At 46.1% G+C, this 144,179-nt stretch overlaps 1 protein-coding gene across 6 annotated transcripts; it reads right to left on the reverse strand.

The window, feature by feature from the left end:
• Positions 1-16,720: 16,720 nt before the first annotated feature.
• Positions 16,721-103,057, reverse strand: COL6A3 (collagen type VI alpha 3 chain). Of its 6 annotated transcripts, XM_081242740.1 has the most exons (44): positions 102,974-103,057; positions 86,018-86,135; positions 83,654-84,271; positions 77,618-78,220; positions 73,430-74,014; positions 71,152-71,751; positions 69,300-69,872; positions 67,222-67,830; positions 64,198-64,803; positions 62,218-62,832; positions 60,389-60,988; positions 59,409-59,746; positions 58,243-58,321; positions 56,858-57,003; positions 55,431-55,523; positions 54,882-54,935; positions 53,556-53,627; positions 52,389-52,415; positions 52,254-52,298; positions 52,081-52,134; positions 51,559-51,621; positions 50,877-50,942; positions 50,390-50,443; positions 48,152-48,187; positions 47,541-47,603; positions 46,998-47,060; positions 45,613-45,675; positions 44,657-44,719; positions 43,163-43,213; positions 42,937-42,972; positions 42,396-42,458; positions 41,303-41,365; positions 39,995-40,027; positions 39,877-39,913; positions 39,762-39,773; positions 39,171-39,664; positions 37,423-37,519; positions 36,112-36,810; positions 34,816-34,918; positions 31,238-31,773; positions 29,611-29,889; positions 28,465-28,563; positions 18,264-18,428; positions 16,721-17,511 (listed from the first exon to the last, which is right to left on the reverse strand). In XM_081242740.1, the coding sequence occupies exons 2-44, from the start codon at positions 86,103-86,105 to the stop codon at positions 17,471-17,473; spliced, it is 9,684 nt and encodes a 3,227-aa protein (XP_081098866.1). In that variant the 5' UTR covers positions 86,106-86,135; positions 102,974-103,057; the 3' UTR covers positions 16,721-17,470. The 6 variants fall into 6 exon arrangements, with proteins under 6 accessions (XP_081098866.1, XP_081098869.1, XP_081098868.1 ...); XM_081242743.1 differs by lacking the exon at positions 83,654-84,271; XM_081242742.1 differs by lacking the exon at positions 71,152-71,751.
• Between the last annotated feature and the right edge of the window lie 41,122 nt (positions 103,058-144,179).

Consider the following 144,179-nt stretch of genomic DNA (forward strand, 5'->3'; position numbering starts at 1 on the left):
GAGCTTCCCTTCCAGAAGCTTCTTCCTCCAGGCACTTCGTTTATGATAACGTCCTAAGCATTTGGCTCATGTGACAGGTCGGCCTCCTCTTTCCTCACGACCCTGAATGCCCTCCAGGACACTCCCTGCATTGTATCATGTACTCTGTTTATTCTCTGTGAAAACAGCCTTGCTGAACATAATGAATCTTCAGACAATTCTGGCAACTCTCACAGTCAGGCACGCATTTACCATTAGACCTGCAGACCTTCTCATCTGCTCTGTCCTTCTGTTGGGGTCACATCTAATGCTTCTGAGGTCAAGTTGGGGTGTATTTCCAGGCCACAGCTCAATGTTTTGCATAGTCGTATACAGCAGAACAGACACAGCAACAATGAATTTTAACTCAGTGCCTCTAAACAGGAGATTGTAAAGTGGTGGCCCGATTTGACTCAGTATAGCAGCGTATTAAACCTGTAAACCTGAATGCCCGTAAGATGGACATTCCCCCCTCCATACCCCAAGCCCTAGCAGTCCCTCCCCTGGCCTTGCTCACCTATGAAACCTGCCAGGCCTTGAAGGTATGTGTGTCCATGAGGCCACCCACCCCACATACTGAATGAGCTCCAAACAGATATGGGGGCTGGGACTGAGGGTAGGTCTCTGATGCATCACGGTGGCTGCTTTGGCTGCTTTGAAAGGACACCTTTCCTCCGCACTGTCCCATTCTGTCCACTTTGAAGGGTGGGGACCCCAGGGCCCAGAAGCCTAGGAAGGCGTGAGCCTCACTGTCACGGTGATTAGGAGAGGGCATGGCCTGAGAACCCCATGCTGGTTAAGCTCTTCTCTGAAAAGCAAAAATTAATTTGGGTTGGAGTAGCAACTTCTGCCAAACAAGGGAATCACAGAGTCCCAGCGAGACCCAGCAGTGGTTCCTTTATTTTCACAGCAGCTGAGAATGGCTGTAGCAGCGAAGCCTGCTTCACCCCTCCTGCTATTTTTAGCCTCCTCTCTGCCACGCTGGCGAGGCCGTGCTGCCACATGGCAGGGAATGCGATCCATGTGTGCAGACTGGACCACTTCCAGTGGCTGAGTGTTCCCTTAAAAGGCATGAGAATGTCAAATCCGACGGCTACAGGGACAGGAGCGTGGACTCCAAGCGGACGGTGAATTTCCATCTTAGAGAGCTCTTTGGGGACAAGGAAACTAACAAGAGCTTGTGTGTGAGCATCCTTTCAGTGAAAACGGGTTTTCATTTTGAAACTGAAATAAGGATGAGGATTTGAGCTGATATATGTTGCATTCTGGTCGTCCAAGGAAAGACTACCCCTGTGTGATTCATTTGTGGCAGGGACTTGAGAGCCACTCATATAAATTCCCTTCAGACATTTACTTTACAAATCAAAGCTGTTTGGCCATTGGGTTAGAGCTGGATGCTAAACAGACCTAGGCTCAGCTCAAGCCTTTCCCAGGGCAATCCCACAGAAGGAAACAGTTTTCTGAATATATTCTAATATAGAATAAAATGAATAGAATAAAGTAGAAGATAATAGAACAGAATTAGAATATATTCTAATTTAGGACCTTTATTCTGAATATTATAAAGCATGCATACGTTTTTGTTTCTGGAAATGATTAATGCTTATTTTTATTATCCTGAAGTTGTGTCTTATCATGAGTAGCATAAATTCTCTTGATGAGGTGGGAAATCTAACAAACTATTTATTGTATATAAATAAGGGCCAAACCCTCTAACACCGAATCCCTCTTTTGCCCCACTAAAGTAGATAAAAACAAAGATGGAGAAATGTTTGAAGTCTTTTTTCACCTACTGTTTTCCAAGCATTGCCATGGGTCACAAGCATTATGTCTGGTGCAGGGATGAGTTAAGGCCACCAGAAAAATTCAGAAGGTGGGGAATTAGGCGTGGGCTGGAGTGTCAGGCACAGACCATTGACATCCATGTTGAGAGATGCAGCGAAGCAGCTGCCTTGCTGATACAGTTAAGTTGACAGTCATGACTTTTCCTGGACCACAGTGAGGGAACCACAATAGACAGGAAATGTCAGTAAGTGCCATTAGTTCAAGTGCTTTCTTTAATGAAAGCTATATAGCTTTGTTTCTGCTGTTCTATTTTGCTTTGGAAAATATCAGGAGTTAATTTAGAAGAATAAAGCTTACGGCATTGGGTGAAGTACACACGGTTTGTTAAATGGCACATTGCTATGTTGTGGATGCACACTCACAAACCTATGCATGCACAGCAATGAATACAGTCAGCCCCCATCCCCCTGACCAGAGCCCCACTGACCTTCACGTCCTGGGCCTAAGGGAGGTGGGCTTGTTTGCCTGGGAGTAATGTCAGTCATCTTGCAAATGATTGGCTCAAGGAAGGCCACCTCAGCCAATTCTAAACATTGGAATTCGGGGGGTGGGAGCTGCTGGGAAACACGCTGTCACTCCCGAGAGAGCCACAGAAAGAGATGGTCTTCCTTTTCCATTAAATATTGCCATGTCCAAGTGAGGACCATCTCATTACCAACCTGAGGGTGGAGCCCACACTGAAAATAGCACAGAGAGATGAAGAGAACCTGGTCTTTGATGACATCATTCAACCATCTAATAGACCGACGCTACAGCCCATGCTCTGCATTTCCTGTGAGGCGGGGATAAAAAATATCTTTATAGGCAAAGCTAATATGATATGGGGATTCTGTTTCTGGATGCTGAGGCCACCTAATACACATGTCAACATCTGCACGAATCTTCTCAAGATTTCCCCTGCCCTCATTTCAGCAGCACTCAACACAGCTGAACGTGCTTATTTTCTTGAAATAGTTCCTTTACATACTTTCCAAGATACCATTCTCTCCTGGTTCTCTTCTATTTGCTCCAGATGTTCCTTCTCAGACTCTGCCTGGACCCCTCTCCTCTCACTGTCTAACTGTCAGTGTGCTGAGAGGTCTATTCTAACCTCCTTTCCCTTCTCTATCTACACTCGCAAACTGGGTTATCTCCTTTGGACCAGTGGCTTAGAATATCACATGCTCTCCCAAAGTGCCAGCTCTATACCCTTAGTCCCAGTCATTGCCCTGAACTTCAACTGCCTTCTTGACATTTTGACTCAAAAGTTCAACTGGCATCCCAAATTATGATGCATGTAAGGGAATTCTTGATTTTACCACCCGTTTCTAAAAAGAAGCAAATGGCACACCAAAAACACCATTTCTCCCTCATTTGCCCTCATCACAGTAAAAGGCATCTCATCACCCATTTAACTCCCTTTCCTTCCCCGTGTGTCTAATTCGGAAGCAAGTCTTATTGACTCTGCTCCCAAAATAAGTCCAAACCCACCCTCTCTTCTCCATGTCCTCTGTCTTCTCCAACCAGGGCTGCAATTCCGAACCACCCCTCCCCGGTGTGCTCCAGCCCCACGAGCCATCTTGCTCATTCTCCAACGTGCCAGACTCATTGTGTCAGACTCAGAAGACCCAGCTCTACACCCAACCCAGAACCCTCCTCCCTCAGGTCTCCCTGGGCCTGGCTCTCTCTTGCCTTTGGGGTTTTAACTGATAAATCAACTCTTCAGGGAGGCGGAGTCAAGAGGGCATACTAGGAGGATGTGGAATTCACATCTCCTCACAACTAAGGCACCTACCAGGCACCAGTGGGGGACTATGGATGCCTAAGGGGACAGGAAGAACCCCCAGCGACCAGCTTGTGAGATCTTCGTTCCCAGGCTGGAGGTCAGGCCCAAGCTCCTGTGGTGGGAAATCTGAGTCTAAACCACTGGACTAACAGAGAACCTCAGACCCCAGAGAATATCAATCAGATTGAGGCATCTGAGAGGTCCTCATCTCAGCACCAAGACCCAGCTCTATCCAACTGCCTGCGAACTCCATTGATGGACGTCTCAGGCCAAACAACCAGTAAGACAGGAATATAGTATCACCCATCCAAAAAAAAAAAAAAAAGAAACAACAAAAAATATATTACAGACAAAGGAGCAAGGTAAAAACCTACAAGACTAAATAAATGAAGATGAAATAGGCAAACTGCCTGAAAAACAATTCACAGTAATTATAGTAAAGATGATCCAAAATCTCAGAAACAGAATGGAAAAAATACAAGAAACATTTAACAAGGATCTAGAAGAACTAAGGAGCAAGCAAACAGTGATGAACAACACACTTACTGAAATTAAAAATACTCTAGAAGGAAGCAATAACAGAATAACTGAGGCAGAAGAATGCATAAGAGAGCTGGAAGATAAAATGGTGGATATAACTGCCAGGGAGCAGAATAAAGAAAAAAGAATGAAAAGAATTGAGGACAGTCTCAGAGAACTCTGGGTCAACATTAAATGCACCAGCATTCGAATTATAGGGGTCCCAAAAGAAGAAGAGAAAAAGAAAGGGTCTGAGAAAATATTTGAAGAGATTATAGTCAAAAACCTCCCTAACATGGGAAAGGAAATAGTCAAGTCCAGGAAGCACAGAGAGTACCATACAGGATAAATCCAAAGAGAAACATGCTGAGACACATATTAATCAAACTATCAAAAATTAAATACAAAGAAAAAAATATTAAAAGCAGCAAGTGAAAAGCAACAAATAACATATAAGGGAATCCCCATAAGGTTAACAGCTGATTTTTCAGTAGAAACTCTGCAAGCTAGAAGGGAGTGGCAGGACATATTTAAAGTGATACAAGGGAAGAAACTACAACCAAGATTACTCCACCCAGCAAGGGACTCATTCAGATTTGATGGCGATTACAACCATTACAGATAAGCAAAAGTTAAGAGAATTCAGCACCACTAAGCCAGCTTTACAACACATGCTAAAGGAACTTCTCTAGAGAAGGAAAAGACCTACAATAACAAACCCAAACCAATTAAGAAAACGGTAATAGGAAAATACATATTGATAATTACCTTAAATGTAATTGGATTAAATGCTCCAACCAAAAGACATAGACTGGCTGAATGGACACAAAAACAAGACCCGTACATATGCTGTCTACCAGAGACCCACTTCAGACCTAGGGACACATACAGACTGAAAGTGAGGGGATGGAAAAAGATATGCCATGCAAATGGAAATCAAAAGAAAGCTGGAGTAGCAATTCTCATATCAGACAAAATAGACTTTAAAATAAAGACTATTACAAGAGAAAAAGAAGGGCACTACATAATGATCAAGGGAACAATCCAAGAAGAAGATATAACAATTGTAAATATTTATGCACCCAACATAGGAGCACCTCAACACATAAGGCAAATGCTAACAGCCATAAAAGGGGAAATAAAGAGTAACAAAATAATAGGGGACTTTAACACCCCACTTTCACGAATGGACAGATCATCCAAAATGAAAATAAATATGGAAACACAAGCCTTAAATGACACATTAAACAAGATGGACTTATGATATTTATAGGACATTCCATCCAAAAACAACAGAATACACTTTCTTCTCAAGTGCTCATGGAACATTTTCCAGGATAGACCATATCTTGGGTCACAAATCAAACCTTGGTAATTTAAGACAATTGAAATCATATCAAGTAACTTTTCCAACCACAACGCTATGAGACTAGATATCAATTACAGGAAAAAAACTGTAAAAAATACAAACACATGGAGGCTACACAATATGCTACTAAATAACCAAGAGATCACTGAAAAAATCAAAGAGGAAATCAAAAAATACCTAGGAACAAATGACAATGAAATCACGACGACCCAAAACCTATGGGATGCAGCAAAAGCAGTTCTAAGAGAGAAGTTTATAGCAATACAATCCTACCTCAAGAAACAAGAAACATCTCAAATAAACAACCTAACCTTACACCTAGAGCTATTAGAGAAAGAAGAACAAAAGAACCCGAAAGTCAGCAGAAGGAAAGAAATCGTAAACATCAGAGCAGAAATAAATGAAAAGGAAATGAAGGAAACAATAACAAACATCAATAAAACTAAAAGCTTGTTCTTTGAGAAGATAAACAAAATTGATAAACCATTAGCCAGACTCATCAAGAAAAAAAGGGAGAAGACTCAAATCAATAGAATTGAAATTCATTTCTAATAGAAATGAAAAAGAGAAGTAACAACTGATGCAGCGGAAATACAAAGGATCATGAGAGATTACTACAAGCAACTATATGCCAATAAAATGGACAACCTGGAAGAAATGGACAAATTCTTAGAAAAGCACAACGTTCTGAGACTGAACCAGGAAGAAATAGAAAATATAAACAGACCAGTCACAAGCACTGAAATTGAAACTGTGATTTAAAATTTTCCAACAAACAAAAAACCAGGACCAGATGGCTTCACAGGCAAATTCTATCAAACATTTAGAGAAGAGCTAACACCTATCCTTCTCAAACTCTTCCAAAATATAGCAGAGGGAGGAACACACCCAAACTCATTCTATGAGGCCACCATCACCCTGATACCAGACAAAGATGTCTCAAAAAAAGTAAACTACTGACCAATATCACTGATGAACATTGATGAAAAATCCTCAACAAATACTAACAAACAGAATCCAACAGCACATTAAAAGGATCATACACCATGATCAAGTGGGGTTTATCCCAGGAATGCAAGGATTCTTCAATATATGCAAATCAATCAGTGTGATAAACCATATTAAAAAACTGAAGGAGAAAAACCATATGATCATCTCAAGAGATGCAGAAAAAGCTTTCAACAAAATTCAACGCCCATTTATGACAAAAACTCTCCAGAAAGTAGGCATAGAGGGAACTTACCTCAGCATAATAAAGGCCTTATATGACAAAACCACAGCCAACATTGTTCTCAGTGGTGAAAAACTGAAACCATTTCCTCTAAGATCAGGAACAAGACAAGGTTGTCCACTCTCACCACTCTTATTCAACATAGTTTTGGAAGTTTTAGCCACAGCAATCAGAGAAGAAAAAGAAATAAAAGGAATCCAAATTGGAAAAGAAGAAGTAAAACTGTCACTGTTTGCAGATGATATGATACTATACATAGAGAATCCTAAAGATGCAACCAGAAAACTACTAGAGCTAATCAATGAATTTGGTAAAGTAGCAGGATACAAAATTAATGCACAGAAATCTCTTGTGTTCCTATACACTAATGATGAAAAATATGAAAGAGAAATCAAGGAAACACTCACATTTACCACTGCAACAAAAAGAATAAAATACCTAGGGATAAACCTACCTAAGGAGACAAAAGACCTTTATGCAGAAAACTATAAGACACTCATGAAAGGAATTGAAGATGATACAAACAGATGGAGAGACATACCATGTTCTTGTATTGGAAGAATCAGCATTGTGAAAATGACTGTACTACCCAAAGCAATCTACAGATTCAATGCAATCCCTATCAAACTACCAATGGCATTTTTCACAGAACTAGAACAAAAAATTTCACAATTTGTATGGAAACACAAAAGACCCTGAATAGCCAAAGCAATCTTGAGAAAGAAAAACGGAGCTAGAGGAATCAGGCTCCCTGGCTTCAGACTATACTACAAAGCTACAGTAATCAAGACAGTATGGTATGGTATGGTACTGGCACAAAAACAGAAATATAGGTCAATGGAACAGGATAGAAAGCCCAGAGATTATCCCACACACATATGGTCACCTTATCTTTGATAAAAGAGGCAAGAATATACAATAGATAAAAGACAGCCTCTTCAATAAGTGGTGCTGGGAAAACTGGACAGCTACATGTAAAAGAATGAACTTAGAACACTCCCTAACACCATACCCAAACATAAACTCAAAATGGATTAAAGACCTAAATGTAAGGCCAGACACTATAAAACTCTTACAGGAAAACATAGGCAGAACACCCTTTGACATAAATCACAGCAAGATCCTTTTTGACCCACCTCCTAGAGAAATGGAAATAAAAACAAAAATAAACACATGGGACCTAATGAAACTTCAAAGCTTTTGCACAGCAAAGGAAACCATAAACAAGACGAAAAGACAACCCTTAGAATGGGAGAAAATATTTGCAGATAAAGTAACTGACAAAGGGTTAATCTCCAAAATTTACAAGCATCTCATGCAGCTCAGTTCAAAAAAAGAAACAACCAAATCCAAAAATGGGCAGAAGACCTAAATAGACATTTCGCCAGAGAAGATATACAGACTGCCAACAAACACATGAAAGGATGCTCTACATCACTAATCATTAGAGAAATGCAAATCAAAACTACAATGAGGTAACACCTCACACTGGTCAAAATGGCCATCATCAGAAAATCTACAAACAATAAATGCTGGAGAGGGTGTGGAGAAAAGGGAACCCCCTTGCATTGTTGGTGGGAATGTAAATTGATACAGCCACTATGGAGAACAGTATGGAGGTTCCTTCAAAAACTAAAAACAGAACTACAATACTGCCCAGCAATCCCACTACTAGGCATATACCCTGAGAAAACCTTAATTCAAAAAGAGTCATGTACCACAGTGTTCATTGCAGTACTATTTACAATAGCCAGGACATGGAAGCAACCTAAGTGTCCATCAACAGATGAATGGATAAAGATGTGGCACATATATACAATGGAATATTACTCATCCATTAAAAGAAACGAAACTGAGTTATTTGTAGTGAGGTGGATGGACCTAGAGACTGTCATACAGAGTGAAGTAAGTCAGAAAGAGAAAAATAAATACCGTATGCTAACACATATATATGGAACCTAAAAACAAACAACAAAAAAAAGTGGTTCTGAAGAACAGGGGCAGGACAGGAATAAAGACACAGACGTAGAGAATGGGCTTGAGGACACGGGGAGGAGGAAGGGTAAGCTGGGACGAAGTGAGAGAGTGGCATGGACTTATATATACTACCAAAAGTAACATAGATAGCTAGTAGGAACCAGCCACAAAGCACAGGGAGATCATCTGGGTGCTCTGTGACCACCTAGAGGGGTGGGATAGGGAGGGTGGGAAGGAGATGCAAGAGGGAGGAGATATGGGGATTGTATGTGTATAGCTGATTCACTTTGTTATAAAGCAGACACTAACACACCATTGTAAAGCAATTATACTCCAATACAGATGTTTAAAAAAAAACTTGTTTGAACTAATAAATAAATAAATAAATAGACTTTTTTTTCCTCGAATATATAGGGGCTCCACCAGTTTTTTCGTATTGTCTCACTATTTCTTTGTCTAACCTCTCCTGGAAAATTTGTGCGGATACTGGAACTTCGGCATTCCTCTTGAATTCAAACATGCTTGGCTGGTTTTCTCTGCAGCTCCCCGAGTCCCTTCCACTAGATGACTTTTTGTACCAGTAGTCTGAAGGTTTTCATAGACACCTCTGATTTAAGGCAGGAAAATCCTATGTACTTTCCAGGTTGAGTCTTACTTGGAAAGTGTCACCCTTACGCAAAGAGGCCCTTTCTTCTTTGCTTCCCATTACCCTCTACCAGGTATCTTTGGGCTGGAACACTAGATTTTTAAACCCTCCTTCTTCAGTGTTTCACTCTTGGGCAATTTTATGCCCGCCACGTGAGTCGCAGAATCAGGAATAGTGTGGAAAGGGATCTCTGAACTGGTTCATGCTGGGCCTCAGACCTCTGAAGGACTGTCCAATTCTGAAGTCCTGACTCCAAACAAACAGGAAGACCCGCTGGGAATCCGATGGCACTAAGAATAGCACTTCAGCTCCAGGGAGAGACAGGAGGCACACGCAGCATCAAAGGTCAGAACCCTGAACTAAAATCGGAGGAGCAGACCCCTGGGCAACCCCTGGACCGGGGCCTAGCAGCTCAGCACCACCAGCAGACCCCATTTTCTCCGGAAGCCACACCCAGAAGGCTGGACTCCGAGAACCTGACCAACAGCCAGGTCCAGCTGGAAATCTGACAACGAGGGAAATTTGGCAGTAAAATCTGAACCATTCCCTAAATATGAATCACCGTGGGGGAGAAATCTCAAACTGATCTTGAGGGTTCAGGATATTGGCTTCCTACAGAAAGACTGGTGCCCATTCACACTCCTTGTGATTTTTTTAAAATTATGTAGAAAGTTGTAAAGGGGGTGAGGGCAGGGGGGAGGAGTAGAAGGCACTTATATTCACAAATCCAGCAAAGCTGATGAAAGGATCGAAATGTGCTAATAGTACAGTCCAAACAGATGTCTCAATGACCTGGCCTCGGAGAACCAGGCACAAGCCCAGAATGGCTAGCTTTTCTAAGTCCTCCCCTGAGCAGCTCCAGATAATGAAAAAGAGATGGGAAAACTGTCGTTAAAGGAAAAGGAAAGGAGAGAGGGACTTTCTGCCTGCTGAGAGTTTCAGAAGGTCTTAGAAAGGGACTGGGTAGGGCGTACATTGTGCTGGAAGAAGATACGGAGCTTGAAATTAGATCCAACTTCCAGGGAAACAGTCCCTGGGGAACGACAGCGAGGGTCCCGCAGGAACCAGTACACCTTTGGGAGCTCAGGGAGAGCTTCTGGGTCATGGTGACTTTCTCAGATACAGCCTCCATTAGGTCGTAACTGGGTGAACTGGACCACTCTGACCCTCTGTTTCATCATCTAAAGAACTAGTATAGTGACCGCTACCAGACAGCATTGCCTGAGACAATGTGGGTGAAGCAGTTAGTACAGTGCATGACACACAACTGCTACTGGGTAGAGGTAAATTGTGTTAAGATTACACCATCTTCTAGAACAGCCCAAAAACTCAGTGCATTACCCCAGTGGAAGTTTAGTTCTTGCTCACAAAATTCAAAACCGGTGTTCTTTTCTGGCAAGCCACTTCCATGCACACAGCCAGTCTGGAAGCTGTCCAAGGTTGCCTCATAAAGCACCCGAGGGTGGACCCTCGGGTCAGGGGCATGCCACAGTGCAGGCAAGGATGTGGAGACCGTGGCACCGTCTGACAAAGAACAGGTCTCAGAAAGAGGTCCACAGCTGTCTCAGGTCAGGAGTGCAGCTCAGACCACGCTTTGCTGAACACAAAGTCAGGACAGATGATCTAACAACTGTTTGGTTCTAGTTCCTTTGTGGAAATAATGTGTAAAAAACTGTACACAAACATTACCTCAATTCTTGCACATTTTAGACCAAAATGTACCCAGAGTTCATACTTCATTTCCTCTGCTGTTGCTCTGGTCTTGGTCATCATCGCATCTCACCTGAATTTCTTCCATGGCCTCACCACCGATGTCACCACCCCATCACTGGTGTCTCTGCCTCATTGCTCTGAGGTCTTGTCCACACAGAGAAGCTAGTGGATCCTGTAGAGTTCAAGGACGTTCCTGTCGGTCCCTTAATGGAGCTGCTGAATGATGGCTCCACATCACTGAATAAAAGCCGGTAGAGCGACCCGGGCCACCAGTGGCCCCTGGGCCCCTGCCCTCACTTGACAGAACCGAGCCCAGGGCCTTCTCCTCCATCTGAGGAACACGCTGCTGTAGGGGTCCCATCTGCCCCGAGCTCTCTCCTCAGTTACCACCTTGGCTCACCATCTTCAGGTGTTTTTCAAAGTCTCCTTCTCAGCGAGGCCCACAGTGATCATGCTACTGAAACATGGTGGCTGCCCCAGCACAGCACTGCCTGCCCCCTACCCCACCTTCCCTGCCCCAGAGCCTCATCACCTCCTGCAAAAGCACGTCTACCATTTGCTGCTTCTTCATGGTCCTTGCATTCTCTCTGTCTCCCACCAGCAGAATGTAAGCCCCTCGGGGGCAGGAATCCTGTCTGGTTTGTTCAACACTCTATCCTAAAAGCCCAGAGGAACATATACAATGTGCTCAGGTGTCAAATGAATTAGTGTAACCAATTGTCTCCATTGAACAAGGCAGAATTATGTGGAAATGGGATCTTAGTATGAGATGCAAAATCAGCCTGATTTTCCAGGGGTGGAATGAACCCATTAATGACTCTTCCACTCTATTTTATAACTAACATTGGGGTAAAATGCAACTTCAAGATTAGGGTCTAGACACTGGGAAGGGAAAATGCTGTAGCTGGGTAGGGGACATGTCTGGTGGCCAAATGGGGTTTCTAAGACCACAGCCCTCCCTCCAGTGGTGTTTGATTCTGCACATCTGAGCATCCCTGGGTGTGGATGTAAGCTGTGGCCACAGGTGATGTTTGTGCCCTCAAGCTCTCCTAAATTCCACGTTTTCTCTTCCTGGCGACCACCACATGCTAAATTGCACAAGGGCAGGGTAAGAAACCGAGGCAATTGGAAAGGCGGCTGTGGTTATTTTTCTCCTCAGCTCTTCCCACGTCTTCATGCTTTATAGATGCATTTGTGTTGTCTGGTTCCCCCAGTAGGTCAGTTCCAGCAGAACTGCATTCCCAGTGCCTAGACCTGGATCTAGCACGTGACACATGTTCAGTAAACACTTGTGGAACAAAGGAATGAAAGAAGGAAGGAAGGATGAGTGGTTAAGTACATCCACACAACACAGATTATAAAACAATTAAAATTTATGAATAGTGCAATTCGTATACAAAAATATCTTCAAGTTGAAAATAACTGTTTGATAAGGGTAATACACGGGTTTATTTTAGAAACAAATTTAAGTGTAGGAACATTTAAAGAACATTTAAATCACCATGCCAGAAACAACCACTGCTTAAATTTTCTTGTATTTGCTTTTGTTATTTTCCTTCACAAAAGGGAAATATATGTGTGTGCATGTGCACATATATATGAAACTATCATATTAAATATACAGATTTGTATCTTTTTAACATCATATCATATATATCAACTGATTAATGGCATTGACCATTTGCCAGCATCATGATGTATTTTTTAATTAAATTTTATTGGAGTATAATTGCTTTACAACTTTGTGTTAGTTTCTACTGTACAACAAAGTGAATCAGCTATCTGTATACATATATCCCCTCTTTTTTAGTTTTCCTTCCCATTTAGGTCACCACAGAGCACTGAGCAGAGTTCCCTGTGCTATACAGTAGGTTCTCGTTAGTTATCTATTTTATACATAGTAGTGTATATATATATCAATCACATTAATGGCTATGTTTTTCTTTTGTTGGTGAAGCAGGATGTATGTAAGCATCCTTTTCTTGTTGGCCATTCTGATGATCTCGCATTCATTTTTGTCACTGCAAATAAAGTCATATCCTTAAACATAAATTTTTGTGCATCTCTGATTGTTTCCTTAGGATAAATTTACTGGGAGAAAAGTCATGATAACTTTAAATGCTATTCATGTGCACACACTGCTGGATGGGGTTATGGGAATGATGACCATCATGAGCGTGGTGAGGGTTCTGTGCATGTATTCATTTGTCAAAACTCATCAAGCAACACACAGAAGTGGATGCATTTTATTGTACATAACGTTGATTTTTTTTTAATGTGATGGGGTGAACCGTCCCCACGTGAACAGTGCAGGAAGCAAGATGCCCACCATTCCGCCCTCTCTCGGGCTTTGGTTTTCCCAGTCAAAGTGCCCCCACCGAGGGGAAGACCTGAAAACTGCTGCAAGGACTGAGGGAATTTTAAGCAACAGGGGGAAGGAAGAGGAGGGGAAACTTGAGGTCGCTGTTGGGCAGAGGAACTTTGGGGCTGAGACAGCTTGTTAAAGGGTGTGTGTGAAGCCAAACCATGGACATGTGATGAGCCTTCTCCTTCATCCCCTCGAGGAGCCTTCAGTCACTAACATGCGGTGAGGCGGACTCACACACACTAGTGGGCTGCCTCGGGGTGCCGAGGCTCACTGCTAGGAAATCGAGGGGCAGGAGGAAAAGCAGTGTTCAGCCTGCACTAGAGATCTGGGGCCGAGAGCTGTCCACTTATCAAGTTCCTACAAGAGGCTGGCGGTGGGTGCCTGGTGGGTCCTGTTTTCCCAGAGTTGATGGCTAAGGGCCCCAGCTTAGAGCGCAGTAACCAGTCACTAATGAGGTAGAACAGGGCCGAGGGAGAGGTGGCGGGGGCCTTTTGAGAGCAACAAAGCTCTTATGAAGAGGCCATGCTCTTCCCTCACCTCCTGGTGGGGGTGGAAAGGAAGGGACTCACTCCCTGTGGCGTCAGGAAGGGGCGTCCACTGGACCCTGTCCCTGAAGACAAAGAAACACTCAAGAGTTGGAGATGATGGTCTGAATCATTCCTTCCCACCACCACCAAGTCAGGGGCTGGAGACCAGCTCTCAACTGACCATGTTCCTGACCCCGAACCCGCAGGACCCCTGACCCCTGGTTGAGTGGAAAGAGGGTTGTGGCAGTTGATGTGGCAAAGTCATGAGCATTTCCTATGGATTAAATGACCCAAGAAGGTGGCTGGACTTGAGCCAACTGGCTTACACTGCTCTCCAAGAGGATGCTCTCCTGCACAAAGACACCAGCACTGAGGGTCTGTGAGGAGGACGACCCCCAGTAGGGGGCTCTGAGGGGAGGAAGAGGTTCACAGAACTGCCAGGCTAGGGCCCCCCAGGTTCCACCGGAGAACCGACATACACCCCGAGAGAGTCAACATGGGACCCTACCACAGAAAGGAGTCAAGGAGAGAACAGAAGCCAACAGAAAGTCAGCTCCAAGTTCACCTATGGAGCCTGGGAAGGAACTCCAGCCCAGAACTCCACAGGCTTGGGGAGTAAAAAGGAAGGTGCGAGGCAACAAGCCATGGGCTTCTCCACTCTAATCATCCAGTACCTGCACTGGTCTACAGGGAAAAGGCTCTGCACAGCATCTGAGATTTAAGTTTTGAAATGAATAGGACCCAGCCTGAAGGTCCAGTAGTGATGGTTTCAATAACCAATGCCACTGAGGGAGTGACAACATTCAATTGAAATCTCTTAACTATAGCTGCTACCTGGCTGCTAAGAGTGGGTCGACAGATCAGAGTTGGGAACTGGTATTGGAAACCCTAAAGCTGTGTTATGGGTTGAATTGTGTCCCCCCGAAAAAGATATGCTGAAGTCTTAACCCCCAGGACCTCAGGATGTGACCTTATTTGGAAATAGGGTCATTGCAGATATAGTTAGATAAGATGAGGTTATACCAGAGCAGGGTGGGTCCCTAATCCAGTTTGACTGGTGTCCTTATAAGAAGATGACCATGTGAAAACAGAGGCAGAGATTGGACTCACATGCCTACAAGTCAAGGAATCACGAGAAAGTAGGAAGAAGCAAGGAAGGATTGCCGTACGGGTTTCCGAGGCAGCATGGCACTGCCAACACCTTGATTTTGGACTTCTAGCCTCCTGAGCTGTGAGAGAATACATTTCTATTGTTTTAAGCCACCTGGATTGTGGCACTTGGTTATGGCAGCCCCAGGACAAATGCACACAGACTGTCCCATCCACTACACCAGTGAAGCTGCCTTTCCCAAGCCCCTGCAAATGTTTCTCTGCTCCAGTGGGATGGGATGCGCTTGGCTTGACTACCCACAGCCTGAGGGGAGGCACGCAGGCCTCTTTCTGTGGAAGGGGGCTGCTCCTGTGGGGCTGGAAAGAAAAGTCTCTAAGAAAGTCACAGAAGGCACATTTCCCACCCAGGCTGAGTACCTGTTTGAAAGGAATTCATGGCCATCATGCTCTTGGTAGTTCCACTGGCTTGGCCTCATGCTAAAAAGGGGGCCCTTCAAAGGTGGGGAGGCAGTCAGCATGGCCTAGAGGACAGACGTGGTTCAGGGGCCCCCTGACTGTGAGAGCTTCTCAGGAGTCCTCAAAGCCATGCAATCTACCCCGGGCTGCCCTGATACTCAACCAGGCTCTCTCCATCCCGACAAGGTGCCAGTAAACTCAAACCCCCAGCGTCTTGGATTGTGAAGAGCTGAGTCCTCCCCCAGATTCCTGCAGATTCCAGCAGAGGGGTCCTTTGCCCACAGCATCTTCCTTCCATCTCTGCCTTTGGCTACATTCTCTGACACACCGACTCAGGGACAAAGCTCAGTTCTTCCTCCAATTGCTCTGCAGATGTGCTCACTTTGAGTGCACTTGTGAATTTAGAAATTGCACCCAAAGATCTGGGTGGAAATCACAAGGAGTGGTGTCTGTGACTTCCCAGCCTCTCCCCACCCATCTCCATGGCTCTACACGCCCTCTCCCTCCTCCTCCCTCCCTCTGATCAATAGATTAACTGACAGATCCTTCCGCATCTTACATAAAACAGTTCGGTCCACACCCAAGGTCCCTAGAGCTCGGCCAGAAGCACTTGTCAGAGCAGATGTGTTTTACCAAACAAATTCAGTTTCCTTCCCAAGTGGAATTCAGGTACCACCTAAATATGTATTTTTTTGTTTCTTGTGTTATTTCTGAAGACAGGAGCAAAAAGGTCTTTAAAGAAAAAAGAAACTTTATGCTTCACCTTTGAGACTCCAGAAAGGGGACTGGGGATTCCTGGGCCAGTGACATCCCACCTCTCAGCCACTGTAGGCAGGAGCAAAGGGAACCCCCAGGAAACAATTATCTTAAAGGGGCAGGGAAGGAGGCCACATCTCTGGGACACAGCAAGAAGTTAAAGGAGAGCATGAAAGTCAGCCTGGTTCTTAAGACTAGGAAGACTCCAGGGGCCCTAAGCAAGGAACGTGACCCTCCCGGCCATGGAGAGCTGGATCCACCGGGTTTCCCACTGTCGATAGAGCGCCCTTGCCCCTTCACTGGAAATCAAAGGGTGGTACCCAAGACTGTGGGCCTGAACAGGCTCCAATTCCCCTGTCCTGGGGTGATTCTGACAACAGGTGCTAGGGAAACGACACAGCCAAGAACACCAAACCCACACCACTTTCAATATACTTTATTAAAAAGTTTCTTTGTATAAATTTCCTAAAATTTTTAAAATTAAAATTAACCCCCCCCCAAAAAAAACAACACAGACACAACATTAGAGGAATGCCAAAAAATCTTCTCTATTATGACTTTCTTTTCATTCTTTAATTAAGGCATTGGTCCCACAACAGTGCACAGAGATTAGGGGATTTTGCTTCCTTCTAACTAGATTGTTTGTTAGAAGCTCTAGAAAAAGGAAATTAGCTCAAAATCTAATCCAGGAAATTGGGAGGGAAATGGAAAAGTTAGACTTTTGTTTTTTCTCTATACACAGGCTTTCCATCTAAAGTCATGCTTAATTAAGAGGGGAAAAAAATGAACCAAGCAGAAGTATATAGAGTAGCTGTGAAATTGGGGGTTATTTTCTAGATCTTACACTTGCCTGTAACAGGCATAATGTGAAACTCCAGAGGGAATTTGAATTTATAGGAATGTTCACATAAACTCCAGCAGTGGATAACTATTATACAACGTTCAAAGTATACAATGTAATTGCCCGGAGACAAAGAGCGTTGACTCCACAGACACATTTAGCACCATATTGATAGGTCATGCAGCAGACGTTTCCTCCCAAGTTCGAGTGTAAATCAAAGCAGGAAATGGTACAGTGCAAGGGAATCTATACCCAGAGCTTCTACAAAGATGACTGGCAATGGCTGACTCCTTCTTCTTCAAGAGGTATGTGTCACTGGTCGGCCACGCTTAGGTCCCAATCGCAGCAATGACTCCGGGCTTGATGAGCACTGGGCATGGATGGAAGGGCGGCGGGTGAGGGTGGAAAGGAAGAGGAGGGGAAAAGTCACATTACTGACCCAAAAGGACACTGTATTTCTCATGAAAATATCCATGGCCTCTGGCTGTCATCACCAATCTCACTTTTCAGTTCATTTCCTTCAGTGGCTCCCCTGGAGCTTCTTGGCCTGGGGTTTGGGGCTCTCTGTGCCATCTGAGCCCTTTCTCTCTCCTGGCATCACCTGCCTGGCCTTTAAGCAAACCCAGCGCTCCCATTCCGCACTGGCCCCAGAATCTCTGTGTAGCTGTTCTGATTTTATTACCAATCACGTTGCCCAGCATAATGGAGATAGCGCATGGCCTGGCGGTCAACATTGTTATTTAGAGCAAGCAAGATTATTTAAAGATGAATAGACTATATAGCAGTTATTATTAATTGTTCATTATATTATTTTTCTAATCACCATGTCTGTTACAGTATTTTATGAATAACAGAAACTTAGTAACATTTCTGAAGGGTGAGGAGTGGTCCACCATATGTTTCCTCACTGGCAAAAATACAAGTATGTTTTTAGGAAACCATAATAACTCAGAAAATTAACCCCGTGTGTTTTATTTGTACACCTTCCTCATCTGAAAATCCAATTTATCTTCTTTTTCAAGTCTATCATCATCATTATCATTCAAATATCTTTAAAAGGTGAATTATTGGCCTGGATCCCTTACCTGCAAAAACCACCAACACAAAAGAAGAATCACTTACCAGGAGGGCAAACCTTTTCACATTCATCCTGTGAATCAAATCTGTTTTCATTTCCACCACAACCTCCATACCAGAATCTGGCGCAGCTTTCAGTAATGGAATCATAGTACCATTTTAATATAAAGTCCCTGCAAGTTCCTTCTTCTTTTGGCAACTTACATATATCTTGAAGAACAAGATGGGGAAAGAGGATTAATGAGAACATGTAAGTTACTGTGCTCCCAGCGTGAGGGGCTGAAGGTCTAATCACAGTGCTGTCAGAGAGAGAGAACAGAAGAGTTCCCAGGAGGAAAACTTCCTTTACCTCCCCAAGCTTCAGTTTCCTTACTGTCAAATGGACATAATAATCACCTACAGATTTGAGAGCAATAAGTACAATCTTATCGATGAAAGGACTTCATAAACTACACTTGGAGCCCCAAGTGTTGGCAATTATTATTGGATGATTTCAGATTAAATGAACTGTGTTTTCCCCTTTCCAATCACTGGGTCCCTTAGTCTCCAGTTCTTTCAATGCTCAACCCCCGGAGAAGAAACCTAATTTTAAAACCTTGGAGTTTTCTACTCCTTGGCAAAATAACAATTAAGTTCTGTCAGAATGTCATTCAAAAACAAGACTCTCCATTTCACGACAAGCCAGGTAGATTAAAAACAAAAGTCAAAGTGCAAAAAGAAAATCCTTTATGAATATGTGTGTAGGGACTTCCCTGGAGGCACAGTGGTCAAGAATCCACCTGCCAATGCAGGGGACACGGGTTCAAGCCCTGGTCTGGGAAGATCTCACATGCCACGGAGCAACTAAGCCTGTGTGCCACAACTACTGAGCCTGCGCGCTAGAGCCCGCGCACCACAGTGAAAAGTAGCCCCCGCTTGTCGCAACTAGAGAAAGCCCGCACACAGCAACGAAGACCCAATGCAGCCAAAAATAAATAAATAAATAAAAATGTAAAAATGTGTGTATATGCACACATGTGTTGTGTCTGTGTGTGTGTAGCTACTACCTTTGTGACCAGTCAAATTTAACAAGCCAAGAGAAGTGCTAATACTGATGCACAATTCACAGAAGCAAAAATGTCACATAGCAAATCTATTTTGAAGACAGAGAAGCATTCTTTTTCCAGTTAAGGAAGTTTATGTTTTAAATGCATGCTTCTGATGCAGCCCAGCTGCAGAGTAAAAGCTACATTCTCCACCACACATGGAAAGAAAGAAAAGTTTACAGTTCACACACAGTAAAACTTCTGTTTACAGTGTTTTCTGACAAACTCTAGATGGGGCTGGAAAAGAGAAACATTAATATCAACTGTTATCTGAAAGTTTGAAAAACGTAAAACAAACCCCTGGAGTGGACAATGTTACATGTTTACATTCATAACTAACACCCATGAATCACCGGCCCTCCCCACACAGGGCTGACATTTCCGGGGGCCTTTCCCCAAGCTCCATGGATGGCAGGGGTGGTAGGCATCTTCAGGGATGGTTGGTAACAAGAAGTAAAAGGAAAATCTAGGTCTTCAGGTAGAAAACCAAAGCTCAGGTCAACCATAATGGACCAGACTTCCAAGCACAGGATTAAGGCTCAGAATTGGTCTAAGACACTACCTGGTGACTCTGGGGAGGCTGTCACCCCCACCCCCAGGAGGAAGGTGACCCCACACCTACAGCATCTCTGAGTTGCAGACACTTTCAGAGGCCCAGAAGGCCAGCAGTGCTACCAAGAGCTTTTGAAGACCCAAATGAGGCCAGGATAAAATGATGACAACTTACAAAAACAACTTTCTTCCTCTCAGATGGGCCAACGCTAGAGGTGAAGGCCTGATTTGAAGGAATGAGGGGACTGAGCAAAGCAAGATCATTCAAGCACCAACACACATCCCTTGTTTACTGGTGGGTCCCCTGTTAGCATGGGAACTTGGCCAAATGGTCGCCTCATCCCCTCCCCTTTCTTCCCCAGAGCATTCCCCAGTGGCCCAGGTTGGTTACACTTTGGTCCAAGTGCACCCAGTCCTGGCCATCTGTGTTTAGCTCTTTGGGTCCTACTCCCCTGTGCTCTTCTGAAGCAACAGAAGTCTTCCCAGACCCAACGACACCCAGCCTGGAGGCAGCCCAGCAGCAGGACACTGCTCCCTGACCAATTGGCTTTTCCAATTTCCTTTGATTTTCACCTTCAGTCTCCGGTACCAAACTATGACTCTTGCATTCTACATCCTTTACTCCAGCAGGAGTCACTGCCAAGACCTTTAAGGTTTATTAATGGAATATAAGGATGCTACTACTCTGGACACGTAAATTCTTAGAGAACCAAGAGAACTATGTTAATGTGGGCCTCAACTTTGTGCAAAGACAAAAGCCTGGGGTTCTCCATTTTTAAAGCATCAAAATGGGAGGTTTTATGTTCTTAAGAAGAGAAAGTTTTTAACTCCCATCATTTGATTTCTGAGACCCATGTAGGCTGGACTCACCCAAGCTATGTCTACATATGCTAAAACAACGGCTTCAAAGTCTACAAAATTAAAATGTCCTATAGTCCAAAGAAGGATGGTTGGATCTCATTGAGTTTTTCCCTAGAACAAGTCTTTGGACATGCCAGCTATTTATGTTTCCCTCCAGAAAGAGTTTTCCCCTTGGGGCCCAGCCCTGGAGGAGCCTGGGGTCCTTGATCCAAGAGAAGTGTCTGGCTACAAATTCATTGATTTTCTCCTCCTCATACTGAGAACCCAACCAGAGCCTAAGAGACCATGGGGAGAGAAGATTATCACCAACCTTTCCTGGCTCACTTTTGCCTAGAATAACAATGTAAACAAGTTTCATTTTATTTATTTTTTATTTTTTTAAAAAGTTTCAGTTTAGGGCTTCCCTGGTGGCACAGTGGTTAAGAACCTGCCTGCCAACGCAGGGGACACTGGTTCGAGTCCTGCTCCAGGAAGATCCCATATGCCGCGGAGCAACTAAGCCAGTGCGCCACAACTACTGAGCCTGCGCCCTAGAGCCCGCAAGCCACAACTACTGAAGCTCACGTGCCTAGAGCCAGTGCTCCAAAACAACAGAAGCCACTGCAATGAGAAGCCGGCGCACTGCAACAAAGAGTAGCCCCCGCTCGCCGCAACTAAAGAAAGCCTGCGCGCAGCAACCAAGACCCAACGCAGCCAAAAATAAATAAATAAATTTATAAATAATAATAATAATAATGTTTCATTTTAAAAGAGAGACTTGAAAGGCTGCCTGATTCAGATCCCCATCTGGTGAAACTTCCTGGTGAAATAGTCAACGGTTACTGGGCTTCAGTGAGCTTCCAAATATGAGAGGAAACTGATGAAAGCATGATGTCTGGAGAAACCCTGTCCAAGGAATCCCATGTTCACAGAAACCACAGGAGCCAACCTACATTCTGGAACAACAGCCATGGGGTGGAAGGCACCCAAAGAAACACAGCCTACTTTTGTAATAAAGACGTGTGTGTGTGCACATGTACTATTCATGGGAAAAAAACAGGAAAGATATGCACTGGATCATTAATGGTGGCCATAAATGGCCATCAGTGTTTGATTATGGAAATCATATTTTCCTTACATTTTTCTGTATGTTCTGAATTCTTCACAATGAATATCTATTATTTTATTACTAGAAAAAGTGTTTGAAACCAAAAACATGTTGAATTGGAAAATCTTGCCTTTTTTAATCAGTTGAGATTTGTATAGTGTCTAAAAGCAGCATATTTTTTTTTAGTTCTGTGATTCTAAAATTATCATTCATTATTTATTTCTTTAAACTTCTTTTTTTAATTGGGGTATAGTAGTTTTACAATGTTGTGTCAGTTTCTAGTAGAAACTGTATCTCCCAGTTCATCCCACCACCTGCCTTTCCCCCCTTGGTGTCCATACGCTTATCCTCTATGTCTGTGTCTCTCCTTCAAAGCAGCATTTTTAAAGGCATCAATTTGACATTTTCCAAACCAGCAAGTTATCAGTATTTAAGTTCTTTCTTAAGCTAAATCGTGGGAGCTGAGAGGAGGGGAAAAGGTTTAGGCTGCAGTTGTGAATATGTGTAAGTATGTTCCTCGTTAGTTTAATGGTTTCAAAACAAGAAGAATGTTTAATTGCCTTAGGATCAGACATTGTTGACATGATATAAAGTGCTTCCAAACCTCTGAAGCAGATACAATTGGCAGGAATGAATAAAACTTTCCTGTGTTTACATTTTGAGTGTGGATTGGCTCAAAATGTACCAAAGAAACTTTTTTTGTACTTTTAACTTGATTTTAAATGTAGCTGTAATTGCATTTTAAATGTAGTTTCAGGTCTTGACCAATAGTGTTTTATTTCATAAGACTTTTATACTTCACAATAAAAAAATACCAAATGCCCTTGGAGACCCGTCATAACCCAAACATGGTAGCTTACTTAGCTACATTCTCATGCAGCAATAAACACACAGCCTTGAAGATGGCTATGTCTCTTCAATGTAGAGAAAATATTTGTAGCCATTCAATATACCTCAAGTTGTGGGGTTAAGTTAGTTCTTTAAATTATTATCAACATAAAGTCATATATTGTCCCCATCACATCATTTTATGGCAGCCAATGCTGTATATTCATGGTGGAACACAGCCAAGCAAATACTGGATTTCATCAAATCTAAGATATCTTAATTTTATAATTAATTTTATAATGTACTATTGTTTTATAATCCACTAAGTAAGAGAAAATGCTGCCAATAAGCCATGACATGTCATCAACTTCAAGTCACATTTCAATTTCAGAGGTACTACAATGGGGAAAATTGTACATCTTAGAATCAATAAAGTAAGTAAAACATTGGTGAACTTATTTCCTTCAGAGCTGTGTAACTGACCCAGGAATGCCTGATCAGACAAAATATGGTCATTTCTACAGATTGCTAATTTCTTGGGTAAGTAAAAAAGAATGTTACACGTTGTGTTAGTTATTTTTATTCTCTTCTGCATTGAAACATTTCTTCATACATGGGTGGGCCAATAATTTAGGATTCATTCTTTAATATTGTAAAAAGTAAATTTTCTGAGTTAGAATTTTTTTTTTTTGCTGTTTAGAAACTTCAGAGTCTTAGCTTTACTAATCATATGCATGTAAAATATTCATCCAAGTCTTCTTTGGCCAAAAATGAGAAGGAGGAAGAGAGAGACGGTAACAAAAACCTAAAACCAACATTAGCAACAGCACAGCATCCTCAAAACTAGCAGTCACAAAACGTACTGCAAAAATGCCTAGCACAGTCAATGCTTTTTTAAGACTGTGATAAGCACTGAAACATTTGTTTAATTGCTGCTAACTGCCATTTTCAGGCAGCAAATGTATCTCAGAAAAGTGGGTGTGATTCCCTTAGGTGCTGAGGAAAGAAAAAAGTGGGGGGGGATTTTTCTTTTTGCAGGGCTTGTTTTGTTGAGGAAAATACAAGTATTAACCATTTAAAATGGAATCATGTAGTATTGCAAAGTCTGGAATCCTGAATGGTTAGTAATGATGCTATTGGTTTGCTGTTGTAATCAACCTTCATCTTAAGCTGAGGCCTTACTGCCACACCTCACACTCCATGTGACACAGGGCCAGGCCTCAGATGGGGGACAAAGAATCCCCTCACTAGGCTATCCTCCCATTACATGCCTGTGTCAAATTTCTGGTAAAGAAGTACCTATTAAATGTGAATTTCAAAAGGGACAAATATTAACATATGAAAACTCAAATAATAGTACTGCTCAATCTTCTCTCCCCTCATTGGATGCCATGGACCAAAGACCTTTTCATTTCACAGGATTTTTGCCCACAAATTCCTGCATAGATCCAAACACTGGTCACCATGTTTCCTAAACCCCAAGTGGTAAACTATTTCAAAATTCAGTTCCTAAAGATAGAATCAAAACCCAGTAAATCTTTTATTCATAGAGGTAAAAAAGCAAAGAAGAGTGTCTAGGGAATTCCCTGGTGGTCCAGTAGTTAGGACTCGGCGCTTTCACTGCTGTGGGCCCAGGTTCAATCCCTGGTTGGGGAACTAAGATCCCGCAAGCCGCATGCCAAGGTCAAAAAACAAAAATAGTCTCTAGCATTTAAAACTAAGAAAGGAACACATCTCTGTAAGCACAAACCGTGTTTGTGCTTACAGAGATGAACTGTAATGAACTGGTGCTGGAATTAAACTGCATTCACAGCCACATATAAAAGCTAATTTTAAAACTTATTTTTGCCTGAATTGTCTAGAAAATACATCTTTGGAGAAATAATGCATATTGTGGCAATTGATATTTAGATGTGAAATATACATGAAACTACTGAGGAAGGATATAGTTAGTATATTTTTTAAAGTTTCTTATAAACAGTGATTTGTTGTTACTCCTTTTCTATCTGCAAAAATATGAATATATTAAAATGTTTCACCCCCTGGAAAAAATTTCTAAGATGCCTTGATTATATGGCGGAGGGGCTGGTAGGGAGGAGGGAAAACAAGCTTCCATCTCCTAATCCTGTTTACCCATTTTCAATTTATACATTTTAAAGTAAATATCCAATTAATTTCACTGAAGAAGAGCATTCAAAATGGTGTGTGTGTGTACACCTACATATGCTCATTTAGCAAATGTTTATTAAGCGACTTCTCCAGGCAAAGTGCTGTTCTTTTTTTTTTTTTTCAAAGCGCTGTTTTGTTACTTGCAGGCTAGAGATGAATTATGCAGAAACTTGTTCTTAAGAAGAGCAAGTAAGGGACTTCCCTGATAGTCCAGTGGTTAAGAATCCACCTTCCACGGGCTTGATCCCTGGTCGGGGAACTAAGATCCCACATGCCGCCACAATTACTGAGCCCACGCGCCTCAACTAGAGAGAAGCCCGCATGCCACAACTAAGACCCGATGCAGCCAAAAATAAAAATAAATAAATAAATAAAATAAACAAAAATTTTTTAAAAAAAGAAGAGCAAGTAATTTATATTTTCAGGCTGACTTGAATCACTAGGGGGGAAATACACACGTGAAAGGGTGAAAGAACAGTCAAGTCCTGGATTTGAGGGCTCTGTACTGATCAGAAAGAAGGAGAAAGGTTTTGCACTCATCTGTATCTAACTACGACCCATCGCCTTGAAGGACACAAAAGCCCCAGTCTCAAAATCTCTTTTCTGTCTGTCACATGAAGAGAGGAGACCTAAGTGTTGAAGGTCTAGATTGAAAACACCTTCCTACGTCTGAATCTGTGACTCAGTCTTAAAAAGCAAGACAGCCCAGCCAGATTCTTGCTTAAAGATTGTGTTGTTTATATTAACTTAACACTGTTTATATATTCTTATTCCCTCTGGACCATACATAAGAGAACCAAAAACATCCCCAAATCTCACTGTGTAATTTATTCCTAATCATTTTCTCTCAGTGAAGCACTGAATTTGCTAGAAGTTTTACTTTGCCCACACTCTGTGAGGGGTGAAGTTACCAGCAAGTGGCAAATAATATGCACAGATTTCAGGGACTTTGAAGTCAGAATATCATCTGTCCTGACCCATATCTTTGGTGAAATCCTAGTAAGTCCATTGTGGCTTCTCTGAGCTCAAGCATCGTGTTGGGAGACGACTCAGGAAGGTAGCTGGGGTGCACTAGGGCCTGCAGGGAACCCCCAGTGCAGGGGACAAAGGCCTCTGCACATTGTCCCTTGATTATGAGCAGAAATCAAAGGAGTTGAGAAAACTCTAATTAAAAAAGATACATGCACCCATGTTCATAGCAGCACTACTTATAATAGCCGAGACATGGAAGCAACCTAGTTAAAAATCATAGCATTAAAAGTTTTTATAAAATCTTTTTATACAACTCTTAAGTTAAAACTTAATTACTCAATCTACCATGAATTCTTGAATTGTTCCCATAAATTTATGTCAAGAGGAGAGAATTTCTTGTTTTTCTGTCAATCTTTCCATTGGAAAGGCAAAAGGAGTCTGAAAAACACATGGCTGTCTCTAACAAAGACCAATTCCTAAACGTGTTTCTAAAAGTAAACTATTTTAAAACATTTTGCAGCTCTATAAGTAGTTGGTTTTTTGACCCTTATCACAATCTGTGTATGTAATAGTTTCATAATTCCTGCATTGACTCATCATCTTCTTTCTAGTAACTCCTGACACCACATGTCAGTATGGGTTGCGGATGAATTAAGAGATGATAGATAGGTAGATAGATAAATGTAGATGTACAGATATAGATATACCATGGACACATGGACACAGGATAAAATACTATTCCAGCCACTATGGAGAACAGTATGGAGGTTCCTTCAAAAACTAAAAATAGAACTACCAGATGACCCAGCAATCCCACTACTGGGTATATACCCTGAGAAAACCATAATTGAAAAAGAGTCATGTACCACAATGTTCATTGCAACACTATTCACAATAGCCAGGACATGGAAGCAACCTAAGTGTCCGTCAACAGATGAATGGATAAAGAAGATGTGGCACATATATACAATGGAATACTATTCAGCCATAAAAAGAAACGAAATTGAATTATTTGTAGTGAGGTGGATGGACCTAGAGTCTGTCATACAGAGTGAAATAAGTCAGAAAGAGAAAAACAAATATCGTATGCTAACACATATATATGGAATCTAAAAAAAAAAATTGTTCTGATGAACCTAGGGGCAGGACAGGAATAAAGACACAGACATAGAGAATGGACTTGAGGACACAGGGAGGGGGAAGGGTAAGCTGGGACAAAGTGAGAGAGTGGCATGGGCATATATACACTACCAAACGTAAAATAGATAGCTAGTGGGAAGCAGCCACATAGCACAGGGAGATCAACTCGGTGCTCTGTGACCACCTAGAGGGGTGGGATAAGGAGGGTGGGAGGGAGATGCAAGAGGGAGGGGATATGGGGATGTATGTATATGTATAGCTGATTCACTTTGTTATACAGCAGCAACTAACACAACAATGTAAAGCAATTATACTCCAATAAAGATGTTTAAAAAAATACTATTCTGGTAATAGAGAAGATTCCCTCTAGAAACAACTAAAAGAATTGAGAGCCCTGTATTTCCAAGTGGCCCCAAAGAGATGGGTGTGTGGAGTCGGAGACCACCCAATTTCATTTAAACACAGATGAGATACGATGCAAACTCTACAAAAAGGATGAGGTGGAGAAACAAGGGTCACTTTAAAACTTAAACTGGAAAGAGTAAAGTAGGGAATCCTTGCCAACAGCTCAAAAAATAACTTGTTGCTGCTTCTGACAATGCAGGGCATATTGAGAAAGCACAGCTTCTTTTAAATCTCGCACCGTAGGAAAGCAGCTGGGCACTCGATATATGGCTTTCGTCATTATCCGTTACAGAAATTAGCAATGTAAAGAGATATGCCTTCCTTCTCCTGACTGTGGCCAATATATCAAAAACTAATGAACTGTCCCTATAATTAGTGGAAACCCTTTGCTTTGGGGTCTGTAAACAATAAGATATCTAAATACCCTTGACTGTGGAATTAGTACCAATATCTTTTGCGGAATACTCTTAAGCAAAGCATATCGGCTATTTCAATAACCAGCTTCCCACAGATGAACAATCATAGCTCACGTTCCCCTGAAGAAGAGGATACGGGTCCCCCAGAGTTCCACTGCCCAGGACAAAGGCAAGTGACAGCTGTCAGTTCCAGAAACACGAACTCATCATGGATTTCACATAAAATGTGCACATGCTTGGGCTCAGACACATAGAGAATGGCAGGCTACACTAAGCCAGGGTGTGTGCTTAGGAAATTGGGACCAGAACATTGATCCCATGGGTCACTTCCAAACCCGTTTATTTCATGGATTCCAGTCTGAATTGTCTTGTATTCTTCTAAGCAGTTTTTTATTAGATTAAATCACCAAGTGGATGAAATCCTATGCTTTGCTGCATCACACACCACAAATCAACTCGAGTCCCAAGATGAGTCACCAGGGAAATGACTAAGGGACACATGAGTTCCTGGCTACAGCCCCCAAAGCAGCCCTCATTCAACTTTTTCTAAGATCCTGGGGACAGGCAACTTGGAATGTGCAGAATAAGCCCAGGAGGGGCCACACAGAGCCACTTTGAAACTTTCTCCATACAAGTCACTCCTGGTCTGAGAATTAGAACCCCAGCAGATTAAACTGTTCAGAAGAATGCTTTCTGAGTGCTGCAGTGGACCTGGTAGTTTCACAGCTCACCTGTTTTACTCCCAGCCAGCCGTTCTGCACTCACCACTAGATTGATGGTTGAACTAGAAGCTGACCTCACCGTTTGTGGAGATGGAGGCTGAATTTTCTCTATAAAAGAAAAAGATACACCACTAATAGGTAAATCGGAAAATGAAAGGCTTAGGAACCCTATGGGACTGAGGCAGGCTTGCCGTTCTGGGTCATGTCTTATGTAAGAAGGGGCCACTGAAACGTAGAGACCCAAGAAGTCTCCACACACCCTGCTTATGTCTGTTGTCTGCACGTTTGATTCATCTCAACAAGCAAACGGAGGAAATTTCTGAACCTGGAAGAGATCCTCTCATTTTTCCACATAACATCTTCTGCTTCCTTCCAAGGAAGTAGAACCCTGGGGTTGAAGCGTCTTTGGACTCAAATCTTCATGGGTTGTATGGTAACTGATGGGAATTGCCTTTCCTCAATCATAGTTCCTTGATATGAATAACTCTGGCCCAAGAGAAAAGAATGGGAGCCTCCCCTCCACGTCCCAGGAACAGCAGGGGTCGAGAAGAGTCAGGGGTGGGGGTGAGGGTCCAGGAGAACTTGGGGAGGGGGCTGGGAAATCATGCAGGCCAGGCCTCGGGGCAGCAAAGGAGCCACAGGGCCAACACAGCAGAGGGCGGAGCCTGAGCACGGTGAGACCAGGGGAGGGAAACGCTGGTGCCCTTTCGACACCTGTGGACGACGCCTGTGCCTGTGGACATCCTGTGGCCCCTGGGATGAGACTCCCTAAGGAGCCATGACTCAGTGGTGTTTTCTGTTCACTGACCACGGAAACATGCTTCCGACACGGGACATGGTGGGCAGCCAAGACCCAGCCAGCTTCCATGGCCGTATTTCTCCCTCCCTGGGAAGGGGCTGCACTCAGGCCACATGGATCTGGTTTCCCACATCAAGTAGCCCAGGACCCCCAAGGCAAGACAACAGTTCACAAGGAACCCATTTTCCATTTTGTTAAGTTATCAAGTTGGGTGCAACCAAAACACAGGATTTCGTTTTAACCTTGTTGCTGTTTCAGAAAAAGGTCAGTGAATAAGCATTGTTCCCTTTACAGCGCGGTTGGATATCCCACACAGAGAGAGGTACCAACCTTCCTTAAACCGACAGTGCACTTACTTGTACTGAAACTGCCTTGGTAGACGGCTCTGATCTGAGACCTTAGGTAACAGATCACCGTGATGTGGTACGTCTGCCCAGGGAGCAGGCCCCCGATGACGTGGTCCGTGACCGTGAGGTTCTGCTTCAGAACCGGGGACTGATCGTGGGCCGAGGTGATGGTGAGGTTGTATAAATAAGGGCTGGGGGGCTCGGGCCTCTCCCAGTGGAGTTTGACGCTGTTCTCTGTGATTTCAGACGCGTGGACCTCTCGGGGTGCCTTAACTGCAAGATGGAGTGCTGAGAGCATGAGACAAAAAATAAAGCCCTCAATGACTGTCACACACAGGCCAGAGGTGAACTCTAAAAGAGATGTACCGGTAGACGGTCGATCTGAAATTTAGGTGAGGCAGACAACTAGTTTCTCTTTCAAGCTCCTGAGAAATATTGATCTTGTAACCTACCAGCATATGTGAAACGTGAAATTCACAATAATCAAAAATCTCACTGTGCATCGGCCAGGTACACGACTACCTTTTTTTTCTGTTGAAAATCTCTCTTATTAAGGAAATACTTTGAAAATGTGTGGTCCAGGGTGCTTAATCTGAAGCGTTCAAGACAGAATGTGGCCCTAATTTAAAATATATTAAATATACATCATGGAACTTTAGGGTGTGACATGAAATTCTTTCAAGGAATCCCTGCTTCTCCTTCTTCATAAAATGAAGACAATCTCCATTTTTTTCAGGAGCACGTACATCCTGCCTTCACTTTTCTATACAGTTTGTGACTGTATAGGAACTTCTAGCATCTTCTTTGCGGGAAAAATAAAATAACACCGTCTGAGTCCCATTAAGCCCACCAACCCCCCAGCCCCGTATCTAATCCAGCCTGGAATGCCTTCTTCCCAGGGGCAGTACCAGCTCGTAGTTCAGTCTGTGGAGACAGAACAGTCGTCTGGGCTCTAACTTTTGAATTTGCTAAACGCAACGCCCCAATGTTGCCACAGATGAGGCTTGGGCCTCTTCTCTATGGGTACGTGCTTCACAGAGGGGACAAGGCTTGCAATTACAAAGCTCGATCCAGATCTTCGGGAGTCATATTCTAAGGGAGGCAGGTCTGGCTCCAGAACTAAAGCATAGAAACATAAGCTTCACCATTTAAGAGCTGACCACAGGCTTTTTCTCTCTCTCTCTCTCACTCCCTCAATGGGGTCTAAAACCCTACGTCTACTTAGAACTCATCCCTTTAACTGAAGACAACTGCATTTCCAGGAGGGGTGGGTGGTGGCCGCCCACTGACACCCCTGAGAGAATGAGCCGCTCCCATGCCTGTCCCGGTGGGGGTTCGGGGCTGGGGTGGGGAGTGGGAAAACGGGCAGCAGAGGCGGCAGAGGGGTAGGTATTTCACCTGCTCTTTGCTTGGAACTCACCAGCCTCATAGGGGGCGGAAGAGAAAGATTGCTTTCTCATATAGAAAAAAAGGGATGTTTTGGTAATTCCATGCTCAAACCAGCACCTTTCAAAATACATCATCTAGATGTCAGATTGCAGATCAAGGACCGTGTCTGGACTGCTTTGTAAACAGGCTTCAAGGGACAAGCCCTGGACACAGTAAATGAGACATCCCAGGTAGGTGGCTTTCTTACCCATGGGCTTAGCAGTGGCTGGCCTGGTGGCGGCCAGTTTGGCTGCCTGGGGCCTGGGGGTGTCAGGCTTTGCGGCCATGGGCTTGGCAGCAGCAGGGGGTCTGCCAGGGGCCGGCTTTGCTCCTGCGGGCCTCGCGACCACTGTGGGTCTAACTGTCTTCGAAACCTCAGGCTTGGTGGCCTCAAGCTTGGTGGCCACGGGCTTGGCAACTTCGGGCTTGGTGGCCTGTGGCTTGGTGCCCACGAGCTTGGTGGTCACAGGCTTGGCAACCTCGGGCTTGGTGGCCACAGGCTTGGCCAAGGGCTTGATGGCCTCGGGCTTGGCGGCCTCAGGCTTGGTGGCCATGGACTTGACAGCCTCAGGCTTGGTGGCCATGGGTCTCCCAGCCACGGGTCTCTCGGCCACAGGTCTCATGGAAGCTGGCTTTGAGGCCGGCAGGTTTACCACTGTTATTGGTTTGGTGGTGGTGGTCACTGGCTTTGCTGTGGTCACTGGTTTAGATGTAGGACTTGAAGTAACATTATTCGGAACATTTCTGTTAAAACATATTAAATATTATTTCAACTGATACATATTTTCTCCTGCTATCTAAAATAGACAAAGACATAACTCCATGCGCCATGCAAAATTTGCTATCTCACCAAAATGTATGCAGTAGCTTTTATATATTACATATAGATTGCATATACTAAATTCCTTCCTTTTAGGATCTGTGCCACAGAAAAGACATTGAACAGCATATAAAAAATAGAATTATTAAAAATGAAGCCTCTAGTGTACTATAAATACACCTGAAATCTTATTTTCAATTTATAAAAGCTGGAAGAGAGCAAAGAAACAGAAACAAATATTGTCATAATAATAATACTTATTGTTAATAATAAATAGTAAAAATAAAATATTTAAATAATGCTCTAATTATAAAAATTGACCAACTGAAACACATACACCAAAAACTAAGATCAGTTAATAGCTACACTCGTTATATAAGAAAGTAGCCACTCAACAAGATGCTGTGTTAAATGAAGCTATCTACGAAATAGACAGACATAGAGAACAGACTTGTGGTTGCCCCCGGCAGCGGGGGCGGGGTTATGGGAGGGATGGAGTGGGAGGTTGGGAGTTATCAGATGTAAGCTATCATATACAGGATGGATAAATAACAAGGTCCTGCTGTATAGCACAGAGAACCATATTCAATAACCTGTGATAAACCATAATGGAAAAGAATATTAAAAATAGAATGTATATATGTATAACTGAATCACTTTACCATACAGCAGAAATTAACACAACGTTGTAAATTAACTATACTTCCATTAAAAAGTTTAAATAAAAAAATAAGCAAGATGCTGTGTTGAGCTGGAAAATGATCAAGTCAGCATACGCTTTCATTCCTAGGGCATGTTGTGTATTTTTGTTTGTATTAATTTTTGTGTATGTGGTTGTTTTTCTCACAATTTCTTGATTTACTATGAATCCCTAAAGAGAACAGCAACATAACCATCAGACATGGTAGCGCAGACCCCATTTTGTTCCTTACTTGCCCTGAGATTAACGTTCATTATTTTATATAAATGTCATGCTCTATGGCACAGGCAGTACATTTTCAAGTTGCTGTCGTAAAACTTCAGATTCTAGGTTGCTTTGTTCATTCTGTTTTCCTAAAGATAAAGTTGAGCCAACTTGACGGAATGTTCTAGGGAAATTATACAGATAACACAAGGCTAGAAAAACAGAACCTGTGAACCTAGATCAAGCAGAATGAGTATCATAGCACTGGAGAAGGGTCACCACTGCCTTGGGAATGATTTTCAACTTACTAGGCTGAAATGTGAAGCGTTCCCTCTGAGGACAAAGGCAGAAGCTGAGGGACTTGAGGGGTATAGGGAGACATATGGGCAGTTGGAAGAGGTCACCCTGGGGCTCAGCCAAGAGTAAGGCAGGTTGTCACTTTACAAGGATAATTCGAATCTGCATCTCGTCTGGATGCAACAGACAAAACCTCCCCTTCTCCCAAAGCGTGATCCTCTGTGGCCTTCTCTTGAGGGACACAAATTGCTGGTACAGTGCCTGACCTCAGTTCCTGCCACCATGTCCCCCTTGCCCAGCCCTCTGTCACACAGCCACAGTGCCCTTCTCTCTACTCCTGGAGTTGGCACCAACAATGGCACTGGACATAAGGCCACGGAGCATGTGCTGAGCAGCCAGTGTCATCATGGGCACTGCAGCCCCACCCACCTCCCATCCATCTCATCGGTCTTCCTAGGAGACCATGCGTGTCCCCTCCCTTTGCTAACACCATCACCTGTGTCCTTACAGCATTAATCATTTTGAGAGACGGGGAGTCCATTTTGCTTAATGTATCCAATCTTTCTGTATGAAATCATTGCACACCAGTTATAGTAGACTGTTGGGACATATGGCCCCAGTGGCCCACTTTCTCTGTACCCACACTCTTTGCAATGTGATGTGGAAGGTCCCCCCAACAAGCCCAGCTCCCCACTCTTGAATCTAGCGAGGCCAGCTTTGGACATGCTTTGGCCAATAGGATAGGGCATAGGTAACAGTGTGCCAGCTCTAGCCTAGACCTCAGGAGGCCTTGCTCACCTCCACCTTCTCTCACGGAACCCTCCCTGTCTCCTTGTGCACAAACCCAGGCTTGCCACATGGAGCCCAGCTGAGCCACCCACATGAGACCACCCAAGACCACCAGTCCACAGCTGACCAGCAGCTGACCATAAACATGAAAATGAGCTCTGTAGAAGCCAGAAGAATTGCCCAGCTGAGCCACCCACATGAGACTACCCTAGACCACCAGTCCACAGCTGACCAGTAGCTGACCACAAACATGAAAATGAGCTCTGTAGAGGTCAGAAGAATTGCCCAGCTGAGCCACCCACATGAGACTACCCTAGACCACCAGTCCACAGCTGACCAGCAGCTGACCACAAACATGAAAATGAGCTCTGTAGAGGCCAGAAGGATTGCCCAGCTGAGCCACCCACATGAGACCACCCAAGACCACCAGTCCACAGCTGACCAGCAGCTGACCACAAACATGAAAATGAGCTCTGTAGAGGCCAGAAGGATTGCCCAGCTGAGCCACCCACATGAGACCACCCAAGACCACCAGTCCACAGCTGACCAGCAGCTGACCACAAACATGAAAATGAGCTCTGTAGAGGTCAGAAGAATTGCCCAGCTGAGCCACCCACGTGAGACCACCCAAGACTACCAGTCTACAGCTGACCAGCAGCTGACCACAAACATGAAAATGAGCTCTGTAAAGGCCAGAAGAACTGCCCAGCTGAGCCCAAGCAAAACCCACCAGCCCACAGAATCTCAAACTACATAAACAGTTGTTATTGTAAGCCACTAAGTTTCAGGTAATTTGTTACACAGCAAAAGCTAATGGATACAACAGACTCTTCCCCTGAAATGCTCCACGTGACATTTGGGAAGTCACGTTTTCTGGATTTCAACATCCTCACCCCATAAAGTTAGGCGATGGCTGAAGGACCTCTGCATTCCCTGTAGCACTCTAATTTCTAAGACAGTTATTATAATCACTTACAATTGTTTGTAACCAAACTGAACAAGATTCTTTGCCGGTTGGTCCCCTTGGAACCAATCACACTGTTTCCTGATATCTGGGGACAGGTAAAAAGCATTTTTACCTAGAGAAAAAGAGAGAAAGAAATATTTAAGGGCATGTGAACCACATGCAAACTAAAATCAATCTGCTAAGGAGTTAAATGGATCATGTATAGGTAGTCCGTGAATATTTGTTGAATTAATTCATTCTTCCAGACAATCTAAGTCCAGTGATTTGAAACATGAAGCATAATGGCGCTTGATCCATAAAACATCTTAAGCCAGTATCTCCTATTTGGCAATATTTGGGTGATTAGGTTAAAGGTAACATTGACTCAATGTGAGGGAAGACAGGAATAGAAGAAAACTCAAGTGCAGAATTCACCAAGTTCCAAGCTCTTGAACATCACATTATAATAGAATTACTTTGAACATTTTCTCAGCACTGTTTAACAAAACTACTGTTTTAATTTTCTGAAGACGGTAATAGTGGCTCCTGGGTGAACTTGCTGGCCTACCCTTGCTTCACATTTTTCCCCTAAAACTTTAGGGGGACAGGTCATACTTTATAAATCTCCCTCATTTGTTAGATGTTTCCTGTGCCTGACTCCATCAAGGCAGTGATGAATGATACACCTCCTCCAGGATGTGCAGTCTACTGGGACCACATACCCATAAATGAATGACCAATGGGCCATGTAATAGATGCAGTAAGTACAACAACCAGATTAACAATGCCCAAGCCTTGGGAGTGGGGACCATCGCAGAGAGCAGGGTGTCTGGAGATAATGTTTGAAGATGAATGCGGGTTTGTTGCTGAAGCAAGGGTGGAGATCATTTAGCAGAGGGAGAGCCATATGAGGTAAAGGCTCAGAAGTATCCAAGTGTAGGGTTGGGGGCTAAGCCCAGATCAATGCTGCTCCTTCTAGAAGCTTCCCTGATCCCCATCAGGGCACACTCAATGTGACATAACAGCATATTATGTCATGCCTAATAAATGTGCACTTGACCCCTTCACCCACCTAAACTATAAACTCCCAGGGACACAGTCCATGGCTGGGAGGGGTCTAGTCAAGTCTGGTTGAATAAATGAGTGAACAAGGGCAGGATTCCCATCTGTGTCAACTGCCAACCCCAGCTCCTAACAGTGTGTCTGGAATGTGGCAGGTGCCAGTATATACTTGTTGAATGAATGGACGGGTCAACATGGGCACACTAGCTATCATTCCCATGCCTGCAGCCCCATCCCTGGGAGCCAAGTGTGTGCAGGACTTACTGCTGATGAAGGATGGCAACAGCCTCCCGAAGCGCATCAGAGGCTCTTCGTTGAGCTCAGTAGACTTGTCCACGAGCTTGAAGAAGATGTCGTTTGGTTCACTGGCAAAGCCAAACAGCTCCTTGACGTTTACCTTCCTACCAATGCCCAGGATCACGAAGAAGTAACCCTTGCATTTGGCCTGCAGGATGGCTCTCTGGGCCTCCTCCAGCTGCTGGTTCTGCACCTCGCCCGTCAGCATCAGGACCACAAGCTTCAGGTCCCGTGGGTTGGGTGCACTTTCAAAGATGTTCTCAATGGTATAGTCGATGGCACTGCCCAAAGCCCTGGTCCCCTGGAGCTGTGCCATCCTGCTGCCGAGGAAGGCCAGGAGCTTCTCCTTGGAGCCGTAGTCAGTCAGGGAGAATTCCACCTTCACAGGCAGCACGCTGGCGTTGCCCACAGACTCATAGGGTGCATGCTGCACGACCGCCACTCTGGCGAAGTGCTGGGAGGCCTTGGGGTCCGGGCTCATGTCCAGCTGTTGGACCAGGTACAGTATGTACTTCCTCATCTCGTTGAACTGGAACAGAGTGGTGGACTCGGAGCTATCTAAGATGAAAGCCATGTCGATATCCACGTCGCTGCCCGCTGCTCTCCGGTCCCTGAAGGAAGGCCTCCAGTTGCCAAATCCACAGGATGGGTCGATGTTGCAGATGTCTAGAAAGAAGCATGGCAGCCCGTTTATTCTGTGACTCTCCTGGAGAGATACTGCACATCAGTCTGCAGGTAGTTTGGGGTCATTAGAATTGTCACATAATGTAGAAACCTATGTATACCTTGCTGACAATATCATGGCTAGGTTTCAGTTTTCATCACCTAGCACTTACTAGAGGAAACAAATCAAGCTGAAATCCTTGTTAATATACTATGGCATTGGCATAATGAAAGAAAAGGAAAGAAAACTACCTTACTTTTTTGCCACTCCTTGAAGAAATGTGTTCCAGAAACACATTACCAGATAATAAAACAAAACCAGATAATAAAATTCTGGACTCCAAGGTCAAAATATAAGCAGAGCCCACTTCCTCCTTTGTACCTATAGAACTAATCATTCTCTTAACAAAGAGAGGCTCTGTTTGGGGGCAGTTGGCTTTAAGCATGGAAACTACTTATGCAGCATATACACTGGTAAATACAAGGCTATGTGAATCTTCATTTAACTCAAGCTCTTTGTACAGATGATGATTATTCACTCAAATGTCCCTCTGTGGATAGTGTGTTTCGCAATTGCAGCCAGACAGATTTTTTTCTCTTAGAGAAGTACCTTACCCAAGCAAACGTGACAAGTCAGGACTTTCGTCAAGAAGTCCGTGAGGTCTCCGCTAGCTGGTAGGACAAGGGCATGACCCACCGCTGTGTTATTGATCTGGTTTAAACAAAAGGAAATCCTTAGTAGGAGTACACAGGGTAAGTTACCATTTGAAAATGTAGCCGAAGAATACACATCAATTAAATAAACACAATTATTTAATAAACACATCAATTAAATAATTATTAAATAATTAAATTAAATTAAATAATTATTTAATAAAAACATCAATTAAATAAACCCCCCATTAGATCAATATCTTCTCTTTCTTGGGAAGTGGGATTAGGAAGGAAGGCACTGATTATGACAGGAAAACATAGGTTTTCTTCCAATGAGATGAACCAGAGTTCAAATCCCACTCCTGCTGGACCTGAAGCACAATTACTTAACTTCTCTGGAATTCAGTTTCCTTAGCTGCAAAGTGGAGATAATGGTAAATTCCCATGAAGTTATTTGGAAGATTAAATTGGATAATATATGTAAAGTACCTGGTATAGCCTCTACCAAATAGCAGGGACCTAAATGTCATTGTTATCTAGCAATAATAATAGCAACTAACAAATATTCACTCCGTCCCTCTCCCATGGGCCCAGGTCCAGAAAGGGATTTAACAACAAAGCAAGTTATGAAATCACTTCCAGAAGACACAGAATGTCCTGCCCATCACAGCTCCTGGCACATCAACATTAAATTGAATAAATGAATGAATATTTGACTTTTTGAACTTGCTGAAACTATGCTTTTTTGGAAACATGCATGGTTCTGGATCACTCAGCCCTCACAGGGGGAGATGTATACATGATCCCCTAATAGGAACGTAAGGCTGGTAGCCCAAGCCGGAGTCGAAAACCCAATACTGTGTTCTCAAATTGGCCTGGAGTTTGGCAGAATAAACCTTAAGAGGTGGTGCCAGTGACCCAACTGTCTCTTGCTGACGTGGCAGTGATAAAACCGTAGAATATCCAGTTTGGAAAGGAAGACGCTAGGGACCATCTCATCCACCAGCCTCTGTCACAGGTGAGAAATCTGAGACACAGAGAGCGTAAGTGACAGGGCCATGGTACTCTTGGTGGCTTAAAGCTGGTTGGTGGTTGGACTAATACTAGAGCCAAGACCTCCTCACTCCAGGTCCCGCTGTGTCCCTTCCTGCCCACCATCCACCCATCCTGGACTGCAAAACCAGAATCAGCATTGAGTAAATATTAATTGACTAATTAATCTTTATATATATATATATATATATATATATATATATATATATATATACACACACAATTAGTATAACAATTATACAAGTCATTTAAGCAAAGAATAAGGAAACACTTAGCTGCTTCATAGGCTGAAGCTAATGCTTCCTTGTCCTATGCTTAAATAACTTGTTTCATTGTTAGATGCCAGCCTGGCTGAGAAATGTTTGAACAGGGATGCAGCTTGGGTGTTGGGCTCACTGATGTCTGGAGAACCTCCCAAGGAGACTGTAGGCCTCCAGGGTCAGCTTGGGAGAGTCTCATCCAAGAAGCAAAGAGGGACCTGGTGGGAATAAGTCATGGGCATTTGGATGTCCATCTAGTGCCAGAGCTATCAGACTGTTCTGGAAGTCTCACAAGTGAGACCAGCCTCATCTAGAAGCTATGGGGTGCAAACCCATCAGGGAGGGTACAGTTGCACCCAAGCACCTTCTCAGAGTCAAGGTGCCCAGAGCACAGACCTGCAGGGCGTTGACCAGCTGCCGGTCCTCCTGGCTCGTGAGGAACAATGGTGTGATCCCAGCATCCGAGAGCTTGAGCACGGCCTCCCTGAGCTGCGGGGACTCCCTCGTGGGTTTATTGCTGAAGAAAACAGCCACCTTCCTCATCAGGAATCCATTCCGCACCCGCTTAAACGTGTTTCTGGCCACGAAGGACATGGCAGTTTCCAGACTCTGTTGCTTGGATGTCAGAGCCACCTGAAGGTTTTTGATCTTGTCCTGGAGAACAGACTTCTTCTTGGAGTCAGCAAAGCGGATCTCCGTGGTGACCTCATTGTTGTAGGTGACCACGGCCACGCGGGCCCCCCGCGGGCAGTTGCTCTCGGCGATGGTCAGGTCGTCCACGATCTTCAGGACCACATCCCTCATCCGGCTGAACGTGTCCTGGGTGACCCCCTCGGAGGTGTCCAAGGCGAAGGCCAGCTCCGTCGGGAAGACGGGGCATTCCAGGGGCCCTGTGGGAAGGGGGAGGGTATTCACAGACAAACTACTTCCTGGAAAGGGGATCTTCTGCTTTCCTTGGAAGGAAGTCCAATTACTGAAATGACTTACCGTAGCAGCAAGCTAGAAGAGAACAGAGAGGAGAGTGAAAGCCTGGTCCACCGGGTGCGAATTTCACACATAAGGATAAAAATGAGGCACAGACGGCAGAAAATCGTGTACTTACGACATTTATCTTTGATGCTCTGGACAAGGGCACATTGCTGGAAAAGGAAAGAAGATGTAAGAGAACAGATAGAAAAAGCTCACGGGGCAAGGGCTCGCGAGGCACACATGCAACTTACGTCCATCGAGTCACCTCTGCTGCCTTTGTAACCCTGCAAAACAAGGACGGGGGCTGAGATCTTGCAGACATGAGGGCTGTGGAGCTTCCCGCCAAGGAACAGCCCGGGGCCCACAGACACATGACAGAGAGAACAAGGTGGGCCCTGACTGACCTTGATCATTTACAGGCTCTCCCTATAAATTTGATTTAACCGCTCAAAGAGCAAAGGAGAGACTTTGAGGACAGAAGTGTTTCCCCTGTAAGATAAATAGCTCCACGCCCTGGAATCCAGGATACTCATTGCAAATCAACGTAAATCACACATTTGAACTTGAGTCTAAACGCTGCTTCTCCCAAGAGGAGAGCTGCCTTTCCCCTGCTGGATTCCTACATCCTGTCAGAGGAGGGACACCCAGGAGTCACTTAGCCACCCTGAGGCTCCAGGTCTAAGCATCCCGGGATTCCACCCCAGGGATACACTCATGGCTGCCCTCGGCATCTCATCCCAATGTGTGGCCACCGAGGGTCAAGCTGTCACCTCGTGGGCTGGCCAGCGTCCTTCCATCCGGCTGCCCCTGCTCACCCGTCCCCCGCTGCAGCTGGACTAACCACCTCCTGCTAAAGGCTCCTCTCCAGATTAAACACCTGACTCTACCATCTTCTCCTGGGTTCAACCAATCCAACCCTCTAAGCTTTCTTTCTAAGGATGATTTTTCCATTTCCTGAGTTACCTTTTCCATTCTTCTGTGAACCTCATCAATTTCAATGTCAGGAGACAGTACAGGAAGAAATTCAAGCAATTCAAGAAATGCAAAGACATTCATGATGAAGGATATGGAAAGGTTGGAGAAAGGTGCCCTCCTGGCTCTAGGTCACTAGTGGGGTTTCAACCACAAATCAGTAGCTCCCTTGGGGATATTATAGACCAAAGGGAATCTTCCCCAAACCGAGGTCTATACTATACTTCTTCCACAAGATGCAATCAAGAGGTATTCAGATGTGTTCTCTTTAGTTTGTCTTCAACACAAACCTCAAGCAAACCTACACCAGGAAATTGTAAAGGCAAATTACGATACACCCTAGATTATAGAGTTCCATGTGAAACTTGCTTTAAAATTTTCTTGGTACTCTAAAGCTCAAAAGCTCTTTTCTCCACTGTGGTATCAGAAGGGAAGTGGTTAAAAAACAAACAAACAAACAAACAACAACAACAAAAATGCAGCCAGCTCTTTTGTGAGGAAAAGAGATAGTGGAAAGTTTTCAAGGAGGACCACGTGTAAGGCACCCAACCCTCGGGCAGCTTGATTGGAAATGGGTAGGTACTTACAGATGGTCCTGCGTAACCAGGGTCTCCCTTCTGTCCAGCTATCCCTGGAGGTCCCGCATTTCCCTAGAAGTAGAAAAAACATTACTCAATTGTGGCAGAAGATGGAGAACTCTCAGCTGCTGCAGTTGGAAGGGGTGGTGGAGATGATCTTGTTTAATGTCCCCCATCACCACAAGGAATCTTTCACTTTAAGAGACCTTAAGTGTCTCCAAAATTCAGGTATAGGCACAAGTGGCCCTAACAAAACTGATGTGCATCTCCCACAACTCTGTTCTCTGGCAGGTCAAGGTGAGATAGATGTTGCCTGAGAACCTTTAATAAGACCACTATGGATGCATACGAAAGCAGTAACTGACAATTAATTAGCTCACTTTTCGATGTAGATAACCAATCCAATGTTTTAAAACTCTACCATGAGTAATAAATGATCTAGTTGGAATGTCCTCACTGAGAAAATTAACAGGATAATTACAATGAATTTAACTATATTTTTTAAGCTAAAAATAACTGTTAGAAGCCTTTACCTGATTTTAGGCCACAAGTTGCTAATTCAAGACTCAGGGCAATCTTAAAAGGATGAGTAAACATCCACTACAGAGAATAATCCAGAATGAAAAGTAGCTTAAGAAAGAGGAGTCTTTTCATGGTGGGGAGGCAAGAGAATACATGGTCTCAGCCTGGCTCACCCCTGAACTTGGAACCCTAGTAAGCACTTCGTGCAGCTCATGAAATCCTGTCTCCGCACCGTCTGGTGGGCAGGACCAAATATGTCTGCGCAGACTGCTGATGTCAGTCATTGTGAGACTTGAGTCCCCCGGCACCGTGCGAGGAGTGGACCACGGGCTAGTGACCTTTGAGACGTATTAGACGAGGGGGCCCTCCAGACCTCCCTCTACAGGGAGCATGACCAAAGGAAGACAGCACAGACACAGCCGCAGGGTGTCCTGAGTACATCCGTCTAAGGCTCAGGATCCCTCTACTCCCACCCCATACGACCTCTGGCCAGGTTGCAAGCGAAGAAGGTTAACTTTCAAAGAAGCAATGGAGTCTTCAGTGTGCAGACCTGCTACCAGGAAGGTGCAGGCAAACTTACCCTTCGGCCTCTGATGCCTTTGGGTCCCAGTGCTCCGTCTGTCCCCGGCTCACCAGGATTGCCCTGGGAAGAGAGCCAGGAAGCAGCACATTAAACTCTGAGAGGCAGGTCTAGCAGAGGGTCCTGGGGGCCTCTGGACCACACTTCCCAGAGCGGCCAAATGGCTAATTTTGATGGATTTTCCACCAAGTTACCGGCGCAGCTGTGGCATTTGCAGACTCAGTCTAAGCTTAGTGAACTTGGACTTAGAAGTTACATTAATGATAACATCATACAGATTATACTAGCATCTTAAGGTTTACAAAGTATTTTATTGCAGTGCCACTTCATTTAATCCTCACGAGCACCATGACAAGGGCATATTGTCATCTCCATGTGACTGATGAGGGAGTGTCTTGGAAAGTGTGGGCCTTTCCCAAGGTCACTTGATTCGTAAGTGTCTGACTGAAGACTAGACCCAAGATAGGGTGACCTTCAGTCCATGATCACATCAGACTCATCCTAAAACAATGATGCTGTTTACCCCTAGGGGAATATTTACCTTTGGTCCTGGGTATCCGGGGAATCCTCTTTCTCCCTATAAAAAATAAATGACTCAATATTTGGTCCCAACTTAAAGTCATCTAACATAAATTATTCTCAAGCAGAAAAAATATATCCATAGCATCACCAAGAGAAAAAATTCACTACATTACAATTCAATTTTGAGAGATAATCCTTTAAAAATACAGCATGTCAGAAGTTCAAGAATCTCGGCAGACACATACTTTTTTGCCTCTGCGTCCCTCACTGCCAACTCCATCCCGTCCGTCATCTCCCTAAGGGTGGAAAAACAGTGTTACTGCAGGTGCCCCTGTCAGGCACACCACGACCTTCTTTTTCTAAAGCCCTGAGCAGTGGGTCTTTGTGTCCCTGGAGTGTTCCCAGATCAAGGTACAGCTCAAGGAAGAGTTCCTAGCCCTATCCCACCCTCCAGTGCAAACAAGACCGTGTCTGTACTAAAGAACTACTACGAGCTATTGGTAAAGATGCTATTTGGATGTAGAATCAAAGACGCATAGAACCAGGGAATCTTAGAGTTGATAGGACTCTTGAAGGCCACCGTGATCTATGCATATAGGAGTCCTTGATTCCACTTCAAAGCAAGAACGCAGGACTCAGTCTCGCACCCTCCTGAGTCTCCTGTGCTCAGCCCTTACCCCCCTCTCCCCGGTGCCCCTTCCCTTCGTCCAGGTCATGCCTCTAGACCGCCTTCCTTCCCCAAACCCACTTCCCTGTACTCGGAGATGTGCCCCTATCACTCTCTCCTGGGGGGCTTTCCGAACTGGACACTGTTGATTATTTCAAAAGAATCCAAAGAATTTGCATGAAATATACATTAATATCTCTAAAACATGCACAGAACATGCTCCTTAGTTAATTTAAACAGCTAAAGAGCTGTTGCCCCAAATTTATAGAAACAGAATCAGGAAGAGATGTCATTGAATGGTTTGAGTAGATTTTAAAGTCTGATTTTTTTTTCCCCTCTGCTTCTGAGACAGCAATAGCAATGGATTTTAAAATTTCAGTTAGCTGTAGAGAAATTACAAACACAAGAAAAGTATTTTCAAGCTTTGGGATTGTGAATCAGATCAACCTGGTCCACTTGTGTAGTTTTTAGGTGTAATGACTCATTTTACAGAAAAATTCCCAATGTACTCGAGATTTATTTTTCCTGGATAGAAACGTACGTTACAACATTATTGCAAGAGAGCAGTTAGGGTGTTTTTAAATAACTTTTTTAAACGAATTCTCAAAGTTAGAATTTCCATTGCTGGGATGTCTCATTCAACACAAACCGTTTCAACCTGAATTGAGATCTTATCAAAGCCCATTCCATTTTAAACCAAGGACGTTTATTTCTTTGCAGAAAAGCTCCATCTAGTTGAGCTCCAAAAGCATTTGCAAGACCTGAAATGAAGGTGGTTCAAGGGTCAGTAAACCACCACATTCACTTCTCAGAAAGAAATCAAGAAAAAATGTCTCTATTCACTCCCTCTCCAGTGAAATAAAAATTATTTTGAAACTTATAAGCAGCAGGTTTCACTATTTTCAATCACATCCCCAGTAATATAAGAAGCAGCTATCAAGCTGTCTCTTTGTGGAACCAACGCAAGTTGCAATGACAAAGGCCAGCCCAGCACAAGGCCACATCTCCCTGCTTCCTGAGCATCTCAGCGGAGTCAGTGGCAGCCTGGGCCCCGTGCACGTGTTGATCTTACCGTCTCCCCACGAGGGCCTCGGTTCCCGATGCTTCCCTTGGGTCCTGGATCTCCGGGCTCACCCTAGACATAAGAAACAGGGCTGAGACACCTGTGGGTCTGGGACTATTTAAAATGTGATTCCAAGCCCTGCCCTTGTTCTGGGTGACATCATCGGTAGGGTTGCCACAAGCTGCTAACTTCACCTTTTAGATTTTGATGTTAATGATTTTTTAAATTTCAACGTCCACGTGCGGACTCCTGGAAGAGAATCCAGGAAGGCTTGTGTTTGTTCTTTTCATCTTCATGGCACGGGGACGTGCCAACAGGGAGGAGAGAGAGACGGGAAAGAGGAAGGCGTGGAATCAGCAGTGAAAGCCAGTGTGGCCCCACGAGGGGCAGAGAGGCAAAAAGGCTGGAGTCATGTGAACACACTGCTTTCCCCGAGAAAATGCTGCCTCTCAGACTGGCTATGATGAATAGTCGTTGTTCTCAAGGCTCATAGAAAGGCAGCCTGCATATAGCAAGCTGCTGTTATCCAAAGCAGCTGGGCTCTGGGACCCTTGGATTAGCTGCACGTGGCCAGCGGGGCTGCTGTGCACAGTGTCAATATCTGGAGAATATTCAGTGCAATACGGAAGTGGTCCTAGGCTGCTGATGTGCTCCAAGGGCCCTGAGGATGCTGAGCTGTCCTCACAAGCCTGTGCTCGAAAAGATAGGGCAGTTCAGCAGCGGCTGGCAGTTCTGGTTATGAGAATGCAGGCCAACCCACTGCACACAGCTCATGGGTGCCCTTAAGGTGGGGACAGTGATCCCACTGGCCCAGCCACTGTCAACAGGGGAGGCCTGGTGGAAAAGACCAGAGGGGAGGAGACAGGATATGCAAACCAAGCAGCTGGACAGACTGTCAAACGAGGGAGCGGTGACATGGTGTCTGGCCAGGCCCCGGCCTGGGGAAACACGAGCTCCAGACAAACCTTTCTTCCCAGGGGCCCGGTTCTGCCACGTTCTCCAGGAGCACCTGCGGTCCCCCCGTTTCCCTGGAGCATGAGGAGAGGACAGAGTCAGTGAAACATTCACTCTCTAAGCCAAAGCGGTGGAAGCCCGCCTCTCGCAAGCCCCACCCCACCCCCTGCTGCCCCGTGTGGAGGTCAGATCCTGCAGCTCTCTGCCACTCTCAGCCCTGGAGACCCCAGTGCAAACGTGCATGGAGGTGGCTTGTGCAAACCTAAAATATGAGTGTGACCAGTTTTCACAGGTGTGCACACGTCTCAGTAATTAACGTTCACCTCCTAAGTTACCGACTAGGGGACAAACACCCGATTTATGTAGCTTTACCTCCTCTCCCTTTCCACGCCTCCACAACAAGCACCTGACTTTACAGGTGTGGAAACCTATACACACTTTCTCACCGAGTGAGTGAATAAGTTAACAAAGGAACATAGCTCTTAAAATGCAGTGCAGCCTACAGAGCCCAGAAATGACCCTGACAGATGCGGCAAATCCAGATGGTGGCAGCTGTTTGTACTGTTAACTATTTGAAGAGCTTCAACTCACCTCTGCACCATCTTAAATTCTTGACTAATCAGAGCTTAAATAAATATTTAAAACAAAATAGGTATTTATCAGATTTCAAACTTGGGAAGGACTTTCCAAGCAAATAGGGTCTCTCACAAAGTTCCTACTTCCCCTGTAAAACATTTTTGCGTGTTTATGTAGCCTCGGGCCAGTTCATTGCCAGTTTATTAGTCATTACTAATTTCTGTAACACATTATAAGATGGCTCCCTGTTCCTAGTAGACCCAAGGGACACCAGAGTATGGGCACCCAGTCCTAGCTCAGCTACACCATGTTTCTGCTCATCATCAATAACAGCCAAGATAGATGTTGATGTTTGCATTGACAGCAAGTTTAAGGAACATCTTCCATGTCAAACTTGAGGACGGGGAACTCCTTACACAAATACCAAACCACAGGGGCAATTTCCAGGGGCCAAATATGAAATAATACAGAGTCATCTGAGAATTTTGGTCGATTCATCTGATTTCCTGCAGATCCACCCTAAGACTTCTGCAATGAGGCCCCTCCTTCCTTTGCTCACCTCCCAGGTGGCCTATGTTTGGAAGGGGCAGCATTGGGACTTAGCCCCTGGAGCATCAAGAAAAACCCCCTCTAACTTCCTCAGGGTGAATGAGCCAGTTGCTCCGAGGACTGAGGTTGGCCCCAGGTCTGTGCTGCCAAAGAGTCGGGCTGAGGGGTCTGTCTCCTGTTCCACCCTTCATGAAACATGGAACTCTCAGCCTGCTGGGGCAACATGCTATCCATTTAGCTGAAGAGAAGGGTGGGATCAAGACAGACTTACCCGAGGTCCAAGAATGCCTTGTTCACCGATCAGGCCTGGAGGGCCGGTGGGACCAGGAGGACCCTGAAAAAGTAAAATGCCAACGTAAGTGCCATGTGGAGGTGACACACCATGACTGCCATAATGTCCACACAACGGAATATCACTCCACCATGGAAAGGAGCAAAACACTGACACCAGCTACAGCATAGATAAACCTCAAAAACATGGTGCTGAGTGAAAAAGCCAGACACAAAACCTATTCAACGATTCCATTCATATGAAAGGTCCAGAATATGCAAATCCACAAAGACAGAAAGGAAGTTAGTTGGTTGTCAGGAGCTGGGGGAGGGGCATGATTGCCTAATGGGTACAGGGTCTCCTCTGGGGGACGATGAAAATATTTCAAAACTAGATAGAGATGTTAGTCGTGCAACATTGGGGATGTGCTAAACGTCACCTTAAGAGATTAATTTTGTGCTCAATTTTGTGAAAGCCATGGTCACCTCAAGTTTTAAAAAGTGGTAGGGCATCTGGGAACATAACCACACTGGGGGTACTGACCTGTGCACCTCTGGTCCCCTGCTCTCCCACAGAGCCCGGCTGGCCGGGACCGCCCTTGTTGCCCTTTGAAACAAGAGAAGATGTAGGGAAGGGTCAGCCCTCTGTTCTACAGTCTCATCTGCACAGAGGTGCAGGGAGACAGTCACATTCAATACTTGGAGGCACTTTGCCCTCTTAGGATCGATTCGCACTCTTCCCTCACCCTTTCCTCAAGATGACTTCACGACATGAAGCTCTTTTGGACCCAAACCTGTCTTGCACAGGTGGGAGGACAGAGCCACCAAGACATGTGGCTTGCTGATGACCAGGTAAGTGGGCACATCGCGGGCAAGAGGCCCCCAGGACGCTGCCTCCCCAGTCATCTCCCTTCCCTTCTCCCCTCCCCACCGTCACTTTCATTTTGTTAATCACTTCCACTGCCATCATCGTTTTTGTAAGTCTTACAGAAGAGGCTACATTTAAGGAGATGGTAGAAAAGATGGGAGCTACAAGCTTTGATTGCGAAGGAGAGAGTAATTTTTAACTTGCGGGTGGGGTGGGGACCCTCTCCCGAGAGCACACAGTGACTGACGTTGTGATGACAGCAAAGAGATGGTGACTTTGAGGCTTACCTTAGCCCCTGCTGGTCCCCTTCGGCCAAAGCCGCCCTGAGGAAGAAATCACACAAACAGTGAAAGGGAGGCAGGGAGGCTGGGGGAGGCCGGGCTCCCTGGGACTTAACCCGCACCTTCATGACACCCTCTGGGCCCCAGACACTGTGCCTACCCAGCCCAGAAGAAACTCCCATGAAGGGACACCTTTTCTCCCGCCCTCCCCTCGGCAAAGGTTTTCTTCCACGCTGCCCTTGTCAATCATCCACATGGACGGTCTGAGGATGACTTCAGACCTGCCAACCAAAGTAAGGACCCCTCGGGCTGCATGGCCCCAGACAGTTTCAAGTAAGGAATGTGAAACAGGAAGGTCGACCTGTCTATTTTTCTTCCATTTTCCTAACTGGAGGGAGAGGTAAGACGTTAATTATAATGGAAGGGAGTCCCAGACTCTCCACACTGTCCCAGCCAAATATAACACACACTCGGTTAAGTAAAGTATTCAGCGTGGGCGTATGTGAACCTAAAAGCCCGGCTGCACTTGGTTTGGGCTCATGACTTGGCAACATCTTCCCCGATGCTCCAGAAGTGACCCTTAGTTCAAATAAACGTGGGCTCGCTCTTAAGCAATCCATTAATTCCCACCTCAAGATGGCTTCGTCTTCACTGGAAAGGTTTGGGGTGGGAATCCATCCTGGCTATATCTTTGCAAGGTTAGGGGTTGAATTCTGGAGCCTGTGACGCACCAGCCTGTTACAGGCTTGGCCTCTATCTTCTGCATCGACCCAAGAACCACCTTCTCTTCTCCCAGTGAACAAGCCCCATGATCTTCTGGGGCCACCATTCTGCCCTGATTCACTGTAATGGCAGCTTCTTTCATGGAAGCCCTTGGCCTCCTTCCAGGGATGACATATGGACAAGAGGGGGAGGGGCGCGGCCAGGCCACTCTCCACAGAGTAGCAATCTGCCTGCCACTTCCAAAGGGGACCTCACCGAGTATGACCAGGGGCCACCTGTGCTCAGGCCACGTGAGGAGTGAGGTAGCCCAGGGGAAGGATGCCTTTCATCTGAGCGTGAGCCTGGCTTAGTGATGTGTCCTAAGGGAAGACAGCCCTAACTTGACCGCACTGATTTCAAACCCAAACTGACACCCTGTGCATAGAATTAACATGAACTGTATGCTTGACTGTATTTTAAGTCTCTTCATGGAAACAAGCTTTGGCTGTACTCACGAACTAAGCTGTTTAGCACATTATAACAATGGAGTGTTTCTTCATGGTTTTTTTTTCATTGTAGAAATCAACAGCATTATTCAAAGATAATACTCAAAAGCTTTTAAGGTAGCATTTTCAAAATTTAAGTTTTCTTCTGAATTTTCAAAGCAAGGTTATGCCCATAGTATACCATTTGCCTAGGGCCGAGAGTCGTTTCTTTTCCAAGCCCTTGTCAGCACACACCCTCTGATCGTCCACTGCGGACCCCTAACCATGTGACTGCCACGGGGAAAAGGGTTGAGGGGGCCCCGATCTGGCCCCCATCCCCAGCCAGATGCTGAGCAGACACCTTTCTCAGGCACCCACCAGCGCCCTGAACTAGCCGTGAGAATTTACAGACTTCCAGATACATCTTCTCCCAGCTAGGAGGTCTGAGCTCTTTGTAACCCTGGGCCCTGGAAGCACTCAAACAGCTTCCCAAAGATCATTCATCTCCCTTTGGCTTCAGCAATTCTTCAACAAGAGTCAAAGACGAGGCATGCACTGAGCAGTCTACAACAGGCATTTCTGAAACGTCTTGAACAAGCAATTGCGAGATGCAATTCACTAGAAAATTGACTCTGGTTTCACTGCTGGAGTTACAGCAGTACGAGAAAAACAACTATCAAACAAAACAAATATACACCCCATCAGCCTCCCCGCCCTTTATCCCCTCACTCCCTCTGTATTTGTGTTTCTGTTTAGATTTTTTTAAACATTCAGTGGGATAAAGCCCAGCCAAATATTCGAAAGCAGCAAAGATATTACTTTTAAAAGTGTCTGTTCAGTATGTTTTGGAAGGGGAGGGAAGCGGGCTGAGGGCGTCCAGAGTGAATGATCAGAATGAAGGGTCTGCAGAAGTAGCAACACACGGGGGACAGTGGTTTCCGAAATCGCCTTAAATTCCCTAAATAAAAAGTTGCTGAGCAGCTCTGCCCCAAAGAGTGTCTAGCAGAGTTCAGTAAATATCACCACAGAGCCCCCGCAAACCCCAAGAGGCACTCACGCTTTTCCCGGGTTCTCCAGGCCCGCCAGACACCCCATCTGTCCCAGGGAGACCCTGTCATGGAAAAGAAAATTAACGTAAGATTCTCATCTGCAAAGAAGAACTTGTAACTCAAATATCGCACAAGACGCTGGGGAAAAGGAATGGATACACACAGGGCCAGTCGCACACTCTGGGGGTGCCTTAGACCCAGGTTCACTCTGTCCCCCACAAAGCTTAGTTTTGATGAGCACTTTCTGGAAATATCTATGGGGCACAACTCTGCCGAGAGGAAGCCCCTCTTGGGAGGGGCTGTTTCTGTTCCTCTTGGAGACCCCTTTGCGAGTGTGCACACTGGCTTCCTGGGGCTTTCTGCTCCCAACCTCAGCCTTGTACACCCACAGCCTAAAGACCACGTCGTGGCCTCCGGGGCTGGCAGTGAACCAGCTTGAGTTTAGTTTCTCGGGCTCTCGGCACAGGGGCAGTCTAGGTACACAGAGTGCTGTACCATGGGGCCGATGTCTCCGGTTTCTCCTTTGGGTCCTCTCTGCTGGCTGTCCTGTCCTGAGTTACCCTGAAAAGAGAACAGGTCGGGAATAAGCCACGTGTGCAGGGAAAGCCACTGCTGCTGGGTCAGTGACCAGGAGAATATTAGTGGTGGTCTGAATGCCAGCTGCTTTGGCCACATCCCATCCAGATAACGCCCATCTCACCCTGATAGAGCCTGCCGTGGGGTCAGTAATCACTCTGAGCCCCAAACAGGGGGGGGAGATGGCTCTTCCTCCCCCCGGGAGGATGGTGGCCAGGCTCACTCTTGCCTTGTCCTGGTCTGGACCAGAAGAGGCTGGCCCAGCGATGGTCACTTGTTGACAGGTTTTATAGACCCATAAAGCAAGAAAAACTGCAAACTCTTCCCTTTTCCTAAAGTGAACTTAAAGTGTCCTGAGACCACATTTTAGGGAAATTTCTCGGGTCTTCACATAATAGGCTTTGCAAAGACTTATCTTTGCATCAAGAGAGCAAAGACATCTCCAGCCACCCCAAAATGCTAAGAAAAGGGCAAACCACATATTTTGCCAACACGTTTTAAAGCAATTTCAAGAGTAAAATTCTTCCTTTCAACCCACTTCTCCCCACAAACTCCTTCCCCGGACTCAAGTCTCAAATCGGTGACAAGCATTTCCCCTTACCGAGTCACCTCTGATCCCAACATCCCCTCTTTCTCCTTTGTCTCCTTTGGGTCCTTTGTCACCCTAAATAAAAACCACAAGCAGAGACTGAGAATTAGATGAGTTTCACAAATTTATCTCACTCTCAAAATTGCATTCTTCCAATCACAAATCTTAAAAAGAACAGTGTTTCAGCATTTACCATTTACTCATTTGCCATGAAGGTAAAATTATTTCCAGATACTTCAGGTAACCCACAAGTATTTATTGGGGACCCACTCTGTGCCAGGCGCTGGGGATTTATTTCAACAAAACACACTCAGTCCTTGCCCAATGGGACATACTCTCCAAACCAGAAAATATAATGTAAATATGTCACAGCTGACAACGGACATAGGCGATGCCAAGGATGCACACCCCAGGAGGAGGTCAGGGAAGGCTGCCTGGAGGAAGCGGTCTTAACATACACAAGTAAAAGAAATAATCCCTAAGTGAAATGTTCATAGTTTTTCCATGACAGTAACACTGCAGGAATATACTTACCCTTCTTCCTGGATTCCCTTTCTCTCCAGAAATACCAGGCAATCCTTTGTCTCCCTGCCAAAGACAATGATAAAATGTCATTCCTGGCATAATTTCTACCACAGACTGAGGTGTTAGTCACTGTAATCTTCAGGACCAAAAGCAATTTGCACTTAGAGTGTAAAATCACTTACATCTTCACCGTCAAGACCATCCAGTCCAATTTCTCCTAATTCACCCTGTGAGGGGACAAGACACACAGGTGAGTGTGAAATATGGCAAAACACTGGGAAAGTTTTAAATATAAAAAGAAAAGCAAGCTTAAGTACCTTCTCTCCTGGGAATCCACGAGAGCCCTAAAAGGGAAGGGAAGAGGAAACATTAGCTCCTTCCCGGAGGCTGAATAGAATAGGCTAGAATAGGCTAAGGGCTCCCCTCTCCCCATTCCCAACTTAAAAGTCAGTGTCTGGGGCTTCCCTCTGGCTCACTGGTTAAGAATCTTCCTGCCAATGTAGGGGACACGGGTTCGATCCCCGGTCCAGGAAGATCCCACATGCCACGGAGCAACTAAGCCCGTGCACCACAACTACTGAGCCTGTGCTCTGGAGCCTGTGAGCCACAGCTACTGAGCCTGTGTGCCACAACTACTGAAGCATGCGTGCCTAGAGCCCGTGCTCTGCAACAAGAGAAACCACTGCAGTGAGAAGCCCGCGCCCTGCATCGAAGAGTAGCCCCACGATCCACAACAAGAGAAAAGCCCGCGCACAGCAGCAAAAACCCAACACAGCCAAAATTAAAATCAATAAAATAAATTTATACTTAAAAAAAGTCAGTGTCTGAAAATTCAGTGTTAGAGATTCATCTGTTTGGCTAGCTCTCTCTCTATCATGAGGGGATCATAAAACTAACTTGCCTGGACCTGAGCACTTGGGTAGTGTTGGCTCTCTGGGCAGGAGGGCTGGGCCCTGAAGGCCAGGGACAGGGGTTCCGAGGAGGCCCCTTTATAACATTGCAGTGGCCTGTCTCTCAAACTGCAGCAAATTGAGGAGAAAGTTCATCAGCCCTTGACTCCAAGTATTTCACACACAGAACCTTCCAGCACATGAGTCCTTTCCCTCTGTCTCTGCCCCCCTCCACTTCCCTCACTCCTCCCAGTCCAGGGGCTGAAGCTGCCGGGCACCGGCCTTCTCTCTGCCCTGGCCCACGTTCTGTCTGTCCTCATCAGTGTGTCCTGCTTCCCATTGCCATACGAAACTGTTCCTCCAACCTCAGGCTCCCTTCCTGGCATGGAGTGCATTCCTGAAACCGCCAGACCCTGGGCTGCCTCTGTGAGAGGCCACTGGCTGCCAGCGCTGAGCAGAGAAGCCGGGGCAGGCATCTTCCTTCCCCAGGAGGCACTGGAGAAAGTGTCCCCCTTCTGCACGCACCCCCGACCGCCCTCTCCCCGCTGGGGCCTGGTGCCATGGTCCCCTCCCCACACATGGGGGTCACTGTACCTTTATGCCCCTCTGCCCGGGGCAGCCCTGGAAACCTTGAGTGCCGTTCACACCAGGTGGGCCGCGCTCACCCTGTCAGGAGAAACAGAGGCATTTTGCAAGTTGGAGCTTCTTGTCACGTGTCTCCACTGAGTAGGGAGCCCTGCGAAAGGCGTGCATTAGGAAGCTGTCCACTGGCTGGCGGGCTGATGAGCCAGGCAGGGCCTCCAGCATCCCCGCCCGCGGCCCCCGCAGGCCAACCTCTGCACAGGGCCTTGAACCTGCAGTTCCCTCCCCTGGAAGGAGTGGGGTCTGGGAGTGTCTGCAGCACAGAGGGCACCTCCTGGTGGGCGGAGGATAAGCAGGCCTCAGGGTACTGGGTCTGGGTGGGGGCTGGGCCCGTGGAGAACCCTCAGGCTGGCTGCTTCTCCATATGGTCCTGGGCTCCCAGCTCTCCAGTGGGTCCGGACCCAGCCCTGACACCCGGCACTGCTGGACGAGACCCTGGGGGCTTCAACTCCTCCCCCTGGGGTCCTCTCTCCCCATCCCAGGGCTGGCCATGGTCCTGGGTTCCCAGCTCTTCTATGGGGTCCAGGCCCAGCCCTGACACCCGGCACTGCCGGACGGGACCTTGGGGGCTTCAACTCTTCCCCCTGGGGCCCTCTCTCCCCATCCCAGGGCTGGCCATGGTCCTGGGCTCCCAGCTTTCCAGTGGGGCCCAGGCTCAGCCCTGACACCCGGCACTGCTGAACGGGTTATTGGTGGCTTCAACTCCTTCCACTGGGGTCCTCTCTCCCCACCCCAGGGCTGGGCCTTGTTTTAGTGTCTCAGAAGTTCTCAAACCAATTCTGGGCAGGATCCTGCTTCCCGAAGGCCCTGCTTCAGGCTCTACCCACCGGCAAATGGACCCCTTGGTGACTGATAACTCATACCAGCAACCGCCCTCTGGGAGGCTGCCCTCAAAGGGCGTCACCGCTAAAATCCTGACTGGGTTTCCCCTGCACCTCCGGCTCCAGCTGCCTCTCAGCTCTGCCTGGATGTCTGAATCTGGTAGATGCTGGGTTTGCCATCCTCAGGGGTCCTCTGTCTCAGAAGCCATTTAGTCCCTCCCTCTGAGACGGAACACGTAAAAACCTGCACTTCCTACCCACATTTGTCATCCTCAGATTCTCAGACTAGTTTCCGTAGTGTAGAAATCTGAGTCAAGTTGTTAAGAAAGTTAGAAAGTAATTTTTTTCTGGTGGAAAAGACTGGAAACAGAACAGGTGAGGAAGCCCACCATTCAATCCCAACGTGTAAAGAACAAGGAGGAATAAAGATTTAAGGAATAAAACAACCTTTACTTACAGGTCCACCCTCGTCACCAGGATAACCTCGATAGCCATCTTCTCCAGGAATACCCTAGAACAAAGTAAATCGTTTCCTTGGTTAAATGCTGTGGTTTTCTCTGTTTCCTATTTAAGCATCTCTTCACCCCCCTTCATTTGGTAGAGCGGTGCTTTCGGGGTCCCTGGAACATGACTTTTTCCTACTCATTATTATCAGGATCTTTAAGGCTCTTGATCTACCAAGAAATCCTGTGCACTTCCTATAACTTAGAGGCAAATGTGAAGAATCCCTGCTGGCCGTCCTAGTGAGGCTGCCAGTCAATGATGCCACTGGTCTTAACATAATTTTATAAAATGAAGAACCAGTGCATAAAAGAACCCAGTGGAAAGGGAGGAGGGAGCAGACACAGGGACAAGGTCTGCACCTCAGATCTGTCCTACAGCACAGCTAGTTCCTTCTCCTCCCTTTTCCATCTCCCCACCATCATAGCAGAGAAATTCCCCAGCCAAAGTAATGACGGCTCTGAAATCTAGTCTCAGGCGTAAGAAAAGGGTAAAACCACCATACCTTTGGCCCAATGCTGCCAATGGGCCCTCGGTCTCCTCTTTGTCCAGAGCATTTGCAGGGAACCCCACAGCAGGCTTTCTCGGCAATGTTGTCCTACCAAGACAAAAAACGAAGTTCAGATCTCAATAAATGTCTAGAAAAAAGGCATAAATGTGCCGTCTGAGGACCGTGGCATCCACAGCAAGAGATAAAGTCACCTCCTATGGCACTCCCTTGAAGGCTTAGCCATTGGTGGATAATACCGTGTCACAAATGGACTCTGAAGAACCACCAAAGATAATGCATCTTATTCACAATGCCACCTCAGGCTGGGCCTTATTTCTAGAAGTTTCCAACATAGATATTCAAGCTTCAGATGTTAAGCATAGCTTACATATTTTTAAGCTCCAGAAAGCAAAACCTGACAAACCATTGCAGACAGCCAGGATGGAAGGTGGTTTCAGAGCAGAGACCATATGCCCTTCCCCAGAACCCTGGTCAGAGTCACGGAACATGGCGCCAGCCTGGAGGAGGCCTGGGAGCAGCTGCGGGGCGGGATCCCTGCCTCTGAGCCATAAGCACCGCGCCGCCAGTCACCAATGACTCCAGCGCCCATCAGACACCCTGGACATTCCCTCCCATCCCAGCCCCTGGCCTTATGCGGGAAAGCGCACACCCCAAGTACATTTCTACCTGCTAAACTCATGATGGTCAATGCCTTTTCTTGCTGTGAATTTCCTAGAGTTTTCACTTTCTCCCATGTCCTAGGTTTGTCAATTAACTCAACTTCCTTCCACTCAATAAAAAAATCCAAATTGCAGCCCTGGGAAGAAGGTCAGAGGGCAGGATGGAGTCAGCTCGTCCCATAGGGCACCACTGCCTCCTCCAAAGAAGCTCTGAGTTGAACGCTCAGCCCCCTCACGTCCCAAAAGCCCCCAGCCTCACCCCCAAACCCAGACGTTAACCCCACCTGCTGAGAGGCTGAACCCAAGAAGATTAGGAAGCCTCATGGGGCGCCCTCATTTGCTCCAAAGGGAACTAGAAAAGAAGGCAATGGAAGCCCCTTTCCACCCAGAAATGGCCTTTCGTTTCCTGCATATTCTTGTTTTCCCTGTTTCCTGTTGACAGAGGGAAGGGTCCATCTCAATGTTATGGCTTCTCAACAATCTTATAAATGAAAAGAAGTCTCTTTAAAGGGAGCAAACTCTAAGGCGACAGCTGCCTCGACACCCATGCCCGTGTGGCCGTCTTTCCAGTTCTCAGATAGCTCCGTTTCCAGGACTCATGTTATGGCAACAAAGTAGGTCCCAAGTAAATTACATGAATTAAATTGCCCACCCAGCGGTCTCTCCTCCATTTGCCTGGTGATAACGGACTGCGTTATCCTGAGATGCCCAATATTGTGCTATATCTAAACCAGTTTGTGTGTAGATACATAAAACACTCACAAGTTGCTCCGCTACTTCATAGTCTAGGTCCAGCAAGTTCAGTCTCAGGGGCCGGTTGTACGTGAATCCTCGCCCAAACTCCAGCTGCATCAGCTGCTCCAAGTTGGCGACACGTTCAAGGCCCACGAAGATCAGAGCTCGGACGCCTGGGGGGGCAGGTACACTTAAGAAGCCTCACCTAGGCATTCAAGAGCCACAGCACTTTTCCTCCTGACTCTCTTTTATTTTTTTTTTTTTTTTTTTTTTTTTTTTTTTTTGCTGTACGCGGGCCTCTCACTGCTGTGGCCTCCCCCGTTGCGGAGCACAGGCTCCAGACACACAGGCTCCGCGGCCATGGCTCGCGGGCCCAGCCGCTCCGCGGCATGTGGGATCCTCCGGGATAGGGGCACGAACCCGTGTCCCCTGCATCGGCAGGCGGACTCTCAACCACTGCGCCACCAGGGAAGCCCCTCTTTTATTTTTTAAAGAAAACTTCAGTAGAAAATTTGGCCTTTAATTGAACCATGCTTCATCACACTAATTAGCTGCTCCGAAGAGTTGAAATACTGGAACTCTGGACTCCTCTGAGTAATTGTTTCTGATTTGTCAGTAAGTAAATGGATTAATGTAACTCTAGGAAACAACACCATGAAGTTTATTCATACGTAAATTCTCAAGCTCTGGTCTTATGTAACACAGGTATGCTGTGGGAAGAATTGAAATCCCACGTCTCCAAAATCAGATGATAGCAATCTCATCTCCATTGCTCTGGAAAAGCAAGCTAATAAATAGAACATTCTTACGATAAATTATGCTTCAACAAATTCTTCTTAAACCTCTAGTGTTGGCATCCACTTTTTTGATAGCCAGTGCTACCAAATTCCAAAGCAGATAAACAGTCAAATAGTACATCTGATAACAGGTACCATTGCAAACCAGTCACCTTAAATTTGGAAAGTACGCTTTCCAAATTTTAGGTGAAAGTGTATCTTTTCTTAACGTTGGAGTAATTTTGAGCTGTGATAACTGCAAACAGAAAATACAGCAAGATTCTTTGCTATAAAATGAATTCCTAGTTTATATAATACAGCCAAATGAATCAAAACTTCATGTTCTTTTACAAAAGCATCATGCTTTCTAGATGTTCTACCACAGGAATGAGCCTGAGACCCCGTGGGGTCTGTGCCAGGACTTGGTAATAGAGCTGTCTGTGTAAGTACGGGGTCCTTGCTGTCCCATCCTGTGGCCCCAGGCAGGCGACAGAGGACCAAAATGCTGGGATGAGGTGTCCTCCAAGAGAAGCCGCTCTCCCAGAGGGTCCCTTAGTGGAGTCATTTCTCTCCAGCCCAGCAGTGCGCCTTCCTCACCCAGGTTTACTTCTCCCACAGAAAAGCCCCAGAACCCACCTTCTTGTCGGAGTTCCTCCGATGCTCTTTGTAAATCAGCCAGATCTCCATCCACCCCATCAGTAAAATGAATGACCACCTGAAGATAAAAGATACGTCAAGCGCCAGCCAAAAGTAAAAGAAACATCACAGACCCTTGAGAGGAGGATTAGCCAGTTCAAAGCCTCCACTTTACAGTGGAGGAAACTGGGGGCCAAGGTTGAGAAACAATCACCCCATGTTCATAGCTCCTTGATACTGTGCAATAAATGAGGTATAAAATAAATGGGTATAGGGTAGGACTTGATTTATTTAAAAGCACAATCAACAATGGAAGTAAAAAGTTTATCTCATTCTCTTATTCAGGGGGTGTAGTTTCTAGAAATCATGCGTATGCGTGGGCGTGTACATGCGTGCGTGTGTGTTTGTGTGCCTGTTCTGTAGGCTCCAAGATTCATATTTTGAAGTCCTAACCCTCAGTGCCTCAGAGTGTGACCATGTTTGGCAATAGGACTTTTAAAGAGGCAATTAAGTTAACTGAGGTCATTAGAGTGGGTCCTCATCCGACGACTGGTGTCCTTCTAAGATGAGGCAATTAGGACACAGACACAGACACAGGGAAAACCATGTGGAGACAGAAGGAGAAGACGCCATTTCCAAGCCAAGTTGAGAGACCTCCAAGAAAACAACCCTGACGCTGCTCTGATCTCAGAGTTCCAGCCTCCAGGACTGTGAGAGAATAAATTCCTGTTGTTTAAGCCACCCCACCTGTGGAACTTTGTTATGGCAGCCTTAGCAAACTGATTGTGTGTGTGTGTGTGTGTGTGTGTGTATGAACCAATACAGAGAAAGAGAGAGATAAAAGTAAATACAAATAGAGAACATAATGCATTTAATGGTCAGGACTATGATTAAACATGAATTACTCACAAATTCAATGCATTCAAGCTTAATTACTGATTTCCAAGAATTTTTTTACTGCTTTAGTAAAACTAGAAGCAGATATTCCATTTCAGCCCAGTTGATAATAAAGGACTCTTACATACAGGCACCGCCAACCCCATCAAACATGAAGAGCCTCTATAGAAGAACAGTTTGGGGAGGGGGCTTCCAGGCATCAAGGGTTTCTCCTGCCCAGTAAAACCCAGAGATGGCACAGGAAGCGGAAACGAGGCAGCCGTCCTCACCTTCACACTATCTGGCGAGGCCTGCCGGAACTTGTTCTGGTAGAGCTTCAGCGTGTCCGCAGTGAGGATGTAGGGCTGCTGGGTGCGCATGCTCTGGAACTTCTCAAACAGCTCTGGCTGGTACTCAGCAAAGTCAAAGGCCTCCACAGGGCCTGAGGGCGTGTTGGCCACCACGGACACCCGCACTGTGGGCAGCTGGCCGCCGCTGCAGCTGATTCTTTGCATCTGGCTGATTCTATTCAGGATGGTGTCCATCTTGGACTCAAAGCCCCTCTGAGCCACAAATATGTTCTGATCTCTTGAGCCATCAAAGCCCAGAATCACATCCAGGTTACAGACTGTAAAGGGAAAAGCAGGCCATGAGCTCGAAGTCGAGCTGCTGTGATGTGTTCAACCTACAGGCACAGCTCGGGACGTGGACCAGGACACCACGCTCAAGTGCAAAAGGGGACCTTCTGTGTATGAGCTCTGAGAAGCAATTAGATCTGCCTCTCTCTCTGGGAAAACTCATGCTGACTCTTCGGAGCCAAAATTGTTGGCCATTCAGTATGTTTGCTTTGCTGATATTAATCAACTTTGGCATGGTATACAGTCAGTGTCTATCTAAATGCATCCGGAGTTTGTGCTTTAGACTAAACACACTTGAGAACGCAAACCCTCTGATCTCAAATAATTGATCTAATAAACCTACAAACAGAAACAGGCATCAATCAGTCTGAATTATTTAGGGGATTAAAGAGTAGGGGGTGGGGAGTAAATCTGGTAAGAGCAAGAAAAGACAGACATCCACTCCTATCCTGGAGCCACATCCGATCACAGTGGTAGGTGACAACCAGGACCCAACCCCCGTGGACGTAAGTCAATGCCTGACACACCAGATGCTATAGGAGCCCAGAGGCCAGCGCTGGGGATCTGGGTAGACAGGTAACTCACCAACATCGACAGGACATGGTTGAAAACATGCACCTAAAGGGCATTACCTTTGGAAACATCAGGCACACCAGGACATAAGGTTTCATGCATCGCGTCATGCAGAGTTTCCAAAACCTGCTCGCTCAATTCCGACAGCTCCTGGACGCTCCCCACTCGGAACGCCGTGGCACTGTTGGACGCGATCTTCCCCACCTCCTCTGAGTCGATGTTCCTCACGCCCACCGCGAACACTTTGACGCCTCTCTGGGTGAGTGCCAGGCTCGCCTCCTGGGCATCCTCCACCGACCTTCCTCCGGTGACCACAAAGGCAATCTGCGGGACTCTCTGATCCAGGCGGCTGCCTGCCTCTGGCACGAAGTGATTCAGCCGCAGGTGCTCCAGGCCCACCTTGGTGTTTGCGTGCCTCCCCCCTTTGTAGACCACCTTGTTGATAGCATCAATAATCTGCTGCTTGGTGGAGAAGTCCTTCAGGAAGAATTCGTCAGTGGGGTCAGAGTTGTACTGGACCAGCCCCACTTGGATGGAGTCCCCCCCTTCATAAACCGTGTCCACAATTTCAGACACGAAACGGAGCACTTCCTGGAAACTGTCCCTCCGGAAATTGATGGAACCATCCAACAGGAACACAATGTCTGCTTTCTTTTTCTCTAAAGATGATTACAATGAAAAAAAAAAAAAAGGAGAAATTTGGTTTCTATATCCAGAACAAAAAAACAAAATGTAAAATGATTAAAATAAGGCATTCCTGTAATTCATTCACAGTGGACACCTTGGGCTCTATTCCATGCCTTTAGAGTTCCTGAATTCACAGTCCTCCAAACACGTTTAGGTGATAAATGATAAATCACCTAAACAAAAGGAAAGGAGATGTGAAAACTCAGTGGAACTGAGTCCCAGGTATCCCGGGCAAAATGAGATTATGCCATGAATTCAACAGTCCATGATATCAGGGGTTTTAGGAAATGCCACTACACACTTTCCTCCTGGTCAAAAATAAATGACAGTGTCTGGAAGGAGTTGGGGGAGGTGTGCTAGAGGCGGGGAAAGGGAGGGCTGAGAGAAACAGATTGGAAAATGGGAAGCAGACTCTTGGAGGATCACCAGCCAGCATTCCGAGAGCTTGGTTGGAGCCTGTGAAACTGAACGACATTTGGAGATAATTCCCTAATTTCAATCAAGGGATCAAGACTGGAGTAGAGAGAAGGGGAATCCGGAGCAGTGTGAGATGTTCCACCACCAGCACAGAAGGAAGACATGAAAGAGCTAAGTGGAGTGCAGATGCCCCATGGAAAACCAACCCTAATCATTTGCTCCAGATGTCTGAGGGGCTATCCCCTGGAGTAGGAGCTAAGAAAGACGTGGGTTGGTGGAGGGGCTCAGTTTGCTCTTGGCAGCCCCAAAGTTCAGACCCAGGAGCATGAGGTCAAAGCTGTAGGTGGACAGCTCTAAAGTCCCGACGATACCAGTCCAAAGAAAGAGGGTTGACTGGACCATGATCCCACCTAGGAGAGAGGCTGACTTCCAATCATGTTCGGAGGGGTGTGGATTGAACAACTTCAAAGATGCCATTTTATTCTGAGAGCCAATGAGTCTGTGGCTAACCCTCAATGCTCTTTTATAGCAACTTTCAATGGGGCTACGATTAGTCTCGTGGAAGCTCATGGAAGAATCAATGACCATATGCTTTCTGAGATGCATTTCCTTCTATTCCTCCTACAATTTCAACTCAATTATTTTCCCCGTATTTAGTTTCTAATTGTATGGCAGCCACAGCCCTGAGAGAAGAAAATTATTTAAATGAATGCTAATTGCTTTTTTTCAATTAAAAAGAATAATTGGTGTCCCGCTCTGTAGTCACGGGTACCACAGCTCATACCTGGCCGTGAGGGAGAGGGCGTGTCCACTCCCGGAGGGGCAGGGGTGACCCTGGAGGGTCCAAAGGAGTTCATGACCCTTTCTTCTATGTTGGGGAGCTCTCTGAACTCCCGAACCGTGAAGACTAGTCTGGAGTTGTTGGTGATGGTCTGCAGCTCCATTCTGTCGATGTTTCGGTCTCCTATTCCTAAACTCGCAATCCCCGCGGAGCTTATCACCTGGGAATACCTGGAAACATCGTCCTGGGATTTGCCACCCAGAAACAGAACCAGGTGTTGGGGCACCCCGTCTTCTATCCGGCTCCCGGCAGACTTGACAAAGAAATTCCTTGCCACGAATTCCAGAGCTTTGCCAGTGTTCAGCGGAGACCCCCCTTTGAACCTCAGGCGACGTATGGCATCCAGCACACTGGCCTGGGATTTATAGGTCTTCAGGTAAAACTCTGGGAAGACATCATTGCTGAACTGCACGACCCCAATTCTCACTTTATTAGGGCCAAGGTTAAGTCTCCGCACGATCCTGCTAACAAAGTCCCTAATGTGTGCGATGCCATCCGGCCTCACACTGTCTGAGCTGTCGATTAGGAAGACGGTGTCCGCAGCGTCACTCTCCACGGCTGTGGATGAAAAGGAAAAAAGAAAACTCACTACAAGACTGGCACGCATCTGGTTTCGTTTCTGAACTTTGCTCTATGTTGCACCATAATATCAATTAACGTGAAAATTATAAGCCGATGTGCATGTGTTTATCTCCTAGGCTTTTCTTAAATCAATCATTACAAATTGGGCCTCTTGCATCAAAACAATTTCTGCTTCTTGAAATATTTTAAGTTCTCCAAAACTGTCTCTTTCTGAGTTTACTGGATTTTAATTTTGGCTTTGGTGTCTGGGTTACAACTCATTTCAAAAATATAAATAGCACTTAGAAACGAATCCTGGGTTACCATAATCTATGAATCATGAACTGTTACTACCAGAAGGGATTGAGATCACCAGGATCAACATCTTTGTTGTGCAAGAAAAGAGATAGCTGAGGACAAAGGCCCTCACTTCATCCAAGGCCACCACTTAGCTAGTGACAGCCCGGAGAATCCCAACTCGCTCCAGCAGGCCCCACCATCGTTCCTGGTGTTTGATTCATAGTATTTCTTTTTCTCACATATCTCTAGCAGTTATACAAAGTTTTTATTTTCACTATTATGCCCCTATTTTCTTTGCATGAATCCATTTTTAACTATAAATTAATCAAAAGTCCTAGGAAAGATGAACCATGGCTTCCTATTAATTAGAATTCTAGGTACTTCTTGGGTGCCATTTAGTAAATAGCTCATATCTTGCCTCTCAACAAATTCAACATTGGCCTCATAAATCACTGACTACTTATCGTGGAAACATAGCACAGCAAAAGCTGAGCAGGTCATGGAATTGAACCATTTATCTTGAGAAAGAGAAAAACTGGCCAGGCATACACAGCCAGGACTTGGATTCTCCAGTGGCACATAAAAGATTTCACAGAACATCAGTATCAGAGACAGCCACGCCCTGATCATATCTGAACACTGACAAAAAGAAAACAAAAATCACCAGACACTCCCCATCCTGGATCATAGGCATGACTACTGCTTCTGTATCAATTTCAGCTTTAGCCATGACATTTGGTAAGATATCCAATGATAAAATTACTCCTTCTCGACAGCATTCGATCCGGGGCAAAGTCCCATTTCCTCAAGGCTTCCACAAAATCGTCTATGATGAGTTCAAATCCTATCATAAGCCCTTCCTAACACCCTCTCGCTGTGATGCCCTGTGGTTCACCAGCGTGTGTGTCCTTCCTCCCTGCCACAAGCAATAGATCCAGCTGGTTCAATCTCAGGTGTCCTGTTATTTTAATTTTACTTGTGAGCACCATGGCCTTAGAGCCTGTTATTTTTTTATGTTTTTTCGAGAAGACACAACAAAGAACAAGAAACGCCCAGTCTTACCTGGAGGAGGGTAGCGCGTGCTGGCCAGGAGCTGCTGTATCTGCTCGGAGGTTAGGGTTGTGATGGGTGTCAGCAGTTTCTGCTCCAGGCTCGGCAGCTCCCGGAAGGTGCTCACTGAGAACACGTATTCAGGGCTCAGGGAGATCTTCACCAACTGCTCCTGGTCTGCGTTCCTTCCGATTATAAGTGGCGCCACGCCAAACTGCTTGAGCTCTACTGCCGATTCATCTACCTCATCATCAGACTTCCCGGAAGAAATGAGGATCAGGAACTGAGGGACTCCCTCTTCAATCCGGCTCCCCAGAGGCCTCTTGAAGATATTCCTTGACACGTACTCCAGGGCGCCCCCAATGTTGATCTGCCTCCCACCTTTGGGCCGCAGCCGCCTCACCGCGTTCTGCACCTCGTCCTTGCTGGAGTGGGCGTTCAGCAGGAACTCCACCCTGGGGTCCTCGCTGAACTGGATGACCGCCACCCGGGTCATGTCGAAGCCCACATCTAGGTAGTCAACCAGCCTCTCAATGAGGGTACGGATGTACTGAAACTCGGGGCCGGCACTTTGGGACCCATCGATGAGAAAGACCACATCCCTCTTGCCGCCGACACCTGTGAATCAAATGTTATCATAGGGTTTCAGCTTCATTGACACCAAATTCTTAGTGTTCATGAACGGCCTCCCAATTTGTCAGAGAACTGCCACCTGACCGGTAAGGTATCCTAATTCAGACTATTGGAGTTAGAATACCAGTCCCAGGAGAGAGTCCTGGGCATCTCAGGGATTACAAGTCAGAGGGAAGAGGAGGAAGCAGCAAAGGGCAAAAGGAAAAGTAAGTCAGCAGGAGGAAGAACCTAGACACACAGGAGCCAGGTCTAGACCGAGTGGGGATGGGGTTTCGGGAAGGAGGGGATCGAACCTGTGACAGATGACACTCATAGGTCAAGGGGGACAGTGCCCGACAACTGACTACTGGGGTTTGCCAGATGGAGGGACCTTGACCAGAGCACATTCTGTGGAGCAGGGAGAGCAAACAACAGGTTAGGGTGTGTTCAGAGAAGAATTGTAGACAGCAACACTTTATAAAGGAGCCTGGAGCACTCCTGCAGTGGGGAGCAGGGCATCAAGGGAGAGTTTTTACGAGAAAAGAAAAGGCATTGCGTTTGTATCGTGAATGGAATCACCCAGTACATCAGAGAACTGATGATGCAGGAGAGAGAAGGCGAGTTACAGGTGACACCCTTGAGTAGGGAAGCGGTGAGGCTGCCCAGGGAAGCAGGGACAGTTCCTCCAAGTAACGGGAGGGCAGCCGAGACATAGACACTGATGCTGGGACAGACCGAGTACGGCTTCTGGGAGTTCTTTTTCGATTTACTTGTATTTTCTCAGTGAAATGGGAATCAGGGTCACCAGCTCAGAGTAAGCGGAGGGAGGAGACGTGTAGAAGAAGCAGGAGAAGGAGAAGGTAGAAAACAGTCATCTTGAAGAGCGGGAGAGCCGATGGACCAGGAGTCGTACTGTTGTAGAAACATAGGCTTGTGCATAAGTAAGCTGCACACACACGATGACAGCATTTCCCAAGTGCCTTCTTGGGAGTACCAGTACCTCCAATGCCCCGTAAAAAAAGATGGGGGGGGGGATAAATTGGGAGTTTGGGATTGACATAGACACGCTACTATATTTAAAATAGATAACCAACAAGGACCTACTGTAGAGCACAGGGAACTCTACTCAATATTCTGTAATAACCTAAATGGGAAACGAATTTTTAAAATAATAGATATATGTACATGTATAACTGAATCGCTCTGCTGCACACCTGAAACAAACACAACACTGTAAATCAACTAGACTCCAGTATAAAGTAAAAACTAAAAAAAAAAAAAAGAAAGAAAAGAAAAAGGACTCCTACAGCCAAACAAGTTTTGGAAACGTTGTGTTCCCTTATTGTACTGGGGATACACAAAACATATCAATTAGGGCAAAACCAAAACCAAAAAGACCCTCACTTCATTTATCCCACTGCCTTCCCAAATTTATTTGATGGCAAGCCCTCTAGAGCATTCCAGGGAAGGCTTGCAGGGCAGGCTGCACTCTGCGTGGACATCAGCAAGGGGAAGCGATCCTCTCTGCAGCACCGTGCCGGTCACCCTCCCTCCCTCACCCTCCCGAACAGCACTGTGTCCTGCCTCGACTTTTCTCTCACTTGCTTTTACTCTTCCCTCCCCCTTCCCCACAAGCCCTTCCCATTTTCCCCTCCCCAAGCCTTGATGTGGATGGTTCTGTAGAATGTGAACCACACAGGAGCGAGGATGCATGTGCCTGTTCACCACTGTGACCTCCCCACCCGAGTGTCCAGGGAGGGCAGGCCCTCTGTGGGCATTTTTGGAAGGGGGGCTCTCTCTGAGCCCCCTTCCTTCTGAGCAAGTAAGGTTCCCTCCACTTTCCAGTTCATTGTATCAGGCCTAGGAGAGGGGAACAGGAAGGAGGACATAGAATAAGCCAAGGTCATAACAGCCAGATGGACTTCCTGCCAGTTAAGACACTTACTTCTCTGCCCCAAGCAAATTCAAAAGCAATCTTCACACATTGGCTCTGGAAATATTTCAGAGACTGTGATCCAGCTTGATAGGCCACCTGTGGTCGAACTCCCTCCTCGATCACAGGAGGCTGCCAGCTGGACCAACCGACCAGGGAAAGCCTGGACCCGGCACTGAACTGGAACTATCAATTAGATGGCCTCTCTCTTTGGTTAGCTATACAGAGCCTTTATGCAGAATTAGGGGTCTGAGCTGAAAGCCAAGCCTACGCCCATCCTTGAGACTTGAATTTGGCCAAAAACATGAATCTTAGCATCTCCCCAAGCCATTTCTGGCACCGAGCCCACGTGGTTCCTGATTCTTCGCATGACTCTGGTTTTCACTCCCTACAGCTGAGGAAACAAAACTGAGAATCCTTTGTAACCCACAGTCCAAACAAGGAGCCCCAGATATGTCAAGGAATGAAGAGCCAAAGAATCCGCTCCTTACCCGGGCTCGTTACAGGGACCACAGATGCCCGCAACCTGCTCAGCTCCTCGCGGCTGAGCTGGGTCACTCTCTCGGAGATGACCTGTTGGACGGTGCCCAGCTGCCGGAAGGTGGGAATGGCCACTGCGAAGTCCGGGATGAGGGAGATGGTCTGCATCTCGGTGATGTCAGCGTTCCCGATGCCAATGCCGATAGGCACGGCCCCTCCCCTCTTCAGGACCACCGAGGGGCCGCTCACATCATCCCCAGACCTGTCGGCCGCAAGGACAATGAGGAGCTGGGGGACGCCTTCTGCTATGCGGCTTCCGGCGGAGCCAATCAGGATGTTCCTCAGGACAAAGTCCAGGGCGGCCCCGGTGTTGGGGGTTGGCCCGCCCAGCAGCGTCAGCCCGCGGATGGCACTGACGATGCTCTGCTGGTCCATGTAGGAATTCAGGTAGAACTCGGGCCTGGTCCGGTCGCTGTACTGCACCACAGCTACACGCACCCGGTCCACACCCACGTCCAGGCTCTCCACCACTCTCTGGACAAACTCTTTCAACAGCGGGAAGCCGCTCCTGACACCCTCGGAGCCGTCGATCAGAAACACCACATCCTTTTCAACTGAAACTAGAAGGAAGACATCCTCTGTGACTCACACGGGACACAGTAGGGATAATTTCATACCAATTTGTGGTGGACCAAATAACTCCTAAGATATCCAACTCCTAATCCCTGGAATTTATATGGAAGAAAATCTGCAGGTGTGATTAAATTAAGGCTTAGAGGCATGGGGAGATTGTCCCGGATTATCCAGGTAGATCCAGTGTAATCAATCGCGTGTCCTTATAAAAGGGAGATAAGAGGATTAGAGTTAGAGGGAGAAGAGGTAAGGATGGAAACAAGAGGCCAGAGATAGGAGAAGATCTGCTTTGAAGATCTGCTGGCTTTGAAGATGGAGGAGGGGGCCATGGACCAAGGATGCAGGCAGCCCCTAGACACTGGAAAAGATAAGGAAGTGGGTAAATGGCCAGAACCTCCAGAAGGAAAGCAAGCATGTTGACACCTTGATTTTAGCCCAGTAAAACAGGTTTTGGGTTTCTGACCTCTAAAACTTAAGATAGTAAATTCATTTTGCTTTAAGCCACTTAAATTATCATAATTTATTAAAGGAGGATTAGGAAACGGATGCACCAATACATACAGATAGCCCTTTTATTTTAGAACTTTTCCATGTTTGAACAGTATTGTTAAGTTTCAACGTTGTACTCAAGAAGAAATGTTGGGGGCAGGGAGAGAGACATGGTCGGTGGAGTCTGCACAACCGTTAGCACTTTATAGATGAGAGGTTTCGACTGATGTACTGCAAGTGATAGCAGATAAATGGGGGGAAATGTAACCCAGATGTCCAGGTTACAACCCAAAACCCACAGCGAACGTGCTCAACAGTCAATGTAGAGAAGCTCTAGATTCTCTATTTTCAATCAAAGGGATTATATGTGAAATTAATTACTCTTTTTGCTGCAGTTTTATCACCAAATGCAAAGTGGTTAAGCATGAAGTCATGGTAACAAAGATTAGTACTGAGAAACTTTAATGCAGCGTTTATAATGGGAATGTGCCTGCCTCTCTTCATGCTTTATGGTTTTCATGGATGCAGAGAATGAATTATGACACAGTGATACTCACTTAAAATAAGAAATCAGGGAAATATATGAAGATGAAGACTGTTTTAGCTCTAATGTAACCGTGTTATATGGCTTTTATTATATATATAGTAAAAACAGTGTGTTTTTTTAAAAAAAGGATTATTTTTAACCACTGATATAGCTAAATCTTTATAATGTATCTTATTACAAAATATTCTAATGCCCTTAAAAATAATCACCCTGATTCTCCTGTTTTGCCCTAGAGAGCAGTTAGAGAGTCACCTCGGGGAAAGAAAAGCCATATTCCATTGTTCCTGCAGAAATCACCTATCTTTCTTGGAAACCCAAGGAGGGTTTCTACCCGGAGACCAGGAGCCAGCCGCCTACCATCAACTCAAGCATGGGACAACTGAGCTGCAGAAGCAACCAGAAGTTCTATGTATGCCTTACCTGGTGTTGGCGCCCCATTTTGCACCGATTTTAAGAGGTTTACGATCTGTGGTTGAAGGTCTCCAATCTTGGGAAGTGACTCTGCAGCCAAGATAAAGGCGGGGGACGGTACTATCTGCTCCAGCTCGGCAGGGTCTGCGTTCTTGGCCTGGAGGATGAAGGGCACCACCCCACTCTGTTTCAGGTTGAGAGCTGGCCTGTCCACACGATCGGATGACCTTCCCGCCACCAGCAGCACCAGGAACTGAAGCACTCCATCCTCGACCCGGCTTCCAGTAGACTTCACAAAGATGTACCTCTGTGCGTAGTCCAGGGCATAGCCCAGGTTGAGGGCTTTGCCCGTCTTGATCTTCATTCTCTTCACGAGATTCAGGATCTCGGGCTTGTTCTGGTGCTCATCAAAACGGGACTCCACCCTGACATCATCGCTGTACTGAGCCACCGCAATCCGGGTCCTGTCAGGTTTCACATCCAGCTCATCAATGACCTTGTAGAGGAAGTCGCGGACGGCAGGGAACTGGCCCACGAGATTGGCTGAGCCATCAAAGAGGAACAGGATGTCTCGCTTGTTCTCTACAATGAAAGAGAGTTAGGACAGAGTGAGGGACAAGAACACAACAGGCACCAAACTGACCTGAGCCCAGAACCACCAGCTTTTGGTAATGGGAATTCACAAAATTCATCTGATGATCATTGCACCAGCAAGGGAAGAGAAAACCCACACCAGGTGTCTTTCACATGCCCCCTTTCATCTATGCACAGGATTAGGACAACTAGATGGGTCTGCCCAACCTAACATCATGCTTCCTCAACAAAGCAGGCCAAAGAAAAGCCCAGAGGGTCCTGTTCTTATATCAGGTGGCAACCACTCTAGGAGAACAGACAGTGTTTTCAAATTGTTATAAACAGAACTATTGCAAATATGGTCCTGTTGTTCTTCTGCTTAAAAATTGATCTGTCTCTAGTGACAAACGCTGATATGGGTTATCCACCTGACATGTAGACATGCTCTAATTAGATTCTCTTTTCATTAAATTTGAGCTTATGGGTTAGAACCCCAAATAGTGTCCATAATCGGTCTGTGGGTCAGGATCTCTGTCAGTGATTTCCAATCTGCTGTGATCAGACAACAGAAAACACAGACATGGGGGGGGGGGGGTACAGCATGTCATGTGAACATTATTTTAGGCACACACGGTTCTTAGAACTATTTTGATTATGTTTCAGTGGGATCTCTCTTGCTACCCATCTGTGATGTCAGCAACTGGTAGATCTAAGAGTCTGTATCTCATCACCCTAGTAATTTGCAGTCATCATCATCATCCAGACTTCCTTTGGAAACCATTTTGCCATCACATAAAGATACAGCCTTCATTGGGTTTATGACAAATAATGTTCTAGATACAGCAGATTTGTAACATAAAAATATCATATCAGGAAAATCCTTTCCATTTTTCAATGCTCCCAGTGCATACTCATGTATGAAAGGGAATCCATCTCTCTCTCTTTCTCTGTTTTTCTCCCATTTCCATCTGGATTTGCTCACCAGAATCTTCAGAGGTATTGGGGCAAAAAAATAAATAAGTAAAGCTTCTGAATCAAGATTGGGATAACCAGGACAGAACGTAAGCTGGATTTTCTAGACTTTCTTTCATGAACACACATCCTTTAGACAGAGCATCTAAGCTTGCTGGTACAGTGTCTCAAGCCCCCCTTCAAATTCCTTCAACCAAAGAGAGCCCATCATCTTTCTATAGCTTATTGCCACGCTCTGGAGTTCAGATCGGGCCATCTGCCTGCCAAAGTGGTGTCAGGGGGGACGAGGGAGACCGGAGCAGTCGGAGAGCGTTACCTGGCTGGGCGAGTGGCACTTCCTCCACACCTCCACTAACATAAGTGGTTAGGGGCTGAATCAGCTGCTGAGGCAAAGCAGGCAGGGAGCTGAAATCATCCATGAGATACACCAGGCTCGGGTTAAAAGCAATCTGCTCAAGCTCTGCCTTATTGGCCTGGCTAGTGCCCACACAAAAGGTCAGGATGCCTGCGCGTGCTAGGGCATTGGCAGCTTGCAAATAGGAGTCCTCAGACTGCCCGGCTGTGAGCAAGAGCAGGAGTTGCGGCACACGGTCCCGGATCCTGCTGCCGCCAGCTTCGGTGAAGTGGTTGTCATAGACATAGCTTAGGGCTGCGCCCGTGTTCAGGCCCAAACCCCCCTTGAGCTGCAGCTGCCTCAGGTGAGCTAGCAAATCTGACTTGGTCTGGTAGGTGTTCAGAGAGAACTCCGTCACTGGAGTGTCACTAAATTGCACTAAACCGACACGAAAGTGGTCGCTTCCAACATCGAGGCTGTTAACTACATTTATGACAAAGTCCCGCACGTAAGGGAAATTGGTCTTTCCAACGTTGAACGATCCATCCAAAAGAAAGATGATATCCCTTTTGTTTACGTGAACTGCAGTGGAGCACAGAAAACACAGTGAGACATACACAACCGCAGAGGGCTTCCTCATGTGTGCCCACAGCCCAGGCACACATGCCAACATGTAGAACACAGAGAACATCAGTGAGGCCAAGCATGTCCATCTCGTAAAATATGGCAGAAAGCTGCATATTTTCCTCCAGTGGGGGCTGGTGTTTGTGAGGAGTATTGATAGCCGACATTACGAAACCAAGTTGGCTCACAGAGAGATACAGTGCCAAAAGCTAGAATGTTTACAACCAACAAAAGTGATCAGAATCCTTGAAACAGAACATTCCTTGCCTGGAAATGAATTCTGCAAGGGTGTTGCTCCTTTCTGCATCACTCGGCTTATGACCACGGTCAGAGCCAGGTTTACCTGGGCGAGACTGGGTCCCCCTGGGTTTCCCTGTACACATTTACAGAGAAATTTCCACTTACAGATAGATTAGAAGGGTTAGCCCAAGTTCACCTGAGAACATGAGTTCCCTAAGGCTAAAAAAATCAACAAATTAGGCTGTTCTCATCTTGAAATATTCCTAGGGAGGCCCACCTGTCATTCTCTGCTGAGACTCTTCTATGGGAGAGTCACGGCATTGGCAGGCAATAATCCAACCAGTGCCCATGGGGATTCCTCCTGGGTGAGATCACAGGATCATGGAAACACATTAAAATGCAAAGAGACTCTTTGCTATGCTTGGCTGAGGTTGTGCTCATAAAGAATCGAACGTACAATTCTCAAATCAGAGTGTTTTCCCCAACACATGCCATCAAATTCTTTCCCATCTCTTCCCTGGCGTTTCACTAAAATTGAAGCCTAACAACTACTTATATCCTATGTTCTATCAAATTGAACTTTGGCCCTGAAAGTGTGGATTAGAAGTCTTAAGGAAATAAAAGAGAGAGAGAGAGAGAGGATTTTAGAAGACCAGAGAGCTTGAGGAGAAAGCATGCATCCATGCACCGTGGGTCATGCACCGAACATCCTTCCAGTGGTGAAGTTTGTGAGGCAGAAAAGCTTGTTTCTGTGATATCCATCTTCTTTAAGGACGGTGAATTGCACTGATTCAATTCGTAAGCTCATTGACCGTTATCCTGTCTTTAAAAATAACTGTTCAGTGATAACCATAATAAATGAGGGGTTTGGAGAACCACTGGGTTTTTATCTGCACATGCATCCCCTCACTATGCTTCCCCATTGAAGGAAATCCCTTAAAGAGAGAGGACAGAGGATGAATGCTCTATACGGCTCAGCATTTAGAAGTAAACTGTCTACTTGGGAAAGGAAGAGCCAGGCTTCATCTTGGCGGAGGGGGGAGGGGGCTGGACAGGAGCCACCAGTAGAGACAGAACGCTGGGGCCTCAAGAGGGATCAGAACAGAGAGGTGATCTCTCGGCCAGAAGCTTCAAAGGCAAGTGGTCTCTGGTCCTATAGCCTAAGTCACACGACTCTTATTTTAAGACATACAGTTGTATCACATGGTGTTTTAAGTCATATATTTCCCAAGACAGGGTAAAAGGAAACCCGAAATAAATCTTGTTTGTTGCTATGGTTTCCATCATTTAAAAGGTGTCTCTCAGCTGAACACAAATAGAACTTGGGTTTGCTTTTTCCCCAGACACTCCGCCTGGAGACAGCCCTCTCACGTGTCTGACACCCACCCCACCGCACCTTCAGTGGTTCCAGAGAGGGTCCTGAGAGGCGCCAGCAAGCCAGGCAGCACACCCTGCAAAGGGGCGGTTCGGAACTCGGCAGGAATGAACACCAGGGAGGAATCGAAAGCGATCTCTTCCAGCTCAGCCCGGTTGGCCACCTTGTTCCCGACGGCAAAGGCCATGATGCCGCTTCTCTTCAGCTCCTGGGCAGGCTGGCTGACTTCATCTAAGGACTTACCACCTGTAATCAGCACCAAAAGCTTAGGGACCCCCTCGGCGGCCCGATAGCCGGCCGCCCCCGTGAACAGGTTGTTCCGAGCAAAGTCCAGAGCAGAGCCTGTGTACAAGGCCGAGCCATCCATGGGCTTCATTTTCCTCACGGCGGTCATGACCTCCCTCTTGGTGGGGTAGGTATTGAAATAAAACTCCGGCCTCACGGTGTCTGCATACTGAGCCACTGCCACTTGGATATAATCCTGTCCGATCTCCAGCCTCTGGATGACCTTGGCAACGAAGTCGCGGATTGCATTGAAGCTGACCAGTCCCAGGGCAGAAGAGCCATCGACCAGGAAAACTATGTCCCTCTTGTTGATTTCAATGACTGTAGGTAGCAACGTGACAAGGTGAGTAGAATAGCCTTATGCATCACATTCAGTATGACTCTCTACACAGCTAACACCACCCAAGGGGAGTTCCCTTTGCCCTGGCCAATGTCAAGTCCATGGGAGCCCCTGAGGAATTTGTCCTAACACACACATTAGTTATAGCTGCGTTAGTTATAGCTTCCCTACGGCTGGCAAGTGGGGCTCCCCAAACCCCCACCCTCTCTTAGTACTTTTTACAAAACAGTTGCACAAAAATCAATGTAGGTTTATTCACCACTTATTTACCATATTGTCACTAAAAATGTCAGAAAGCTCTTTTCTACCATAAATCCATAGCTTGGGTTTTAGAGGTGAGAACAAAGCCGTAGCTCAAATAATTAAAGAAGCAATCAGTGTCTGCTTGAAGAACCCTGTGCTTCACAATCTTGATTTCATGAACACCTATTGCCAAGTGCAAAACTTTAAAAAGCATAAACACCTCTATTCCTTTTGGTGCTCTTGTCCATGCCTTGATTTTTTCAGGCAAGGGAAAAAGAACACCAATTATTTGGCATCATAAACTTATAAAAAGGAAATCGATGTCAAAACGAGCAAGTGGCCCAGAAGTATTTGCATTTAAGAGAGAGGCATCGTGCAGGTCCCACGTTACATGTTAAGGTTATGATAAGCCAAAGACAAATCACAAAGCAAAAACACCTTAACAAGATCACTGCCTCCAAGTGACTATGACCTTGTGTCCACCTGCTGTATCGACACCCAGGCAACACACCTGAGTCTTGGGAACCAAGGCTCATATCGGACCACAGCACCCCATCCAGAAAACGGAGAAGGCTTCCAAGACTCATAAGATTGTAAATGGTGCAAGCAGAGACAGGAGTGTTTGCAATTTACTAAATGATCCTCTGGATATGAGGAGGCCTCCTTACTCCCTGCAGTCAGATGGATGGCACGCAACACTTTAGTTCACTTGATGTTTGATTATATTGACAGCACTGGTCCAAACTCTCCTCTTTAAGAGAAAACATGTTAATGTACCATAGATACAAAGCATTCAGGGACAGGCGCGTGGGGACCACTGCTTTGGCATTGAGTCGTGGTGTAAACAGTGAATTCCAAGTCCTCCAACTCTCCATCGAGGCCTGCAGACACGTGGATTCTCCCTACACGGGGGCGGGGCTGAGAGACCCTGAGAGCCACACCCCCTGCTTCCTCCCTCTCCCTCTCTCCATATACACCTAAAAGCCATATATACAGCTGTGCAGTTAACCACATGTGTGCTTTCTTGACACATACAAGGACAGCGAGCACACCTGGAAACACCCACTCTCACACATGCGCCTTCCATACCGTGGATGTAGGAGTTGAAACAATAAATGCAGAGCTTCCTGAATTCAGTAAGATGTATGCAACACACGGATAGATGGAGAGGAAGGCAGATCCCTTTCATCCCCTGGTCTCTGGGCTGACTCACCCCCACCTCGTCTCCTCCCTCCCCCTCCAGTACGAGTCCTCCTCTTCCTGCTGTGAGATGCCAACAGAGCCATCTCCCCTCTTTCACACGGTTCTGCTGGGGCTGGGTGTGAAACCCCCTTACCACAGTGACCCTGAACGTCCTGTAACCAGTCGACTGCAGCCCTCACCTCCCTATTGACCCACAGGATGCCAAGTCCCCTGCAGCCCTGGCAAGCGTCCTCGCTCTCCCACGCTCCTGTTCCCAAGCAGAATCTCCTCCAGCAAACGTCCAGTCCCCATCGTCCCTCCTCGGTGCTGTCTTCCTCAGCACCCTCCTCTTAGGGTGACTCAAGGCAACTCTTAGGTGATTCTTCTCAGTGACTTGGGGACCCTGACCTCCAATAAAGTAGGTCCTCCTGTCCCCCCAGTTTCACTGAAAAAACTAGAAGCCACTGGAGGACTTCACCCAAGCTGGTGATGCTCGCGCCCTAAACCAGAGGCTTCTGCAGGCTTCCAGGCATCAGTGAGCTCCAGCCCCGCCTCCTCCTGACAGTTCTGGGTGCAGCCAGGCTCCCTCGTGCTGCACGACTGACCGCCACACCTGGTACCTTGTTCCTTCTGCTTCTGTCCTGCAGCTCCTCGCAGCAGCCTTCCCTGGCCACTTGACCTACAGCTCTCTTTCCATGACAGCCCCCTTTAGCGTCCTCATCTGTCACACTCTGGGAGTAGCTTTCTGGTCGTTGGTTTACGTTTTTGTGATCTATCTCCCCATTATACTGCAACGAGCCAGCGGCCACATCAGTCTGGTCCACCAGCACTGGGTCCCCAGTGCTTGGCCTGGTGTCCAGCACATACCTGATAGCTAAGAATATCTGTTGAATATTTACAGATGAAGCACAAAGATTAAAGATGGCTTTGTAAGTGAGGAGTGAAAGTTAGCTAGGGAAAGCTGAAATAAGGGCCTGGACTGCCATAGATAAAAATGAACTTGAAACTTCTCCTGGAACAGAAATATCCTTTCATCCTTTGTCATCAGTTCAAAAAACTGGAGCCCAGAAAGTCTGTGTGGGCTGCCCAGGATCACACTGCTGGTTAACATAAGGCCTAGAACCAAAGGCCCGCTCTTCGGACAGCAGCCATGGCGCTTCCTCAGTGTTTACAAAACCTATGGAAGTCATTCTTTTGTTTCCAAAAGCATGCAAGCCCAGAGAAACTTTAATATCGATAGATTGTATTCCAATCAGAGGGAAGTCTGGAAATATCAAGAGAATTTTCTGGATGTAATTTTGCGTCAACTCTTAATTTGCCCCACCCAGCAATATGCCTAAAACCATTAATAATAAAATCCCTGACGGATGGGTGAGATCACCAGTGATGTAACCTGGTCCACCTGGATCTGCCAGATTTTTACCTGCCACAGCATCAAGCACCACTGGGTTCTTACTTAAATTTTTAAATACACTTCCCACCTCCCATGTCTGTGAAATGTATTTTCTTACGTGACTTGATTAGCTTTATATGTTAGCCCAGTCGGGCTCTTTTGCCAAAGGCCTCCCATCTGAGTGTATAATCTCTCCATCAACAGAGCTACTCTACAACTCAGTAATCACAGGAATAAAGGTTTTCCTAAACATTCCCCCAAGTGAGTGCTTTGTTATTTCTTACCTCCAGAAATGCCACTCCTGCTACGCACCACAATACTGACTTTGGGAAGACAGTTCTCATGTGTCACCACACTCTAACAGGCTGACTTTTAGAGCTCATTGCCATTATCCTGGAGTAACTGTCTCAGAACCGTAATGATCCCCTGAGATCCACTTTTCAGATGACTGCATTATAAGTAGATCATACAACGATGTTTAATAACCAATGAAACTGGTTTGTTGAATTAGCCTTAAAAGCACACTTTCTTGACAATTCATTCTGTAAAAAGAACTTTCCACTCAATCACAGATCTCTGGTTTCTTTGGAACACTGCAACCGTCACAGACACCACATCCAGGAACTAGCTCATCTTGGAAGGACTCGGCTGTGGGTACTTACAGGTTCTCCCGAGGCCAATCATTCTGCAAGGTGCCCACCTGACTTCTACAAAAACACACACAGACAGCCCACTACCACACAGATGGTGAGAAAATCATACGTACCTTGGGTGACAATGGTTGGCGGTTGCAAGACAATGTGCCTTTGGGCCACGCCAACAATGTACGGCAGTAATTGCTCCTGGACGTCCCCAAAGCTACGGAATTCCGGGACAGTAAACACCAAGTTGTCATTTGTAGCTATGTGCTGAAGCTCTGCCTTGGAGGCGGCCTGGGCTCCGAGGCCAAACGAGAAAATGCTAGCCTGCTTCAGTGCTATGACTGCGTCTCGGATTTCATCACTAGAAGGCCCAGCACTTATGAGGACCAGCACCTGGGGAACCCCTTCCTCCACTCGGCTGCCCCCTGCCCGGGTGAAGTGATTCTCCACCACAAAATCAAGGGCAAGGCCGACATTGGCCAACTCCCCACCGATGAACCCCAGGGCTTTCACTGCGTCCAGAACCTGAGCCTTGGTGGAATAGCTGTTTAAGGAGAACAGGGTTCTGGGCTCATCGCTATACTGGACCACCCCCACTTGGATCTGCTGAGTTCCAACTGAGAGTCTCTCAAGGAGATTTACAAGGAAGTCGCGAATGACTGCGAAATTGACACTTCCGGTGTTGTTTGATCCATCAATTAGGAAAATAATGTCAGCAGAGTCTTGTGCTTTAAAAGAGAGAAATGCAAAAAATGTGAAAGCATTAGAACAAGTGACCACATGCATCGTTCAGTGTTCTGACATGTTTCTTGGGAAACCAATAAGAAACACGAAATACGGACAAACAAAACACATGTTGATTAAGGAATGTGAAATTCTCTTTTAGTTCTGCATTCTGAATGCATAAGAGGCAACTTCTTAACAGAAATGATGGTGTTAAGTAGGGCATTTAATATCAAATTTTCTTCTGTGCCATCTTTGTCGTCAAATTTCAAAACATATTCAATTTCTGGGTATATTCTGAAATTTTCTACTAAATTTGGAGGGAACTGTAGTTGCATGGAATTATGCATTACCATACCTACAGGAGAAAGTGAAGGAGTATATTAACAAAGGTCCAAAGATGATTTCTAATTTGAGGACATTTCTCTTATAATCCTCAAGTCATTATAAGAATTTTCTTTGTCCAAATCCACAGCACAAAACAGAATCCCAGATTTAGGGTCTGGTGATTCATCATCCCAGTATGTTAAACACTTGATTCCTTGAGCAACTGTTGTTCCTTCTTTTTTACTTTAAAAACCTGGCTGTGTATCTACCACTTTGGGAATATGAAAAGAAGAACTCAAACAACATTTACAGTTTTGATTCAAAAATACTCTGATATATTTTGGTTTGATTTTCGTTTCTTAAATGACGTTTAGTTGCGTGAAACTCAAATGCAAGTCTGGGATTCAGCTAAATGTTTTCTTCATTTATTTTTGCCATTGCCTCTATATTCAATCACAAAATGCAGAACAATGTTAAGCAGAGTGATATGAAACCAGTCATGACATAATTATCCAACCTTATTTTTATGACATCCTAGATCGAGTGTCTGGCAGGACCATGGGCATCTAGTAAACCCTGAATCAGAATTAGCTCTGGAGCTACACAAATGGACATAAAAAGGCTGACCAAGATCTCTTTTCTCCCCACAATGGCAAACATGACACTTCCATTCTGTTACTGAGAATGGGGGTTTCACAGAAGCACTGCGCAAGGAATAGCAATCAATAAACTATGAACCTGGGTGGAATATTTCAAAGGCTCATCTGCTAGAATGTTTAAATCTGGCCGATTTAAATGATATGAAAAGTAAAATTATTCTAGCAAATATATTTTAATAACTTAAGTATGTGTTAGGAATAGGAAGAGATTTTATGTGAGCATATATGGTATTTATATTCTGGATTTTAGGAAGCTATGTTTGGAGTATAATTGTAATATTATATGTACAATCATTCATTCTGATATTTTTAATGACAGTGAACATTTTATACATAAAATTAATTTTTCCTGGTACCAACAAAATTGCTTTTACTTCCACAATGGAAACAGGATACAAATCTTGTCTCATGAAATTAAGGAATTTTGCTATAGTGAAATGATGTTCTTACCCAAGCTCTCCCCTTGGGGAATCTGAGCCAAGGATGGCTGCAATTGGGATTACTGAAATCAGAACTGCTCTCTTTCTCCCCTTACATACATGAAACCCCTAACAGCAATTTTGCAGAGGAATTCCTTTCATAGGGAAAGATACTAATGTGAAAATATCTTGTAAGGTTTTATAAGATATTAACTTAGCGTTTGCTAAGAATTGCAAAGCATTTGCTACTCTTTAGCCAAACCGTAAGGTTCCTGAAGGATCTTATGGGATGGTGCGGTGCCAGCAGTGTGAATTATGTTGCAAGCCATAGAAATGGCCCACATGGTGCCAGGAGCTCCAGGTTCAGCAAACCATACCACAAAATTCCTCAACACTTCCCAGGCCTAAATCAATGACCCGAGGGACAAAGGAAGATTTGCCCCTTACTCAGCAAACTGAGACCTTTAAAGGAAGGACTAACTCTGAACCTAAGATCAATAAAAGAAGAACGATCTCTAAATCACAGATGACTCATTCCTTATTAATTTATTACTTACTTTTTGATTGCAGTTCACAATAGAATAAATAAAATAACAAACACTGAGGGAAAACCCTTGATTATTGCTCTTCTAAAAAGCTGAACCACAGCAGGTCATAGAAAAATGTTGGATAATTTGTCATCACTGAAAAAACCACGTTGTCCTCTTATGCACACAATGATGGGACACACAAGGGCATGCTGTTATCCAGGAGAGCCGAAGCCTCAGACAGACACAAGAGAGACTGGTTCTTGTGTACAGCAAGGCATACCAGGGATCAATATTAACTCTAAGAGGAATCAGATATTTCTAAAATTTAAAATGTGAAGTTGTCTGGTTTTCTGCTTTTATGGCTCATGTATCACCCCATCTGTGGCATTTTCTATGGAAAAGTTTCGAAACATCCATGGAAAAATCATAGGTTCCTTCAACATCGTTAGAAACACTACTTTCCTGAGCACATTGGTGTGGGCACAATGCTTTCCTTAGCTCATGGGATGCTTCCTTTTTTCAAGCAAAATTTAAAAGATCACATTTGTATTTCCTATGCAAACACAAAACTGCAGATAGGTTTTGTGAGTTTTCTAAATCTTTATATTTTGCAAAGAAAAGAAAGCTCATCCTCACTGATATATAGGTCACCTTTAGCTTTTGCTTTAGTAAAGCTTTTGTATTTTATATCCATTGATAAAAAGGAATTTTAAAAAACACAACTTTCAGTGATTACTTGAGTACGGTTCATTTAGAACAGTGGCCATCATATATATATATATATATATATATATATATATATATGAATAAGTTACCTACCTAGTGGGCAGGAAATGGAAAGAAATGGCCCTAACTTATTAGCAATCTCCATAATGCCTTCCTGACTACCTTTCCCAAAAACTATAAGCAGAGAATTTTTATTATTATTATTATTATTATTATTTTGCTGTGGAACATGCAGTGGGACATGATACTGGCAGAATTGCAGAGTGAAGTTAATTAGAAAAGACAACATAAATGGATTAATATACCACCCTGGTGCTGCTAGTGGCTTGAACACTAGAACACAGAGATGCTTTCTTGGCATAAAAACAAAGGTTTTGTCATCTGTGTGGAAACAGACTATGTTGACAGGCTCGTTTAGCATTCATATGGTAATCTAATCATTTATCCATTTATTTAATGGTTAAACATAATGGCAAACTCATCCACCCTTTTTCCTGAATTGGCCAAAACACCAATAAAGAGAAGATGTTCCATTTCCCTCCTGATCCCTTTCATTGTTTTTGACATGGATGAGTTATTACCCCTATATTCAGAAAGGCAATGATTAGTGAATTATTGATGCTGAGAACATTGTAGCAAATGGAAAAGGTCATTAGAGCTGCCATCTTGTAACCTCCTTGTAACCTGCAGTGCTTGGTTTGGGGTGCTCTCAGGGTCCACCTTCTTTTCCTGTAATCTGGCAGGATCGACACTAGTGTCATAATGCAGAGGTGAGACACATCATTTGAAGTAGGGAATGCTATTCAGGTTTAATGCAAATAATCCAGACTGTGCCTCACCCCTCTCTTAGAAGTAGACCCACTGGTAGGGTCATGAGCCCTCCCACCCCTATCAAAGCTGAAATCACGGATAACCATTGGGGAAACCATTTTATGAACAATCTCCTGAAACACCTTGGGGTTGGTTAGTTCTGAAACCCTTCTCTTAACCACGATCTGCCTCCCAGCTCCTATCTAATGACGTCTACCCATCTTGCTCCCCACTCCTTCTTTTTGGAATCTCTCTTATGAAAAACTGATGTCTAGTACTATTTGCCTAAAAAACACCATTATTCTGATCATAATCCAGAAAGCCTTTCTCTGGACTCCTCCTCAACTGCCTCTAGGTCTCTTCCCCCTCATCCTGGCCCCTGCTCCTCTGGCTTTCCAGAAGTCTCCCAGCCCCTTCCAGCTCTCATCTGCTTCCCCGCCCAGCCAGGTCCCCAGGGCGGGCTATTTCAGGAACTTACTAGCTACCATCTTAGCAATGGTAAATTTCCTTCCCAAGAAGATTTTCTTGCCTCTCTATCATCCTCTCTTTGCAAGCTCCAACCTGGTAGCTTTTTTCTTCCAAGAGTGCCTGAGATACCTTCAGAACACCAGGGAGCCATGCTCGTGGACAAGACCCCAGGCTGTGGTCTCTGACAACAACTGGACATCACTGCAAGTCAGCAGTTGCTTCTTGATCCTTTTTTGTGATCCTTTCCTCATATCCCTGTTGCAGCTGTTCAAACATAACTTCGATTCCTCCAAGCTCCCAAGCACCACTGCTTCTCTCCCTCTGTCATCTTCTCTTATTGGATGATTGATGCCAACTCAACCTGAACACTCTCAACGTCTCCCCTTTCCACCTCAATATCTTAGAAATATGATACCTTTCTCCTCCTTTCTCTTCATCTTGTGGGACACACATCTCTCCTTCCAGAGCTCATCTCTCCCTTGAGCTCTCCCACCCTAGATTTCTGCCCACTCACCTAGAATTCTCTGCTACCCACTGTCAGTTGGCAACTTGGACTCATTTTGGGACACAGGGAGTTCCCTCTGTCCTGCTCATCACTGATGAGGAAGCCTAGCCCTGGTCAGAATTGCTGTGGTGCAATACATTTGAAATTTACCTGTGGAATTCCTTCCCTATCAGTCTTTAGGCACTTAGCACTGGCAAGAGAGCTAATAGGTGTGACTGGTTAAGTGACTTGCCAGACAATTTGTTCCATGCACATCACCATGCATGAACACATCCATGTAAAGTCGCTGCATCATCAGTACTTCCAGAGTGGCAGTGATGAGGACCATTGGAATCAGAAGCATCTCTATGGGCACAGCCATGGTGACAGTGTGGAGGAGAAGTGAGAAAACCCACTCCAGAGCCAACATGTAAGGGCCTCCAGCTCTAAAACTCAATTTCTTCAAAATAGATTTGGACTGGATCGTCTCTAAGGCGTCTCACAATTCTAATTCCATCAAATCTCTGAAATAAATCCCATAAAGTCAAAGAGAGGAGCTCTGCGTGTTGCTTCACTGGACCCAAAGTGGACCCCCCCTCCCCCTCCACTCAAGCTCTTTCAGACATGGAGCTTTCTTTAAAGGAAACGGGCTCTCTATCCCAGGAACAATGAAGGGATTTTTGTTAGATGCCTGCCCAGCCACGCTGAGTCTGTCTTGTCCAAGGAAGGTAGAAGCAACCTCTTGTGGGGTCATAATATCAGGATGTGCTTTTTTAGAGTTAGAATATTAATTGGCTCAAAAGCAAAGAATTCCTCTTGAAGGTAGATGAATTGCTCTGTTTTGGAAGGAGACTACAGAGAATATTCAAACCTTTGTTTTTAGACCTGTGAACAGGCATCTCTTCCCTAATCCGCCCACCATCTTTTAGCCATAATATTGCCTAATGCCAGCGGTTGCCAAGCTTATCTCCAAAGAAGAGCGAGGCAGGCAGCAGCTTGGTGATGTTGCCATTACCTGTGATGTCTTTAAGGGTCTCTGTGCCTCCAGCCCTTTCTGGAGTCATGGATGAATGCACACAGGCCACTAAGTTTCCTACTATGTCATGAAGTGAGGTAAAATTCTCTAGGTTGAAAATATGCGTATTGAGCAGTTCACTTGCTGTTTCTTTTAACGCTCCTTCATCTGCATCCTCAACTCCAATTGCAAACACGTTAACATCAGCAGATTTAAGTTCCGCTGAAGGCAGAGCAAGGGCATCCTTCGAGTGTCCATCGGTTAACGCTATGATAACCTGAAGGACTCCATCTCTGGCCCGGCTTCCGGCAGCCTCAGTGAGGTGATTTTGCATTACGTATTCTAATCCTCTTCCAGTCTGATTGCTTCCCCCAGTATAAGACATGTTGGAAACATGGGAGAGGACTTCTTGTTTAGAACGATACGTATTTAACAGGAACTCGGTATCTGGGCTGCCGTTGAACCAGACCAGAGCAAAACGGAAATCGTTTTCTCCCACAGCTAAGGATTTTATAACATCATATAGAAACTCTTGAACAAGTTGGAAATGTTCCTTTCCAATGCTCCAAGAGGAATCCACTAGAAATATTATATCGGCAGCAGCGCCATTTTTGACATCTTTAAAAAAGGACATTGGTTTAGATGTTTCTCCTGTTCAAGAAATGACTTCCCATTAGTGCAAAGCCTTCCTCAACTCATTCAGTTTCCACTGTGCTGTTACTAAATAATTTACATCTCATGTGTGAAACAGGCGGGGACGCTGACTTACCTGAGAGACAGAGACCTGGACACATGGACCCAACAGCTGTCAGTGCCCAGTCATTGGCCCAAGTTCCATATGCAATGACTGCCATACATGGACCAGTAGCAGGTTCCACAATGGGGAAAAACATTCCCTGGCATGTCCTTTAACTCTAGATGATTCTTTGTGGTAGTTTGAACCCCAAGACCCACCTGCTCAGATGGGAAGGATATCCTATCACAGGTAACCAAGCATCATCTTAGAAATTCCTTCCTCAGCTTTGGGTCTGAAACTGGGCCCGGACAAGACAGAATACTGAAATCTACTACTGTTTTACCTCCCATGCTTTGGGCAATTTGCCAGAAAAATAAATGTCATAAATACATCTTAAGTGAAGAAGACTTGTATAACTGTAGGGAAGGGCAAAGTCTCATTTTTTTCAGACTTTTTAGCATGAAGAAAGGTACCCTAACTCGTCACTACATTTTCAGAGCCATCTAAGCCCTCTTAGATGCTGAACAGTATTCATCTCTTTCAAAGATGAATCCAGGGCTTCCCTGGTGGCGCAGTGGTTGAGAGTCTGCCTGCCGATGCAGGAGACACAGGTTCGTGCCCCGGTCCGGGAAGATCCCACATGCCGCGGAGCAGCTGGGCCCGTGAGCCATGGCCACTGAGCCTGCGCGTCCGGAGCCTGTGCTCCGCAACAGGAGAGGCCACAACAGTGAGAGGCCCACATACCTCAAAAAAAAACAAAAAAAGATGAATCCAGTTCTCTCTCAAAAGTAAGAGCAGGAGGCTCCAGGTGCCAGGCTGTGGGTGGCTGGGAAGTGCCCTTCTGCACTGGGCCAGGCTGGCTGTGCACAGCAGGCCCCTGGACTCTACTCACCTGGGGCTGACCCAATGCCCCAACCCATCCTCCCCTGGCATTGAGGTGGTCCTCACCAGGCCACCATCTAAGAACTACCAGGTCTGGAGGGAGAATCCCCATCAGAAGCTCAGCTCTCCAAGCAAAGCAGAGGGACCCAAGTCAATTCTGCCCAGCTCATAATACATGAACCATTTCTCATTTTTCTAAAACTCTGCAAGCAAGTTCTTAATAGGATTAGTTGGGATGTATTTTTAAGTGATTTGGGGAAACTGATATTTTACAGATTTGATGATTCTAGATGAAAAATGTCTTTTCCTGCCCAGAGTGGGAAAGAAATGGTGACATTTGTGTTTGTTTTTGTTGTTTTTGTCAGGGGAAATAATTTTTTACTCTCAACCATTGTCTTCTCTGGGTTTTATGTGCCCAGCCATCAACCAATGCCAGAAATGTGGAAAAGCTCTTCAGATGGTAAAATATTTTCGACACAGACTTTCTGCTCACACCCAAGGTAAAAACAAACCACTTGCAAACCACCACCAAGATATCAAGCCCAAGTTTCAGTAAAAAAGAATCTCTCTCTCACTGGATAAAGAGGAGCAAAAAGTCTGTAAAATAGATGAACATCCTGTAGCCAATGGCTTGGCTATCTCTTCAAAGCTTACCTAAGCTCTATATTCAGCACATGATATCTAAGATCTAAAATCAGAGAATACTGTTCCTTTTAATGAAATGAAGAGATGTTTCTGGAGCTTACCTGCTTGTTGTTGTGCATGAGTAAAGGAAAAGCCTGAGAAAAAAAGGCAAAAGATGGCCACTAAAGGCAAATGTCGATGCGTCCTCATTTTGATTTTGTCTAAGCACCAAGTGAGAACCTATGAGAGAAAACAGGACAAAGGAGAATGATCAGGTCTTGACTCCCCGATTACTAGTGAATGAATCAAGGATTTATCCCTTTTATGAAAAATAGTTTTGACTAATCATAGACATGAGAATCTTTGAATCTCGTGATTGTAGGACTTTGGCCATAACTAAAAATTGTGCAGTTCAACTTCTTTTCCTCTCAAATTGAGGCAGGCAAAAATAGTATATCACGAAACAAATGGCAGAATGAAAAAGGATCAGGAGAAAAGGTGCTCAGAGGCACAAAGGGGCAGGTTGGTGATGCCCAGCCTAACAGTCAATCATGTCTAAAGGAATCCCGCAGGGAAGCTTCCGTTCAGGGAGGGAACGGACTTCATCCAAGTCACAACGTGTGCCAACACAACCATGGCAGCTGGGACCATTTTGAATCTTGCCCTCATTCTCTGTTAATATTTAGCACTTTTCCTCCAACAAAAACCTTCTGTGTGTCCAACTCCAATCACAGGATGGAGCACACCCTGGGATACTGAATTAGCAAGACTGAAGCCAGTCATGAGGGCTGACGGCCACGTAGCGTGGTCTCCCATGCAAATTTAACTTCCAGCCAGCCGGGCTCAAGTCTGGATGGGTGCAGTAGGCTGTGTCACCATCACTTTTCCCTTCAAGCAAACACCACCTTCTCCCCATGCCACATCTGAAAGCACCCTGACCCACACCAAACCTTCAGGTCAGCATCTTCACCCTCCAATCTCCAGTGACAGCACCTTGAGGGTCTGGGCTCTTCCTTATGACCGTCCAGAGAGCCGGCCTAGGTCTGCTCCATCTGGGCTTAGGTCCCCTTGCAGGACATCACCTCTTTTCTCTTCCCCTTGATCCAAGGCTCTGGTTTCCCCCAACTCTTTCTTAGGTCTTGGGTATATGACCTGTGCAGACCCACTAGACCCCATGCTTGATTTACTGATTTGTAGTTGCTGTCTTAAAATTCTTAATAACTTTTGGACAAGGACCCTTCATGTTCATTTTGCACGGAGCCCACAGATTCTGGAGTTGGTCCTGGCTACAGTTGTGCATGTGTATCAATGACTCTTCTTACCCTTACCCAGACTTAGCAGGAGTTCCCTGGTGAGAGCCTTGGGTAACAGCATTAGAGAGGAGGGGCGTGCTGGTCAAAATTATTGGTTATTTTTTCTTGTCCTTAGTTTCAAGAAGTACTATTTAATATTGAAACTTATGTAGTATAGACCACAGTCAAGCGAGAAATCCCATTTGGTTTAAGAAACCTAAATATTTTCATCTGGAGAGATTGGGTTACCATCATAATTTACAGCTCATTGTTAGGGTTTGAAGATTAAGAAGGCGGCCTTGGGAATTACAGCGTGAAAAGGTAGTCATCATCAGTATAAATAAAAATCAAAAAGCTCTCTCTCTGAGGCACTTTTTGTTAGAAATAGAAAAACAAATCCTAAAATGCATATGGAATTTCAAAGGACCCAGAAGAGCCAAAGCAAACTTGAGAAAGGAAAAATAGAGCTGGAGACCTCATATTTCCTGATTTCAAATCATATTACAAAGCTACTGTAATCAAAACAATATGGGACTGGAATAAAGACAAACATGTCAACCAATGGAATAAAATAAATATTCAAGAAACAAACCCTCAAGTATATGGTCAAATAAGGTATAACGGTACCAAGGCTACACAATGGGGTCAGGATAGTCTCTTCAACAAATGATGCTGGAAAAACTGTATATTCACACGCAAAAAATGAAGTTGGACCCTTACCTTACACCACTTACAAAGAAGTAACTAAAAATGGATTAAAAATGTAAATGTAAGACCTGAAACTAGTATACATTTAGAAGAAAATATAGGAGAAAATCTTCATTAATATTGGGTTTGGTAATGATTTCTTCCATATGACACCAAAAGCACAGACAACAAAAGCAAGTACAGACAAATGGTATTTTATCAAACTTAAAAAACTTTTACACAGCAAAGGAAACAATCAACAGAGTGAAGAGGCAACCTACAGAATGGGAGAAAATATTCACAAACCATATATCTGATAAAGGGTTCATATCAGTGCACGTAAAGAACTCCCACAACTTTACAACAAGATCTGATTTAAAAATAGGTAAAGGACTTGAATAGACATTTCTCCAAAGAAGACATACGAATGGCCAATAAACATATGAAAAAACACTCAGCATCAGAGAAATGAAAATCAAAACCACAATGAGATAATTCAAAAAGAGTCATGTACCACAATGTTCATTGCAGCTCTATGTACAAAAGCCTGGACATGGAAGCAACTTAAGTGTCCACTGACAGATGAATGGATAAAGAAGATGTGGCACATATATATAATGGAATATTACTCAGCCATAAAAAGAAACAAAATTGAGTTACTTGTAGTGAGGTGGATGGACCTAGAGTCTGTCATACAGAGTGAAGTAAGTCAGAAAGAGAAAAACAAATACCATATGCTAACACATATATATGGAATCTAAAAAAAAATGTTTATGAAGAACCTAGGGGCAGGACAGGAATAAAGACACAGACATAGAGAACGGACTTGAGGACATGGGGAAGGGGAACGGAAAGCTGGGATGAAGTGAGAGAGTGGCATGGACATATATACACTACCAAACGTAAAATAGATAGCTAGTGGGAAGCAGCCGCATAGCACAGGGAGATCAACTCGGTGCTCTGTGACCACCTAGAGGAGTGGGATAGGAGTGTAGGAGGGAGACGCAAGAGTGGCAATATGGGGATATAGGTATATGTATAGCTGATTCACTTTGTTATACAGCAGAAACTAACACACAATTGTAAAGCAATTATACTCCAATAAAGTTGTTAAAAAACAAACAAACAAACAAAAAACCACAATGAGATATTGCCTCACATCCACTGAGATAGCCACTATCAAACAAACAGTAAACAAGAAGGGCTAATGAAGATGTAGAAATATTGGTACTCTTAGGCACTGTTGGAGTGAACGTAAAACACTGCAACCACTTAGAAAACTGTATGGAGGTTCCTCCAAAACTTAAAAATAGAATTACTATAGAAGCCAGAAATCCAGCTTCTGGGTACGTATCCAAAATAATTGAAGACAAGATTTTGAAGATATATATATACACCCAAGTTTAATGCAGCATTATTCATAATAGCCAAGACGTGGAAACAACATAAATGCCCATCAATGGATGAATGAATAAAGAAAATGTGGTATATACATACAATGAAATATTATTCAGTCTGAAATAAAAGAAAGAAATTCTGTCATAGGCTACAACATGAATGAGCCTTGAGGACATCATGATAAGTGAAATGAGTCAGTCGCAAAAAGACACGTACCTCAAGATTCCACTTACGTGGGGCATCTGAAATAGTCAAACTATTAGAAACAGAAAATAGAATGGTGGTTGCTAGAGGGAGGGGGAGGGGGGAAGGAGAGTTAGTGTCCAAAGGGTACAGAGGTTCAGTTCTGCACGATGAAAAAGTTCTAGAGATCAGTTACGCAACAAGGTACATGTAGATAACACTACTGTACTATTCACTTAAAAATGATTAAATGTGCTCACTTGCTCTACTCTGGGAATCTTCCAGGCCTTTCCATCCAGTCATACCTTTCTTCCCCACACTCTGCTAGACCTATTCCTGAGTTTGTCCTTTGGAAAAAAAAAAAACAGCACATGTGGTCTTTGTAAGTTTTCTTAATTGAGGATATCCAGTTTAGAATCATGTAAAGTCTATGTCATGTGTGTTTTACTACAATCTTTAAAAGGATAGGAAAATTTACCTGAGATCTTTTAAAGTATGGGTTACTCCGTACACCTAAATTGTAGCCATCAGTTTAACAAGAATGGTATAAATGTGGCATCTTTTTTTTGAGGCATGTGTCTTTAAGAGCTAAAACAGGAAAACAATACAACTGCACATATCTTCTTAAAGCATATGTATGTGCCCCTATAATTAAATAACACAACATTTGTCCTTGCTCCTAAATAATATTTGGAAAGGAAGAAGAAAATAAGTATTTGGCAGCAAAATATTAAGGTTTGGGGAAGAAGACTTCAATCCCAGGAAAGTGAAAAGCATCTGATATGAACACTGAGATGTGGTACAAAAGTTATTTCTACCCCAACTAGTATCATTAGAGCTACAAAATCAGGTCCGCCTAAGGCCTAGGCTTTTGTACCTGCTTGACCTTCGTACCTTGACCTTCCTCTCGCCATAGGCCTTCCATGGGCCTGGTGATTCTATTTGTGGTTGTCCGTTGTATATATAATTCAGGAATCCCATTTTCCCCTCATTGCTAAGGAAGACAATGTTAAGGGTGGTCTAAGGTTCTCAACCTTGCCATCTAGAGCAACAGAAATAATGACAGCAAAGGAAAATCTGTCTGGCTAATTAGCGACCTGGCCTTGGCAGGGGACTAGTGTCTAGACGGACTTCTTAGCAAGATGCACAGAGGGCCAAGGAGAGCAAAAGGCAGCCCCTTATCGAAGCTGTCACCCAAGGACGTGGATGAAGTGGGCTCAGTCCCATGATCTTTCCTGCCAGAGATCAGGCCCGGAGGGAGGAGCTAGGGTCCAGATCCTGTGGCCCAGCTGTGAGGAACAGCAAGACAACAGAGTGTGGGCCCCAGGCCAGCCCAGTCAGCCAAATTGGTGGGATAGAAAAAGACAAAACCATAAACAAGAGAATGGATTCCAAGACCCACTGTTGCTTTGGATTTTCCAGGGAGGTCAAACCAAAAGTATCACCTGTGATAAAACATATTTACCCTGTGATTCAAATTCTGAGAACTTGAAGATACAACCCCAGCACCTAATACAACACCACCTGTCAATACAACTTTCTCCTGGAAGTGTATCAACAGTGAGAAGGACAGGTTTTTCTGATGATGATCAGAAGGTCAGTCATCCAGAGAACGTATTTCTTTCTACAATAAGGTGACAGCCAGTGGTGATAACGGTGACAGATTCCAAAAATGACAGCCCCATCTTCTTGGCTTGAAATGGTCAACACGTGTTAGGCACGGGTCTCTACGAGATAGGAGGGCAGTCCTCAGCTCGCAGCGCTTTGGTTCCACAGCGTCCCCAAGTCCGGGTTAGTGCTCAGGGGAGTCCCCTCAGGCAGTGTAGAGACCCACGTTTGTCTGGTTGGTCTGTTTTCTTCACTGAGGATTAATGCCCAAGCCACCGCCCCAATGTTGCCCCATTGCTCTCTAGAAATCCTGCAAGACCATGCTCTACTCTGGGAATCTTTTAGGCCTTTCCATCCGGTCATACCTTTCTTCCCCACACTCTGCTAGACCTATTCCTGAGTTTGCCTTTTGAAGAAAAAAAAGAGCACATGCAGTATTGGTGGTCTTTGGAAGTTTTCTTAATTGAGGATATACACTCTAGAGTAATGTAAAAGTACATCATACATATGCTATTCTTGATTCTTTCCATTAAAATTGAACATCAGGTTTCTTTACCAGCAATGAGCATCCTACTAGAAAACTATGTTGTGGGAAAATTGTCCACCCACATTATTTAAATTTTACTGGATTCTTTCCAGAAATATACACTGTCCTTTCCAAGACAGCCTGTAATATTCTAATTGGTTGAGAACTTTTTTTTAAATGTGGGATCCACAGATTTTTTTTTTAATATGGGATCCACAGATTTCAAAGGATCTGTCAACCTCCCCCCAAAGAATACAACATTGTATCTGTGTATGTGGGAGTCTCTGGGGATAGAATCCAAGTTCACATGTGATTCTAACCGCCTCTATTCTAACTCACCACTAAAGTTCAAGCACCACTCCTTCGAGAAAAAGATTTGATGCAACTCTTCTGGGAGGTCCAGTTCATTTGTTTTAAATATTTGATCCATGCACAAGAGGCAGGATTTAAAGTAGTATTTTTGTTTTGGAATGAGGGCAAAAAAATAGTATAATACCTCACTGCAGAGCATTGGACAATGTAATCCATGTGGAAAAAATAGGACATGACCACTGCTGAGTGTGGGATGGGATGAGCTTCAGGCTTCTCTGCAGACATCCTTGACAGAGAACATGGGTGAATTGTGCACTGAGTAGGTTTCACTGGTTTTGGTTTTGGTTTTGTTTTGTTTTTACTATCCCTATACTGTCCCTATACTATCCCTATACTGTCCCTATACTATCCCTATACTGTCCCTATATTGTCCCTATACTGTCCCTATACTATCCCTATATCCCTGTGTGGGATCTCTATTAACAAATTCCAAAGTTTGGTAGTCTTTGGTAGAGCTCAATAAAATCAAAACCATGATAGAACAAAGTCTTAATGTCTTTCGAGGCATTAATGAGTTACTTCAACTATTCTCTAAGGAAAATGAATTTTAAATTAGTTGAAAATTATATGTAAAGATTTTTATTTCCAAGATCTTAATCTTATAAAAGAGTAGACCCCTAAATGAATTCCTTCTCATTGGGACACAAAGTAATGAAAAAACATTCAGTGCACTGGAATTATCTTTTCTAAAACCTATCCAGATGTTGAGGAAAGGGAAAGAGGGGAGGGGGGAAGTGGGGGAGGGGAGGAGAAGGCAGAGGAGGGCACAGGAGGGCAGAGGGGAGAAGCTCTTCCAACTCTGAAAGTGAAGGACAGAAAATGATGTTTGTTGGATGATGAGTTATCCAGGCTCCACTGATGATTAATGAACTCACATGTTCAGTTGAGCTGAATTCCCAGGTGGGGAAAAGGCCTTTAGATCCACACACTTTTCCTGCCACAGGGCTTAGGAGCCAGTCATGCGGCTCAAGCATTCCTAGACCAGCTGGTGAATGTTTGTTAATATTTTTGTTTGCAGTTAAATCTCTCCTAGAGTTTACAATGTCATGGCATCCCACTTTTTTAAAACTGCAGTTCCTGGCAACAAAGCTTGGAGAATTTTTTTCATTTAGATTTAAAAGATGTCAAATAGCATCTCCCCAAATGATCACCCAGTTTGTCCATTTTAATAAGGGGGAACAAGCCACCCTCCCATTACCCTTCCTTAACTCTCCCTCCCACCCCCAAGAAATAGAGACAAAAGAGCACAAGTCATATTTTCTGGGCCCCTGCCTCGTGGGTGGGATTTCATGTCCTTCTCCCAGTAGCCCAATGGCTGCATTTTCCCTCATCTTATAGCTGGGAAACTGAAAGCAGGTGAGGCATAGTGTTTTGCCCACTGCCACATTAAAAAAAAAAAAAATTGAACCAGAATCCTAATGAAAGTTTGTGTTTCCAAAGCCCAAGGGAAGAACCCCAGGAAACCCTAAGAGGATGTGCCGGATTTGGCCCCAATCTCAAGGAAACTCCTGACATCTTTCAGGGGAAAAATACACTAAATTTCTTTGGTGGTGACAAACCACAGATTCTGTATCAACAGACTCCATTTGTCTGCTGCTGTTCTTTCAAATATGAAAAAAGTCAAAATTGGCTGCTTGAGACCCTTGTGTTGGGTGGGGTGTCAAGCTGCTTTGTGTCACAGATTCTGTCCTAAAGGCAATAGATTCAAGCAGAGAACTTCATTAAATTCTTATCTTTCTATTGAGCATTAGTCATTCCGTTTTTTACTCAGCCTCATTCTGAAAAGAATTTGAGGTGCTTTTTTCCTTTTTGTAGCTGTCCACTTGAAACTTCAAAAGATACCTCTTATTATGAAGACTGCTCTACATGGGCCTTCAACTCAAAATTGTATTCAGCGTCCAGTGACATTCCCCAGCCATTGTGCAATTCCATGAAATTAGTTTTCATTAAGTCTCCTCAGAAGCTTTTTCATTTTCCATGTCTGGAAATCTTTTTTAAGACAGAGACACACACATGCACACAAGGCAATCTTTTTCAAACAAAGACTTAAATACATCCAGAGCTCCCATTTTGAAGTCATTTATTTGGTCTTCTCCAAGCACTGCTTTTTAGAATCAGGCTGGTCCTCCTAACAAGTTCGAGGACTTCTGTTAACTCCTAACTGTCCCATTTTAAGTGGGAGCTGCAGCGACAGAACTATGCCCCCCTGCCGTGAAATGAAAAGTCACATTTCAGTAAACCCTAGGGGCCTCTCGCTTGCAGCCACCCGAGTTCTCTCTCTTTTTCTTACCCTCCTTCTCTTTCTCGCCTGAATCCTGGGAAAAGAGCCCCCATTCTTGTCCCCAGAGAGGAAGCGAAGAGAGGACTTAATCTCCTCCAGTTAGCGAAGGAGGAGAGCGGAATTTAACATGTTATTGCTACTTGAAAGAGCTCTGGGGGAATCCTCAAAAGCAAACGATTTGGAACAACTCTAAGAAGATTCCTCCAAAGAAATGCATCGGAAGCTGCTTTTTTTTTTTTTTTTTCTTTTTGCGGTATGTGGGCCTCTCACTGCTGTGGCCTCTCCCGTTGCGGAGCACAGGCTCTAGACGCGCAGGCCCAGCGGCCATGGCTCACGGGCCCAGCCGCTCCGCGGCATGTGGGATCCTCCCAGACCGGGGCACGAACCCGTATCCCCTGCATCGGCAGGCGGACTCTCAACCACTGCGCCACCAGGGAGGCCCGGAAGCTGCTTTTTTACAGTTATTTTACAACTTGAATCTCGCATTTCCATTCTATGAAATTGTGCTAGAGAAGAAAATATCAGCCACGTGTACACATCTGTAAACAATATCTGCGTGACCCAGGCTCTGAAGGTGTGTTCTGTGAGAGCAAAACTTGAGTCTTCTGATCCTGTGTATCGACTTGGTCTCACTGCCACCTACTGGTATCCTCTTCAGACACTGCGTACTGGACCCAAGATCTTTGGCTCAAGTAAAACAGTGTCTGTTCATGTCTTGGCTATTATAGATAGTGTTGCTATGAACACTGGGTTGCGTGTATCTTTTCAAATTCGTTTTCATCTTTTCTGGATATATGCCCAGGTGTGGGATTGCTGGGTCATATGGTAGTTTTATTTTTAGGGTTTCTTTTGTTTTTTTGGGGGGGTGGTTTGAGGTACGCGGGTCTCTCACTGTTGTGGCCTCTCCCGTTGCGGAGCACAGGATCCGGACGCACAGGCTCAGCAGCCATGGCTCACGGGCCCAGCTGCTCCGTGGCATGTGGGATCTTCCCGGACCGGGACACGAACCCGTGTCCCCTGCATTGGCAGGTGGACTCTCAACCACTGCGCCACCAGGGAAGCCCTATTTTTAGTTTTTTAAGGACCTTCCACACTGTTCCCCATAGAGGCTGTACCAATTTATATTTCCACCAACAGTATAGGAGGGGTCCCTTTTCTCCACACCTTCTCCAGCATTTATTATTTGTAGATTTTTGGTATCCATCAACAGATGAATGAATAAAGAAGTTGTGGTATATATATATATATATATATATATATATATATATATATATATATATATATACAATGGAATATTACTCAGTCATAAAAAGAATGAAATAATGCCATTTGTAGCAACACAAATGGACCTAGAGATGATCATACTAAGTGAAGTAAGTCAGACAGAGAAAGACAAATGTCCTATGATATCACTTATATGTAGAATCTTAAAAAGTGATACAAATGAACTTATTTACAAAACAGAAACAGACGCACAGACATAAAAAACAAACTTATGGGGCTTCCCTGGTGGCGCAGTGGTTGAGAGTCCGCCTGCTGATGCAGGGGACACGGGTTCGTGCCCCGGTCTGGGAAGATCCCACATGCCGCGGAGCGGCTGGGCCTGTGAGCCATGGCCGCTGAGCCTGTGCGTCCAGAGCCTGTGCTCCGCAACGGGAGAGGCCACAACAGTGAGAGGCCCGCGTACCGCAAAAAAACAAAAAAACAAACAAAAAAACAAACAAACAAACAAAAAAAACTTATGGTTACCAGGGGAAAGGGGATAAATTAGGAGCTTGGGATTAACAGATACACACCACTATATATAAAATAGATAACCAACAAGGATTTACTGTATAGCACAGGGAACTATATTCAATATCTTGTAATAACTTATAATGGAAAAGAATCTGAAAAAGAATATATAAATATGCATATGTATAACTGAATCACTTTGCTGTACAAGTGAAACTAATACAATATTTTAAATCAACTATACTTCCATTTTTTTAAAGTGTCTATCTTGTTTACAAACAATGTCTGTTCAACAGCTCATGCATTAGAACAGAGCAATCCAGAAAGGGAGGGTTTGGCTGTGCCTTGGCAAGTTAGCCTCCTCCTGGAATGAGGTCACGTGAGGATGTGCCAAGCACAATCCGGGGTTACCTTCCTTCTCCCCATAAAGGCAACTTGAAGAACCTCCAGATTAACTGCCCAGATATTTGGAAATTCATTTAAAGACGTATTCCTAGGGTCCAAGATAATAAACATGAAGCAGAAAGTTCCATATCTGCTATAGTTGGAAAAGCTAGACACCACGATGCACATGTAAAAGACATTTTACCCTCCTAAATATAAGGCAGCCACACAAAGCATTTCCTCCATTTTTCCTGCTAATTATAAACATTAGGCAGAGATTAGTTCAGATTTAATGTTAGGGCAGAGAATGCCTTAGAAGACGCTTCAAAAGGAATTGCACAAACACCCATTCCATTCCTGCCCCGTGACACACACAGTGCCGTTGGCTCCAGGGTAGATCCCAGCGCTCTCCTCCCTTCCTGCCTTGGCCATGGACTTTTGGGGCTACTGGCCTCTCCAAAACCATGGTGATCCACTGTAGAACTGTTCAAACACAGTGGCTAAAATGTCCTCCTGTTGTAAGGAAAAACTAAACATCTTGTTTTCTAGCCTGATTCGTGATCAAGTCTAGAGAAAGTTATTTAAAAGAGACTTCTTTAAAAATTACATTGAAACATCAGATAAAATAGCACCCACACTGTATTTAGTGTAATATCTGGAAAAATTCTACTTAGCTCCTGTCTCTATCAGTAACGGTCAGTTAATCTCTCCCAGACTCACTAATTTTATGTGTAAAATGAGGCTGATTGCCTGGTGCTCTAACCAGCAGTGATTCTGTGACCGCTTTCTTTCATCTATTACCCTAGGCTCTGACCACTGGTGGGTTTCCTGCTGTCCCCACAAGAAACAGAGAGCCCCGCAGTGCACGGCGGGGCAGTCTGTGGGCTTAGCTGAACTGGCTCTGGGTGCTGGCACTGCACTGCTGAATCAACTGATGAGGATTCCAGAAGAGAAAAACCAGTTTCCTGGAATAGCTTCTCTTGAGACCTGAGTCATCTCCAGCTGCTGTTCAATTCTTAATTTTGAAATGCAACCAACCCACGAGCTCTTCCATCCAGTGGCCAATTCTCGACGCTCTGGGTCCATGAAAACTGAAGGTATGGGTCAAACCAGGGAGATTTGACAGAAACATTTGCCATTGTACCTTTCCCTAGCCATTCCTACCTCACAAATGTTTCTCTGTACTGCATGAGTCTTAAATTCAGGAGAACAGCAGGATTATGCTATGCAAAATGCAGCCAGACCCCTATGAAAGACTAACCATCTGCCTCTGGGAGAGGGTTTGGCAGAACTTTTCCTATTTGTCCTATTTTTCTGCTTTGCTTTCTCTTTCCAGATTTTTTGAAACAACAATTACCTCTCTGCTAAACAAACTTAAAATATGCTACTCTATAAAAGACTGGTCAATGGCAAAAAGTGCCTTTCTTCACATGAAACTCCAAAATATACTCTTGAAGACTTGTACCCCCTTGATATTCCTGGCCTTAGACACCTACCTGTGAGAACACATGAGTATGTGTCAGAGCGCCCAGGAAATGCTGATTTTGCTTTCCTTCTAGTACTGGGACCTCAAACCAGCAATTCACCTCCCTGTGTTCCATTTCTTCATCTGAGGTGTCAAGGGTGTGGGGAGACCATCCACCAAGGTAGTAATTTGGGGATATTTCCAGTTGCCAAACGGAAATCATACATTTGCCATCCAGAGGGCAGGGCCTAAGTCTTAGTCATTTTTGTCCCCTCCCTCGAGCCAAAGCTCCACGCCCTGGAGCACAATGGGGTTTATTAAGCTTAAAGGAATATGAGACACATAGACGAAGGGCAGGTAAGGAAAAGTTTGGGAGTTACTGGATTAGCTCATCTTAACAACATCTCTTCCAGTTCTAAACTTCACAACTCCTACAGGGATACAGCATTGCACGAATAGGCAACCTTGCTCTGGTTCTGAAACACCTTTGTGTTCATTTAATTTAAACTTCTTTCTCAGTAGATATATCAGTAAAATGTTTCCTTTAAAAGTTCTTACTTGGGCCTCCCTGGTGGCGCAGTGGTTGAGAGTCCGCCTGCCGATGCAGGGGATACGGGTTCGTGCCCCGGTCTGGGAGGATCCCATATGCCGCGGAGCGGCTGGGCCCGTGAGCCGTGGCCGCTGGGCCTGCGCGTCCGGAGCCTGTGCTCCGCAACGGGAGAGGCCACAACAGTGAGAGGCCCGCATACCACAAAAAGAAAAAAAAAAAAAAAAAAAAAAAGTTCTTACTTGGGGGCTTCCCTGGTGGTGCAGTGGTTGAGAGTCCACCTGCCGATGCAGGGGGCACGGGTTCGTGCCCCAGTCCGGGAAGATCCCACATGCCGCGGAGCGGCTGGGCCCATGAGCCATGGCCACTGAGCCTGCGCGTCCGGAGCCTGTGCTCCACAACAGGAGAGGCCACAACAGTGAGAGGCCTGCGTACCGCAAAAAAAAAAAAAAAAAAAAGTTCTTACTTGTTTCATGCCCTTGTCATGAATGTATTTTAGAAAGTAGAATGCTTCATTGCAAGCAGAAGTTCACCTCAATACATGCATACCTGAGCATAGGGAAAAAATAAAATTCTAAATGTACATTTACTTCAGATATTACAGTCACATTTTTAAAAATTATGTATGGAAACAGTCTCCAGGTGAGTCCCAAAGTGACCCACAAGCTCTGTTGAGATGTGAATCAACAGATTCCCTGCGATCCCGGAAACCCCACCCCAGGGACTCCCTACAATGCACGGAGATTTTTCTGGAGCTCAGAGGGATGCATCATCCTCTAGAGGACGATGCATCTTTTCTCTACACTTTCAGGAAAGACTATACCAGGACAAAGGTGCTAGTTCACAATTTCATCGGCTTCCTAAGATAGTCTGATGAGACCAGAAGGTACTAAAATTACGTCTTCAAAAATTAATATAATGAATTCCTGAAAAGAACCTCTCTTTGTAAATCAGGGTGCTGCAGGTGCTCCCTGAGTGTGAGACGGCCATCACCCATGGTTGAGAGGGGACAAGCAGTGTGTTTTCTTGAAAGGGTAGGATTATCTCCCAGATTTTTGGAAAGAGGGAATCCATACCTAGAAATGTGGATGAAAAGAACCTTTCCTTGTCTCGCTCAAGGCTGTCTGAAGAAGCAGGAAATTTTTAAAGCTTTCCTATTGAAAACCTGAATCATTTTGAGCTTTCCTTTCCTCAGTGAGAGCTACTAATAGGATTTTTTAAAATGCCAGGTCACTCCTCAAATCATCAACTATTTATGTAGCAGTGGTGTGGTTTTTACAGCCTGCTTTCCACAGCTAAGACACCAAGAAAAGTTTGCTCCTGTGGGTTTCCATGGAAAGGCTGCCCGGGACACAAAGTCCCATTCAAATGGGAACCAGCCCACAATTCTTCTCCAAGAGATAACAAATCCTCAGTTTCTTCCAAAAAGAACAGTGACAAGAACTAATTTTCAAATAAAACTTTTGCCTAAAGTGATTAGCATACCCACAAGACAGTCTCATGCAACACAATTCGTGACCTGCCAGTGTATTTTAAATCCTAAATGTGGAATTTCACATAAAAGTGGGTAACGAGGGCTTCCCTGGTGGCGCAGTGGTTAACAATGCACCTGCCAATGCAAGGGACACAGGTTCGAGCCCTGGTCCAGGAAAATCCCACGTGCCGTGGAGCAACTAAGCCTGTGCACCATAATTACTGAGCCTGCGCTCTAGAGCCCATGAGCCACAACTACTGAGCCCGCTTGCCTAGAGCCCATGCTCCACAACAAAGAAAAGCCAATGCAATGAGAAGCCCGTGCACCACAAATAGTGTCCCTCCTGGCCGCAACTAGAGAAAGCCCGCACGCAGCAATGAAGACCCAACGCAGGCAAAAAATTAATTAATTAATTTAAAAAAATTTTTTAAGGTGGGTAATGACAAAGACCCCTGTAACCAGTTGTCTAAATACTCTGAGCAACAGCACAGATGAAGCCTCCAGGGCAAAAGTTTACTAACTTTCTAAAGGGAAGGAGGTCTGATTTCAAGCTGGCTTTAAGCGGCGGCATCTGTAACCTCCTAACCTAAAACTAAGGTCAGATGGGGAGCCTCATTTGAGTCACGAATCCATCATCAATCATCAGTTGAAGAGAGGGGTTTCTTCCTACTTTATCATCAGTGTTGTATCAGGTTCTAAGGCACAAAATCACAGGAAGCACTTATGATGACAGAATGAGATGCAGTGAATCCTCAACACTTTGAAAATAGAGGGAGGTGCAGAAATAAAAACAATTCCTATTCAGAAAGATAGGAATTCTTCTTGCCTTACATCAGAAGTATCCTTAAGACCCCAAGTTTGGACATTCACCATACATCCCATCACCTGAGGACCACCAAGCATGGTGGGGTGGAGCACACACCCTCCCAAGTGCTGGAAGAGCCCGGGCCAAGAGCTAACATTCTAGAGACTTCCCCAGCTGCCTCCCAGGAAGGTGGGAGTAGCTACACCCTCCAACTCCCCCACTGGAAGAGGGCAGGACACCCATGCTCACCACCCTGCTCTGGGATTCTTCCCCAAGTCCTCTTTTCCACCAGGTCTCTTCTTAATGGCTTCCTCACTGCCGTGAGCGGGGAAAGAGAAAAATAAACCTTATGGTAATGGAAAACCCATGCCTCCTCAAAGAAGACATCAAGACCACAAGGCCATTCGTATAGCTTGAATTCCTACAAAAACCCTCACCTCTCCACGCGTCTGCCTTCACCCTCAGCAAAGCCCACACAAGATTGGGACTGACATATATACACTAATATGTATAAAACAGATAACTAAGAAGAACCTGCTATATAAAAAATAATTTAATTTAATTTAATTTAAAAAAAGAATGAAGCAAAACGCTGGTGCTGTCCGTCCAGGCCCCCATTCCCAGAGGTGGCCTGGATGAGGGATGCCTGCTCAGCTGCTCTGGTCACAAAGCCAATGTCAGTCCCTGGGGACCAGCTCTCTTCTCTGGCACTTCTTTCCCCGTTAGTTGGTAGAGGCCCCGGGAAGCATAATCCAATTTCCCCATCGCTTATAATAGAATATGATAGGAGGACACTGGCTTCTGGGAGAACAAATCAAACAGTACGTTCCAAATCTAGATGTAAATTAGCTCAGGATCCTCCAGTGCTGGGCCATCTGCTTTCCTGAAATGGTAAAGACTTTACTGCTGTCTGAGCCACCTACTGGTGCTGTGGCCTCAGCAAGTAATTGAGCATCTCAGAGCCCCTGAGCCTTCATCTTTAAAGCCAGGGAACCACACCTCAGTGCCTCCTGACCAAGAATCTCTTCCTTTATCTTTAGCCCAGCAAAGAACTCAGAAGTTTCAATAATGTCCAACGGCCAACTGGTGGTTTTCAACATCATTTTGCTTAGGAACAAAAAATACCTGATTTTAAAGCCACTTCAGTTTTTTGAAGTATTAAGAATGGGTCCCCTGGGAAGTTGGGGGACCCCAGTGTGAGAATAGTCTATCCGCATGAGCTCTGAGCAGCCCTGCAGCTCTAGGACCCCGCAGTTCTCATGTGGAGGCAGCTGTGTGGAGGCTGGCATGGGCCAGCCCCTCTGAGTCCCCACTTGGGGGGACACTCCCCTCCGCCTACAGCAGTTTGTTCTTGGGGTCCAGACCAGCCTTTCAATTCACTCCTTGGGCTGGCTGTGAAATGCCAGTTTCTGTTTACACCCCCCAGTACCCCTCTGGGGCCTCCTAGGGACCCCACCCCTGCTTCAGTCCTGATTTTCTAACACGGTAGCCCCTGAAACAGGTCCCCAGAGTAGATTGGCAACTGTCAGAGAACACTTTCCATCCTGGGCGAGAGGGCCGGAGCCCCACCCTCCTGGCTGGGGAACAGGCTCCCGGCGTCCGGGTTTGGTACTTGCTCCACTTCTGGGCAACACAGGACAGCTCGTGGCTCTCAGGGCCCTGCCCTATCCACTGGGCGTGCTGCCCAAACACCAAATTCCTTCTCCTCCTCTGACCCCTACAGCTCCTTTAAGCAACCCCAGAGGACTAAGACTCCAGCAGTAACTTTAGATTCCTGAAAAGATGGAGCCCTGATGGTAATAGCTGAGTAACTCTTGACTTGGCCCTGTTCCTGGACACCAAAGTCACCGCAATCCCCCGGAGGTGACAGATATACCCAACCAGCCCACGCCCCAGGGACGTGGGAGAACTCAGAGTCTCCCCAAGGTAGCTCTCGAATCCTAGGAAAGATTCTGCGAACAAAGCAGATTCTCAGATTCCAGCTGAGCTTCAGTTTATTTATGTCAAATAAATAAACCGTGAGCCGAAACGCACCGCAGTCAGGAGAGCAGAGGGTGATGGCGGGGGAGGTGGCGGGGGAGGTAGCGGGGAGCACGGCACGACTCGTGGGCAACCAGGGCCCCGGCCCAGCTAAGGAAACCCAGGTGGCACAAACTGAGAAAGAAAAATCGGCTGGATCTTCCAGAGACCAGCAGCGTGTACAGAAAACAGCCTCTATGGGAGCGAACCTGAGAGCCATCGAGAAATGGTCAGCGGCGTTTAAAGCATTTCCCTCTGGCCACAAACCCAACACAGGGGGAACAGGGGCGAAGTGGCACTTACCCTGAGCAAACCTGGAGAAGTGTGTGTCCCTGGGCTTCGATATTCAATTATGTGCGAATCTGACACATGTTTTCCCCACTGGCTGCGTCTCCTTTTCCTTCTGCAAGAGAGGGGACCCCGAGCAGGCAGAAAACTCCCCCTGTGGTCCTTGCAGGGGGCTGCTGAGCGGGAGAGCTGAGCGGCCTTTGGTGGAGGACTGAGCTCCAAACTGGACCGTGTCCAGGGATACAGTCAAGGCTCCCTCCAGCCCCTCCTCCTCCTCTCCCCTCCTCTCCCCCTCCCCACTCGGGCCTGCCCCACACTGTAAATGAAAACCAGACTCTCACTCTGTTGCTTCTGGCCCAGCCACAGGCTGATGTCACCTCGGAAGGCTGTCTTCACCCTACAAGCCCGTAGCTGGACGCCTGCAAACCCCAACTCTTAAAAAAAAATCCACCCCTTCTACTCATCACCTTTGGGGCTGGATCCCTGGCCGCAAAGAGAATGAATTTTGGAATGTTTCTGTGGGTCTCCATGGTTTTGCTGCAGTGTTTTCCAACACCATCTGAAAGGAAAACAGGAAATGCAGTCTCCTGCCTCCCCCCTCACCACGCCCTCCCATTTCTTCTTGAAGTTTCTGAATTGAGACTTCTCCTAATAACCTCCCCTTTCAAATATAAAAAACCAGCCGTTAAAATCGCCTTGGCGTTCTGCTAACCAAAGTTCTGTTTGCCGGTGAGAAGACAAGGAAAAAAGACTACTTCTTTTTTTTGGTAATTCTGTGTATAATGATTCTGATCATGAAGCTAACGGTCCCAATTCCAGGACACATACGAGGGGAACAAGAATGGTTATCGTGCTCAGATTTACAGGAAAATTCTTGAGAAAGAACTTGTGTTTCGGCAAGGCTTTGTACCTTTCACGGCACTTTGATATTCGTTATCTCTTGCACCAAGAACATCTCCACCTGTTAAAGAGATATGTGTCATATTTCCTTAAGTGAGATTATGGTCTCATTTTACAGATGAGAAGAATCTGGGTTCGTAGCAGAGCTCAGATCAGAACCCTGACCGTGGACACCCCCAAACTGCTCACTGCTCACCCATCACATGGCCCCCCCTTGAAAATTCAGTTCATGTGAGATATCAGGAGACATCTGAAGAAACAAACTTATGGTTACCAGGGGGTAAAGAGGAGGGAGGGATAAATTGGGAGATTGGGACTGACCTACACACATAACTGTATATAAAATAGATGAATAACAAGGAGCTACTGTAGAGCACAGGGAACTCTTCCCGATACTCTACAATGACCTATATGGGAAAAGAATCTAAGAAAGAGTGGATATATGTATATGTATAACTGATTCACTTTGGTGTGCAGCAGAAACTAACACAACCTTGTAAATCAACTAGACTCCAATAAAAAATTTTTAAAAAGAGAGAGAGAGACATCTGAAGGATACTTTTGACGTGGAGATCCTTCCAAGGCCAAGTTTGAGGAGTAAAGGTGTCATTAACTCCTTTGCACAGACGATGATCTTCCGGTTTACGGAGGGAGGGGAGATGGTACAGGAGAGACAGCGCCTGCTCCCCTCCTGCAGCTCCAGGGCCCCCTTACTCACCCACAGGAAGACTCACCGCCTCTCTACACCCTGAGAGTTCAGCTCGAAGAATGTCAGAATGGGGATGGAGACCTGGATTGAGGGTTTTCCTGTCCATCACCTGTAGAGCAAGAAGAAATGAGCAGAGGCTCTGAGTAGGAGCCACATTGGCCGTGTGACGTGTGTGAAGACAATGTTCTCATGCAGGGCAGCCCGTCTCCCACCAGAGTCCCCGCTCCACGTGGCAGGTGTGGACTTGGACCCGAGGAGCTGGGACGCGTGCCACCACTTCATCCGTTGGCATCTGCAAGTTCAGCTCTGGAGAGAACCATTTCTCTGAGGCACATCGCCTGCTGCAAATTAGGCAACGTTTGATTACAACATTCTGTCCCAAGCAGCTCCGCTCAGAGAGGCTAATGGAACAAGCGTGGCCTATGTACTTCCATTCAGTGGTTCCTTTTCCCAATACCAATACAACTATTGCTTTTCAAGATGGCTAGGAATACACATTCCTTGCTGTTAGGAATTTCTACTATTTCAATGGCAAGGGTGATGCATCGTTTAGAACAAGACTTAAAGAAATAAAAACCCCTGCTCAAGCAGGAACGGTTCTCTGTAATATTTAACTGTAACTAATCATTGACAATCTAGACCCTCGCCAACACTGTCTGTGGCCTCAGAAACTTCTGGAAGCTGGCAGCCGTTGGTGGAAAACCTCCCACATCCTCCCTTGAACTCACCAGAGAGAGCATTATGGCTCCTATGGTTTTCTCACTTAATCACCAGGATTTGGGATTCTTGGTGAAATGACCAGTTCCTCCTGCCATCTGAGGAAACCATCTCAAAGGTGAGAACTGACCTCAACATCAAGGGTCCTGGGTCTGGGCCTGGCCACCCAAGGGACCTTACAGAATCTCTCAGTCCAGTTTCTTGTTAAATGCTGTGTTGAACCTGGGTACCTCTTCCCATTTCCCTCTGCACAAGTTAGAAAGTTACAAACCCCGTTTCCCAGGCTCCGCTGTAGTTAGGGCTTCCCTATGCACTGCTGTGATATATAGGAAGGTGGGGAGAGACATGGCGATTTCTCTACTACTTTGGCTGGTCTTTCCCCTCCTGGCAAGTATAGTGCGGAGGTCCTCAGGGAGCCCCTCCCAGACCCCTTCCAAGGCTGGAACACAGCACCCTTTTTGGAGGACTGCTCTTTCCTGCTGGAAGCTGCCTCTTCTGGAGAGGCTGGGATGTGTGTGGTAGGTCTAAGGGAGACGCCAGCTTCCCAGGTGCTGAGGGTGAGTTGAAGGGAATTTGTGAAGGCAGTAGCGGCAGTCAGACCCCTCAGCCCAGCATCCGGGTGGTGGCTGGGGAGTGCCCCTCCCCCGTCTTCCTTCCCTTACCCCTGGATTGCCGCTGTGATCCTAAACTCAGGCTCTCAGTGCCGCCCCCTGCTTCCCTCCCTCCCAGAACGGGCCAGAGCATCAGGCTGGGATGCCCTGGGAATTACTACTGGAGGCCCCGCCTCAAACCCACTCCTCTGGCTCTTCCTGATAATTCCTGGCGAAGAAGCCCTTTCTGCTCACAGTAGCAAAAGCGGTTTCTGTTTCCTGCCTGGAACTCCGACTGGAACAGATGTATTACATCAGCTCTAAAGCTTCTTTCAGTTCCAGCAGCCCGTGCTTATATATTTTATATGACAGAACAAAACGAAAATAGCACTATGCCCAAATGGGACTGTAGATGTAATATTGTATTTAATTAGTCTCTGGCTCAGTCATACATAGATTATTCTGTAACTGGTGGCCTCTCTGCCTTTGAGTCTCTTCCCTAGAAGACAGCCTTTAGGGACTTCCCTGGCGGTCCAGTGGTTAAGACACCATGCTTCCAGGGCTTCCCTGGTGGCGCAGTGGTTGAGAATGTGCCTGCTAATGCAGGGGACACGGGTTCAAGCCCTGGTCTGGGAAGATCCCACGTGCTGCAGAGCAGCTGGGCCCGTGAGCTACAACTACTGAGCCTGCGCGTCTGGAGCCTGTGCTCTGCAACAAGAGAGGCCGCGACAGTGAGAAGCCCGCCCACCGTGATGAAGAGTGGCCCCCGCTTGCCACAACTAGAGAAAGCCCTTGCACAGAAACGAAGACCCAACACAGCCAAAAATAAAAATAAATTAATTAAAAGAAGGCTCAACATTAAAAAAAAAAAAAAAAAAGACACCATGCTTCCATTACACGGGGTGTGGGTTTGATCCCTGGTCAGGGAACTAAGATCCTGCATGCCGCATGGCGTGGCCAAAATAAAAAAAAAAAAAAAAAAAAAGAAGATGGCCTTTATTGTTCTTCTTGTACTTCTCTCTTGGCACTACTGCTGATAAATTCTCTCTGCCATTTGCAGACTTCATCACACTAACAAACACACAGAGTCAGCCCACACGGATAGAACTCTTACAGTGAATTGCCATGTCTCAGCTATACTATCGTACATGTGGAAGCCTACACTTAAACGGAATTTTAGTACATTTTTAGAAGAAATGTGAGATGATCTCTCCTCAAGTGCCATCTCTTTCTTTTAATTCAACATAGTAAGTCCATGCTGATGGATATAACACAACTCGCATGACCCTGAAATTGTAACTGGTATCTCCATTGAGAAGGACCCCCAGGGAACTCATGAGAATCTTAAGAAATTTCCCTGGCAGATGCCTTGGGAGGAAGGGGTTGAATGATTCACACCCAGCTCACGAGAGTGAGCTTCTGTAAGTGCATGTGAGCTGAGCCCTTTTCCACTTTACATCTTTAATAACCCCCCTCAGGTCAGTTCCCTACTGCCATCCCCAACCCCCATTGTCGTAACAACCAGCATCCCGTAATAGACACTGGTAGCCCTAACAGAGTTGATAGAAGCCAGAAGCCTGCCATTGTGACTTTGATCTCCAGTTCAGAGATATATGATCTGGGGGTCTGGCCCTCTGAGCTCATGGTCCCTTGATAAGTCAGGAGGTGCCTCAGTGGCTTCCACACTGGAAAGGCCTGTTCTGGGTCACAGCCAGCATCCCCGACTCCTCAGCCCCCAGGATGCTGCTCGAGACCAAAAAGCTCTTCCCAAAAAGCAACAATAGTTTTGGCAAATAACAAGCAGACACGGAGACTACAGCATTGTGGGAAAAGAAGCATCCCAATTCTGCATAATTATGTCCCGATCTTAAAAGATCGTAAGAATCCTAAACTAAGAGGAAAAGCACATTGTCACCAACCGCACATTAATTTTCACAGAGGCATTGCTATTTCAAGAGAAGAAAGATTGTGAGTCCAACCAATGGGGGGGATTTGAGGTTTCCATTGACCCTGCAGCTGGAGGGCAGCTGGGATTCCTCATTCCATCCCCATGCCGGTTTTCAGCCTCCATAAGCAGCACCGTGGAAAGTGGGCCACCCGGCTAGGAGTGAGGCCCTAGTCCTTCTCTGCCACTAATGACCTGCAGGTCTTGGGCAGGGTGGCTCAGCTTCCTCATCTGTAGACCAAGGGCAGCTGTGCACCAAGGTGTCCAGGACAGTCCAGCATCGGCCCCTGGGGAGTTGGGGCTGCATCAGCACATTTGCCTCAGCCTGATTTCCAGGCTCTACTTCCTCCCTGGCCCCAGGCTGCAAACTCAGACTCTCCACCTCCAGATTCAGCCCCACGCAACCCCAGTCTCAGGGCAAGGATGGAAAACATAGTGGGCTCACGGCCCCTTCGCCCTGCTCCCCCTGTACTTGGTACATGTGCATTGACGCAATCCTCCCACCCCTCTGGTCTACTGTTCAAATAATGCTGTTGCAGCAATTTTTGAGTCTAAAGCTAAATGACATCTCACCTCCAATTACTAAAATATAGCAGGCTACCTAAAGAAGATGTGGTACATATATACTTACTCAGCCATAAAAAAGAACAAAATAATGCCATTTGCAACAACATGGATGGACCTAGAGATTGTCATACTGAGGGAACTAAGTCAGACACAGAAAGACAAATGTCATATGATATTGCTTATATGTGGAAATCTAAAAATGGTACAAGTGAACTTATTTACAAAACAGAAGTAGAGTCAGAGATGTAGAAAACAAACTTACGGTTACCAGGTAATAAGGGGGAGGGGGGTGGGGAAGGATAAAGTGGGAGATTGGGACTGACGTATACACACTACTATATATAAAAGAGATAACTGACAAGGACCTACTGTAGAGCACAGGGAACTCAATACTCTGTAATGGCCTATATGGGAAAAGAATCTAAAAAAAGAGTGGATAAATGTATATGTAGAACTGATTCACTTTGCTGTACCCCTGAAACTAAGACAACATTGTAAATCAACTAGACTCCAATAAAAATTTTTTAAAAATAAATAAAGTGTAGCGGGCTACAAAGGAAACTATCTGTGGGTCGTGGAGGGACACCTGGTATGTCATTTGTCTAGACCAGCACTTCCCTTATTGTGGGAAAGGCCCTTCCTCTGCTTTCATCATGTGCTTCAACCGGGAGCTGCCATCTTCCTGCAGAACCTGCCAGCATCACCTCCACTGGCTGATGCAAGGATGGGGATGTGACACAAGTGGTCCAGACAACCCTTCCCTGGGGTTTCCAGCTCGGTCCTAGAGCCGGCCCATCTCAGGATCCCAGGAGCTGCCACATTTCCTGCCATGGGGAGGAAGGCAGTCAGAGGGAAGGAAGCAGAGAGGAGAGGAGGAGGATGAGTACCATCAGCTTCCTGGTTCCAGATGCCCCAAGACTGAGCCTACCCCCTTGTTTGGTCTCATCCTACCCATCTCAACTCTCCCTTTGATTATGTGAGCCAACACTTATTCATTTTTATCCTAATTCAAGTTCGGGTCTCAAGGCTTGCAACCACCAGAGTCTTGCCTGAGGCTCTAATAAACCTGGTTCAAGGGCAAAACCTTCTAGTGGAAGTCCTAGGCTAGCAGATGCGTCAGACCTTGCAACAATGACCATGACAATTCTGTGATTACGTCTGCTGCAATAAAAATGTACCCCGTCTTTACTTTCCTTGATGTTTCTTTTTTTTTTTAGTTAAAGTATAGCTGAGTTACAATGTTCTCTTGGTTTCAGGTTTACAGCAAAGTGATTCAGATATATATCTGAATATATAACTATTCTGTTTCAGATTCTTTTCCATTAATTCTTTGATTTTTCTTAAAGCCATTTTTCTAATCCAACAGACAGAAAGTGTTGTTACTGAGTGTCACATGGGCTCAAAATCCTGCCACGGAAACTAGAGATTCAGTGGATTCTCCAAAGCCTCAACCCAGCAAGACACGGGGGGAGGGCTTTGCATCCTAAAGAGAGTTTTCAAATTTAAGTGCACAGGAAACACCTCGTAACAATACACGTCCGTGCAAAGAATTGCCTAACAAGAGGAGTTTTGTATTTACCTTGAATAAGTAACTTTGGGGGAACATGTTAACCCACTCCGTTTGGGGGAATAAGAAGATGCACTGAGAAGAGGTAATCTGCCAGCAGTGAGCTGGGTCTAGGAAAATCTGTGTAAAATTGCCCAGTTAAAATTACAGCATTCTTCCTAGAACTTCGTGAGCTATAAACCATGCTCAGCTGATTCATTTTAAGGATGGCAAACCCAAATGTGAGAGTGGCCAAGAAAGTTTTTGCAGTTGATTGGAATTCAAAAATTCTAGCAAGGAGATGTTTGGTCTTATAATTATCAGACTACACCAATTTTGACTCATTTTTCTAGCTTTGAGATATAAATTTCCATTCATAAAGAATGGGTGGGTTGGTTCTTGCTTTAACAATCCTAGCCTTAGTCATAAAGTCAAATCTCTCCTCATTTTAGCTTCAGGTCATCTCCATTCCTTCATTTATTCAGCAGACATGTACTGCATGTACTGAGGGGACTTTGTGTAGAAAAGCGCTTTGCTGGGAGGCGGAGGTGAGCTGGGATGCATCCGACAGGAAGGCTTCCCCTCCAGGATCTTATGGTCCAAGTGAGACCTAAAGGGAGCACAGAGAAAATGCTTGGGGAGGCCAGGAGAGGGCGCCCTCGTCTCCGTCTGGGAAGGTTCAGGGATTCCTAGAAGCTGTGACCTCTGGCTGCGGGACTTGAGAACGGGACATTGGTGTGCAGAGGCAGGTCCTTCAGGAACAGGAGGTTCCAGTTACTTTTCAAGAGTGAGTTGAGGCTACTTGGGAGTCTGAGTGAGGAGGACACAGCCCCAGATCCCTGCCCCATGAGACTCACGCCTTCCTCACCCCAAGAGAAACCGGAAGTTTAATTCCAAGAGCAATGAACTCCAGGTCCAGGGACACTGGGCACAGAATAGGGCAAGGGCGAGACCCTGAACTAGCATGAGGGGACGTGGTAAGTAAAGTTAAAACAATAGAGATTTATTCTCTCTCAGTTCTAGAGGCTGGAAGTGCAAAATCCAGTTGTCAGCAGGGTCACGGTCCCTCCAAAGCCCCTAGGAGAGGTTCCCCCCTTTGTTCCTCCAGCTGCTGGTGCCCAGGCATTTCTCTATCCAATCTCTGTCTCTGCCATCACACGGCTTCTCCCTGTGTGCTTCTGTCTTCTTATAAGGACGCCAGTCATATTGGATGAGTCCCCCTTCTCCACTGTGATCTCATCTTAACTAATGACATCTGCAACAATCCTGTTTCCAAATAAGGTCACATTGTGAAGCAGTGGGGGTTAGGACTTGGACATCCCTTTTTTGGGAAACACAGTTCAACCCATTACACCCTCCCAACAGAAAACCGGAAAGCTCCTCCATAACGAAATTCACTGGACCAAGAAAAAAAAGCTGAGAAGATAGGCAGGTCTTCATACCACTGTGGAACCCATTATTCAACAAGCCCCTTATCTGAACACAGATAAATTAATTAAACTTATAGGAAACAAAGACAATGCAGGGAGCAGAGAAAAGTTTTCTACAGAGTAATGGTGAGCATTCATAGGAATCCAAGAAAAGATATTGCATCCATGAAACAAGAATAGGATGCTACTTTTTAAATGAGAATATTTAATATTTACTGGCTAAGAAAGCGTTTAGTAGTTAAAAATACCATAGCAAATTTCACTTATATGTGGATTCTAAAAAAGTTGACTCACAGAAGCAGAGAGTAGAATGGTGATTTCCAGAGACTGGGTGTTGGGAGAAATGGGCATATGTTGGAGAGATATTGGTACAAATTCAGTTATAAGTTGAATAAGTTCTGAGGATCAGAACAGCATGGTGATAATAGTTAATAAAACCGTATTGAACACTTGAAATTTGTTGAGAGAACAGATCTTAAGTGTTCTCAGTACATACACAAAAAAATGGTAACTATGTGAGGTGATGGATGTGTTAATTAGCTTGATTGTGGTAATATGCAAAATAACATCATAGCAAAACTAAAAATTTCGATAGAAGTTTTTGGACAATTAACAAGAGGGAATCCCTCAGCCAGTATGACAAAAATCAAAGAGAGAGAAAATAAAACAGGAAAGACAAGAAAATTACAGGCCCATCCAAGAGGCCCCAAATCTAAGAAATAGACGTACAGAATGAAAGAACAGAAAACAAGAGGAAGGAAATTATCAAATAAATAACATGAAAAAAAATACCAGAATTGGAGGGTCTGAGTTTCTGGACAATGAATGAAACAATGAATGAAGAAAGATCCTTGCCAAGGCACATCCTTGCCACATTTCACAAAACACTGACAATCAAGAGAAGATCCTGAAAACTTATAGAAAGTCAAAAAGGAAAAAAGATTGGGGGTTTACACAAAGGATTAGGAATCAGAAGACCTATCAGACATTCTCAAAAATAATACCAGAAACAAGGAGACAATGGAGAAATGCCTTCAAAAGTCTGGAAAAGGACTTCCCTGGTGGCGCAGTGGTTAAGACTCCGCCTGCCAATTCAGGGAACACAGGTTCGAGCCCTGGTCTGGGAAGATCCCACATGCCACAGAGCAACTAAGCCAGTGCACCACAACTACTGAGCCTGAGCTCTAGAGCCCATGAGCCAGAACTACTGAGCCCACGTGCCACAACTACTGAAGCCCATCAGTCTAGAGCCCATGCTCCACAACAAGAGAAGCCACTGCAATGAGAAGCCCCTACAATGAGAAGCCCGCACACCACAGCAAAGAGTAGCCCCTGCTTGCTGCAACTAGAGAAAGCCCACACGCAGCAGCAAAGACCCAACTCAGCCATAATTAATTAATTAAAATTTTTTTAAATTTAAAAATTAAAAATAAAAGTCTGGAAAAAAATAAATATTTCCATCCTAAAATGCCACACCCAACTAATCAAAGGTAAGAGCAAAGACACCATTAGGTGAGATTTCAGAAAATTACTTTCCAGTACCTTTTCTCAGGAGTCTACTAAAGGATGTGCTCCACCAAAATAAGAAAGAAAACCAGGAAGAGGAAAACAAGGGCTCTGGGAGACAGGGATCTAACAGAAAAGGCAGGAAAGGGGCATTTCCAGGTAGTTGGTGTAAAACAAGAGCTTGTACAATTAGCTTGGAAGTTAGCAGGCCAGGACCAGAACAAAAGGTGCAGTCCAAAAGGGAGGCCCCCAGGAACTTAGGAAACAGATAGATTCGTGTTGTGTTGGGTGATTATTGAAAGGAGTTTGGGGAAGAAATACGCATAGGTACAGAGACTAGCACAACAAAGAAGAGGTCACTCGTAACTCTCCTAAAAATGTAAACATGGAAGAACTGTTTAAGCAAAACACATGATAAAATTATCAATAGGGAGGGGGAGTGGTGGACATAAGAAAGCTGAGCGCACATTTCCACGGAAGGAAGTCAGAAGGTACCTGTGAATGAAAAAGCTGAAGAAGAACAGGACAAGTATTACACGTAGATGGAGACAAATATCAGAAAAAAGAAAAAAAGAGTTAAAATGGTTTCAGGAAGGGTAGGACAAAGGGTTGCTGGGTTTAGTTTGTTAAAAAAAATTTTTTCTCCCCTTTTTAAAAAAGAGAGAAAAACAAAATCTGGAAGAAAATCAAATAACTTAGCTCTAAGTTTAATACTTGGTTTCCAAAATTTCTGAAGACGATTAAAGTGTAGAAAATTCTGAGCAGGATCCCTAACACCAGCATCAAGTTAATATGTCCCAAAGTACTACTTTTTGATTTGGAGGAATGGATTTTTTGGCTTAAAGATCAAAACTTCGGGGCATAAATTTATATACACATTTCCATCATTTAAAAAAAGAAGTGTTGGGCTTCCCTGGTGGCGCAGTGGTTGAGAGTCCGCCTGCCAATGCAGGGGACACGGGTTCGTGTCCTGGTCCGGGAAGATCCCACACGCCGCGGAGCGGCTGGGCCCGTGAGCCATGGCCGCTGAGCCTGTGCTCTGCAACGGGAGAGGCCACAACAGTGAGAGGCCCGCATACCGCAAAAAAAAAAAAAAAAGTGTTGACACACTTTCTTAAAATCCAGAACTCAACACCCTTCATAAACAGCCTTAGCAGGTAATTATGAGTAATAATCTGAACATAACCAAAGGATGTTTCACTGTTTCTGAGGTCTCAGCTTGAAGGATTTGTCCTACAGGAGGCTGAAGCAAGGAGAACCTTCATCTAAAATGCTTTTCTCTCATCTATTCTTCTACAACTGAGTCTCTGTCATGATTAAAACATTGTGTTTTGTGAAACAGAGTCCAACCTCATCACAAACCAATAGCAAACCTCCTCCCTGGTGATCTGAAGCAAATGTTTATGGCGTAGCATGGGATACTGCATATGGAACATGGCTGCATGCCAAAGAGAGCAGGGCTGTTTACAACTCATGTCTGATATTTACATGGACTGAGACGTTTTAGCTGTGCCATGCCATTTTGTCTTCAAAAAGTGTCTTTAATGTCTTCTAAGACAAAAGGCTTATTCAGGGAAGGGTTCCAAACCCTTCTAAACATTGCTATAAATATCTGATTTTCATTAATTCTAAATGAACTGCCATTTCTGTGTTCCAAGGAATTTTCCTTGCTTAGAAAAGAAGGTCAGGGCCTCCCTGGTGGCGCAGTGGTTGAGAGTCCGCCTGCCGATGCAGGGGATACGGGTTCGTGCCCCGGTCTGGGAGGATCCCATATGCCGCGGAGCAGCTGGGCCCGTGAGCCATGGCCGCTGGGCCTGCGCATCCGGAGCCTGTGCTCCGCAACGGGAGAGGCCACAAGAGTGAGAGGCCCGCATACCGCAAAAAGAAAAAAAAAAAAAAAAAAGAAAAGAAGGTCAAAAGGTAATCTTGAGAGCTGCTCCCCAAATGTACCTTTTTTTTATCGTTGAAATTCACTGCAGCTTCTGTGTTTCAAAATATTTGAAACAACACTCATAAAACAGCTACTAGTGATTTTCTCAGGTACATCTGTATTGTGTCATTATTTAACTCAACAAACGCTTACTAAGCAGTAGGTACTGCATTAAATGTAAGGGTTCCATCCAATGAACAGCCCACTCCACCATTTAAAGTCTATCTGAAATTCCCAGTATTCTCTGTTTTTCCCTTGTTTACAAGAAAGAGGAAAACATGCTGGGTGTGGTAGAGTATATAATTGTCCCCCTAATATTCATCCTCTTCCCCAGTAGAAGAGTATGCGTTCCCTCCAATGGTCATTGATTTACAGCATCTACCTTCCTGCAGATTATAATTCTCATCCCATTGTCAAACTAGACCACATGACTAGCTTGGGCCAGTGGAGTGTGTGAGGACATGATATAGAAGAAATGCTTCACAGATTTCTGCAGCCCTCTTAACTCTTTTTTCATCGGCTACAAAACCAATGTGTCCAAGACAGGAGCTGCTTCTCCAAGCTAGAGGACGCATGGAATAGAGCTGCTACAGCCAACCCATAGCCACTTTTATGCAACATGACAAAAAAAATAAACATTCAATGTTGAAAGCCTAAAGATTTAGGGATTGTTTGTTATCACAGCTGAGCTGACTACTAGACTAGGATAGTAGTATGACTGCAACAGGTATGTACTCCAAAGATGATGGAAAATAGTCTGTGCTTTCTCTTTTCCTTAAATACGTCCAATTTTGTGTCCCTGAGTCATCAGCATATGCTTAGCTCTCTGGGTCGCTGTTGGGGGGCCCAGTCTCTGGTCCAGTCTCTGAACAGTCCCCTGTCTCTGAACAGGGGCTCGAGATCAGGAAGCCTCATCTGCTATAGGGTCTGAGAGATCTGTGGGGATGTCTGCACCCTCAGGTGATAATGACCAGCATTGAACAGACCCAACGCCAAGGGCATCACATGCTTTGCCTCCTCTGACCTTATGACAACCCCATAAGATACCACTGTCATAACTGGCATCTACCGATGAAGAAACTGAGGCTTGGAGCAGTTAAGACATTTGCCCAAGTTCACCCTTCTAATAAATAGTAGGGCACAAATTTGTACCCAAGCAGTTGGCCCCTATACGTTCTTCCAAGGGGGGAGATGAAGAAAGACATCAACTGGATCCAGAGTTTAGTCCTAAAGGTGCTTGGGAATCAGACAGACAGAGTCCCACAGCCCCAGCCCCTCATTGTGCTTTCTTCCTCCATTCATAACTTTTTCTCAAAACTCCTCCCTTCTCCCTCCTCTTAAAATATCCTGATGTCTGCTAAGATTAGTTCTTGAATAGAGCTGGAAGAAAATCAAGCTTCCTCAATTCCTGGTGTGCAAACGAATGCCTTGCCAAACAAAACCACTTCTCCTCACAATTTAATGGGATGCCGTCGTTCAGCAAAGGAGACAAATGCTTACACTCAACTTGCCCTTCAGTCTAGCCCCATGAGTCCGTTCAAACCACTGGTGCAACAGAAAAAGGAAAACCTCACCTCATGTCAAAATGTGTCAATCCATAGCATTAGGGGATTTGAGAATTGAAGGTCTCCTGAAAGAGCAGCTAACACAAATTCTTCACTGTACAGGTGAGGAAACTGAGGCCAGAAAAGACTCATCAAGCCACAGGAAGATCTGGCTGCAGAGCCAGCACTGGAACTCAGGCTCCAGGCTCCCCAGCCCTGCAAGTCACAGGGTTCCTCTTGATGACTTTCTCATTTTTCTGCAGTTCTCCCTGTGGGCTGATACATTCTCTCACCCTTAACCGCAAACTGCTTAAAAAGAACATTGAGTTTTTCTCTATCCTGCCTATTTTCAGCCTCCAAATGTAGACAGCTTTTCACTATCTAAATCTTCATCAGAAGATAAACTGTGATGAGATTTTTCTTTCACAGAACAACTCAACCCTGGTTTTTTCCTCATGTCATCTGCAACACCTAAGTGGCTCTGAGTCAAATCCCTGCAATGCTCCTGGGAAAAGAAATGAGTTTTTTTGCCTTTCCTTGCTAGCTTTCTAGCCCTGGGTTCATATCCAAGAGTAAGACATTTGCAGTTTTGATGCAGCTTTTAAGAAGATCGTTTGGGGTCACAAGTCTCCCAGGTAATGAACATGTAGGTAGCCCAAGTCTGATGTACAAAAATTAAAGTCAGAATAAGTATAGAGTTGGGAGCAAAATTCTTCTCTTCCATTAGCCCCAAAATAAGCGTGAGTTTGTCCCAAACTTGGCAAGAACTTTTAGCAAATTCTGCTGAACAGCCCCATAGGATGCTGGGGGTTGTCAGTACCCTTAATTCACCCACATCCCAGGAGGGAAGCACCCAAAAAAGCAAAATTGATCCCATGGCCCCATTGGAGCCCATAACCTCAGACTGCTGTGCTCCATCACCTCTAGCCCTTGCTCCCCATTCCTCTGTCTCCTTAGTGCCTGGCTTTCTTAATGTTCTTCCAGTTCCAGCCAGAGATCATCCCTTGGGCTTAATAAGGCCCGGATATCAACAATTTGTTTATTCATAAAGGAAAGAAGAGTGTCAGAGAAAGAACAAATGTAAGTAAAACAAAATATTTTATTTTTCTTATTCTTAATGGATATAATAGATAACTGCTCAAAGTAATAATTGAAACAATATATTAGGTGGTTATAGCATATGGATGTGAAATAAATAACAGCAATGTTATAAGGGACAGGTGGGAGGAAATGGAAATACTCTGTTATAGGATACCTGCATGGCCTGTGAAACAGTATAGTGTTATTTGAAAGTGGACTCAGATTATTTGTAAATGTGTACAGTGAACTCTAGAAGAACCAATAAGTCTTTTTAAAAAGATGTGTAATTGATATCCTGAAGCAAGAAAGTAAATTAAATTATATAAAATTCTTAATTAAAACCAGAGAAGGCATAAAAATGGCCGGGGATGGGGGTGGGGAGGAGAAATAGAGAACAAGTGCAATAAATAGGAAACAGTTACAAACATGGTAGATATTAATCCAGCTATATCAATAAATGGAAATAGTCTAAATGTGCCAAGTAAAAATAAAGATTGTCAGAGTGTATTTTTAAAAAAGACCCAACTGTATATTTTCTATAAGAACCCCAACTTAAATATAAAAACAGGTAAATTGACAGTAATAGGTTAGAGAAAGATATGCCGTGCTAAAATTTATCAAAAGAAAGTTGGGTTAGCTATATTAATTTCAGGCAAAGCAGACTTTAGAACAAGAAATATTATTAGGAATAAAGGGGGCGTTACATAATGATAAAGGAGTCATTTCTCCAGAAAGAGATAATAATCCTTAGCATGTATGTACCTAACAACAGTTCATCAAAATACACTAAGCAAAAACTGATAGAACTGCAGGGAGAAATAGACAAATCCCCTACTATAGTTGGAGACTTCCATTCCCCTCTTTCAGTAATTAATTAATCAATCAAATAGGTGAAGATATAGGTAACCTGAATGTCACTATCAATGAACTTGATCTAATTAACATTTATAATATGCTCTATCAAACAACAGCAGAATTATCATTTTTCCCTAACTCACATGGAATATTCACAGAGATAGACTCTGGGCCATAAAACACACCTTAGCAAATTTAAGAGAATAGAAATCATACAAAGTATAAAATTAAATTATAAATCAGTAACAGAAAAATAACTAGAAAATCTCCAGATATTTAGAGATTATACACACTTCTAAATAACACGAGTCAAAGAAGTATCAAGAGGAATTAAAAACATTTTAAACTAAGTAAAAACGAAAGTATAATTTATAAAAAGCTGTGCAAGGCAGTGAAAAGCAGTGCTTAGAGGAAGATTTGTAGCACTAAACGCATATATTAAGAAAGAAGAAAGATCCAAAATTAATAATCTAAATTTCCACCTTGGAAAAATAGAGAAAGAAAAGCAATTTAATTTTCTTCTTAAGTAGAAAGGAAATAATAAAAATTAGAGAAGAAATTGATGAAATTGAAAACAGGAAAAAAATAGAGAAAATCAACACAAAACTTAGTCCTTTGAAAAGATCAATAAAATTGATAAACTTCTAGCCAGCTAGAAGCTGAAAACCAGGAAAAAAGAAAGAATACACAAATTACCACTGTCAGAAATGAAAGAGGTATCATCAGTACTGATCCCATGGACATTAAAAGAATAATGAAAAAATACTTTGAACAACTTCATGTCCATAAATTTGGTAACTTGGATGAAATGGACCAATTCCTTGAAAAACACAAACTACCAAAACTTACACAAGGAGAAACAGATCATCTGAATAGGCCTATATCTGTTAAGGAAATGAACTCAATAGCCAATTACTTAACAAAAAAAGAAAGCACCAGTCCCAAATGGTTTTACTGGTGAATTCTACCAAACATTTAAGGAGAAATGATTCTAATTCTCCACAATCTCTTCCAGAAAATAGAAGCAGAGAGAATACTTCAGAACTAATTCTATTAAGTCAATTCTATGGATCCTAGTACCAAAACTAGATAAAAACATTATAGGGAAAACTAGAGACCAATGTCTCTCATGAACATACATGCAAAAGTCCCCAACAAAATATTAGCAAATTTAATCCAACAGTATATAAAAAGAATTATACACTATAACCAAGTGAGATTTCTTTCAAGAATGCAAGTTTGTTCAACATTTGAAAATCTATAGGCTAAAGAAGAAAAATAATATGATCATACCAATTGATGCAGAAAAAGCATTCAATGAAACCCAACACCTATTCATGAAAAAAAAACAAAAAAACCTCCCAGCAAATTTGGAATAGAGGGAAACTACAGAAAATCTACTGCTATCGTAATCAGTGATGAAAAACTGGACATTTTGCCCCTATGATCAGGAACAATACAAGGATGTCTTCCCTCACCATTCCTAACAACACCACACTGGAAGTCATAGTTAATATAATAAGACAAGAAAAGGAAATAAAAGATACACAGATTGAGCTGGAAGAAATAAAACTGTCTTTGTTCACAGATGACATGATTATCTAAGAAAATAATCGCAAGCAATCAACAATAGCATCAAAAAGAATAAAATACTTAGAAATAAATTTAACAAAAGGAGTACAAAATTTACACTCTGAAAACTACAAAATATTATTGAAAGAAATTAAGGAAGAATTAAATAAATGGAAGGATATCCCACATTCATGGATTGGAAGACTCAATACTACTGAGGTGGCGCTCGTCTCCAAACCAACCTAGTGCAATCCCTATCAGAATCCCGCTGACTTCTTTGTAGAAATTAACAAGCTCATTCCAAAATTCATAGAAGTTTGTAAGGGATGCAGAATAGCCAAAACCATCTTGAAAACATAGTACAAAGCTGGATGACTCACTCTTTCTGATTTTAAAACTTAGTACAAAGCAACAGTAATTAAGATGGTATGGGACAGGCATAAAGACAGACATATAGATTAATGGAATAGAATGGGGTCCAGAAATAAACCCTTACTTTTATGTTCAATTGATTTTTAACAAAGGTGCCAAAACAATTCCAAGGGAAAAGAATAGTCTTTTCAATCGTCAGTATTAGGAAAACTGGGTATCCACATTCAAAAGAATTAAATTTGACCCCTATCTCATATCATACACATCATACACAAAAATTAACTCAAAATTAATCTAAGAGCTAAAACTATAAAAACTCTTAGAGAAAGACTAGGGGTAAGTCTTCACAAACTTAGATTAGGTAGTGGTTCCTTACATAGGACCAAAAGAACAAGCAACAAAAGAAAAAAACAGATAAATAGGACTCATCAAATTTTTTAATTTCTGTGCTTCAAAAGACATCTTCAAGAAAGCGAAAAGACATCCCACAGAATGGGAGAAAATATTTGCAAATCATAAGGAATGATGAGGAATTTGCATCTAGAATATATAATGAACTCTTAAATTCAATAACAAAAAGACAATCTAAATTTTGAAATGGGAAAAGTATCTAAACAGGCATTTCTCCAAGGAAGATATACAAATAGCCAATAAGTATATAAAATGATACCCAGCATCACAGCCTTCAGGGAAATGCAAGTCAAAACCACAATGAGATACCACTTCACATCCACTGGGATAGCTTAGATGATAAGTACTGGTTAGAATATGGAGGAAGTGGAACCCTCATACACTACTGATAAGAACGTAAAAATCACCAATTTACTGAACACTTGGGAAAACAGCCTGGCAGTTCGTCAAAAGGTTAACCATAGAGTTACCATGTGAGCCAGCAATTCCATTCCTCCAAAAGACCACATATTGTATGATCCCATTTATATGCATTGTCCAAATAGGCAAATCTATAGAAACAAGAATATTAGTGGTTGCTTAGGGCTGGGGGGAGGTGTGGCAGGAGAATAGAATAGAATAGGTTAGAATAGAATAGAATAGAATAGAACAGAATAACACAGATCCTGTGCATCAACCAAGCAATCAGTAAGTGCAGGGCAGAGCGCAGGGCAGTGGCACCACCTCTGGCTTGAACAAGGGGGCTTGGAGGGTAGACATAGCTCTTCACTGGGACTTTGAGCCAGTTACCCCATCTGAGCTCCAGTTTCCTCTCTGGTAAAATTAGAGTAATTGTCCCATCTTTCTGGTCTCACAGGGTTATCGTGGGGGGGGGGGTGGAGAGGGGTAAATGAAAGAGTTTCAAAGGCCCCAGGACGTCGTAGCAGATGTAACAGGTAATGAGCTTTGCCATTTCACAGCCCTTCGTACTGCCCTCTCTGCCTTTGATGGTCACTTCCTCTGGGCAGCCATCCTTGCACCCCCGGGGCACCCCGCCCCTAACCAGGGGCTGCCAGTGGGTCTGTGCTCAACTCCCAGCGTTGTCATTTCTGTGCCCTGGACACAGGCTCTCCCTCTCTGCACCTAGCACCCTGCTGACAGACAGCACTGGGAGCGGGGAGTGCCAGGCACCCTTTAGGGAGAGGCTGGAGAGAGATGGGAGACCACGGGGAGGAAGGTGGGCTCCCCGCCCCTGCAGAGGCTGTCTCAGGACCAGGAGACGATCAGCAGGTGGGTGGGGACACCGGAAGGTGACTGGGCAGTGAGTAAGGGTGGAAGCAAGCAAAGGAGGGCCAGATCACCTCCCAGCCGCCCACCGCAGCCACACACCGGGAGGGGCCGAGTGCCGGGTTGGGGTCGATGAAGCATCTGGAGCGGAACAGACAGACAGACAGCCGTTCACCAGAACTGGCACAGGCACACCGTTTCAGTGCCCCCTCAGCCCTCCCTCCGGGGCAGAATGAATGGGCTACTCACTGAGGGAGCCGTTGGCCAGAGCGGCCACTGATTCATGGTTTACAGGCAACGGTGAAACCCTTTTTCCACCGGCTGCTACAGCCTGGATGCTGTCAACAGTAACTGTGACCATGCCCGTGGGTCCCCACCTCACCCTCTCCTCACCTCATGCCTCCAGCCCTGAGCTGAGACGATGAAAAAGCTGCCCCACCACTCCTCACCCACACAGCAGCCCTGCATCCTAAGGAAACACACAGGGAACACTTGAAAAGATACACGGACGTTCGTGGAATCTGCCAGCCGAGTTCTGAGAGAGGGGGTGGGTGGGCTGCAGTCCTGCCCAGAAAGACCGAGAAGGGGCAGAAATCAAGACCTGCCTCCCCAGCAGCAGCATGGCCAGACCTGATGCCAACAAGCCTGGAGGCGTCGTTGCTTCATTCACTCGTTCATTCACTCTTACAAGCAAGCTGTTCCTCAGGGCTTGCCTGTGCCAGGACCTGCCAGGGCTAGAGACACTAGACATAGACAAGGCGGTCCTCAGCACAGAGGAGGGGCTGGAAAAGTCTCAGGACATCCTTTTATCACCTTCTAATTCCCTCCAGGTAGCAGTAAAGAGATGCCTGGTGATCAGACCTATTGTTGGCTGCCACAGTCAAGATGCTGGAGCCCAGGAAAAACCCCAGAAGCGCTCCCCTCTCAAGAATTGTGCTGGCCAGGCTTGGACCTGTTGGGATGGGTGACACTTCTGTGCAGTGCTCAGGGATAAGGGCTCTTACAGCCACACCTTGGGCTCCCTGCCCAGCCCCTGGGGTCCCTGCATCGGGTTGCGGAAGCCCATCTCCCAGCAGCTGCAGGTGTGGCTGAGAAAGGTTCTCTCTCACCTGCACCTCTCTCTGTCCTTGATTAATGGGAGCCACCTTCCCAGAAGTGCCAGGAAGTTGTGGCCCTCCACCCCACTCCTGAGGGCAGCCCCAAAGCCAAAGACCAACAGAGGCAGGGGTGCAGAGTGATACAGGACAGGTTTGATGGTGAAAGCCCACGTGGCTGCATGTCCCTGAAACCACCGAGGCTTCCCTTCCTCCCCCGTCCCCTGCTTCCATCCTCCCGCCCTCACATGTGTCCCCTGGGCCTCCCCTTGATCAGTCATTTGCAGGAGAATCCATCTCAGTCTCTGTTTCCAGGGAGCCAGCCCTGAACCAGCTGTGAGCCAGAATGTCTGCATCAAGTCCCAGCTGCACCAAGCCACCTGGAGCCAGGTCTTGACCCTTGCCAAGTCTGTTTCCTCCTCTGTAAAGTAGGGATGGGGAATACTTGTCCCCATGGGTGTCGTACAGATTATGTGTGTGCATTACACACCCGAAGTTTGGGACAGCCCCTGCCCGAAGAAAGCCCTTGTGGGGCCCATTGTTGTCCACTCTGTGTCATGTAGGCGCCCTGCCCTGAGCCATGTCCATCCATTCACCTCCTAGAGACCATCACAGTCAAACCAGCTAGGTACCGATTTTTCATGTCCAGAATTTTCATTTGGAGGTGTCTTATCCAGTATCTGAGGTTGAAATTTCGTTTCCAGGGAGAAAGTTTGAAGAATGGATTAAGCCTACCCAAAAAATAAGCATATAAATGTGAGTGGTCTTTGCGGGCAACTTTGAGCAGGGCAGCGATTATAAACCTGGCTCCTCCCCAGAATCACCTGAGGACTTACTAAAAAGGCTAGCTCCCCTCGAGTGCCACCCACCACCCCTAATTCAGTCATTTCTGGGACCTGCATCCTTGACAAGTCCCCAGGGTGGTAGGGTCATAAAAGCTTTCCTGGAGAAGATACCCGAACCGGGTCTGGAAGGATGTATAGGAGTTTTCTAAAGGGGGATGCAGTGCGGAGAAGGGCATCCCAGGCAGAGGGGACAGTGAGAGCAGACAGGGGCCCGGGGGCTGCATGGTGGGTGCACAGGTCTATGAGCATTTCCGCGCGGCAGGAACGTGAGAGCGGTAGCAGGTCCTGGGATGAGCTGGACCTGGAATAAGTGACTCATGGCGCCCAGGATGGCCGTGCTTCTGTACCGGCCACACTTGGAGGCTCTCACAGCCCCTGGGGATGCTCCCGTCCTGCCAGCTGTCCCTCATCCTTCTGTCGTCTTCTGTCCCCACATCACCCAGGAGATAATGAATGAAGCCCTGCAGGGGGACCAGGCCTCACGAGTCGTCTCCATCAGGCCACTGGAACCTAACAGTGACTCCAAAGACCTCGGGGTGTCTTCTAGAAGCTTCCCTCCCTTCCCTCCCTCATCCTATTAGGAGCCTGAGGCGCTGTGTCTGCCGGACAAAGGTGGAGGCTGCTTCCCTCAAGAAGGCAGGCCTCACATCCCAAGGCGGGCATGTCCTGCCCTCCCCAGACCCTCAGAAGGAGTGCAAAGAGTTGGCACCTTCTCCAGACACCACAGCTGCTGAGATCATTTGCAGGAGGGATCCTTGAGAGGAGGGGTCCAGGCAGGTGCATCAGAACGATGCGTCGTTAATCCTTAAGTATTTACCAGGCATTTACTATCTGCCAGTGGCGGCTCGGAGCTGATGACATGGCCTCAGCCCCGGCAGAACTTAAAATATAATAAAACACAGGAATAGACCCAAAAAAGTGAGTCTGTAATTTGGATTATTTTTGTCATACATCTCTGTTTTAAGTGAGTAATGTCAAAATGATTGGAATTGATCTGCATAACGGAATGCTATGGGCATGTAATGGTGTTATTTAAATAAAAATACTACAGCACCCGTAGGGGAGGAAGGGAAGGAAAGAGGAAGGAAGAGCAAAGAAGAACAGCCCTTATCCAGGGAGAGCCCTTCTGCGCCCCCAGACCAGGGCTGCCCCTTGCCCTTGGCCAGAGAGGAGCCCAATGTGCCAGCAGAAAAAAGAACTTTCAAACTTCGAATCACTTTCAGCGTCAGCTGTTCTGCTGATTCGATTTCCTCCTCATCACAGTCTCCATGGTACAGAGAGCTTTCCTCCGGAAAAGCTCACAGCTCTTCTTTCATGGAATATCCATCCTCCTGACAACCCTGTTAGGAAATGCATCAGAAAGAGGTATGGAACGAAAACTGAACAAGGTGGATGGTGAAAACTTAACGTATGTTATTCCATTAACTCTTATGGAAAAGTGTGATGAAATGTACAGGTTTTTAAAAATCACTTTCACTATCCCAACCTGATAAAAGGAATTAACAGTGGCACGATAAGCTATCCCCTCTTGTGATTCTTCAAGCCACCTGAGGAGATCAGACGATTTCAGAGGCACCTTCTGAGGGGTGACGGAACTTGTGGCTCTTCAGGCTGGAAGCCCACCTTCACCTCACCCCAAGGGACAGAAAGACACCTTCCTGGACTCCGTCAGCCTGACTCCACCAAGAGCCTTCTTTACCATGCCCTCAGCTGCTTCAGGGCCCAGCTACAAAAAGGCATCACTAAGACTCTTTGCTACAGACTGACACTTCAAGAATTTTGTCTCAGAAGCCATGTGATTAGTTCCTTCTATAATTAATTTTCAAAAAATAATTACCTCTCTTGGTCTTTATCTTGTAACCCTTTATTCCTGCTGGTCTCGCCTTTTCTCTTATTTTAAATGCTTTCTATAAAAGGATATGTGTGTGCACACTAAGGGACCTCAATTGCTTTAGGAAAAACGTCAGGATATAAATGATCAATTATTATATTATTATATATTATACATAATAAGATATAATACAATATAACTTTATACTATATATTATACAATTATAAGTGTTAAATATATATTATTATATTAATTGATTTATTGTTTAATTAAATATAGTAAGTAGTTTCTCAGAAACCAGTTCTGTACAATCTTTACTGGGATGTTTCCTCTCTGGAACTGCTGGTCGAGGTATCCATAGCTTTCTGGAGACCTGAAGGATTTCAGGCCAAGGCCCAGCTGCTGCAGGCTGGCCATATCCTTCCTTCCCCACAGGTTCCATCTAGCACACCAGGGGGGTTAAGGAGATCACCCTCAGCTCTTCTCACCCAGGGGGTCCACACATCTGAGCCCAGGTTCCCAGGCTGGCTCCAGATATACCAGTTATATCTGCAGGATAGATAGATAGATGACAGATAGATAGACAGATAGATAGATAGGCACACACATAGACAAACATAAATACACACATATGCTTGTGCATCCGTATGAATGTCCACGTGCAGTACAAACCTCCCACGGACAAGTTTGGGGTTCCTAGATGCTGGCCTCCCTCTCTCTGGCACCACCCCTCTCCAGAATGCTCTCCCACAGCCCGGTTCTACAGTTCCATGTGGTTAAGGCAAGGTGGGAACCAGGGGACCAAAGGAGACCATCCCACTGCCTTGCAGGGGTGCCAGCCCCATGCGGCCAGAACTTCTAGGTCTTCAGAAGCTGGAGATCTCACTCTGTGTGACATCTGGATTTTTAAAGCTTGGGGCACATTTTCTTTGAAACAAAACACGGGCTTCAGGCCTCCGGTTGTGACCCCTGTCACAGAAGCGGGACGGCTGGGATCCTGAGACCTGAGGCGGGGTCTCAGCTCTGTCAGCAGTCCTCAGCGTGGAGCCCCTTCTCAGCTCCTCACCAGCAATGCGGTGGGGCCGGGGGTGGGGCAGTGGTCTTCCAGTGCCCCTTTAGCTCCACGCTGCTGGGTCTTCCACTCCTTCTACCTCCCCCCAAAAATTCTTTTCTGACAAATTTTATAACTGCCTCTCAGTGTAACTTATTTGAGCATCAACTAAAGTATAAATGTGTCTATTCAAACAGGGCCTGGCCAGTGAAATTTTAACCAACTACCAGATTTCCAACTGTTTTCCATTGACCCATATATTAAAATAGTAGAAGCCTTTGGTCTCATGGGGTTTCTGGACAAGCCTGAATCCAGCAGCAATGACGCCCCAGTTGTGGAATTTCACTAAGCAACAGGCCCCAAACAGAAAATGTCAGCACTTCTGAGGAATAATGCAGTGTTTCTGGTCCACTCTCCCCCACCTCTTTTCTTTATCCTGTTTCTGCTCTTTTATTTCTACCATTCCTTTTAAGTGTTCACGTGTGTTTTTATTATTATAACTTAAGGAGTACTTAATTCCCTAAAAGGACCCTTTTTGACTGACTACATGGCCTAAACTTATAGTGCTGGCCCTTTCTCTGGAGGAAGCCTCTGCTCTGTTGAAATGCCCACCTTGGAAGGGCAATGAACCCATGCTTCCTCACTGGGATCTGGGTGTTCAACGAGTGAACCATGGGGATATCAAGGCATTGCTTGATGGCCAGACAACTGGTCAACCCCAGTGGATAGCCAGCCCAGGAGGGAGAAAAGCCAATGTCAAGGTCCAGCCATGGGTCTGCAAGCCTGGAGAAGGATTCAGGCACCAGCATCACCCAAAGGGAGCCATAGAGGTATATCCAGGAGAAGCTGGTCTGCCACTGTACCCACTCTGTGCCACACAGAATGTAAACACCTGCTGAATGAATAGAAATTGAAAGATGCCCCTCTTTCACACAGTTTATTATGCCTCCTTGTAGTGTCACAGAGCAGAGTGACCCCCTGGAGATCCAAAAAGTGGCTGTGTCCCTTGCCTTCCTCTGTGAGACTCTGCAGAGAACTCACTATCCAGGGATTTCGTCTGTAAAAGGGGGTGTGTTGGAAGTTTAGGGAGTACACTGGGTTGAATGGTGTTTCCCCCAAAAGATATGTCCATGTCCTGACCCCCCGGACCTCAGAATGTGACCTTATTTGGAAAAAGGCCTTTGCAGATGTTACTAAGGATTTTGAGAGGAAAAGGTCCTGGATTCCCTGCGTGGGCCCTAAATGCGATGATCAGTGCCCTTATAAGAGATTGATGAGAGACACAGGGAGAAGGAGGAGGAAAATGGAGGCAGAGACTAGAGTGATGTGGCCACAAACAAAGGAGCACCTGGAGCCACCAGGAGGTGGAAGTGAGGAAGTCTCCTCCCCTAGAGCCTCTGGAAGGAGCACAGCCCTGCTGACGCCTGGATTTCAGTCTTCTGGCCTCTAGAACTGCAAGAAAGTTAATTTCTGTTGTTATAAAACCACCAAGTGTGTGACGATTTGTCACAGCAGCATCAGGAAACCAATAGGGAGAGCTGCTCTTGGAAGGGGTTTCATGGGCCCTCTTGTCCAGTTAGGGTGTGAGCCTGTTTGGGGAGTGGGAAGGTCAGCTGCAGAGACAGATGGGGGGGGGGGGCTGGTCTCTAACCAACACACTGCTGACCTCCAGGTCACCCATACATAGGGACCTTCCACCAGCATCCCGAAGCCCAAAATTTAAATATGTGCCTGCATGAAAGTCAAAAACCAAGGAAGGGCTTCCCTGGTGGCGCAGTGGTTGAGAGTCCGCCTGCCGATGCAGGGGACACGGGTTCGTGCCCTGGTCCGGGAAGATCCCACATGCCGCGGAGCGGCTGGGCCCGCGAGCCATGGCCGCGGAGCCTGTGTGTCCGGAGCCTGTGCTCCGCAACGGGAGAGGCCACAGCAGTGAGAGGCCCGCGTACAGAAAAAAAAAAAAAAAAAAAAAAAAAAAAACCAAGGAAAATCAACAAATGTAGAAAAAAAGGAAACAATAAAGAGAGCAGAATTAATCTTTAGAGAAACCATATTTGAAACCTCTGAGAAATAAGATGAAATAATGTATTCTTAAAATGAGACTTTTTAAAATGAGACAGAGAGACAATGGTACCCTACAGGCAGTTCCCTCCCAGAGGGAGAAAGATGGGCTGCCCGGCCCAGTGACCCTCCCAAATTTACTGGTCAGGAGAGTCACTGCAGCAAAGAGAGGAGGACGCTGGGAAGCAGGAGGCCACAGTGGCCCGTCCTTCAGAGCAGAAGGTGCTGCCCCCGTAGTGGTCTCTGAAACTGCCCGTCAGCTGACGGAGCTACGAGATTGATCCTTTGTGGATCTTCTCCCATAATCTCTGTTTCTTGTCTTTTGCACTATTTTCCAGTGCAATATTTCCTATATTTTTAATCTTGCAGCACTCTCTTGCTGTGACTGTTCTATTCTCATAGCCTTGTGCTCCTGTTTCATGGATGCATTATCTGTTTTGTAAAAAATTCATTGAAAACATTAATGAATCTGAGTTTGGGTTTGAGTTTTTGTTTTATTTCTTTTTACTTGTTTTGTTCTCACTGTTGTGTTTTGTGTTTTTTCTTTGATTGTGTCAACTGCATCATCTGCAAAGCAGAGGAAGATGGAGTTATAAGGTACTGAGACTTGTTGGCAGTAAAGCCTGTGATGACGAACTCAAGGGATGCAGAAGCATTTCCATCTTGCCTCCAGATGCCAAGCCCACCCATCTGTGAAGCTGGGGCTTCTCTCTGCTCCTCCAGCAGGTCACATGGCGGGAGATGCCCACTGGACTAGGCACTGGTTTATGTGGTGGGTGCTCTGGACACCTGCTCACACCACTTACTCATGCCCTCTGGTCCCACTCAGGCTCCATCCCAGCTGTACCATCTCCACGTTAAAAAGGACCACCCTCGATACACCCAGCTTCATGACTCATAAACAGATATGAGTGGGACCACTGACCCTGTGTTCTTCAAATCTTCAAGGGCAGCACTGATCATGCCAACCTACACGCCTTCCACAATGTGATACTAATTTTTCTTGTTTTGTTTTGTCTTTTTTTTAACATCACAAAACAACCATTTTATTTGCTCATAATTCTGTGGTCAGGAATTTAGGCTGGACTCAGATGGGCAATTCTTCTGCTGGTCTCACATGAATGTGACACTGTTCTTGGCTGAAGTGGAGGAAAGGGTAGCTGCTGAGGTTTCTAGTTGGTCTTCTCTTTTCTCTACACTCCGAGGACCCAGCACATTGCTAATACCACCACCAAATAGATGGGTCTCAATGACATGTTGGGGGATGAATGTAGTATTGAATGCAAGGCAGTCATAACCAGCCATTTCCTTTGTCTTCATGTGTACGGTTGCCTCCCTATTTTCAACAGACTGGATCATCACACTAGTCAGGGCATGACCTCACTGAAACATTCTCCAAAGTCACCACCATTAAAATTGTTGGCATCTGGGCCACCACCTGTGCCAGGAACTATCCACAGCCCACATACAACTTGGGATGGGGTCTCCCTTGCCGGCCAGGTTGTCAGTGATCTAGTCCCAATTCTTGGACCCTCTGCAAAGCAGAAGCAAAGGCAGACAAGAGATTTATTGGGCATCACACCTGTGAAAAGCAAGAAGGGGGGTGGGACAGGAGGAAGCAGGAGCGCCTTCAGGTGGTGATGCAGGTCTGGCTCTTGTGAAAGGAGAAGGGGAAGGGAGGAAGACAGGGTAGGAGAAGCCCAAGACCACCACGCAGCTCCGAGGACATCTCATCCAGCCCATCAGGGAGCTCGGGGGCAGACGTCGTCTGGTATCCCACACTGGCCAGAAACAGTGAATTTTGTACCACCGCTGTTCATCACCAGCTGCAGGTGCCAGTGAAGCACAGAACATCAGCTTGAAGGTGGCGCAGGGCCTGAAAACTCACAGCCAGAGTTGTCGGCGAGCTGCCATCTTTCTGGGAGGGGGATCAGAGTGGTACCCCTCTATGACTGCCACGTCCGTCTCTGAATGCTCTTTTCTTCTGCATTTTTTATGAGTGTTTTTCTTTGTTCCTCTTCTTCACGTTGCCAGTTTTCCTTAAATTACTGGCTTGTGTGTTCATTTATTGGAACAGGGCGATAGTCGCTGTTTGGGAAAGGGGCTGGCAGCTGGCAGACCTCACAATGGGTGATCAAGTTGGGGCAAACACTCCCTCAGGACCTCGGGAACAGGGTCCGGAGGAGGGATCAGTAAATGTCACATGGCCAGGGCTTGGCTCTGGGGTACCCAGCAGAGGTCATGCCAACTTCAGTTCTCCCAAAACAACTCATTAAATTTCCTTAGAGCAGAACCCATGGTCGATGGGTTGGTTGGTTGGCTGGTTGGTTGGTTGGTTGAATTTGCAGGGGGAGGTGGGCTGGTCTGGGAGGGGAGCAGGGTTAAATGCCAGGTATTCCAAGGAGGGGGGATTGGGAGTGCACTTCCATTTAACCCCCCTGTTTCAGGGCCGTGGTCTTCTCCATACGGGCACCCTGAGCCCCGGGCGTCTCCAGGCTCCATGACGCTGACACCCCCTCCTTGGCTTTGCCCCCCGCACCAGACACCTTCTTTCTCTCCACATTCCCTGAGTGTGTTGAGGCTCCTCCACCAGACACCTCCCCCCTTCTCCATCCCCCCCAGTTGTGTTGAAATCTCTCATCCTCTGAAGGCTCCCCTCCCATTCTCTTTTTCTTTGTGAGTTTATAACTTTTAGCCATCCCTTTACCATCGTTTAGTGGAGCTGTAGGCTGGAGACAAGACAAAGGCGTGTGGTCCTCCATCATCTCGACCTGGAAGCCTTGAACTAGCATGGTTATCATAGATCATTGCAGACCTTGTTCTGGAAATAGATAAGTCATACTATTTCTATTTCTACGCCTGTGATGGTGAAGCTTTCAAACCTTTCTCTCTTCTCGCTGCTTCCTACCTCTTCCCTCTTGACCCTGAGCTCCCATCCTCACAATCAGCCGTCCTCCTTCTGATTTTAAGGCTGGATTGGGAGCCTCATGCACACAATTCCATGCACAGTCTCATCCAAAGAAAGGCCCCAGCTGCCAAGACATTCCTGGAAGCAGCAGTGGCAGTCACCTCTGTGTCTCTCCAAACCGCTCAGCAGAGAACAGTCACAGCTCCCACAAAACTCCCTGCAACAGTGGCTCAGGCTGGCCTAGGACAGACCCTGGCCACCCTAGGGTCTCCTGGACACAGTCTCTCCAGCAGGCTCCCTCTGCACCACCGCCACCTCGGGGCTTGCCTCCGACTGGGTCATCACCCCTCACAGCTCAGCAGCTGGCCATCCACTGACCAAGCGTAGACCCCGAAGCCAGCATCATCCCGCTTATCGCCGAAAGGCAGCTTGGTTGGGGCACCTCGGGGACACCAGACATGGCAGAACAATTCTGACCCCTACAGCTCTCCAGCCAGAGGCGTCCAGTGAGAGAAAATTGACCAGTGTCCAGAGGAGAGGACTGTGCCAGTGGTGGAGGGGACAGTGTCCAGGAGAAGCCTCAATACGCACTTGGAGGCCGAGCCTGGGAGAACAGACCAAAGGGGCCAGGGACACCCATACTTGGCATACTGTCCCCATCCTACATGTCCCTCCCCCACGGTCAGTCCAGACAGAGACAAGATTCACACACATTAAAAGTTCAACACATTAGACTTTTTCATGCCAGCACTGAACGGGGTTTCGTCCTAATACTTTCCTAAGCTCCAAAATTTGCATTTAATTATATGCCTAATTATACAGCATACAATTCATTCCATCACAGGAAATGAGACTTCAGTGAACATTTGAGCAGCACCATCAGATCCACAATGCATGCATTCGAGAGGAAAGGGGTTCATAAAGCCACTGCTGGCTTGGTTCTGGACCATCGGTTTCTTCACCCTCCCCACTGCCCCTACATTTCACACGCCAGCACCTGCTGCTGGGGCTTCCCTTTCTTCTCAGAGAGAAGTCTGTGTTGTTGCATGGGAGTGGCTGAGGCCCCCTCAGGGGAGAGGACTTCTCAGCCCCAGGAAACAGAGTGCCCTGCATTGGACACAGTAGCCACCCAGGATGGGGCGCTTCCGTTTGGGACTTCGGTGTCATTGCCAGGGGAACATGATGTCTGTGTGGGGTGACCCACAGCTGGAAAGAGGTCAGGGGGCAGGGTGGGCAGATCCTGGCCGGGCCCTCCAGCACCTGCCCTTGCCCAGGCCTCAGCGCAGCTGATGGACTGAGCACTGTGTGGATTGAATTCTTCGGAGAGGAAACACTGCATTTTTTCCCTGCATTGAGCAACACCCAGTTCGGATTCTCCAGCTAAGATTTCCGCACACGTTCATTTGGGCTGGGTTGTTACAATGTTGCAAAGGCAGCTGAAATGGAGCAAAGGTATTCAGGGGATGGGTAGAGGCTAGTGACCCTATCAAGAAAGCAAAATACAAATCACAGGGAGGCAAGCTTGGCCAGGACCCTGTTTCCTGCTGGGAGAGAGAAGGAGGAAGGGAAAACACTGTCAGGGTGTCAGCTTGACAATAAGATGAAACATGCAAGCAGCCTTGAGCAAACTTGGAAATCGATAGGGGTCGGATGTTTCCAACCAACGGTGGTGGCCGTTTTTATGTTCCTGCCATGACACACTTTTTAAACATTCATATTTTTTCCTAACAGGCTCTGTTGGTCCAGTCCTTTCAAGAAGCTGAGGCCGAGAAGAGATTAAATGTGTAGGAGTCACTGGGGGACCCTGTGGATGAGGACAAGGGGAGCGGGCAGCGGGAGGTGGGGCCCCCTGCAGGCTGGGATGCTGGTCTGACGCCTGTGAAAGGAGAAGAGGATGGAGGAGCCTCCAACTCCAGCTCAGTTCCAAGAAAGTTTCAATCAGACCGCTGGGAAGTCTGAGAGCCAAAGTCTCCATCGGAGAGGGTCCCACAGCTGCAGGAACAGGCCTGGGTCAGGACCCCACGTGCTCAGCCACAGCACACGGTGTGACCTTGGTGAGTGAGACCCCCCTGCCCCCTTGGAGGGACCCGCCCGCCCATCACAATTGCCAGCATGTCACCTTCTCACCTCAGAGCACTTATCACTATCAGAAGGTATCCTCTTGATGCTGTAAGAGGGAACAACAAATCTGACTCCATGTTGGATCTCTTTCTTTTACTTTAACCCTTGTGCTCTGTTGCCTGTGCTGAGTCAGGCTGCCTCTGAACCTTTTGTAAAATATGTCGCCTAGAGCCTGAAATATGCAGGAGAGCCCATTCTCAAGGCTCTGATCTTTAAGAGTAGAACACTTTTCCACTCCTATGGAGATAAAAAGGTGCAGAACAGAATATAACATTGGTTTTGTTGGAGGTTTACAGGAGCACCGTGACCTGACCTAGGGGAGCAGCTGGAAGAACAAAGGATTCCAGCACCAAGAAGTTGGCAAGGACCAACCACGCCCCCTCCCTTTTTAGTATAAAAGAAGCCTGAATTCTGACTGGGATAAGATGGTTCCTTGAGACGAGTCTGCTGTCTTGGTCTGCTGGCTTTCCCGATAAAGTCACTACTCCTTGCCCCAGCAACTGGTCTCCCAAATTATCGGCCTGTCCTGTGGTGAGCAGATGTGGTGAGCAAAACAGCTTGGACTCAGTTGCAATGCATTTGTTTCTTTGTTCTTCTTTCTCCTCCACCAGACTATCAGCCCCCCACCCACCCACCCAGGGCAGGGAGTTCATCTGTTGTATCAACCTCTGGCCTCTTAACACGTGGCTAGACACTTAGTAGGCACTCACATATCTGTGGAAGGGAAGAATGCATCGAGGGAGACCTGGGCTTGAGAAATTACTGTATTGAAACTGGGATTTTGAAACTGTGGAAGATTAACTCATCAAATTAGAATAATAAATATTCAGATTTTTTTCTTGGTTGATATCACAAAAAATCATGTGTTTGTTCAAAAAATAAAATCCTCTCTGCACTCGTGATGCTTGTAGCCTTCGTAACCCATAGTGCTGGGGACTCTCTCAAGTTTATTCCTTTCAGCAGAGCATTTGTGATACACAAAACTACATGTGGTTTTGTTTTCATCTCTCTGTTAGGCTTTCCAAATAAAAATATTCCTTCCTCAGGGAGGAGGAAAAAGAAATTTTATGGCAAGCCATGCAGGCTAATTTTTAACTAATAATGTAGAATTCATATAGATGAACACTTAATATCATTGCATATTAATTGCCTCAGTTATGAAGGAGTGTTCAGTCTCCACATAAAACCGTTTTACCTTATATTGTTTTATAAATAGAGCCTCTTCACACCAGAGCAAAGTATAAAGATAAACGTTTGGAGCAGAATAACTAGAAAAACCTGAAATCATTATAATCAGAAACAGCCTCTGAAAGTGCTTAATTTCCCGACAGTGTTACATTATGGTTTTGTTGGGTTTTTTTCTTTCTTTTTTTTTTGGCCGTGCCATGCAGCGTTCGGGACCTTAGTTCCCCGACCAGGGATCGAACCTGTGCTCTCCCGGCATTGGGAACATGGATTCTTAACAACTAGACCACCAGGGAAGTCACGGTATTATGGGTTTTGCCAAGAGGCTTTATTTTTTCAAATAAGGAAGAAAAAAATGCGAATGTGTGTGTTACTAATTCAATCAAAGTTCACTGACTTTAATGACACTGCAGTATTTTAATTATTCCCGAGGTGACATAGAGTCCTCGAAATGCAAACGACATGGGAAAATCCAGATTACTGAGCCAAGGGAAGATTATGCTTTGGAAGTAAATGATTTTATGTGTGTCACCAAACGGCAGTTCATGTGCCCGACGCACAGCGAGGCCAAACAGCACTGAAATGCTGGAGTCTGGAGCAGATAAAGGGTTACTGCAGGGTGATGCAAGGAGACAGGAGGTTCATGCCCAAAAAACCCCCCAACTCCCCGAAGGTTTCAACAAAGCATTTTTAAAGGCAACGTGAGGGAGGGGCGTGGTAGGCCAGGTCACGATGTCCCTGTAAACTTCCAACAAGACACATGTTATTCTCCGATCCGCAACTTTTTTTTTTTATATGAATGGGAAAGTGTTATATCCTTAAAGGTCAGAGCCTTGAGAATGAGCTATCCTGTATATTTCAGGCTCTAGGCAACATTCTTAACTGGAAGCAAAAGCAACAGAATACAAAGGTTAAAGTAAAAGAAACAGATCCCATATGGAGTCCGATTTGTTCCCTCTTCCGGTCCCACGGCCGTCAATTTCAAAATAGGAGCCAGAGCAGACGGGGCCTGACTCCCCGACGACCTGCCCCCTCCAGGCGCCCCTTCCCACCGCCTGCTCTGGCTTCAGGTGGGCTCTGCCGACACTTCCCGGAGGTTTCCTGGGAGACTGTGTCCCAGCTCCCTAGGCTCCGCGTGTTCACCACCTTTTCCACCAAGAAACGTCAGCAGCCCTGGGTGACTGATAGGACGGTGATGGGAGACCCAGCCCCGCTACCGCTTCCCTGGTGAACAACAAGTAACCGTGCTTACTTGGCCCGTGGCTGCTTCCCTGCCCCGAGCCCTGGAATCCCTCCCCCCACGCCCTCCAGCAACAGGGATGCCGCAGGCTGTTGTTCCCACGGTTTCCCAACAGGGAAACTGAGGCCTGAAGGTCAAGCGGGATGCCTGGAATCAGTGAGTGGAGGGAGGCTGAACTCCAGCTCCCAAGGGATTTTTCTTTAATCATCCATACACCTTCCTTTTAGTCTAGACTTGCTTTGGAACGGGAGGTGCTGGGACCTTGTTTACCTGTCGATCCGACGAGGCTCGAACTGTTCTCATCCCTGAGGACACACAGGAGAAACAAACAGGGAAGATCCCTGCCCCCTACCCACCCCTCACGATGGCATCCCAGCCGGGAGCCCGGCAGTGGTCCTCCCCTGCACCCCAGCTTCTCAAGAGGTGACTCTCCCCCAACTCGGGGTCACCAGTTGTCCAGCTTTCCCTGCATGTATGAGCCTCACTGTCCCCTTGCCATCTGCCCAAGCAGGTGACAAACTGAGTGGGGAGACCCCGGCCACCTGGATGACCAGGCAGGAGGGAGGGTCCCCAGCTGCTCCTGGCCGAGCACTTGTCCCAGTACCTCAGGAGGCAGGGACCACACGGCTGTGACCTTCAGAGTGTCCTCTCCCCAGGGAGGGGCTAGACAAGGAACTCAGGACCCTCACCACCCTCCCAAGACAGGGTATGGGCAGGAGGTTCTCTGGGCTGGCGAGGGGAGCCATTTCATTACAGTATTTTATTTTAGGCCTGCCCTTGGGAGGGGCTACTTGAGAAAACTGGGGTTCGGGGCGAGGTGCACCATGCTCAAGGCACAGGCTACCAGTGACACCCAGTTTCCCCAGGACATCAGAGTTACAAGTGGAGACCCTGACGCAGGGTTGTATTGATTATACCCCGTCGTAAGCCAAAGGGCGGGCACAGCCAGGTGGCTTGGACTGATGGAGACTACAGCAGCATCCCTGGGGACCACCCAGGCCAAGACAGCAACAGGGAGGCCGCGAGTCTGGGTCAGGCCCGGCCCAGATGAGGCGCGGCGGGGGGGAAAAGGCAGCCAGGCCCCACCCCCAAGTCTGGAAGTTTCCTCGCTCATGTGGTGCTTCTTATCCCTAATCTAAGCAGACATTTACCAGGCTGGAAAAGAACACCCAGAAGAGAAGGAAAATACAACTCCCCTTCAGAATGCCAAGACGGGGAGAATTATCTTTGTACTTTAAAAAAAAAAAATTGGAATAACATGATATGTCTGAGGCCCATTTTCGAGTGGAAAGTTGTATTTATTCAACTGTTCCTTGTTATCTCCCTCCCATGACAGGGTGAGAGCCAGTCTGATCCATGGGACCCTCGGAGTTGTGGGCTTCTGGGCTGGAGAGCAGGGTGCTGTCGAGGCCTTGACCTTCCTCAGCAGAGGCTCTCGAAGCCTCTGTCTCTCCTCCTCTCCCCACACCCCCTCCCTCCCTTGCCCCCCCCCCGCCTCTCTGCCTTAGATCTCAGCTAAGGAACATGTCATACGTGACATCCGTGATCCTGGAGAAACACCGTGTGTGCTGGCGGCCCCCGTGGAATCCTCGACGTCTCACCCCAGTTTCCCAACATCCACATCAAGATCCTCCAGATTAGCACTTTTGTCAAAGTTTTAAAAAGCTTTTTCAGGAAACCCGAGTGTTTCCTGTTTGGCCCCGGAGGCGCTGAAACATCCCACAGGGACTCGGCTGGGGATGCTCGTGGTCCTGGAAGTTGGCTCGGAAGGAGGCGCAGCGCCGTGGCTTCCAGTTTACTGGTGAGGCTGAACTTCCATCAGTTCTTTGGCCGCTGCTGCTTCCTCCATAAATGACACCAAAAACACACGGCCAGCCTGGAAAATCACTCGTTAACGCACCAGACAGTCCTCTGAGCTCCCGCCCGGGGCACACCCACCCGCCTCTTCTGATGCCGTCAAGTTGGCTCTCCTTGTGACAAACGTGGCATGGGGTGTCACGTGCTCAGCCCTCGGTTTGACCATCTGTTCCTCACACACGTGTCCCTGTATCAAGGACCTTCTCCATGTCAGGAGCTGTTCTGTAACGCCCTGGGGGACGGGGACAGGCCCGGACCCCAGCCCTCATGCAGGCTCCATCCAGGGGGAGCCCAACTGACGTGAGGCCTGTGAGGGGTCTGGGGCCTGGCTGGAGTAATGACGTGGAAAGTTCCGGAAGGTGGGGGCGTGAAGGAACGCAGCCCCAGAGGCGCGTGGAGGCCCAGCCATGGCTCTGAGTGAGAGGAGAGGCCTCAAGACCCTCGGCAGAGAAGACATGGGGTCCACCTCTGCTCTGGGGGATCACACTGGCTGCCTGGTGGGGAAGGCCAGGCCAGAACCAGGGGACAGGACCTTCCCAGACCAGGCCCACCAGGAGGGACGGTGGCCATCTGAGTCCTGGGCTCCAGGGTACCATAAAGTCGTAACTTTTTAAATCCCAGAGTGAAACAAACTCAGGCCATTTTCATACCACGTGAATAGACGATACTTTTCTGCTAAAAACATTCCTTAAAGCTGGCCTTGCAGTGTTGGGAAAAGCATAAGCGTGACCACTAAACAGGCTCAAGGAGGTGCAGGGTCCAGCATCAGGACGGTCAGGGGCTGACTGGCCAGCAAGCCCTGTTCCTCATCTCTGAGGGGGGGTGATGAGGCCGATGTCAGAGAGAGGTGAGCTGCAGCGAAGTGGGGCTAGGAGCCTCCCCGACCCCCATCAGCGCCCCCCTTTTCCTAAGCTAGGCCTTTGTCTACCCCAACTGCACAGCAACGGCAGCAGCAGGGCCAACCAGAAGGAGCAGGACACCACCCGGCCGGGCAGCCTCTGCCCCCACACGCTCACGTGGCTGCCCTGAAGTGGGGGAGGCGGAGCCCCCATCCCTCCCCGAGTGCCAGGCTCAGGCTCCCTCCGGGACCTGCTGCCCCCGCAGCAGCCAGGGTCCCCCAGTGTCCAGCTCGCACTGTCCTAGCGTCATCGGGAAGTGGGTCAGAGCACCTCTCTCAGATCAGTTTGAGGGCCACTGGATGTGGCCGGCAAGCGCTGGTGGCTGGGTCGGGTCTCCAGCCAAGACCCTGGGCCAGGTGTCCACCCTCAGACCCATCCCAGTGGGCAGGGAGGCCCATGTGGCCGTGGCTCCCATACTGGACAAAAGAAAGTTCTGCTGGATAGAGCAGGGCCCAGGAGACCCGTCTCCGGGGACTTCCCTCTGCTGATGTTCTCTGCTGAGAGTTCTTTTCGTGTCCTAACCCTAGTCCTTTGTCAGGTCGGACCTCTGCATGTGTTTTCTCCCTCTCTGTAACTTGTCTTTTCATCTTACCAGGGTCGTGCACAGAGCAGAGGTTTTTAATTTTGATGAGGTCCAATTTATCCATTTTTTTCTTATGGATCATATACTTCCTAATGCCAAATCTAACAACTTGTCACCTGGACCGAGGTCCCCAAGATGTCCTCCTCTGGTTTTGCTAAGAGTGTCGTGGTTTCATGTTTTACATTTCAGATCGTAACCCGCTTTGAGCTGAATTTTGTAGAAGGTGTGAGGATGGGTCCAGGTTCATTTTCCGTCTGTGATGTCCAGCTGCTCCAGGCCACCTGTTGGAAAGAGAGTCCTTCCCCTGCTAAATTGCTTTTGCACCTTTGTCAAAAATCAGCTGGTGTATTTGTGTTCATGTCTGTAATTAGCTCACGGAGCTGCTCAAAGTATTAAATGTGTAACGTGGAAGCTCAGCTCCGTGCTGGCCAGTGGGATGGGCACACCTTGGTCAGTGTGATTGGACGGGAAAGGCCAGGTCCCCGTAGGCCCAGGGTAGCCCTTAGCCTGAAAGCCATTTCTTCTCCCGCCGTCCAGCCCTGTGGCCACTGTAGGGACGCACACAACCCCTTGATAACCCCAGGGGGACTCGGCCAAAACTCTGCCCAGACAAGCGTGCCCTGGCGTCATCACCCCTTCACCACGCAGGACCCACTGCTAGTCTGATGGCAGAGGCATGTGGGGAGGAGGAGGAGGGAACGTCCTTGACATCCACGTACTGGGGGATCAGAAGTGGGCTCCCCGCTGTGATGTCCAAGGTCAACCAGCCAGGGGGCTTCTTCCTGACCCCGCCTCCGGACCCAACACCATTAGGTCCCCAAAGAGCCCCTCCCAGCATCTGGCCCTGAAGCTGCAGCCTCTCCCACCCTGTCAACATGGGCCCCCTGCCGCCGCGGCTGAGCCCGTTTCCTCCCCATCCCTTCTGGCAAATGAACGACTGCTGGGAAGCATCTCTGCGCCACCCCCAACCCCTCCCCGTTCATCAGCCGACGGGCAGCTTCCATCTTCCCCTGAGCAGCCCCGGGGTCCCCCTGGTGTCACCCAGGAAGATCCACTCCCCTCCGGCCCCTTGCGGCACGGCTGAGCCTTTTCAAACCGCCTCATCTTACGGTCAGAAAGGACAGCCAGCCCCACGTGAGATACAGGAAGGCAGCCCCGCGGGGACTCGGCTCAGCCCCTGCTTCTGTGCCAGGCAGGCTGCCCTGTGCTGCAGGGACAGAGGTGAGGCGACATCATGCTCCCTCCCTCCCTCCCCCCACTAAAGGTGGCCAGGCCTCTCACGGCGTGCCCGGGTGGGGGGACTGGGTAAGAGTCTGGAGCGGCCAGAACCCCAGGGCTGCGGGGACCTGGGGAAGGAGGACAGTCGTGTTGCTGGAAGACCAGGGGGCCCTGGCAGGCTGCCCCGGGGTGGGGGGGTGGTCTCTGAGAGAAGGAAGGAGGGCCGTCAGACTTTGGGAGGAGGAAGGAAAGGTGCAGGGCCCGGGAGTGGGGCGGGCAGCCTCATCTGTGGGATTTGAGAGTCCAGCCTCCACCCCAACTTCCCCCTTTAACACGGGCCCTGCTTGTGGCACTAGGGTCCTCGTCCCCCAGGGGGACAAGGTGAGGTGAAGCATCACGGGCTAACCCTCCACCATCGCCCTGGAGAGTCACTGAACTCAAAGATGAGGGTAGGGAGTGCAGACGAAAGTCACTGAAAGCGTTATTTTATGGCGATGGATTATGTGATAGCAAATTTTACATGCGCTGTAAGGGTGAGTGGTGACCAGGCATCAGAGAGGTCTCACCCAGCCCGCCCAGCCCAGACCCCTGACGTCTGGGCTGCTCATCCGTGTCCTCCCCAAGGGCCTACTTGGGAGAAAGTGTGAGAATTCCAGACTTTACCAAGAAGCTGTGAACGTGCCCCATGGGTGAGGCTGCCTGTGAGGTCACCAGCAGGAATTCATTCCTCATTCCTCAAGGGCTGAGCATGAATCACAGAGACCAGCAGCCCTGAGACTGTGGGGGCAGGAGCTCTGGGGGAGGGGGGCAGGGCAGGGGAGACCGAGGGCGGGGCTCGCAGACACTGGCCCCTAGGGGCACTGGGGTGGGAGGGGCGGGCCCGCAGATGGCTGCAAAGCCTCCCCTACTGTACCTGGTGAATCTGGATCCGCCTGACCTAGGGCCCACCCCATCCTGACGCCTGACGAGAGTCCGGCAGTGGCTGCTCTGAGATCCTCCAGTTGCAGCAAACGTAACCCAGCACCTGTGTCTCTATCCTGAGTTAGAAGGGTTCCCACTGCCAATCACAGAAGCCCCCGTTCCAATGAACAAAAAGACTCACCTAACAGGAAGATTCAAGAAAGGCATGAGTTTTGGTGACAACTGGATCCCGACTCAAACAAGGTCATCAGGCCTCTCTCCCCACCTCTCTGTCTGTCTGTCCCTCTCTCTCACTCTGCCATTCAGCTCCCCCAGGCTATAGCACCCTGCAATAAGGAACAGAGGTCTCCTATCTCCCAGGGCCCACATCTCAATCCCAAGAAGGCTCAAATTGGCTCTTCTTGGGTCGTGCACTGTGGCCAAGAGGAGGGGACCCTCTACTGGCCCAGCTTGGCTGGCTGGGATGAGGGGATCATAATTAGCCATTCCCCAGAGTGACAGGGAGGAGAGGACCCCAGGGGAGGGAGGCAGGCAGCCAGAAATGACCTTGATGCAGACATTTAACAAAGCATGTCCACAGGCATTGCCTCATCTGACCCCCATAGCAAACCCCTCCGGGTGACAGGGCAGGAATTATACCTGCCAGAGAGTCTGGGTGCCACCCAGTGCTACCCGGAGCGGCAGGGGCCTGACCCCAGACCATCCGGATCCAGAGCAGTGCTCTCTCTGGTCACGACACTGTCAAAGCTGCTCTTCTGGGGCAGACACGGTGCCCGCCCACCCCCCCAGACACACCCCCCATTTCTTCCCACCACAACCCAGAGGCTCTCGGCCTGAGGGCTGTCTGTGGAAACAAGAACCTGAATGGCTCACACTCAAGGGCAGGATGAAAGTGCTGAGGCACTAGGGACCCATGAGCAGCCCTCCACCAATGACAGGCCGGGGACGCAGAATAAATACTCCACTGCTCGCCCCTTGAGGGGGACGACTCTGGAGACGGTCTACACAGTTCCGAGAGGCCCCCGTGGCCCACAGTGGGAAGCTGTGCGTCCACACCTGCGGCCTCACTGGCCCCCTGGCCTCCTGTTCCTCCGGGCCACCTCCCAAATAAACGACCTGCACTCAAACTCTGGTCTGGGGGTCTGCTTCTGCAGAATCCCAAATTAAAGTGCTCTGAACACACTAAAACAAACTATTGTCAATAGAGCAGATATAAGTGATTCCATACAGTAGCTAAACTTTAAACAAATACCCTCCGTCCCAGAAGGCACAGAGCTGGACATGGTCCCCACACTTCCACACCCTCAGCGGCAGCCATTGCTAATTGATCACAGCCCCCTTTCTGATGTGTCCAAGCACAGGGAGAGAGAGCATCCTGATCACCTAGTCATGTCTGGCACTGGTAGAACAGGTGGGGGTACAGCAAGTGCCTCGCCGTTTGCCACGCCTGCTCCTGCCCGAGGGCTGGCAGAACCCATAGAGTCATTCAACAAACATCACTGTCATAATGTCACGAGCTCCTGCAACGGCTAATGTTCCTTCCCTCCACCGCCAGCCTTGCTAAGAGTCACGTGTGCAGAAATAATTGCTGGAAGATGCTGAGTCCCCAGATCATCTAGCCGTTGGACCAAGGAAATAGAGATGCCGAACGCAGAAAACCCCTAGCGTCAAACCTGGCCCACCTGGATGAGTGCCACTGCTAAAAATAGGTCTGACTCACACTTGGCTGGAAGGGCCAAATTGCAGTTCCAGAAGGCCCTCCTCTGCCTCAACACCACCTTAGGCGTCCAAGGAGCAGAACTGGGTGTCCTGTATGGACAGCCCAGCGTGGGCAGATCACACAGCTGCACAGCCACCTAGACCTGGCTCTCGCCAAGAGTCACGTGACCCGGGGAGTACCTGAGGGCTCGGCTCCTCACGTTACACGGAGCACATCTGGCACCATCTGGCCAGGCCTTGAGCCCACTCAGAGTCCCTGCATAAACAGAGCCGTCACCTAGGAAAGCAGAATTACATTTTCCAGAGCGATGAAATAAATCTCTAGGGGGTATTTACAAAAATGCATTCTCTGTCTCCTAAGGGACAGTATGATTTCTGCCAATTAGCTTGAACAGGAAGCCCAGGGTCTTTGCACAGCATAAGGAAAAGAAAAAAGTCAGAGAAGGAACCAGAGTGAGAAAAAGAAAGTCCAGTCAGGTCCACATTCAAATTAAACAAATTTTATAGTTACAGACAGTCCCTGATTTATACACAGGCTAAGTTCCAGGGCTGTGTTTCCAAGTCAGTCCTTTGGAGCTTGAGATGTATTTTCCCATAGAAACTGTGTTCATGGATCATCAAGTTAACCCATAGCTGTCTCTTCCTCCAGTGATGTATGAAAGTACGTTACCATTTTCACTTTTCCGGTTCCCCTCATCAACTCTGACATTGCTTCTGTGAGAAGATAAATCCTGATGTTCAGAGCAGATCA

The sequence above is a fragment of the Mesoplodon bidens genome (assembly GCF_964165515.1).
Source record: "Mesoplodon bidens genome assembly, chromosome: 8".
NCBI classification, from domain to species: domain Eukaryota; kingdom Metazoa; phylum Chordata; class Mammalia; order Artiodactyla; family Ziphiidae; genus Mesoplodon; species Mesoplodon bidens.

Coding starts and splice junctions, on each gene's coding strand:
- COL6A3 (XM_081242740.1), bottom strand. CDS start 86,105: ATGAGGACGCATCGACATTTGCCTTTAGTGGCCATCTTTTGCCTTTTT. Junction 54,936..55,430: donor TTGGCAGCATTGGGCCAAAG/GTATGGTGGTTT, acceptor ACTTTGTTCTAG/GGTATTCCTGGAGAAGATGG. Junction 18,429..28,464: donor GCTGGCTGGGAGTAAAACAG/GTGAGCTGTGAA, acceptor TTGTTCTTCAAG/ATATATGTAAGTTGCCAAAA.